The sequence below is a fragment of the Callorhinus ursinus genome, unplaced genomic scaffold (genome assembly GCF_003265705.2).
Source record: "Callorhinus ursinus isolate GAN/ISIS: 27379988/994484 unplaced genomic scaffold, GSC_fseal_2.0 scaffold6, whole genome shotgun sequence".
Taxonomy (NCBI): Eukaryota; Metazoa; Chordata; class Mammalia; order Carnivora; family Otariidae; genus Callorhinus; species Callorhinus ursinus.
Window position 1 is genome coordinate 68,788,187 of NW_027397068.1, and position 144,179 is coordinate 68,932,365.

The window sequence follows — 144,179 nt, forward strand, 5'->3', positions numbered from 1 at the left end:
ATATATGCCACTCCTTATATTTTTCTACTTGGGCACAGTTATTTTTAATGTGATGTCTTTCGAAATAGTATCTTTTCTTCTTAAACTTCATGTGGCTTGCAGGCTCTATAGAAATAGGCTGTGGGCTGGACTTGGCCTGGAGGCTGTACTCTGCCAACCTCTGATCTAGATATTTAAGTATGGCATTTCTACCCCCCCCAGTGATTCTATTTTATTTCCTTTTCCCATAAAGTTCTGCAACTTGCTTCAAGATGTCCTCAAATACAAAGTTACATCCCCTCCTGTGTGCCTACACCATATCCTTCCTATACAGAGTTTTTGTTTGGCAGCAAGAGGCTATCTGGTTCCTTACATGCTAATTATATCATAGTCCTCATTTGTTGCTAAGTACTCCCATCTGGCCATTTGGTCTGGTGAGTCCTTAATGTTTGAAGCAGTTTTGCGTACTGGATTGGCCTTTCTCCACGTCTCCCATTCATTAGTTCTTAGTTAGGGCATCCTTATTTTATTCTTTTTATTTTTTTCAGATATGTTCTTCACTTCCTCCCTGATTGCTTTACTTGAAGCTTGGATAACTCAGAAATTATGTCTTCATCCATTTTCCTCTCCATTTCTTAATTTTAAACTTTCTGAAACTTGAAAGACATCCTTAACTATTTTACCTCAGACATTTTTTCCTGGATAGACCCTACTTATCCAAAAGATATCGTGTTTCTTGGTGAACCTATACATCTTTTCCTCTACCATTATCTTGTCTATAGTTTCAGACTCTAGAAGTCTGCTTATCTTTAAATGTCTTCACAGAATTGACAATACTTTGGGAGCTTGAACTGAAGCTGCTTGCTTTATAACTTGAATTTAACCCAGACATGATTCAAATTCAGTCCCTATGATTGTTAACTATTTATCCACCCCCCCGTTTAGCAGCCTGTTTTATGAAGGGCACTAGAGGTCTTATGACAGGCAGCTCAGGACATGGATCATCGGCCAACACGATTTATTTATGAGCCAGTTATCAAATCCACTCATGAACCAACCTCTCTCTGTTCAACCATCCCTCATCTTGGAGCAGTTCTGTCAGGGCGAGATGACTCTGGAAGTCTCTTAAGGGTTGGATTCCAAATAGAGATCAATTTCTTTTCTCACTCTTACAATATTTTTATTTGGTGTGATGAAAATAGCATAGAAATAAGTTGAGGAGATTTGAATTTTGCTTCTAATTATACAAACCTTGATTAAGTGAGTCAAACCAGTCTGGACCTCAGTCTTCTCAATGGACAAACAAAGAATTTGATGTAGTTGGCCTCCAAGACTCTATCTTCAACATTCTGAGGCTCTGTAGTGGATTGCATGCTAGGAACAAAGATGTACCCCTGTGGTATGGTAACTGGCACATGGAGTCGTGATTTCCAGGACCATGACACTTTCATGTGAAACCTTAAGTTTTCATTGTTCAGCTCTTTAATGTAAGTTTTTTTTTTTCAGTGATGATGAAAATGACTATGTCAGGACCTCAAAGAACTTTGAAAAATACTGGCTTGACTATGTATACAAAGAATCTATGACACAGAAAGCAAGACTCTTCCCAAATGGGAAAAAAAGTGCCAGGTTCCAGAATTAAATACAGAGTTTTATATACAGTTGTTTTAGTTTGAGAAATACATTATTGTTCCTGAATATTATTTCTAATGATGGTTTCATGGTAGTCAATGGATGCTGTCCGGGTCCAAAGTTCAAACTAGTTTTGACTTCTTTTTGCCAAAGTCAGTTTTCAAAAGAGTAATGACTCTCCAAGGGGGCAAAAGATTTCTCTTTCCCTCTGGGTCCTCAGACCAAGGTTTTGTTGTTGTTGTTGTTATTGTTGTTTATTAAATAATAGAGTAAGGTGTTTATGTAAAAGAAAACATATAACACTTAAGCAAGACTCCATTCAGATTTTGGATTTGGTATCTCTGTAGGTAGAGATGAGATAATTGAGTTAGGAAATATGATTTAACAGTTTATTAATATTAAACAATAAAAATAGAGAATATGCAGTATTTTCCTAATGCGTCTCATACACTGGACACATGTTGCTGGTAGAGGTCAGCCGCTGCCCCATGTGGCAGGTTGCTGTACTCCAGTGATGTTGTTGAGAATGCACAGTGGAACTTGCTTTAGTTTTGACTCTGTGATGACATTTATCTTTTTTTGATGGCCTTGCCTCTTATTTTCCTGACAGCTGATTTTGGCTCTGGGTCTGGCTTTGGCCCCACTTTTTGACGTCTGCTGCCCTTGGCCCAGGCTGATACGACGTGTGGGAGACTCCCAGAGATTGGTACAGAGGGAACACTTTGCACCAGGCCAATTTGCTAGTGTTCTGACCTTATGAGTTGAACTTCGAACAAAGCCAAGAGGCTACGGCACAGAGGATTTATGTGCCTGGTGACTGCTAGATTCAAAAGTCAAGTGGAATGATGTAGTCTTCTGAATGTAAAATAGCCTGGCTTATGTGTTGGTGCGATTGCTTAGGTGGCTTATCAGGCAAATAGGCCCAGGGTAAGGCCCACAGTAAGTGACAGGCAGAGGAAATGAAAGAAGCCACTTAAAAATCATTGTCTTTAATCATAAAAAGACAAATACTGTGCTATTCCACTTATAGGAGGTACCTAGGATAAATCAAATTCATAAGGAGAGAATGTGGAGTGGTGGCTGCCAGGTGCTTGGGGTTAGGAGAAAGGGGGGGATGATTATTGTTTCATGGGTACTGAGTTTCAGTTTTGCAAGATGAAAGAGTTCCGGAGTTGGATGGTGGTGATGGTCGCAGGATAATGTCACTGTACTTAACGCCACTGAGCTGTGCCCTTAAAATTAGTTAAGATGGTAGATGTTGTTATGGCACATATTACAACAATTGAAAAATATTTAAAAATACTTGTTTTTATTTGGCTTATGTGCAGATGTTTTGTGCTCTCGTCAAAATCCACTGTTATCAGTTGCTGTGCCTCATGAATCCTCCTAGGAAATTTATCTCCTGATGGTTGAAGTTATTAGACGAAGAAGAGGTCAAGATGGTCACTGGGAGGGCTTCTGGTATGCCATCGACATTTCAGCTTCAAGATTGACTTTAGCATTTGCCTAAACCTTAAAAAAAAATTTAATTACTAAAGGACCTACTAATTCCACACTTGTAACATACGGAGTTTTGTTCTCTTTCTCTTTTTAGTTTGAAAAATTAGAGCAACTAGGAGAGAGGGTGGCAATTTCATATTTCACTTAGCTTCACTCAGAGCGTTTTCCCACTTGAAAATTTCTTAAATAGAAGACTCATATAAAACCTTTTGCCAAGTTAAGTTTGATATCTAGTAATATCTAGTCTATTGAGCTTATTTAAATGCATAGAATGGATATCCCAAAACAACTGTGTTGTCCTAAAATTCAGGCATTTCTGGGTATTTCTCTATGACTCCAGGGCAAGACATGGATCACGTTATGTGAAGAACCCAGGAAAGAACTCATCTCAATAGAGAAATTAGAAGGCCCCATGTGTAGTCCAGGATGTTGAGGTCCAAGGAGGCAGACACATAATATCCTCTTTCTTGTCCATCTAAGTTCAAAACCGAAGGAGATAATGGAATAAAGAGATGAAAAAAGGCCAGTTTTGATTATGGTCCTGGAGCACATGACTTTGACATATGGAAGGCATTCCAGATCACATGTCCTTTGCAGCAGGGGCTGAGCTGTCCATGCTCAGGTCTTACTCTCAAATTTGCCAATACGATAAAACACTCCTCCCTCAGAGAAGAGCGAGTGAGGAGTAGACCGTATCCAAGAATGTCCTCCCACTGTTGTCCCTTCGTGGGGAAGAGGAAGCCTGGGTTAGGAGCCTTCCCTCCTCCATCCCTCTCTGCCTACAGCACAGCTCCCTCATCAATACCTCCAGAGCTGCGTTTCTGAGTCAAGGATAATGCCTGCCGTGTGGGCTCTTCTCCAGTCTAGGTCCTGGGAAAGAGGTTGCGTTAAGAATGACCAAAAGCTTAAAAGAAACCAGTCTTGGTTATTGAGACCGTAGGCCCCAGCAACACTGGCTTTAGCAGCGTAGGCAGGGACTGGAGACAGCAATGCACATTGAACCAGTGCTCTGGCCTTTGGCGGGAAGCAGCCTTTGCGGTCATATTGGCAGGCAGTGGTAGCCCAGTGGTAGCCCAGAAGTAATAAAAACAATAATCATGATCAAAGCTAATCTTAATACGCATTTGCTGTGTGCCAGGAATTTTGTTAAACAATCGTTTAAAATTTTCTTATTATGAAAATGTACATACAGAAAAGCAGAGAGTGTGAATAAGAGCTACCCATAACCCCATCATCCACATTTAATAACTATTCATATTTTTCTGCATCTGTGTCTTTTTTGGGGGGATGTAAGTACTTAAACTAAGTCACAAATATCATGCTAATATACTCCTAAATATTTCAGTATGCACTTCCAAAAATCAGGACTTTTTTTTTTTTACATAACCATAACATCATCCTTGACAAAATTAACAGTAATTCCCCAATGTCATCCAATACTCAATCTATAGTCACATTTCCCCCAATTCTTCCCCATAAATGTCTTTTATTGCTCATTTATTTAAACCAGAATCAAATTATCACATTTATTATGTCTGTCAAATATCTTTTGATCTAAAAAAGTCCTCCCTTCCTTTTTTTTTTTACAGTTCAACATTGCCTTGTTTTTCGTTTTTTTTCTAAACCCTGACATTGGCTTGTTGAGAAGACCAGGATTGCTGTCCTTTATAACGTGCTTCTTCTGTATTTATCTAATTGTTTCCTTGTGGTGTCATTTAACCTATTCCTCTATTTCCAGTACTTAAAGTCCTGCTTAGATTGAGTTTAGACATTTGTCAAGAACACTTCATAGGCCTCGCTGTGCATTTTATCCTGCATTGTATTCGGGGCCACTAATTTCTGGTTGTCTCACTTAATGATACTAAAACTGATTACTGGTTAAGGGGGTGATAGCCTGATCTCCCCCTTGTTGCTTTATATCATCTAAGCCCCCTGACCGTGGTTATTTTGCACATTTTCACTGGCGTCTGGCTGCAACATCTGACCTCAGATTCTATGTGCTTGAGCATTCCCTCATCCTGCCTCCCGTTCGCCATATCTTTAACCCATGTCAGAGGTGGGGCTGACCTTTTATAAGTGATACATATTCCCACAGTGAGCTGGTGTGAGAAAAGCTGAAAATGACAGAGAACTATTCTGGGTTTCCCCAGTTCATCTCATAGAAATTAACAAGAGCAGAATCAGATTTTTTTTTTTTTTTTTTTTTTTTTGTAAACTGGTATCATCAATTTAAATTTTGTGCTTGTTTACATTCTAACTCTTAGGTTATTTGGGTATGGAAAACATGGTTAGACAAAGCCAAGTGTGTTGTTAATAGTGACCTCCCCTCCCCTTGGTGTTGTGGATGGGAAAGGGTGCAACAGGATGCTGGGGCTTGGTGTGTGGAGGAGGGCTCAGGAAAATTGTATGCACAAGCCCCGACTGTGCCCATTCTCTTTTCTCTTAATCATATCCTCCCTTGGGCGGTTTGTTTTTGTCTTTTGTATACAGAGTGTTCCTTCCCTATTTGATGGTAAGCCCTTTGAGGGCAGGTTTGGGCATTCTGCCTTTTAGAAACAATGTTTATGTGGAAAGAAGCTGGTCTTTGGAGTCAGACCTAGTTAGTCTTGACTACAGGTTACAGTATATTTGCTGATCATAAGTAGAAATGGTTCAATCTCTGAGTCTGAGCTTCCTCATTAGTAAGACAGGGTAATGCTACATTCATAAATTTGCTGGGGTCATTCATTCCTTTGTTCATTCAACAAATATTAACGGAGCATGTTCTATCTGCCAAGCTTAGCCCTAAGTAGGAGGAATACAACGTTGATTTTTAAGACAAGGTTCCTGCTCTTGTTGAACTTACACCAATTAGATAATTAGATGCATACCAAGTAAAACATTTTGTATCATTCAAGCACAGAATGGAGCTCCCAGCTTATCTTTAAAAAAATTTTTTTTTTTTAATTTCCTCTGCCCTGTACTAGGTGTCCAGCACCCTGTGGTGGGTAGTCAATTACAACTTGAGAGGGTGAAATGTCTAAAGGATCATCTACACTGCTGTGGGTGTCATATAAAGACAAGTATTTCAACTCTCTTTCAGATCTGTGGTCCACCTGAGGCTTTGCCACGCAGAAAGTCTTAGAAATAAGGAAACTGATGGGACGCCTGGGTGGCTCAGTTGGTTAAGCGTCCGACTCTCGGTTTTGGCACAGGTGGGGTAATCTCAGGGTCATGAGATGGAGCTCTGCGCTCAGCACGGAGTCGGCTTGTCCCTCTCCCTTTGCTCCTCCCCCTGCTCTCTCTCTCTCTCTCTCTCTAGAATAAATAAGTAAAATCTTTAGGGGCGCCTGGGTGGCTCAGGCAGTTAAGCGTCTGCCTTCAGCTCAGGTCATGATCCCAGAGTCCTGGGATTGAGTGCCGCATCGGGCTCCCTGCTCAGTGGAGAGCCTGCTTCTCCCTCTGCCTCTGCTGCTCCCCCTGCTTGTGCTCTCTTTCTCTGCCAAATAAATAAATAAAATCTTTAAAAAAAGAATAAATAAGATCTTAAAAAAAGAAATAAGAAAACTGAGTCTTCCTAATTGTGTTAAGAAAAAGTGTAAAAGCAGACATCATACGTGTAAATAAAAATGTATATATATATATAAATATAGGTATATAAACACACACACACATTATGCAGAGAGAGTGGCTAAATTACTAGGACATTTTCCTTTGAATTTGGATCATTTTAGCAACTCACTTGAAATCCCCCCACTTGCATTGCTAATGATCTCTTTGTGTGCATTGGTTTTGCCTGCCCACTTGGACTGGAAGCTCCTTGCAGACAGCACCACCGTCTGATGCAACATCTCTCCCAACCCCGTGGCTGTGGGCATAATCTGTGCTCAAGGAGTATTTAAGCCAGAATCACAATCCGGGCCCCTTGTGAACTCTTCTGAGGCTGCCAGGGTCTGCTCAGCATTTCGTTCTTTCAGATCGATAGATGACATCCACAGAAGCCTGCATAGTTCTTCGATAATCTGTATTTTGGCCACTGTTACTATTCCACACCTCCAAGCATTTTCTGCTAAAGGAGCTGACTGAGCAAACCCTTGAAGATATTTTTCATTTCCTTCGATGGAGCATAATGCTTTCGTATATAAACACAATAACACAGTCATCACATCCGCACTTACATTACAGGAACGGCTGTGTACTCAGCAGCACTCCCGGCCAGGCAAGGAGCCCACGAGTTCTATTTTTCCATTCCGATCTAAATTATGTTCATAATAAAAGAGTTTTCAATCAAGGCAAATACAATTTCATCCCAGTGTAACATCTACATTCCTGTTCTCTTTTCTCTTTTTTTTTTCCTTTGTTTCCTTTTATTCTAGGTCACTCACCCTGGCACATGCGAGATTTTTCTCTGGTGGGAATAACAGCCTTGCTCCTCAATGAACTGTAAAGCAGCTCTAAATGCATCTCCTGTAACATACCTCTGTGATTTGCAAAAGTGGGAATAAATCAAAACACAGAAGAGATGCACCTTAAGCCAGAAACTAAATGTTACATCATGTAGCGCCGGGCTAGGGAAGGAGAGAGCCTGCTTTTTCCTGGCTGCATGAGATCTTTGTGCCCGTTACCTCTGCCACAGCCACATTAAAACAATCATCCTGAAGCTGCGGGGAAATTGTCACCTCTTTCTTTCCTGCCATGGCAGCTGGTATTGGAGGCTGCAGACATTGCTCATTCCCTTCAAGGTTCTTAACACACACGCAAAAAAGAAAATGAAGCTTAATTTGTTAAAAAAGAAAAAAAAAAGTGTCAGCTTACCCTCAGGCTCAGCGCAGGCACCAGGGGAAAAAAGCAAAGATAAATGCTTCTAGGTGAACTGGCGCTGACTAATTCTCCACTCACTCTGCTGCTTCGTTCTATGTATCACATTAATCATGCCGGATGGGGAGACATTTCAAAACTTAAGCAATTTTCAAGCAAAGATGCACCATTTAAAAAAATACAATAACATAACTTTATTTTGTGATGCTTTCCTTGTGCCAGTGTGAATCTGAAAAATGTGCTGCAGATGTTAGTACAAATAATTAATTAATGCCTGGGTGGGGAAGGAGGGAGCGGCAGGAGGAAACAGACGAGCATAAGCCGAAGAGGAACATTCTTTCTCTTTCTGCGACCTTCCCCAGATCACAGGAGCTGGGCCAGTCTTCCCATTCACCACCAGGCTCAGCTCTGCCCCGGTTCCTGGACTTATTCAAACGACAGATGGGCAGTATTTAAACAGCTCCATCGCTTCAGCCCACGGAATTTAATACGCCAGCTTCTCAGACCCCAGAGCCCTGTGATGTCCCTGGGATCCTGTGTGCTCTGCTTCTTAGAACTGAGCCCGGTTTGTGTCTCGCTACCCTGCACACCTCGAGCAAGTCCACAGATGACTGCCTCTGACACCCAGCCACGTAACTAGTAACCTGATTCCTGGGTCTGAAGCTTCCTGACGATGTGACTTGCCATCCTCAATCCGATATGCTGCCCACCTGGGATTTCTGCTGGCCTGGTCTACTTTCCTTCACGGGGTGCGCCTGTCTCTTCTGGCGAATCTTAACGCTCACTGTTGCCTGACCCACAGCTCTTCTGCAGGCACCATGCTTCGTTGTGCCTGCCCAGTTGCTTTTGCTCCTGGGCTGGATCAGCCTCCCAGCACGCCCCGCCCCCCCCCCCGCCCCCACCTGCTGTAGTTTGGAATGTTTGTGCCAGATCCCTTCTCATATTTTCTTTCTATTCTGTGTTTATACCACAATCTGACCCTCACTCCAAAGTCTGAAGAAAATAAATGAACAGACATGGAGCAGAGTTTCCTAGAACTGCAGATAGTAGGGTTGTGGCCAAAGATACTGAGCACTAGAACAGGACATCTTTGTGGACTGGAGTATCTCGGCATAGTCCCTAAAACTCAGAATCCTGCAGTGATTGAGACAAGTGAATCTGTGTGTTGAGGGAGGGGATGGCAGCAGTGGAGATCCTGGGTCTTTTTTTTTTTTTTTTTTTTACCACAGATGTCATTGAAAGATAAGCCAGGTTTCATTGTCACCGATACAGTCATAAGCTGGACTAGCATTTGTCAGTTCCAGAAAACCGAGTGTCCCATAATCACACCTACAATTCATGAGATGTGTACAGAACCCTCGGCAAGGATGAACTTGGGACACTCCATCCAGCGAGGAAAATCCATTTGTGTGACAAGAACTGGAGGAATCATTCCTTGTATAGCAGGGTAAAACTCTACCAAGAATGTGTGACTACGATGAAATGTATCAGGCGCATGCAAAATTACACCTTAAGTAACACAAATTAAAAATCCAATTTAAGAAATAAATATTACGGAGATGATTAAAGCCCTGTGCCTGTTCCCATTCCCTCTTCTCATCAGAAATAGCCATTGTTCTGAATTTGGGGACTGTCATTTAATTTTGGTGCATTTGTGTTTACTTCACATTGTGATGATGTGTGTGTTTGTATGAATAGTATTATTTTGCATTTCTCAATCCTGAGCAGTTCTGCTCTATGTATATTCCTCTACGATTTTTTTCCCTCAATATGATTATGAGGCTTATTCATGCTGTTCTAATTCTGGGATCTGCAAACTATGGCCCATGGGCCATCCAGCTGGTGCTCTGTTTTTATATACTCCTTGAGCTAAGAATGGTTTTTGCATTGGTAAAGGATTGAATAATAAACAAAATCAAAGCAGCAGACATGACGAGGCCATCTGTGGCCAACAGATCCCACAGTATGCATTATCTGGCCCTTGACAGAGAAAGTTTGACGATTTTTGTTCTTTAGCCTTGTCTGAGTTATTCTTTCCCTATATTCTTCTAAAATACATTTTAAAAATTAGCCGGCCAAATTTCATGAACAACCTTTTCAGGATTCTGAATGAAATTACTTTGAATTTACAGATCGTTTTGAAGGGAACTGACGCATTAATGATATCGTTCCTGTCCATCCGTATTAGTTATCTGTTGCTGCTATACAAATTATCCCGAAGTCAGCAGCTTGAGACAACACACATTTATTATCTTATTATTTTTATTTTTTGGGTTGAACTCCAATATGCATGTCACCAGACTACCATTTGTCTCATGAGTGATTGCAGTTGCCGGTTGGGACATTTTTATGACAGCCGCTTTCAAATCCTTGTTAGATAATTCCAACATTCGTGTCATCTTGGTGTTGGCATCTGTTGATTTTCTTTTCTCATCTGAGTTGAGATTTTCCTAGTTCTTTGTATGACAAAATTTTTGGATTGTATCCTGTACATTTTAAGTATAATGTTATGACACTCTGGGTCTTATTTAGATCTTTAATTTTAGCTGGCAGTTAGCAGGTTTAGGTTTAGAACATACATCCTGGCCCACTTTCTGTGGTTTGTGGTTCCAATATCAATTTAGTTTTTCAAAGCCTCGTGTTGCTATTTGGGGATGCTACACTGGGGTGTAACCCAGAGGCCAATCCGCAACCTCGATAGCAGTTCTTACCAGAGTTCAGATCTCAAATCATTCGCTGTGTTGCTTCAGGTTGGTTTCACACATTGGCCTCTGGAGAATTTTCCCAGGACTTCATATTCAGATTTCTCTTCTTTCTGTAATGGCCACCCCCCCCTCATCCCCCAAACCTCTGCTAGAGGTTTGTTGAGTGCAGGGCAGGAATGTTTGGCAGGTCTTCACTGGACAGTCCCGGGGTGGGGTGGGGGGTGGGGGCGGTGAAGGAGTAACAACCAGTGTTCCTGTTAGCTCAGGGTAGATATGGTTGGTAGAGTTTTATAATGTTCTTTGTAAAGGTTTTATGTATCTTGTTAGAATTATTTATCAGCACCTTACATTGTTTGGTGCTCTTCTTCTACTTCCAAACATTTTTTAAAAAGTAAATTTGAATTTCGAGGTAAGTTGGCTGGAAGTTTGGAGGGTGTGGCACAAAAATTATCATATAAATAAGGTAATAGTGATGGGTCTTTCCTTAGGTCTTAATTTATTGATCTTAATTGGATCAATAAATTGAGGTTGGATCATTATTGAGCTGTTGTCTTTCAAGATCAATCAGAAATTTTTATAATAATTTGAAGGCATTTGGAATTGATAAAGAATTTTTAAAGCAGCTTTTCTTTTATTCAGCCTGAAGGAAAGAACTGGGAGAAAATAACTTTGGAGACTGCAGATATTCTTATGAAAATTAAAAGGGAGAACAATTTAAGAATTGAAGAAGAGAAAAAAAGAAAGAAGAGAACAAAGTCCATCATGGTAAGGCTGGTAGATGTCTAAGAAGATACTTTAGATTATTTGGTAACAAGGCAACCTATGTAGATAAAAACTAGGATGCCAGCCACCTCTTAGAGAAGGGAAGGACTAGTTAACTGGATAAGCAGGGCTTTCTTTGTGCTAGAAGCATGGACCAGCTTTGCCAATAAGTATGGACAGATTGCCTGTGTTGGAATGTACATAAGCAGTGCCATTAACTTGGAATTTCTACTGTATATATTGGAGGTCATAAAAGCACAACTTGTACTTTCTTGAAACATTAATAGGAAAAGGTGGAACCAGTAAGATGATGAAGTAGTGGTTTGGAATAGGTGTTGGAGGGTGTGCTGAAAGCAAGAGAGAAATTAAAGATGACTCAGAGGTATTTTGTGTTTTTAGCCTAAGTGTTTTGGTAGATGATGGTGCCATTAACTGAAACAAGAAAAAAATGGAGGAAGAACAGAATTATAAAGAGAAAAATTAAGTGTTTGGTTTTGGGTATGTAATATTTGAGATGCCTATTATACGTCCAATGGTGGGATATGTAGTTGGATATATCAGATTGGAATTTAGACAAGTCTGTGCTGGAGTTTTAACTTTGGGACTCATCAGCAAACAGATGGTGTTTGAAGCCATGAGAATGCGTGATATTACTCAAGGGAAGAAGGTAGATAGAAAAAGAAGGACTATGACCAAGTCCTAGGACACTTCAACATTTTAAAGCTGGACAGGAGAGGCTGGGAAGAAGACAGAGACTGTTATGTCACCCAGTCAAGAAAAGGGGAAGTGTTTCAATGGTCAACAGTTTCAGTTGCTGCTAAAAATAAAAAGGCGTTGGATTTCACATCTTGGCGGTTATGTTGGACCTTGAAGATAGTTATGGCTGTGGAGATAACATTCTTATTGGGTTGTATTAAAGAGAGAATGTTGTGGACATTCAACTGTGGAGAGTTGACTGATGTAACAAACACACACATTCATGAGTAGACCAGACAAAGGACAAACCTAACTTAGTAAGTTTTCAAAACTTGTCTGCACAAGAACAGGAATAGAGGATTCTGGAACAGAATGGAGACCAGCAGTATGACTTGGCTTCTATCTCATCCTACTAATCTGGAGTCCCATTCACGAGTCAAAAAATTCCTGAGACATTTCACTAAATACTCCCGGTTTTGGAAAGGAGTGAAGAGAAAGATCATTCACTTTTTTTTTTTTTTAATCTTCTGATGGGAAGTTGTGAATGAATAGGGAAAGAAATCAACAGAGCTGACATTCCTTGTTGGAAGAGAAGGATCCGAGTTCACACTTAACTGGGGGATGGAGTTCGAAGCCTGGGAGTGTCTCCGTATGGAAATGCATTATATCCTTTCTCCGTTGTCTCTGTGAGCTAGAATGAACCAAGATACAGGCCAGTCAACGACCTCAGAAGATAAAATGGAGCCCAGGAAATCTGACTTAGTCTGCACACGACCCGAGCTGAGCTTCCGTCCTCTCTTGCATACTGTGCCATGACAGCTGCTGTTTTCTCAGACCACAGAAAGTGGTTAAATATGAAATACCTAGGCTAACGCCAAGCTTTAGAAGAGAAAACATGACCCACGCAAACACTTGTACTTAAATGTTCATAGCAGCATTACTTATAATGGCCCCCCAAACTGGAAACAACCCAATGTTGTATACAATGGGATATGTTGGGCATAAATAGAACAAATGAAGTACTGATACATGCTACAATGTGGATGAACCTTGAAAACATTATGCTAAGTGAAAGAAGCTAGCCACGAAAGACCTCGTATTATATGGTCCCATTTATATGAAATGGAATCCATTTTTATGTTCAGAATACGCAAATTTATAGACACAGAAAGTACACTAATGGTTGCCTAGGGCTGGGAGCAGGTTGAAGGAAAATGGGGGAATGATTGTTGATTGGTATGGGGTCCCTGTTTGCAATGTAAAAATGCTCTAAAAGTGATTGTGGTAATATTGCACAAGCCTATACATATACAAAGAACTTTGAATAGTGCACTTTAAATGGTTATTTTTATGGTATGCAAATTATATCTCAATAAAGATTTTATATTTATTTATTTATTTATTTTTTAAAAGATTGCATTCATGGGGCACCTGGGTGGCTCAGTTGGTTAAGCGACTGCCTTCGGCTCAGGTCATGATCCTGGAGTCCTGGGATCGAGTCCCGCATCAGGCTCCCTGCTCAGTGGGGGGTCTGCTTCTCCCTCTGACCCTCTGACCCTCTTCCCTCTCGTGCTCTCTGTCTCTCATTCTCTCTCTCAAATAAATAAATAAAATCTTGAAAAAAAATAAAAGATTGTATTCATTTATTTGAGAGAGAGCATGCGAGAGAGACCATGAGCATGGGGAGGGGCAGAGGGAGAGGGAGAAGCAGACTCCCTGCTGAACAGGGAGCCCGATGTGGGGCTCGATCCCAGGACCCTGGGATCATGACCAGAGCCAAAGGCAGATGCTTAACTGACTGAGCCACCCAGGTACCCCTCAATAAAACTTTTATAATAAGAAAAGAGAGAAAGAGACAGAGAGAGTGAGAGAGAGAGAAAGAGGAAACATGGTCTTAGAGAAGGCACAGAGAAAAATCCTCCAAAATTATTCACAATATGGAAGAATCATTAAAATGTCTGGGCAGAGTTAGCTAATATGAGCAAGGTAGAAACAACACAAAACAATGTATATTTATATATGTGTGTATATATATATATATATATATATATATATATATACAAGAAGCATAGCAACTGTGCAAAAATACTACAGGAATAAAGGGAAAATAACCAATGTAGCATAAGGAAAAAAAACCCAATCCAGTAGAAATTATAACTCAGGTAATTCCTCAATATTGCTTCATATAATGTTGAACTGAATGAGAAGAGTAAGTTAATAAGACAGAAAAAAAGACAAAATTATGAAACAACAGAATGAGATCAAAAGGGATATCGCAGATCTAAGGTAACAAGTTGGGGCTACAAGCAACATCTTTATAAAACCAATTAAAAAATTGTAAACCTTAGTAAGGAATAAAATAGACATTACTGACATCTGAATGCCAAGTCCATAATCTCTCCCTAAGCTGAAATTCCAAAATCCAAAAACCTAAGAAAATTTAGAGGGTTTTTTTGGTAACAAACGTGGTAGCATAATCTGTCCTGAACAGATGTGAGGTTGTTTATAATCTTTGCTTATCCCACTTAATTTGAATATTCATATTTATACTTTTCATTGAAAAAAACTTAAAAAGGTGATTTATTTACAAAGGGGAAAGAACAAATTTGACCTCGTACATTACCACAGCAATGTCCAAAGACAGCAAACATTGGAGTCATTTCTACAAAGTTATGAGGGGAAGAGAATATGGTCCAAGAACACGACATACAGCCCACTATCAGGTGAGTGAAAAAGCAACAGACTGCATTCTCAAATATGAATTAAATCAGGGAATATAACACTCACGAGTCCTTCTTAAAACATACTGCTTGACAATCCAAAAAAATTAGTAGTTTAGGCTCAACAAAACTCAAGAATGGAGAAGTCAGGTTCAAAGGAATGGTGGTCAACAGGCAATCTGTTCTGTTATCCCTTTTAAGTTATTTATAAAACATTACAAAGGCTACATTTAATCAATATTTCTTTTATCTTCCTGAACATATATGGACGTTGGAATACCTTAATTCCAATGTCATGCTCCCAACTTCCATACCATTGTTGTCTAGTATTTCCATTTTACTTCTAAAAGCTTTCCTTCTGAAATAATCATTCATTCTCTTTTACAGTCAATGCTTAGAGATTTTGACAAAATGTCCTTCAATGTCTTTGCTCATCACTGCTTCTGTATCCCATTAATTGAATTTCCTCCTTTCTTAAATATATCTTTCTGTAGTTGTTTCAGTGAGGGAGATAAATTTTCGGTTTTCTTTTGTTTGAAAATATCTGTGTTTTGCCTTCACTTTTGGGTTATAATTTCACTGAGCACAAAATTCTCAACTGATTTTCATGTTCCTTTAGCACTTTGAAGGTATTATTTCATTATCATCTAGTCTCTATTGATGCTTTTGAGAAGGCAGCTGTTAGGTTTATTGTTCATTTGTAGGTAATTTGACGTTTTTCCCTCTGGTTACTTTAAAGTCTTCTCCTTCATGACCATGTCCCCGGATGTTGAATTTTCATTCCTTTCTTTCTTTCCTTCCTTCCTTTCCTTCTTTCCTTCCTTTATCTTTTTCACATGTTTTTTGCCTCTGCCTTTCTCATATATTCTTCCAGATGAAGTTTAGAATATCTAGCATTTCAAAAAATTGTAAAGAGAAATTAAATTTTGATTGGAATTTTGTGTAACCTGTTAATTAACTTGGAACCAATTAATATTTTGATATTGATATTCCCATTTAGACACATGCTGTTCGTTCCATTTGAAAAATTCTCTCTATAAACATTTGGTCATTTATCAAATCATCCTGCATAATTCGTGTTAGCTAAATTTATAAGCTTGCTATGTTTTTGTTTCTGTTTTGAATAGGTTATTTCTTTTTTAAACAAAATCCACATTTTTTGTTGGTTATTGCTGCACTAAAGAAATCTATCGATTTAAAAAATTTTTTTTCTATCAGGATGCGTCAGGTTCTACACAGTATCTAGAGAAGTAGCATAAAGGTCAAAACTAAAAAGGGGATACAAAGAGCAGAAATTAAAAAAAAAAACTACAGCAAGGGGCACCCGGGTGGCTCAGTCGGTTAAAGGTCTGCCTTCCCATCAGGTCATGGTCCTGAAGTCTTGGGACTGAGCCCCATGTAGGGCTTCCTTGCTCAGCAGGGAGTCTGCTTCTGCCTCTCCTCCCTGCTCATGCTCTCTCTCTCTCTCAAGTACATAGATAAAAAAAAATGCAGGAAAATCAATTTTTTTAAAAAGACTTTATTTTTTACTTTTTTTAAGTTTTATTTTTTTTTTAAAGATTTATTTATTTATTTGAGAGCGCGAGAATGAGAGTACATGAGAGGGGGGAGGGTTAGAGGGAGAAGCAGGCTCCTTGCTGAGCAGGGAGCCCGACGCGGGACTCGATCCCCGGGACTCCAGGATCATGACCTGAGTCGAAGGCAGTCACTTAACCAACTAAGCCACCCAGGCGCCCTAAAAGACTTTATTTTTTAAAGAACAGTTTTAGGTTTACACAAAATTGAGAGAAATGTAGAAAGATTGAAATCTGTTCTTTTTTTTTTTTTTAAAGAAATCTGTTCTTAAGAACAAATATCCTTTAATTTGTTAAACAAAAATCCAATGGCTAAAGAGTGCATTTTATTTTCAAATAGGGAAAGAAAACTAATAACTGAATACAACCAAGAAAAACCTTTTAATACATTTAATTTTCCGGCTAAAGATTAGATATATACATTGCAGAAAGTTCTTATAAAAGCTGAATCAAACGTAAGTGGGGAAATGAATAAACAGAAAGGCTGCATATATTAAAATTAGTAGAGTTTGAATGATATCTATCAAACGACATTTAAAGATACTAAGAAATTCCAATTCAGAGGAGTAGAAATAATTTTAGAGACATCAGGGAATATACCCACATTTTTTCCTAGAGTGTATTTTAAGATAGACCCTAGAAATCATAGAATCAAAGTCAATATCTGAGGATAAAGTAAAAGAACTGATCAATTTATAATTTAGAAATCTCTGAAAGAGCTTAAGTGGCTGCCTGACTTTGTAAAAACAAATCATGTCAGACCAATTTAATCCTCTTTTATGGCATAATAACGGTCTACAAAGATAAGAAGCATTTGTAAAACATAATCTATTTTAACTTCAAGAAATGATTTTGTTCTATTGCATATGTCATGTTAATTATAAGCTAAGAGAGTATGATGTGTATGATTCTCAATAGCTAGTTATCATTAACTTGTTCCTGACTGGGAACTCATATTAACAGGTAGTTGCAAGAATTCATGGTGCAGTTCTTTGGATTCAATAATCTGGTTGAAGATCTAAACAAAAGATTTGAGATATCACTAATTAAATCTATGGCTATTACGAAACTAAATACTAGTATTATTATCTGGGTCTGAACTTCAAAACAATCTTGAAATATTAGAAAGAACAATTTTAAAAGATTGATCAATACTATTAGAGAAAACTGTAAGATGTGAGGAATACCTTAGGAACTTTCTGGGGATCAAGTAGCTGATGGTAAAAAAAAAAAAAAAAAAAAGATGGGCTCAATGAGAGTATAAAATTAAACAGTCTCAGTCTATTTGTGGGGCAGAAATTGAGTTGGGGAATAAGTGTCAGGATGATCATAGATCAAAATGTGATAGTAGGGGCCCCTGGCCGGCTCAGTTGGTAGATCATGTGACTCTTGATTTTAAGGTTGTGAGTTCAAGGCTCACAATGGATGTAAAGCTTACTAAAAAAGAAGAAAAAGAAAAAGAAAAGAAAATGTGATAGTAATAAAAAGCATGCATTAAAAAAGAGTAAAAAGGGATGTGGAAAGAAGGAAAGAAAGAGAGGCAAATATAGAGGTTAGCTGTATTGAAAAACATGGCACACAATATCAAAAAAATCACTTTTCTCCCCAATACTAGTCATGCATCTATTAGAATGTTATGTCTCATTTTAGTCCACACATTTTAAAAAGATGTGAAGAAATGGAAATGGATTTGAAGAAGAGCAACAAGAATGATTGAAGGGCTAGAATATATATCCTAGGCTGAAAGGTTAAGAATCTAGTATTGTTTGGACTAGAAAAGAGAGAGGTAAGAGATGATTTTATCACTTTCAAGATATAAAGGATTTTTCTGAAAGATAACCCCCATTGGTGATTTCTCAGGTCTATAGAGGATGAAAAGATAGCACAAAGGAGCTTAAGTTTAAGCAGAAAAGATCAGGTTTGGATAGAAAGCAGATGTCTCTGCCATGAGGGTGATGAAATTTTGAAATGACTTCTAAAGGAGACTCTGAGCCAGGCAGCCGTATCAGTCTCCATGTTGGATGCTCACTGTTGAGCGTGAAAATAAGTTTGAGAAAAATGACATCTATGAGGCGTCAGCAAACCACCTCCTGCAGGCCAAATCTGGGCCACCATCTGATTTTTGGATAGCCCAGGAGCTAAGAATGACTTGTACATTTTTAAATCATTAGAAACAAAATCAAAAGAATGTTCCATGACAAAATTATATGAAATATGATTTCAACGTCCATAAATAAATTTTCATTGGCACACAGCCCTGCCCATACCTTGACATATTTATTGTTTGTGGCTACTTTGGTGCATTAAAACGGTAGAGTAGAGTAGTTGTGACTGAGATCATATGGTCCATAGAACCTAAAATAATTATTCTATGGCCCTTTATGGGAAACGTTTCCTGACTGCTGACCTACATGATTGTAGCCACTTACATAACACAAGGAATTTTTTCTCCAAGGTTTAGAAGCTTTCTTTGTTGTAGTAAAAATGGACCCCCCTGGGGTCGGCTGAGGAATATAAGCGGCACATCCTTTGAAGCGTCTTTGAGAGAGCTTTGGGTCCACAGAAGAACACACCAATGCTGCTGCTGCAGTAGGAAAAGACAAGGAAAGAATGTGTTATATGCAGGAGCAAGGCTAGCCAGAAACCAAGACAGAGTTATAAAATTAGTGAAGTGGTTGGGGTTGTGACTTAATTTATTTTTCTCCACTCACTTCCTTTTTCTTAGATTCTCTCTCCTACTCTCAGTGCCGTGCTCCCACACAGGTTCGCAGCGTCTTGTTAGACCCTGAAACACACAGGCAGGTGGAGCCCAGGAGATCGAGGGCATAGCAGGGCCATGATGACTGGGGAGGGAGTTTCAACGACAGAGGTGATAGCACTTGGATTTCTGGTCCAGTGACCCTGATTCATGTCCTCCTTGGATTGGTGACTAGAATGTGAGGTTCCTGTTCTGCTCTACTCATCACTATTCCAGAACCCAGAATAGTGCTTGGCCACAGTAAAAAATACACATTTGTTGAATAAATGAGTAAATGGTTTCATTGATTATGATCTGCAAGATTTTGGGCAAGATCTCAATCTCTGCATGCGCAAAAAGAGACTAATGACTAGTGTTTTCTTGAGAACAAAATGAGATAATGCCTTCAAAAAGGTTTAAAAAGTGTTAGTTATTATTAATATCTTGCTCAGCCCTGCCTTTTTATAGATAATAAAATTTATACTAAATTGATAGCAGCTAGTTTATTTCTCCTGTTGGAATGCCTTTGGTTTTCAAAGAAGGCCAAAAAGAATTGGAAAGGAAAAAGACATTACTGAAAGAGGAGTCACCTGAAAACTGTCCTCTCTAGTCAGGACATTTCAGAAAACTGTGTGGAAGAGGTATTGTAGCATATAGTGAGTGTCCGCAGGCTGCTCAGGTCCCTTGGGACCACAGCTGCCAGCTCTGCTTATATAAATAAATATAAATAACACACTGGTGCAAGGATTCAAGTTGTCTCCAGAAGTCAGGCGCAGCCAGTCTCTACAGGGACTTACGGACCATGCTTCCCTTGTCTTGTACTGTTCTATTCCTTAGAGCATTTTCCAATCTCTGGCACAAGTTGAATTAGTTAGTCTAGTCTAGAGCACAAGTTCTCCTACTTTGCTGCACATGAAATCACCTAGGCAGATTGTTAAAACGTAGATTCCCAGGCTTGAATCCCAGGAATGCATTTTTAGCAAGTCCCTCAGATGATATATATATATTTTTAAATATTTTATTTATTTATTTGAGAGAGAGAGAGCACGAGAGGGGGGAGGGTCAGAGGGAGAAGCAGACTCCCTGCTGAGCAGGGAGCCCGATGCAGGACTCGATCCTGGGACTCCAGGATCATGACCTGAGCTGAAGGCAGTCGCCTAACCAACTGAGCCACCCAGGCGCCCCACCTCAGATGATATTGAAGCACATGGTCCTGTGAGCCACACTTTGAGAAACATTGTCTTGGAGAAATTACTGGGACTCTAGGACCAGCCCACCCAGCATCTCTACTCCTTGATAGCTGGCTGTGGTTGAGAAGTTCCTCTAGAGCCTCGTTCTTCTTAGCTTATATGTTAACATGGTTCTCTGCCATGTAGTCAATCCACATTTTAATTATGTGTTCCAGGACCATAATAACCATGGTAGAAATTGATGGTTCAATTATATTTCAAACTCTAGCTTCAAAGGAATTTATCAAGTGGACTCATTTGTAAATGACAATATGCTTAAAACATATAAGGACTATTTTTGAAGCTATTATTCCCATGGCGAAATTCGAGAAAGTGAAGTATTTTCCACTGAAAAATACGAGTTTATGACTTAATGAAGCAATTTTAAGGTGTTTATGGAAATAGAAGGCACTGATTAAGAATGCTGTTGGTTCTTCTCCTCTGTTGCTGAGCAGCTTTGGGCATGTTTATTATCTCCTCAAAGCCCCCCTGCTTCCTTATCTATGAAATGGGGTGCATTACAGGACCTAGCTCCTAGGACCTCTGAGAGGATTAGACATGACATTGCAGGTATAGCCTTCTGTCCTGTGCTTGGCACATGGCCAGCTTCAGGAACAGCCTACACTCTGACCCACAAGATGTCTGTCTGCTCCACGGAGCTGAACAGATGTGACGTGGGCTGTTAACCCAATGATGATGACAGTCCTCCTGGATCAGCACTCCAGCACTGGGCTATTTGAATTCTGGAGTGAAACATTTTGAATGATAGATGGGTCAGGCAAAACCCTTCCCAGTAAAGAGTCACAGCTTGGCTTTGTGTCTGAGGCCCAGAGGTATCCCTGCATCCGCTTTCAAAGACGCCGATATGGGTGGTGATATTTTTCCATTCGCGTAGGTGTCACCAAAGAGATTGCCCACTGGCCCATTCCCAACAGGCTAGAGTTGCCCTTTCGTTTGCAGTCGTAGTGACTGTTTGCGGGTCCTGAGGATACCCTTTGATGCTCTGCCTTTAAGACTCCGTTTCAAAGGGTTCTGACTGCTAGCGGCCAGGTGAACCACTGGTGTCCCCAGCCGTTCACAGCAACCCTGCCTCTTTTGAAATTGTGACTATTACACTGCACAACGAAGTACACACTTTGCTGGATTCATGTAACTGTCATGATTATGCAGTCGCCAAAAAGTCTCACAAAGGCCATTCATTATCTGCCTTCACTAGCACTCTGTGCCTTCCTGTCCCCGCACAGGGCAGCCTCTCGCTTGCCTTGCTTACCCTCCTTGGCACTTGTGGTTTCAAGTGTGGAGATTTCTTGTCACGAATGCATACTGTGTGACTCACAGAGCCGAAAATCTGCACAAAGTGGGTAAGGCACAGATGCGGCAGCATTTTTTTTTTCTTTTATGAGGCAGCGGACAAGTGCAACAGAACCCTGATGGGGTTGGTAGAGAAAAAAAAAATTCTTCTATAAGGTTTAATTACCCACGATTGCTTAGAATTAAAAAAAGATTCCCTGTAAAAGAAGTATAAAAACACGAGGCATTATTCTTTAGAATACAGCCTGCAAGCTGCAGAGCTTGCACATGAATGAGGACTTGGATCCAGGACAACATTAGCGGCATCGATCAGTCTGGGCTGCTGACTTTGATGAGAAAAGGACAAATTTTACAGGAGCTGCAAAGATGGTTTTAACATTAGCAGGATTATTTTTAGCTATGATAAACAATAAAGAGAATCCTCCCGCTCCCCATCTTATTTGCTAAATAACTATTGTGCTCTTTTCTGTAGGGTTGATGCATTTTTCAAAACATTTCAGCAATGCCATGCATGAAAGGCATCCAAAATGTCACCCACCAGGAGATTTCCGCTCAGCAGAGATATGGGAGAGTGGGTGTGCCCAGGAGTAATCCCACCATCTTGCTGGATGCCCAGGTTCTGCTGCCTTGAGCACTTCTCTCTTTAAATTGTATGTTTGTTTTTATGTGTTGGCTTTCATGCTTGGTAAGTTATAACCCTGTAGGGGCAGACCCTAAACCCCATTTAAAAAAAATCAAATTACTTTATACCCTGAGTGCATTCTGCAAATAAAATCGATAAACAGAAGCTTCCCGTGGATTTATGGAGGCTTAGAAAGAAGACAAGGAGGGCTACAAACTTGGTATCAGAGAATGGACACAACTTCTGGTTAATCTTTCCTAATGAATGTTTTTCATTAGAAATTCCTCCAAATGATTCATCGTATAATTATATTTTGTACAACACCTTCTTTTCACAACCACAGATGATAATTGTGTTGGCCAGCTTTTTTTTTTTTTTTTTTTAAACCCATCTCCCGGTTGATTTGTAGCAGCCTGCTCTGTGACTTTTCTCTGCATCCTAATTACGCAGTGGTTCGTTAGGAGCTACAAAGCCCCTAACAGTGCTTGCTCACCACTGAGAATAACTTGCTATTCCCACCAACTCCATTTTATTTGGGAAGAATTAGGAATCTGGTCCCAGCTTCCACATCCTTCTCATGGTCCCTTCACTTGCTGATGTTGGCCACTGTGCTCAGCTCCGTGGGGGCAAAGAGAAAGTTGCTGTCTTTGAGGATGGTCATGGTTCAATAGAAAATGAAATAAGAGAGAAATAAAAGTAGGTGACTTGTAGCATTGGATGCCAGGGAATGGTAGGGCCATTTTTCTGCCCATCTTCTCTCCTCCCCTCTCTGATAAAACACAGAAATGTATACACCTTCATCCAGAAATATGCTAATATAGTTGCCATATCTAATGATTTTCTAGGTAAAACCATCAAAGATACTTAGCAGAATAATAACAAATCCACTTGTGCTCACCCAACCTCCCTAATCTTTGCTACCAAAAATAGAGTAAAGCCAGTAATTTTCACTGAATCTTCACCTGACTCTAACTGGAGACTGGAGGGAGAGCTGGATGTCCTCTGGTGGAAAGGTACTATTGAAACATGCTAACATTATCCCAGTCATAAGTTAATGGTGGCTTTATTTTTCTCATAAAGCTATAATTTACCATGTGTGGGATTTCCACTTAGGTCTATTTCTTCAGGTATTCTGAACACTTTAGTCACATAACGAATGTAAAGAATATCTTATTAGATAGAGGGCCCTGTATGCTATCATCAGAATGTGAATTTCTCAAAAATATAATTTAAAAACATTTTGCACATATGCATGTACAAATGAGAATTGGAGAGTGTGCACACAAGCAAATGTGGTTCCAGATGGACACATTTACTCGATTTAGTATAAAGGTATTTTTACATTTCTGAAAACAATGGGTGGTCTAAAATACATTCCTGCAATATGGATTAGAAGTTCCCAATCAAGTCGGCACCTTTCTCCCTTGTTGGGTTGGATTGAACAGTTCTAACAAATGGTAGTACTCTTCTGAAGTCTTTATTTGTTTCTTCGAGATAAGAGAAACACTTCTACTCAAGTTTTGAAGAAATGGCCGAATCTTCAAAATTTTTATGGTCATTAATTACATAAAGTTTTACATCTACATGGCACGGGGAAGTTATTAGCAGCTAAGTCAAAAGTGGCAAATGATAAATACTTGGTGAAATGTTAAGACCAAAGACCGAAGTCCTATGGAAAATCATTTTATTCAATTAATTAATAAACAACCAATCTGCAGATCCAGACGGTTGAGTATATGCACAATGTGTATGTATCCAAAAAGTAGCTGGATGTGACAAATATTCTGTGTACCTTCTTGGAAATGATTCCCTGATTTTCTGAATATTTTGTGAAAGCTTGGGAACAAATCGAGACCGTTTACAAAAAATGAAATAGAGCTTCCATTTTTGTGAAAGATACACATTTCTATAGATTAGGAAGACATGACTCTCAATGCCTGTATTTAATTAACCTCCCGTGTTTTAGTGGGGAGAATTGTTTTCATTGTTTTGTGTTTTGAACTACTTTTCTGGGCTTGTCCAACATGAGCAATGTACAGCGAATGTCACATGCCTGTGAGTTTGGGCCAATCAAAGGCTTACTTTCTATATATTCACTTACTAGTTGGTGATCTTCTTTCAAAACTATACTTGTGTTTTGTAATACAGCTGATAAAATTACAAAAAATAATTGCAAATAAAAACAATAGAGTACACTTTCCCATTTTTCTACTTTCAGTCTTTGATCACTTTTTAATTTTTTCCTCCCCTTTCCTTATTTGTATTCATTTTGATGCCCATCAATTTGTTTCTCTACTACTGTTATTTTTGCAATTTTCTGGTTCCTTTGGAGCTTGCACTATTCTCTTTGATCTGCTTCCCTTCGAGCTTTATTTTTGGTGCTGTTTTTCATGTTCTGTAAAAAAAATATTTTTGCCTCTCTTCCCTTTATTCTTTTGATTTAACTCCTTCTTCTTAGAACAAGAACAAACTCCAGCTTTGAGGGAACAGGTAAATGTTTTTAAAAGAGTAAGCCCTAAGAATCCTTGGCTTCGTGCTGATGAATAGAAATGGTTGAGAGCCTACTTCAAAGGCCCTCAAGAACAAAGAACCTTTTCTGAGGCCACTAACAAACCCACCAATTCTTTCTGACCCATCTTTGCCAAAAGATATGAGCTAATGACAGGAAAGACCTGTCTTGTAAGAGTAGCCAAGTAGGCTTGGGAACAAACATATCCTTGACATAATCAAGGAAAAACATACTGTTTATCTCTTTAATAACCGTCTTGAGGAAAATTAATGTTACTCTGTCCTTTGTGCGGAACAATAATTGGATTGTGTGTTTCATTTATATCTGGACAAAGGCCAGGATATTGAAATACTTCTCAAAATTAGATTTTCTTGTTTAAAAATTAGATTTTATTGGCATTCTCTTTCTGAGATTTCTTCATTAAAAGCTTCATTAAACATAAATCTTCTTTTACACAGCAGAAAACAAAATTATTTTAAGGAGGTCATTTTAAAAGTCTTTTGGAAGGGGGGTGCTAAGCTGTCTACTGGTGACTTGTCTTACCCAGGATCTGGCATTCCAAGGAAGAAATGATCATTGATCTTTGCCTACATGTGTCTTATATTAATTACATCGATAGTTGGACCTATATAACAAGTTGTGTTCCAGTGTCTAAGGCTATTACAAATAGGTTATTTTAAAAATTTGGGGACTAGGAAGTATGCTGTAGAGGCTTGATTTGGTGACAATCTTAGGGGGCCTCTTTTACTCAGGGGGAGATGAAGTCATCCATCAGCTAATGTGCTGAAAAGCTCAATTGGGTTTTAAGTACATTTACATACTAAACTTTGATTACAGCTTCTGAACAGGAATGAGCACACTCTTCACAAGGGCAACAAGAGAAGTGACAACTTTGTGGTTTTCCTGCCTTCAAACCGTTTCCTACTCCTCTTTCCCCGCATGCTTGGACAGACTCGCTTCCCAGCCACTACCCGACATAATTGCTTGGGCAGCGTTAGTGCAAACTCAGTTCTGCTCTCGGGTCTCCTGGTGCTGTTTCTGGCTCACCCCTTTCTGAGGGAAGGATGATAATTAAATGGTTTGGTTTGAAAGGCCTTCTTGCCCACTGGGCTGCAAGCTTCACGTGTAACAAATAAACAAATATAACGTGACTCGTCAATAAAGGGCAATCCTAATAAAGAGTGGTCCTATCTATAAGAACTCAGAGTAAAGATGTATGTGTCCCTGTCAAAAGCCTGCAAGTGGGAACATTCATCCTTTAATTGAAAACTAAGTGTAAAACATTTATCAGATGAGTAGATGTTTTTTTCCAAAAGGAGAACATACCAACAAAGAAAATCCTGGTCGTGGTTGTAACATATGAGCTTGTATCATTTTGTTAGTGTTCCACCCACCATCTTTTCAAGGAACTCACAGATAAAATAATCCAGTCTTTGCCCCTGGATAAGTACCCCATGGGTAGGAGATGAAGGGTGGTGACTTCAGGGCTCGGAGGAGGCTAGGGCTCTAGGAGTTGGGATGGGACGTTGAGTAGGTAGCACAAGGGAACCAGATTCTGAGGCTCTGGAAGCTGGGATGGGTTCTAAGCACCGTCTTTAGAGAGAAGATGGGACACTGGAACTGGATTTTAGGTCAAGTGTCAGCAAGAGTCAAGGCAAGAAACGAAGTGGAGCCAGCAGGTTTCAGAAGTGGTGCCTGGAGAGTCCCAAGGCCACTTGCCATGGGCTTATCCAGCTCTCCTAGGGCATCTGAGGCTGAGCCTGAGGACAAAACAACTGTGCAATTGCTCCACTCCTTCCCTCCCTTAGCCCTGAAGTTAAAGGTTAAGCTTTTCTTGGCCTCTCTTGTTGGAAATCCTTTACTCTCAGGACAATTCAAGGTCAGGAGAAGGTCCCCACTGCTTCCAATGGATTCATTCTTGAGCAGATGCAGGCATGGTGTGCTCAGGAATCCAGAGCCTCTGCAGTGAACGCTCTCGGTTTGGGTCTGGTGTTTCTCAGGCAGGCTGCCACAGCATAGGGTAGAGAGGGTTTGCTGGGGGTCTCACAGGGCTGGAATTGGACAGATTATGAACCTTGGACTTGGTCACCCCTTCCACACTCCCCGTCTCACTATACTTTCTTCAAACAGCTGGTCCAAGGAGGTCTCAAAAATTTAGTGACGATTAACAAAGAAGAAAATGGAAAAGTTCGAGCACAAAAAGAGTATTAGAAAAATGTAAAAAAGAGCAGCCAAACTGACCAAAAGTTAATTAATATTCACCAGAAGAGTATCCCATAGAGCAGAAAGCATGCAAGGGAATGACCCTGATGGGAGACCACAAAGCAACAGCACCAGAACTTCTGGGAGAGATGGAAACAGGGAATGAGTCAGAAAGACCCTAGTAGATTTTAATTTACTCTTAGTGGTTCAGTGCCAATAAAGTGGACAGAAGAAAGGTCAGGCTGTAGAAGATGTAAATGACATGATTAATGTGATAGCTACTAGTAATTTATATTAAACTCTGTGACCTGCAAATAGAGAATGTGTTGTCCTCTCCTCTGGATATGGTGGTCCTTTGAATTCCTGTCCATCTGAATTGGCTTCTTTGTCTATTTCATCCAGTTTCCTGGTTCTAGTACAGTTCACATCTAACATCTCCCACGTGTATATCTCCAGCCTGAACGCCTCTGACTCCTGACTCATATTCACCTGTCTGCTTGACATCTCCACTTGGATGTATAACAGGCATCTCAAACTAAACATGTCAAAAGACCGAACTCTTGATATCCTGTGCTGGCAAACCTGCTCTCCCAGTCAGCCCCAAATTAGTAAGCGTAAGTCCATTCTAGCTCGGGTCACGCCATTCTGCCATCTAATCCATCAATAAGCCATGTCAGCTCTACCTTCACAAAATACCAGCATCCAACTGCCTCTCAGTACCTGCACTGCTCCTAATTCAAACAACTACCACTGTTTACCTCCTCCTAGCCTCTCCACTTCTGCCCTAGGGCACTTATAATTTATTCCCTCACAACAGCCAGAGATGGTCTCATTAAACATAAGGCAGATCATGTCACTCTTCTGTTCAAACCTTTGAGTTTGAATGGCTTCCTCTCTCAGAATAAAATCCAAAGCCTTATAATGGTCTGTAATAGTCCCCCAGTTATCTCTCCTATATGCCTTCTGCCCCTCTTCCTCTTACCCACTCTGTTCCAACCTCACTGGCCTCCTGGATCATGCCAGGAACAGTGTCTGCTGCCCCAGGATCTTGGCACATGCTGTCCTTCTGCTCTTTCCCAGTTATCTATGTGGCCTACTTCCTCACTTCCGTGGCCTTTCCTCAAATATGGAAAATATTCTTTAAACACGGACAATATTAGGACATACTGACTTTCAAGAGCCATAGATGCTGAGATTCAAAACAGAGACTGTGTTAGGGGACATAGAATAACAATGATAAATATTTGCATTAGGGCTTTGCACTTACTTTATCAAGCTATGTATTTTTTGAATTATGAAAACAACACTGTGGCCGCATTGTATCATTCATGTTTCTACAATGGGGTCCAAAAGCTCAAAGAAGCTACCCTGTCTAAGGTCACATAGCCAGTAACTTCTAGAATTAGAAAGCACAGCCTTCTATTATTAAGTGCAGCTTATAGAGAAGGGGACTAAGTCAGTGGCAGGATACATAACCTGTCCAAAGTAAGCAGGTGGTTATGGTGGAGCTGGGATTTATATCTAAGTACTCAGGCTCCAGATCCTGGGTCTTTAGCCACCACATTAAATCTCTGCTTGGTCTTAGAACAATTTTTGTCTGCTTTGCTGAACATGCTAAATACAGTTTATAGTTGGACATAAAGTGAATTCTCCAGTTGGGTAAGTTAAGATCAACTGTGTTCACTGAACATTTCTTCAAGACCTGGGTAGTTTAAGAAATACCATCTTTAAACAAAAAATAGAAACACCATCTTATTGAATTTAAGTGTGAAACATTTCAGCACAACTGCTAATTGTCAGATGTTGAAAGCCAGTCAAGCAGAGGTCTGTGGTTTCTGGAAAACTCCATGACCACCCTTTCTAAGGTCGATGTTTTCTCCCTAAACAAGGTGCCCACTACTACACATTGAGCAGCTCGTGCCCTAGAGTTTTCCACCTCAGCAGCAGCCTCCAGGGAGGCTCCCACAGGCAGAGGAAAGAGAGCACCTTACCTGGGGTGAGCGTAGGCCATCTGCCGGAACTCATTGCTCCAGTTAGGTCTTCCATAGAACGTTTTCTGCTTTAACCCCGTGATCACGTCAGTACTTTCATCCCAATGTAAAGCAATGTGAACGGCCTAAAATAAAAATTGTGGCATCAGGTGACATTTAGGAAAAAAAACACACAACAGGAACCTGCTTCTAAATAAAAGATCAAGTAATTATGTTCATTTGTAGATTGAATACTCAAGAAAATTTCTTCATGCAGCTAGAGATGCTTATCATTAGTATCAGAAATCACTGATTTTGCATTTTGGGATAGACATCACATCTCATTTATCTTTGTATTCTACCTTGGGCTAGAAGCAAAGGGTTTCTACTGAAACAAAGGGTTTGATGTATGCCTGGGTGAGGTACAGTAACATGAACCTGGGAGGAAATTTCTTGACAAGGATGAGAGTAGTATGGTAAATATGGTTAAGGGACAGTAAGCATTAAGCTACTTCCTTTTTTCTACCAAACTGCTCAGAAATGAATCTCTGCCTCTGTTCCCACTCACTTAATATTAAACCTTAGGGATTTGAGAAGGGCACTGCCAGATTAAAATGATAGGAAACATTCAGGAAGTGTCTGGATCTTACAGTCAGATCTACCTAATGGGTTGAAATGGTTTGAAGTGGACTGTTCAAGGTTCCTAGTGCTGGGAGGAGGTGGAGCCTGGCAGACAGACCTGGTGGCCAAGCACAGAGAGGGGCAGGATTGGAGCTCCGTGCCCAATAATTTGCTTTCAAATTATATAAAAGCACCCAGGCACCAGGTAAGTAGTGATTGATAAATAAGAGCCTGGGGCATAGCACTGCCTACTGATGATGTTTTAAGTTGCCGAATCCTGGTAGCTACTTTCTTCTTACCTCCTGGGATTTGTGTCTTCTTTGCTCACCCCTCAGAGACCCACACAGCTCTTGAGTTCATGTGTTTCACACTCTTTGGTGCTCCATTTGCTCATGTCTTCTGACTCATCTTGCTCCTGACCAGTTTGGCTAACAGCCCTGCTGGGCCAAACCTTACCCCAAGTAAGGCCCCAACAGACCAGCTGGTGAGGGTGGACGGTGGTGGAATCACAGAAGCCCGGGCTGCAGGAAGTTGCCATCAGGCAGGCCTGACCCCAGGTGGCAGGGATCCTATCGGAATGGAGTTTGGGAACAGGGGACTCCAGGAGAGTCCAACAGTGAGAGTACGGCAGGATCCTCTTCTTGGGCAGGTTTATCAAGACCGAGAGGGAAGCATGAAGTTGGAGACAAGAGCTCAGGAACAGGAACTGAGGCAGTAGTTGTGGATTGAGCCTTGAAAAGTGGCAGAAGCCCTGTTATCAGAACTGGAAGTCAAGGTCACAGTTGTGTCAGCCTCCAGACTAGAGCAGCACTATTGCAGCCCCACAGCCCTCTTGCTTAACAGTAGGATTGACTGGTGCCATACAGTCAGCTGGTTTCAGCTGTGGGCAAAGAAGAAGGCAGAGGCAGCCAATTTACTTTTGACTAAGTGCCAAAGCTAATGACCAGCTCGGGCCTATTCTCCTTGGATTCTCCACCAACCACATGGCTGAACATTGTTTCTCCTTGATTTTATATGCATTATAAAATCCCATTTCTTCCACTTCTGTCTGACTCTTCTTTTCATTCAAGGACAAAATGTTAGATTTGTTTTCCTATGATCTTCTCCTGTCTCAAAATGCAGCTGCCTTCCCAGTCTCCAGTCCTTTTTGGACCACGACTCCCCAAAGAACTTTCATTTTCATGGTCCCAATGAGCATTGTCTACAAAGATGACTACTAACTTTCTCCCCCACACCCTCATCTTCCTGCTGGAGTAGAATCCTGGGTCTTGAACTCCCTAAGCATATATTTACGTAAATTTTTTTCTGTTCCTTCAAATTGATCATCATAGCTCAAAATGAATCTTAAAATAACGTGTGACTTCAACTTCTTTCCACATACAATTGTTGAGTGATTCCTATAAGCAGGCAGGGTACTATGAGTGAGCAGTACAAAAAGAAAGAGAGAAGGTCTTTGCTTTGTGAGGAATTGGTCATCCGAGGGAGGGGAAGCCCACGTGCACGACGTCAACAACATAAGTTAGACCAGGATCCTTCTTTACTGGAGATAGAAACAAAGTGCTCTGGAGAAGTAGACAAATTACACTGCTGAAGCCCCAAGTACTTTTGACTAAGGGAACTGGGGATGGCCAGGGCTTCAAAGAACCATCGCATGTCCTAGGCGGTGGGGAGGACAGAGGACATTAAGTGACTGTCAGGGAAATGGAACAGAGAGGGAAGATATGGAGGCATGCAAACACAAGGCATTGTCTGGTGGCTCCAGTACCAGAAGCATGATGGAATTGCAAGAGTTGGTTGCCGTCAGTCAGGAAGGGCCTTAAAGTCCTTGAGGAGAAGTTTGGGCATTATTTAATAGGAAAGAAAGGTTCCTTTCTACTTATGTTAGTGGTACTGTCGAGCTACCAATCAGTGATGTTCAAACATTTGGAATTATATTTGTTCCATATTTCTCAGCCCAGTGTTCAATTAATCTCCAAACCCTGTTGATTTGCCCTTCATAATACCTTTTCCATCTGTCCCTTCTGTTCTTGTCATTCTGCCACTTTGAGGTTGTTGAATTCAGTTTAACAATTGGCTATTTCCAAAAAAGGCTTTTGATTCCTCACTGACAGAATGCACCAATTATTTTCTTCCTGGAATTCAAGCATCTAAAGAGTTTCAACGTGTCACGACAAAAATTTAAGAACATGTCGATTTTAATTTACTTGTATTCAGTAAAAAAGTATATCTTAAAGCGTACTTTGAGAAGGGGCAGAGATAGGATGGGGCAGAGTTGTATTGTCACAAAATCAAACAGGGCCTCAGTCTCAAAACTCCCAAATGACTGGGAATTCTGAGATGGACACTTGAAATCAATTCACTTTAGAAGCTGAAAAGCAGGGACAGTACTCCAAAGGTTGTATCTGTACTCCATCAGACGGATCATTGGTCAAAAATCCCATTTGAATAAGGAAAATTTCTGTTTGGAAAACATAATTAACACTATTTAATTCATTATGGAATACTATGCAGCCATCAAAAAACCCAAAATCTTGCCATTTGCAACTATGTGGATGGAACTGGAGGGTATTATGCTGAGCGAAACAAGTCAATCAGAGAAAGACATGTATCATATGACCTCACTGATATGAGGAATTCTTAATCTCAGGAAACAAACTGAGGGTTGCTGGAGTAGTAGGGGGTGGGAAGGATGGGGCGGCTGGGTGATAGACATTGGGGAGGGTATGTGCTATGGTGAGTGCTGTGAATTGTGTAGGACTGTTGAATCACAGACCTGTATCTCTGAAACAAATAATACATTATATGTTAAAAAAAAAAAAAGAAGATAGTAGGAAGGGAAAAATGAAGGGGGGAAATCGGAGGGGGAGACGAACCATGAGAGACTATGGACTCTGAGAAACAAACTGAGGGTTCTAGAGGGGAGGGGGGTGGGGGATGGGTCAGCCTGGTGATGGGTATTAAAGAGGGCACGTTCTGCGTGGAGCACTGGGTGTTATACGCAAACAATGAATCATGGAACACTACATCAAAAATGAATGATGTAATGTATGATGATTAACATAACATAATAAAATAAAATTAAAGAAAAAAAGATGTTTTAAGGCTCGTTCCCAAGGAACCTGTACTTCAAATTACCCCAAAGGAATAAATATTTAAGGCCGACTGCAAATAAGACCCTAAAATTTCATTTAGCTACTGAATTTTAAGCTAAGTCCTACCCAAAGGTACAGAGTCAAATTTCAGCAATGTCCCATAGGGCCTCTGTGTGTGTGTGTGTGTGTGTGTGTGTGTGTGTGTGTGAGAGAGAGAGTGTGTGTTTATGAGAGGGAGGGAGAGAGCAGGGGTACACACTCACAGGAACACATTCATTTGTAAATTTAGTGATTAATGTAAATCTTGGCTCAAACATACTTTCCTTAAAGTAAATATCAACAGGAGCAGCATACATTTCATAAACCTAGTGATTACTTCATTGTTAGCTTCCATATTTGAGGAGTTAAAAAAGATTTAAAAGGTAGTAGTTATCATTCAATATTATCAACCCTGAAATTCTACCCTAGTGCAATATTTTGATATACATTATTTTTGGTAAATGCAACCTTACTATTTCATTGATACAATATACTGCAGAACACGTGCCACAACAAAAGACCCTCTTGATCTTAGGTGAATGAACATATGTGCACACAATTTCTAAGAATGTTTTAAGAAAAAGAAATCTCTAGATGAATCATGTATTCATAATGATTTTTTTCTGTAGATGTTCACATATGCCACAATACAAAATGTCGAATGTAAACACTTTGGTTTTTTTCTTGCCAACTCTGAATAGCTCAAATCATAGAATTAGAACCAATCAGGAGCTGAACAAGACAATACAGCTGATCGGTAAGAATCGCCTCATGTCACTAAAATGACAAATGCAACCTTTAGTGACATAATTCTTCTTGGATTTCCATGCTTGGGATTGTTTTATTGCTGTGATTTGAATACCTCTTTCTAACCTGGTTTATTTTATTTTTCCTTCCTTTTTAAGAACATACACATAATTCTTTCATGCCACCAGATAACTATAGAGCTCATTATTGACATCGTTCCTCTGTTCTTTATTATTAGATGACTTATGCAATACTGATTATTCTGAATCTTATCAATACCTGATTTTCATCCCAGCCAGTAAGAAATATGTGATAACTCAGAAAATGAGCTTTCCCTCGCTCACTCATAAGTGTTTCCAGCGAGAGTAAGAGATCAGCAAACCACTCAAAAGCCTTTGGATCCCGGCAAATCCAGTAGAAGTACACCTGTCAAGAGAGAAGACAAGAGAACGGATCTGTCCCTCTTTTCCATAATGTGCTGATAATCACAGACTACTTTATCTCCATTAAATTATCTGAGCTCAAATGGGCACTTCTGCAAAATGACATGCTTCTCTCTGCCAGGGAACAGTCACACTGTGATTTCTTTTGAAAAATTTCACATCGTGTTTGAAAAAGTCCAGAGTGAATTCAGAGTCAGGAGTCTGTGGGCTGTTGCCAGTTTCATTGGATGAGGATCAATTCACCACATTCCTGGCTGTGCTTCTTTTGAACGAGGTTCATAATCATAACTAGCTGTGCCTTTCACGGCTCCCAAAGGGGGATAAACCATTAGACCAACCCCCTTCATTTTTACTCATGACCTAAGCTTGGGATTTGAACTCCCTTCTCCAGAGGCCCCAATGGCTTGTGCAGTAATCCACTTCACCATCATGGCTTCCAACTTCTGGAGGGTGGAGATTATGGCAACTGCGGAGTTAAACCACACAGGCCAGAAGTTTCCCTCAGCCAGACATACCAGTGTCCAAGAAAGCTGGGGGGTGTTGGTTATGGTTGTGTATCAACTACTATAATGGAATTATGTCTAGGAACATTTTTTTTTAACTCTCTGTGTTTAGCAAATGGCATGTGACGAGAAGTAGTCTGGGTTTGCTGAAATAAAGGCTTAGTTTTTGCGCTTTGAGTTTTAGGTAATTGTATCTAGAAGAAACCACAGGAGAAAGATCTATTAATTCTCTTGATTTTTGTCACTCTCCTATTCCGTGCTGCTCACTACTGTTTCCTGCATCCCCTCCCCAAAGAGACTTCTCTATTGCTTAACAAGGTCTACCAGGAGGCTGGCCTTGACCTCCGCTGGGAAATATCTCCTCCAAGAGATGGTGTATACTCCTGCCTCCCCTCTCCACCAGCCAGCCTGCAAGCTCACGATCATGATGAAAGTTATACATGAGATTTAATTAACAGATCAAGTTCATGAGGAAAAAAAATTCACAGAATGTATTTCAAGGCTAAACATCTTGTCTCTTTTCTCCAGGTTTGTGCAGGAGCTTATAATATTAAGAGTCAGTAAGAGCAAAAGCTAGTGAGGATAAGACATAGAGGAAGGGAAAAAAAAAAGAGAGGGAGACAAACCATAAGAGACTCTTAACTATAGAGAACAAACTGAGGGTTGCTGGAGGGGCGGGGTGAGTGGGGGATGGGCTACATGGGTGATGAGGACTAAGAAGGGCACTTGTGTTGAGCACTGGGTGTCATATATAAGTGGTGAATCACTAAATTCTATTCCTGAAACCAATATTACACTATAAGTAAACTAACTAGAATTTAAATAAAAATTTGGATAAAAAAGAATTAAAGTCCAATTTGTTGGACAGCTACAGCTCAGAAGGCATTTTCAATACTACTCCCAGCTCAAATAATAATCTCTAAGTGTGTTAACCCCCCCAAAGGAGTGCTGTCTCTTTGCAGTTGTAAATCTGAGCCAATGGTTCCTTCTGTTGAACTCCACATGGCCCCCCACAAGTATAGTGATTGTGTTCATCCACTTGCTTGTTGACTCAACAAATACGTATTCTGTATTGTTCTCCTCTCTGGAACTATAAGAGCAAACAGAAGAGGCAAAAATTTGCCGTTCTCCTAGAGTTTGCGTGTGGAGGGAGAAGAAAGATGGTAATAAGTAAAACATAGAGTACATCAGAGAGTGATAAGCACTATGGAGAAACGCAAAGCAGGCTGGAAAGGGCTGCAATACTGAGTCAAATGATCAAGGGATAGGAACATTTGAGCAAAGACGAAAGGAGGCAGAGGAATCATGGTTGGGGCAAGAGCCCTACAGAAGGAGTGGGACCTCTGGGGAAGAGCCAAGGGGCCAGTGTAGCTGGAGCTGTGAAGGCAGGGAGGGCAGTAAGAGATGAGGTCTGACAGGAAGGCTGGGAGGTACAGATGTGGGGTTTGGGGCCATCTTGACTTCTACTCTGAGTGAGCTGGGAAAGCACTGCATGGCGTTGAGCAGGGGAGCGACAGGGTCTGAGGAAAGATCAGGAGGAAGGATCCCTGGGAGAATGGAGGCCAGGAGGCTGACTTTATATCCAGTGTTGGTGATGAGTACTGCAATGGTCTTGCTTTTCAAGTTGCATCGTGCCTAATCTAAATTATTCTTTGAAAACCCGAGCCCTCCTTTTGACTTGCTTTGCTCCCGGTGGAAACAGAAAATCTATTGACTGAATTTAATACCATTCTTCCTGATGCACCTCCCCTTCCTTCCTGCTCTCAGTAGGTTGTTTTACCTAGGAACACTGATGGTGGCATTTGGATGAGAACAAACATGACTGATTTATTTTCTTTTATTTCCACTCCTTAAGGGACGTGCTTCAGATACATTTATCTAGGAACAATATCCCCATTTACTTTTTAGAAAACTTGTCAATTTCAAATCCAGTTTCAATCATCCTTCCTTGAAAAATGCCCACATCTTAGCTTCCTGCTCACACTGACCCTTATCCTTTCAAATAGAAATCATGCCTGTCCTTGCCTTCTTGTGGCTTAGCAGTGTGTCAGCCTTCTTAGGGCTTGCCAAGCCTTTTATACTTTTTACTTCCTTGTAATGGCTTTGTGTGTTTTTCCCTCTGTAATTGACTTAGAGGTGACACTGGGCAGCTTTGGTGCAAGAGGCAATGAAGGAACACTGAATAGGCTCAGAAGTGCTTCAGGCAGAAAAAGAAGAAAAGAGACTTTGAACAGAGAAAGAGGCTATTGACTTTGACTCTCTTTCATCCTAACGGTGAGGGACACTCACTGTGAAGGGACAGGGCAGTTCCACTTCTGCATTTCGTCCAGTAGGAAGGACCTGGTCACTGGTAGAACAAATATCCCAAACAACAGGCTACACCTCTGTGATCTGCCCAACACTCACCCCTCCTCGGTGTCCACAAATAAAAAACCTGAAATCATTCACCTGTCTGAAGCCTGGCTTCCAGAATTCTGTAGCTGATATCATCAGAGGCCCCTAATACTTAAGGTTACTTTAAAAAGTTTTGTTAAACAGAAAGTCATCCTCCATCAAGAGATGAAAGTTCTGAACTTTCATAGGAACAAAGGTACCGGTTTTAGCAGGACTCATCCCACACATTTCTGTAGATCTAATGGGGTCCCAGATGTTTTAGGAGATGACTCCAAGAGTGGACAATGGCTTTAGGGAGCTCTGTGTGCATGTGGCCTGTCGCAGGCCTTCAGGTCACATCCTTCCTGGCATGGACCACCATCCCGAACTCAGCCACCTCCACCTCGGAGGGCCTGGGTGTGAGCAACATGCAGTGCTGTGTTCTCTGTGAGGACCACCTCTTCCCCCATGCTCCTGCAGCTCTAAGAATTCTGCAGACATGCACATGGACCAGGTCAAGGTGATCTGGGGCCAGAAGGAAATGGACCTGTGCTACTTTTTGAGAAACAATTTCAGAAAATGAAATAAGAAAAGCTACTCATCTATTTGACTAGCAGAGTCCATGCTCTGGTAGTCAAACAGATGCTCCCCCTGTCTCATGGCCTGGATAGGCATCCCCAAACACAGGCAGAGGACACAGCCACAAGTACAACCTGTGTTTCTTTAGGTCCCAAATCCATTTCCTGAGGATGGATTGGGGACAAAAATATTTATTTATATATCTATTTATTTATGGCCCAGAACCTCTCCAAAGAAGGAAATTGTACACGAGGACACAGTGTTAGGATGCAGAGTAATTAAACAGCGCGAGCCCTTGAGTCCTCTAAGCTGTTCTAGACTCCCAGCTTCACCATCTATAAGCTGGGTAACTGGGGGCAGGTTTTTTAACTTGAACCTAGATCACCACATATATAAACCAACAAAACCACCCTCTAGACCAACAACCTATGAGATTATTGTGAGGATGAAAGGTATGGTTCATGGGAGCATTTGGCATGATGTCTGACACAGGCAGTAAGTGCTCAGAGCTCTTAGTTGTGGTTGCTGCTCTCCTTGCTGTCGTTTGGAGGAGCTTACAGAATGAATACCGCATGTTTATAGTAGAATCAGCAAGGGGAATCATTTGCCTTACGTGAGGGTCTGTATTCCCACTGGGCACTTGTGAATTATAGAGATGGTGATCACTGAGAAGAGGTGAAGCCCAGCTTTATCTCCAGCACCAGTCTGGGAACCTCAGCATTGATCATAAGGGTGTGATCCTGACAGACGAACCCCTTCGCCAGCAAAGCGCACTCCACGCTCTGTGTGTGCTAGACCGCAGGAGGCATTTTACGGGTTGCCAAGGTTGACCTTGACCTTGGCCAATGCCTCCACCCAGGAGAAGGCCAGTGGAGTTGCACTGTGACCTTGCCTCCTGGACAGTGCCCTCTGTCCCCCACTGTTATTAACTGAATGTTTGTGTTGTCTCCAAATTTATATATTGAAAACCAATGTGATGGTATTGGGAGGTGGGCCTTTGAGAGGTGGTTGGATTTAGAAGAGGTCATGAGAATGGGGCCTCCAATGATGGGACTAGTGTCCTTCTGAGAAGAGAAAGAGACCAGAGCTCTCTCTATCTCTGTCACATGAGGACATAGTGAGAAGGTGGCCATCTGTAAGCCAGAAAGAGAGGCCTCATCGAAACCCAACCATGCTGGCTCCCTGATCTCGGACTTCCAGCCTCAAGAACTGTGAGAAATAAACGTCTGTTGTGTAAGCCACCCAGTCTATAGTACTTCTGTTATAGCAGCCTGAACTATATGCTGCGTGCGAAGATATCTATGCTGTACGAAATAGCACAGAACTGACAGAAACTCCAAACAAGTAGGCTGATGGGGACTTTCCCCTGAGGAAACTGTGACCATTTTCCAAAAAAAAGAATTTTTCCCTCTAAAAAGATAAAGACTGTGACTGATTAGAAAACAAAACTAAATGTTTATAATCCTCAATAAATGGCAGCTATTATTGTCCTGGTTTTTATTTTGTTGTTGTTGTGAAGGTCTTCCTGGATGATTATAATGGCAAACAAATTTTGAAGCAACTATTCCTTCTTATTGAGAAACTTCCTTCCATTTCCCGTTTTAAGGAAATATAATTATAAAACAATTTTTCTTTGTCCATTATTTTTAGTCTCTGAGACTTTTTCTTTAAAAGATCTTTAAAGTTAATTATTTCATGGCTGTACTACTGCTTTGCCTGATGAGGGAGGACTGACCTTGCTGATGCCTCAGTTTGTTCTAAGTACAGTTAATAAGACTTCTTGGGCAACCAAAATATTCATTAATAATAAAATCATTACATCAAGTGGGGGATATCCATACTTCGGAATACTCTGAAGACACTAAATAAAATGAAGTGAATCAGTAGGTATTGACACAGAAGATGTGCTAAGCCACATTATAAAAGGCAACGAAACAAGACAAAGTGCATCTCTCTCTCTCTCTCTCTCCCCCTCCCCACATCTCTATTTAGGTATAAATAAAATAGCACTCTGTATATGCGTATGGGTGCAAATCGTGGAGAAGGAATGGAATGATCCACGCTCCACTGTTTAATGGTGAACCCCTCGAGAGCAAAGTGATGACGGTGGTTAGTTTGGGGAGGAAGGCTGATGAAGGGAGACCTTTTGACTGAGTATTTTATTTGAATCTTTTTACAGGGACATTATAGTCTTGTATGGCTTGTGTGGTTAATAAACCAAAATATTAAAACTATTAATACTGGTCACCTCCCCACAGGGCAATGGTGAGGCCTGCTGGGGGACTGAAGTCTTTTGAGGCTGTCCAGTGAAGGATGGGGGGGACGCCGCTGTCTTCTGGAGGGCACGTGTGGCCTTGTGTGCCCCAGTTCAATTTATTACAACACTGTCAGTGTTTAGCAGAGATGATCAATTCCAGGAGTAGCCAGAGCTCCAGTGTGAGGGAAAGGGAAAGCAAATAATTTCTCAAACTAAACAGATTAAATTAAGTGCATTTTTCATTCATTAGAAAAGAGAGCAGGCCCTCCTTTGTTTTATTAATATGTTTAAGTAGAGTATGGATTTTTGCCTTTCTTGGCCTCTTTGCCTTGTTCTCACTGGCCCGAGCTGTCTTTTTATTTGAATTATCTGTTTATTATATTAGGTTAAGGACCCACGGCCATCTTGCGTGGGACACACTATAAATACCCATTATCATGGTTATGTATTATTGGGGTGATGAAGGAAGACAATTTATGAAGAAATGAGATTAGTTATTTTTTTCTATAATCTATCTTATTACAGTCTGCAGATTACATATGCAGTTCGGAAAAGGAACCAAATCTTCCAGTTGGCCATTCTCTCTGCCCTGTCTACATGGCTGGGACATTAGGGGAACGACAAGGTATAAGCCAATACATGTATGCCTGCCATACCCCCTTCCCCATTTGCACACACCTATTTCCTTCATCATTTTGACAGTTTGCTTGTGCAAAATTTTTTTCAAGAGCTCTTTTCACAAATTGAGTGTGATGTGGAATTAATCATCCCGTTAGGCAGGCGTTGGAGGACGTTCATTGCGATGGGGCATTTGTACCCCCAGTGCTCAGGTCTTTTGAATTGCATCACAGACACTCCTCAACCACTCACACCCCCTTCCCTCGTCCTGAAGGAGCGGTGTGTGCTCATCTGCCTCCAACTAAGTGAAGTTTGGCTCTTACTCTTGTGTTGAAAATACCCCTTTCACATCTTACAGCTTTCTCCTCCACCCGCCCCCACTCCCAAGCCATCATTCCACTTATTTTTACTTTGCCTTCTTGGGAAATTTCCTCCTAACCACTTCTCCCCCTCCTCCCTACCATCTTTAAAAATAAAAGATCGTTAGAAAGAAATTTTAAAACACCAGCTTCAAATAGAAAGTGCTACACATGATCCCAGACAAGCAGCAGGCATCCTATTGGCCATTCTCCTGCATTTTACTTAGAAGTGTTCTAGAATAATGTGGCAGAGGAGAAGGGTAAAGAGATATAGTTTGCAAGGGTAGCAACCAAGAAAACTTTGCAGTTTTTTTTTTTTTATTGTAGACTTGCAACATCAGGCTTGTATGTAAAAACGTATGCCTTTATGCCGACTGGTCTTGTATACAGAGAGAAAATCCCACCTAATTGCAGTTAACCCTTCAGATTTAAGTTTTCAGCTCTGAACCCCTATGCTGCATTTTCCCCTTTGCTTGTTACAGAAGAGAACAATCTGAAAAGTATAGCCCAGGTCTATAATTGTTAAGATGTTGTTGGATAAATATGTACTGCTGTGCTCTCCTGCGCCTTAAAAATTATGTAGATGCCGACAGTTTCGTGGAAAGAGTGTTTATATCTCAAATACATGTAGACGGCCCTGACAAATATTAGTGACATAAGCCTAATGATAGCTGTAGTCAAAACACACACAAAGTGGCTTTAAAACAGAAAACTTCTTAAACTTTTTCTCCCGCATGCACACTCTAACCAGGTGGGTCTTGAGTGGAATTTTCAGCATAAACTTTCAATGGCATGAAATCTCACTTTTTGCATAAAAGAGTCTTGAAGGCAGAGATTAGAAATGCCCGCTCCCATCCCGACTCAGTAGCTAACCAACTAGATGACTTTGGACAAATAACTTCCCAGTCTGAGTACAGATGCTGACTTTCATGGTCATATGCAAAGCTGGGAGGTTAAGACCTCTCAAATTATTTTGTGATTCTATGCTTTTAGCTTTTTTTCCTCCCATATGCCATTATTCCGACCTTTATTTTCAGTGGAATATCGCCCCAATATTGCCATCAGTTTCTGTAAGGTATGAAAACATTTTTTTAAAATTTCTAATTCTTTGGTTTCTTTTTTGGGGGGATAGAGATCGATGTCCCTGTTTAATAGTTTTGTGGTAACTGCTTAACCCTCCCACTGAAACAGCCTTGAGAAACCCCATAAACAGAGCCCAGAAATAACAATGAAATTGTGAGGGAGGAGGTGGTATGAGGATTTTGCAGATTCCTGTATGGACTTTTAAGATTTTGTGGGTTCTTACAAGAATTTTTCCTATTTGTAGTAAAATAATTGGAATATATTCTTTGAGTTATACAATTACTGAACAAATAGTCTTCTTGGTTAAATAAAAATGAATTAATCTTAGTAATCTAAAATTTTATAAAAAATTACACAGAAGTCATTTGTTCATTCATTTTGGCACACTCATTGATTTATTAAAAAATTGTAGTGTGTATGTGCGTGTGTGCGTGTGTGCGTGTGTGCGTGTGTGTGTGTGTGTGTGTATCTTACAAAGATACCCAAAGAAGCCTCATGCAAGGAGCTCAGACTCTATTAGGGGAAATGAGATCCTTTGTGAACATGACATGAAAGCACATGGATAACAGATTATTGAAAGAAGGGTGAGGTGTTATAAGTCTGGTGGGAGGAGAGTGAGAGGTTTGTCATGTCAGTGTCAAAGGGCCTGGCACATAGTAGGTTCTCAATAGATATTCATGGAGTGAATAAGTGAATGAAAGAGAGACACACAATCCATCATGTGTGAAATATAATGTGACCTTTAGTGTTGTGAAAACCATGAAGCAAGAAGCTGCCTCTGTGGATGGGTTTTACGTGGTAGATAGTGAGAGGAAAGAAAAAGCTTAGGGGGATTGAGAAATCATCATAAATCATAACAAAGCATTGATGGGTTGGCGGGGTCTGAATAAATAAAAGAGTAGCTGTGTTGCTTGTTTTGTACCATAGACTGAATGTCTGTGTCCCCCAAAATTCATATTTTGAAACCTAATTGCTGATGTGACAATATTCAGAAATGGGGTATTTGGGAGGTGATTTGTTCATACAGGAGGAACCCTCATGAATGGGATTAGTGCCCTTATAAAAAAAGACTCCAGACTTCTAGACTTCTGTATCTACTTTTTCCTCATTGAGTTGCAAACTGCGTCAACAAATTTGACCCTTTCTGACCAAAACAAACAAACAAACAAACAAACAAACAAAAACTCAAAACACTACCAAGAGCTACCTTACCACCCTGCTATGGGAAGTTAGAGCTAGAAGATGGTCGCTTATCAACCAGGAAGCAGGCTCTCATCAGATACCAAGTCAGCGAGTCTGTTGATCTTGGACTTCCCAGCATTGGAACTGTGAGAAATCTGTTTTTGCTGTTAACAAGTGACCCAGGTCTATGATATTGTGGGATAGCAGCCCAAACGGACTAAGACACTTCGTTGAACTTATTGTGGTATAGAGGAAAGATGAGTCTGCATTCAAAAAGTCTAATTTTGAACTCTCGTTCTACTATTTATTAGCTCTCTGTGCTTTGGGTTCCTCAGTAGTAACCTGAGGATGTTACTTATCCGAAAGAACAATTATGATAATTTGATAATATGACGCTATCATTCCTCTGAGCTTTGTGATCAGCTTCAGTCTTCTCATCTGTACATGGGAATAAAAACGGTGAGTTCCTTAAAAAGATAATGTGAGACTGTATGTATAAAATGCCTAACTTACTGCCTCCTAGGTAGTCAAGGCTTGATGAATCTAAGCCATTAGTAACAGTAGTACTAGTAATCTATCTACATCTTTGGCAGCTATAATGAAATTTATATCATTTTATACAAATTTACATTACATTATTTACACATCACATTACTGATTTGTCCTATTTGGTATTAAAACTCCCTGTAGGATATGGACTCTTATTTCTCCATTGTGCAGATCAGGATACCCAACTCAGAGAGTTGACCTGAGTCACTCAAGACGATGCTTCTAGTGAGGGTGGAATCAGGCTGAGGCAGATTCTCTGGCCCGGGATCCCTCAGTCTGCCTATAATACAATGGTAGCAGTCATGTCTACCATATGTTGGTTATGTCACGGAAAGAGCCAGATGGATCTAAGTTTGAATCCTCATTCTGCCTTTTATTACCCATGTATTTTTAGGGCAGTCACTTTGGTTTCTCTAAGCTTCAGGGTTTTTTTTTTTTTTTTTTTAATGTGAAAAACAGGCTTGCTATTATCTACTGTATAAGGTTGTTGGGAATTAGAACAACCAAATGAGAAAATGTATGTCAAGCACCCACCACTTGGAAACTCATGAAATGATAGCTGATTTTTCTCTTATTTCTTAGTTGGAAAAGCCCCAATTTTAGAGATCTTCTGGTATTGCCCCCAGGGCTTCAAAGAATGTTATTCTTTAATAAATGTTAGGTGGAGAAAGTTTCCATGGCTAATCAAGCTTGGGAAGGATAGGTGAAACAAAACTGAAAGAGGTTCTTTTCTACAGAACTTATTTAATAGGCTAATAGATGATGTGAATCTTCTAGATTGGGATTTGTAGTAGCTTAAGTTCTTTTGACCACTGAATTCTCTTTAGTGGACCATAGCACATGACTAATGTTCATATCTAACTCATGTTAGATAGACATGCTAATCTAATCAAGCAAATTCCTTTGCTAGAGGAGGAAACTGGAGCCAAAGTGTGAACCAGAGAAGTGGCAGAATCAGGCCCAGAACCAGGCTTGCCTGACATCCTGAGTCCTCCTGAACAGACACCACTCGGCGTTAACATGGCTCCCTTTCTCCTGCAGCTCCTCAGAGGGTTAAAGTATGGACCGTCTTTGGGTAGGACAAAGGAAGGAAGGCAACTATGGAGGTGTCTTGTCAGAGAACATTCAAGAAATGACCAAAGAGATTCGGAGCTGGGCAACACCAAGCAAGCGGGCCAATGAATCCCAACTGTGGCATTTTTGCTTCTCATTAAGACCCTGAGTCCACGAGAGGAAGATGCTGAATTGCACACTTGCAGCCATAGTATCAGGCTAAAGAGACTAAGGAAAAGGCTGCCTGTTAATATCACTAACAGTAGCCCAGTCACAAAGCCATTTGCAGCCTGTCCGTATTTTACTGACATGAGCAATTACATGTCCTGTAATGGCAATGAAGCAATAAAATTTATGTCTTGTCATCTTTAACAAGATTAGACATAACCCTTCTCATAAATGTAATACCGAATGGAGATTTTTAAGAACGTAAGTATAGTTAAGGATCCTTGAGTTTATCCCTCATAGTTAATTAAAATCCTCCCCAAGAATTGGCAGATGATAGATAGAAGGATGTTGAACCTTTTTAATCCATGGGAGTGTGAACTAATGATTTTTTCCATACCTTGCTCAGCTTCAGCTGGATTTGTGACTCACATTTGTACCATATAGATTTCAGAAGAGAGGCGAAGGGAGTGACCCCTATTCCCGCAGCGATGCACACGCTCACTGGATACTGAAATACGTCCGTCAGTGCAGTTCCGAACGGCCCGTCCACCGCCAGCCTGCAATCACAAAGTGCAGCCCTGTGACATTCAGAACGCTCTGCTCTGGAAAACAAAGCCAGCCTCAAAGAACGCTCTGCTCTGGAAAACAAAGCCAGCCTCAACCGATGCTTTTCATAGGATGTGTTCACAACTGTGCACAGGAGGTTGGCTCTGTGCTTGAGGATGCCATGTTAGGAGAGCCTGGACTTAGCAGGAGGAAATGGGGGCCTGTCTCCTAGGGATGGGGGATGACCAGACAGGCCAGTCCAGGTGCCATTCACGGGAGGACAAAGCCTGGCTTCTCTGGCTCGAGCTCCCACCTCTTCCACATGGCAAGCTCTTACAATTCTTAGATGCTTGTTTTGGCTCCAGGCATCATGAAGCCTGGTAGAGGAGGCTTTTTCTTTTTCTTTTTTTCTTTCCTTTTCCCTTTCCCGTTCCCTTCCTCTTCATTTCCTTTCCTTTCCTTCCCTCCCCTCCCCTTCCCTTCCCTTCTCTTTTTTCTTTTCTGCAGCTGCCAGCAGAAGAATAAAGCAGAGGCAGAAGGTGGTTTAGAAGTCTTATCTCTTAACTCTTGCTAACGCGCTTCTCCTGTTTTTACTTATTCAGGCCCACATCTTAGTATATTCATATCATTTTAGTCTAGAAGTCATTCATTTGGAATAAATATGATTCTGAGATAATTTGTCAGTTATGTGGAATTTCTAAAGCTTGTTATTTCAGATGATGTGAACTCAAAATCTGGGTTTTTGTCGGAAATGGCACTGATGTCTTTGCTTAGCAAGTCTTTCTTTGTAAGGATGAAGCATATTTATTGAATGAATACAATTGTCTTTAACATGGTCCGGAAGAGACCAGCCCCTGGATTCTACTCCCTTTCTCAACAACAGTTCTCCACACTGGCTTTTCTTTCATTTCCTAAAATACATAGTACCCCCACCCCTCTTTTGCCCCGGGACCTCTGCATGTGAAAATCCAAGTAACCAGAAATACTCTGTCCCAGGTCCTCCCCACTCTCCCGACTTGGTTATTAGCTATCCTTTCATTAGGTCTTATCTGAATCATCATTTCCCTGGGGAAGCTTCACGGACCCCCTTAGACTAGGCTAAATCCCCTTTATATAATTTATAGCCCCATGTACCCGTCCTCTGGAGTCCTCATCACATTTGTAATTTTACAGTTTTCTGGGTGTGTGTGCATGATTTGATTTGCATCTATCTTGATCACTGGACCACGAGTTCTTTGGAGGGAGGAGACAGGGCTGTCTTTGCTCCCCTCAGCATCCCAGGGCCGTGCATGCTCTCTGGCATGGAGCTGTTCTATAACAATTCATTGAATAAATTGTAAAGGGAATATTTAAAATATTTTAGTCAGCAGAATGTATTAAATAACCTCAACTCTTCCAAAAGCACACATTTACATATGAACAAAGATATGCTAATTAAAAGGCTTCTAAGTTATTCATAACCATTCCCTAAAGGGTGTCTGTTGAAGGCACCCGAGGTTGGCCCATTTGGGCTTACTATGTGTTGATGAAAGTTCAATTGGGTTTTATTTTTAAATATTCCATATGCCAGACCTCCTAATAATTCAAATTAACTCTCCTCGAGTTAATCTTAATTAATAAGGCTTTATTACATATTGATATATGGAAATGGAAGAATAAAAATAAAAGGTCATTAACCAGAAAGGGTTAGTATCTCAGCCCACTGTAGATTAGTTTATAAATAATTAGATAAGGGGAATCGAGAGAGAAAAAATGAAACTGTCCAAGGATTAAAATGTCTTATTGTTAATTGTTTTTATAATTAGTTGTATTTGGGATTTATTTGACACTGATTTGAAAAGATAACAATGAAACCCAAAGAAGAATTGTGTCGTATAATCCACAGAAACCCATAATAAACACATTTCCACATAATTAAAATTGAGAATCTAAGTTGGAAAAGGCAGGAGAGAATATTTAGTCCAACTTCCCTGCTAATATAGTAATCCTTCCTTCCACAACCCCGAGAGCTGATCCCGTTCTGATGTTAAATTGCAGGGCACCTTGTTCCGTGTAGGGGCAGTTCAAAGCAGGTGATAGTTTTTCTCATGTCTCACTGAAATCTGTCTTCTGACAACTCACGCCACTAGCCTTCCTGAGAAACACATACCAGGTCTCTTCCCTTTCTTGTCTCAGCCCTTTAAGTGGTTGATCATGGCTATCATGACACCCTGATTGTTCTTTTTTTTGGACAAAAATGTCTCCATTTCTCAAGACCTCACAATCATGAATTGGCTTCCTTTGCACAAATTCTTGTTTATCTAGTTCACTCAGCTACTTCCTCTTTTATTCAGACACAGAGTTCAATGATGCAGCTTTTCCAGCATCTACACCGAGTGGTTCCTTGTTGCTTTCAGTCGGGAGCACACCCACCCACCTCATTGACCTCCAACCTCAACTGTTTGAGCCCACTGCCTGTGCTTCATCTACATGTTCTTCCTGTCTATCATCACTTTCACGGACATCTCTGCAGTACTTGACCTTTCTTAGTTTGCTCATAATAATAACTAACCTTTTCTTACTATGCAATATGTGAAGGGCTTTATAAGGACATTTATTCTTAAACAAAGTCCTAGATACTATTATCATCTTTATTTTACAGATAAGGAAACCAAGGCACACAGTTACATACATTCTCTAAGATCACACCCAAAACTGGGCTTTGAACCCAGGCTGTTGGATGTGGGTGTCCTTGGCTCTGGGCAGTAGGTTAAATCACTGAAAACTCTAGGATCAACTCTGAGAAATTCCTCCATTTTATCTCAGAAGGCAAAATCTTTTATTTTTTTATTTAAAAAAATTTTTAGATTTATTTATTTATTTGAGGCACGGGCAGAGGCAGAGGGAAAGGGAGGGAGAGAATCCTCAAGCAGACATTCCACGGAGTATGGAGCCCCACACAGGGCTTGATCCCACGAACCTGAGATTATGACCTGAGCTGAAATCAAGAGTCAGATGCTTCACTGACTGAGCCACCCAGATGCTCCTTTTTCCTGGGGCTGGTTTAAATCCTTTCTGGGTTCAAAACAGTGAAAAATTATAGTGCTCTCTCCCATGTGTTTAATTCAATTCAAAAGCGAAACAACTCTAAGAGATAAAAATCATCCAAGGAAGTCCAATAAAATTCTTGTTCTTAATATATTGAAGAGTTGAAGAAATTGTAGGGTTTTTTTGGTTCTACTGTTAATACATATGCCTACACAGATATAGAAGCAGAGGTCAAATGAACTTAACAAGTGAAGGGAAACTGCTCTGTTTCCAACAACTCATTTTTATTCATTTGATAAATATTTATTGAGTACCAACTAAGAGTTAGGGCCTATTCTAGGCACCAATAACAAAGTGAACCACATGGATAATGTCCCTTTTCTTATGGAACTTCCATTCTAGTGTGGGAAGATATAAGGGTAAACAGATAAACGCACAGAGATTTAATATGTCAGGTGGGGATAAGTACTATGCAGAATAAAGTAGGGCTCTGGACAAAGCGATTACTGAGAGTCAGTTGGGGGAGGTGAAGGAGCAGCCTAGCAGAAATCTGGGGAAGAATGTTCCAGATGGAGGAATAGCAGTGGTAAAGGTGCTCGGTGTGGGAGAAAGCCAAGAAGGCTGGAAGAATGGCTGAGTTCAAGGAGGGAGCAGGAGGTGGGGCAGTGGAGCCCAGGGAGGCCTGGGGGTCGGGGAGTGGGCATATGCTGTCAGGCCGTGAGCTGACAAGGCACCCCACAGATAGAAGGCATACTGACTCCTGAGAAACATGTTCCAAGTTCTCACTGGGCCATTGGCTGAAATGCTAGCTGGTTTGTGAAAGGCAAGTTTGGTTGATAGACTGGAGAACTGTATGCACTAAGAGTAGAGACCAGGCTAATAATAGGTTGGAAGTACTGATCTTGGCAATGCCAAAAGGAGGGCAGGGACGTGTGTGTGTATGTGTGTGTGTGTGTATGTCTAATTTTATTTCTAATTTTAAGCATTTGCACTGCATTCTGAATCTTAGAATTCTATTACATTACTTCCTTTCCCATGATTAAACAGAGAAGTTCTCAAATGCAGGAGGAATCAGGTGTTGTCAACTGACTAGGGGCTGTGGTCTGACAGGATGATGCTTGCACTTGGTTTGTTATCATTATCCCTCTTTAGTTCCAATGTTTGAAATGAAGGCGTGTGACTCTTTGTAGCCACTGAACACAAGCAAGCCCAGAACCGTACAGTCACAGTTCAGTGTCCTATGGGAGGGAGGAAAGAGGGACACTAAGCTGATTAGATTCTGTGCCTTACATTTATTCTAGTGCCTAGTTTGCCACCTGTATATATTTGTTAAAGTAAATGAGCTAAAGCATCCATACTGGGTCTGGTATTTATTAATTTCTCCACTAAATATTTACTCTGTATGCAATACATGTCCGACACTGCTCCAGGCACCAGACATAGACGGGAAGATAGGGAATGCCCCGCCCCCAGGAGGTTCCATCCCAAGCATATCCTGATAGTGTTCACTCCCTAATTTCTTCTGTCAGTGGCCACTGCTTGCTATTTCCCGACACCCTCCAAGGACGGCAGGAGAAGGAATCTCTTGATGCTTCTTTTGAAAGGTCAAATTCTTTCAAAATGTTTTTCTCAACCCTTTTTGTGTGTGTCCGTTTTCCTGGGGCCTTAAACATGGGTTTGGCCTGCCTCTTGGGTCATCCTGCTGGAAGAGTGGGGATCAACTTTAAGCCGTTTGTTTGCCAAAAGGAGCTAAGGAGTGCTCATTTACAGTGGGACCCGGGCTTGTCTGAATAGGATGTTGTCTTTGAATTGTGTCTCCCAGATTTCTAGGTTGAAGTCCTAAGCCCGGTACCCTAGAATGTGACCTTCTTTGGAAATAGGGTTGTTGCAGGTGTAATTAATCAAGTTAAGATGCAGTCCTACTGGAAGTGGGCAGGCCCTGAATCCAACATGACTTGGATTTATAAGAAGAGGCCACAGAGACATAGACACGAGGGGGGAGAACATCATGGGATGAAAGACAGAGAGTGCACTGCTGCAGATGCAAGCCAAGGAATGCTGGCAAACCCCCCAGAGCAGAGGGGGAGGCAGGGTAAGAGTCTCCCCGAAAGTTTTCAGATGGACCTCGGCCCTGCTGTCCTTTAAATTCAGCCCCTGAGTCTCCAGAACTGGGAGAGAATACATTTCTGTTGTTGCCGGCCACCCAGTTTGTGTTCCTTTGTTACCAAAACCCTAAGCAATGCATATGGATGTCATTTGTGCTTTTCCACCCTTCCCAGACTGACCCTCCGCACATCGACCTTGCAGCAAAATTAAGTTGTCTGCGTGCAGGTTGATGCTGATTGCATTCGGCCTCTCGAAGTTCTAGAGAGAAGAGGCAGTGTTTGGCCATCTCTCTATTTCTGGCACCTAGAGGAGGTTACGAGTACTTGTTGCATGCACACAAGCAGCACCCACAATGGCACAACTTTCTGGACCATTCGATCACTTTGTCACTCTATGAGTTTCAATCTGCAATTGTTTAGCTCTTTCTCCAGGGGATGGGGCCTGCCAGCCTCACTCTGACTGTAAAGCATCCTCCTTAGGAAGACCAAGCTAACAAATATAAAGACTTCAGACTGCAACAGCAAAACGCTCACAGGGCTGTCTTACTCATCGCGGGCTGTGTATAATTAGTCAAGTGTTGTTTTGGAGCTGAGAAAGCACAGTGCTCCTTCTTCCTGGATCACTGCCTGCCTTTGTTGAACGTTTGTTTTTTTTTTTTTTTTAAAGAAATGTACTTGCTTCTACTGGAAATCCACTAAATTAGACTCTATATAAGTCCTCAAATTTAAAGAATGGATTAAAACTTGCCATCTAGAATAAAGATATTGCTGGATTTGGGAAGCCTGTTGATGCACGAGATGACTTATTTGTTACACTCTTCTAAGTTATATGTAAAAACGAAATGGGCTCCAACCTTGGCAGGCTCCAGGGCTCCTGCGGGGCTGGTCCCTCTGCCCCGAAGGCCTTACATAAAGCTTCTGTCCAGTCTCCCGAGGCCCGGATGTGGACACTGAAGAAGTTCTCCTGAGGAGCGGAGGTGAGGGTGAAGGGGTGCCACTCCAGCCAGGATACGGAGGGGCACTGGATCAGGATGTACTGCCCCGGGTCCATTTTAAAGTTCCGCTTTTTCATGTGAAGTTCTAGAACTCCAGACGGGTGGCTCACCACCTAAATCAGAGCAAGAGAGTCGTTTGCCTTTTCTCCTCAGGTGAAGGGAGAAGACAATGGCTTTTGTCCACCAGAGGGTTTTACATTCTAGAACCAGCGTTTTTGAGGTGTCCTTTCAATCTGCCATTTGCTGTTACCTTCCAAGGATCTTTGCTGTCCCTTTTATATCTGGCTTGGCAACTCCAGCAAGCATGAAGCTTACCTCCTTCAGAGTGCCATCTGAAATTTGGGTAGCTGCACCATGTGGTGTCGGACACGTGATTTTATGTCCCCGACGGCCAAGGTCTCGCTAGTGCAGTTAACCAGGATCAAGATTAGAAGCCAGCGCATCAGACACTGCACTTAACGATGGTTAGGTTTATTAAAATACCCACCGAACCAGCTCCATGGTTTTAAAATGTAAGTCCTGTCTGTTACCGTTTCCAACGACCTGTATCTTTTCTCAATCCCTGGTGGATTGGGCCCTGTTATCTTTTCATTCTAAGTGGAAGACAATCCTCAAATTCACTGTGAAATGTTTCGCTTTGTTGTGTTTTTAGTCAGGTCTCATCCATGGTCCTGCTCAGGCTCTGAGTTTGAGGTGTACGGAAGGAGCCGGCAAAGACCCTCCTCGCTTTTTTAAGAGCCTTATGCTCAAGTGCTGCTTATTGGAAGGAAAGACCTGATTTCCCTTCTTCGATTTCCATCTTGTTTCCTGAAAAAAAAAAAAAAAATCTCTCTAGGCTCCCGTGTCTTCTTTTGTGGCAGGAGGTGAAAAGGAGCGAAAGTAAATGTCTAGATCCTGTGGCAGTATTTTTCCATTTGGAAGAGGATCTCAGCTCATTTTAATCATTAGTTCTGTTTCCCATCTCCCTACTGATATTTGTTCTGATTCTGCTGTTAAACTGTCTCCCTAGTAACGGCTCTAGTGGATTTCCAGAAGTTTTACTGTCTGGCTTTTGACATAGCCTGATATCCTTTGGTGCTTAACTTAAAAGCAGCAACATGGAAACAGCTTAAAACAGAAATATGAAGCAATTTCTATGCATCTGCTTTCATGAAGACAGTTAAGGAGAAAGGGGATTCTGTTAAAATTGTATTAGCAATATAGGTTTGGATAACAGAGCATTTCTTCTTGGACCTTTAAAACACCGGGGGCCAGGTCTTTGGTACTTTTCAGTCTCCTAGACATGTTTTCCATCTTCCTCCAGCATTTGGTAAATTGGAGAGCTGTGGGGAGGAGTGCAAGGTTGGAAAACACTCACTGGGGCCCTCACTCACTAGGTGGGGCTCCGTGTGGTCCCTCCCCTCTCACTCTGAACCTGAGGGTGACTATTCCCTATCCTCTGCTCAGTAGCTCTGAGTGGGAGTGTGTGTCCTTGAAAATGTCTATTATTTGTGTGTTTGCAAAATCGCCACTTTTATGTATTGAAGGAAGTGATTATATTAGAAGTTACCATAAGTAACGTAAACCAACCAAAGCTGACTCAGTCCCCCTGCCCATCTTCCCCAGCCCCCCAGTGAGAAACTGAAATAAAGAGCAAAACGGATGGTTCCTGGGCGGCACCATAACCTTTATCAAAATTCTGTGTACTGGTCTGGAGCCCTGATCCCCATCTTCAGTAAAATTAGTCACACTAAAAGATGTGCGGGATACAAGCAATTATTAGAACAGAAGATGGGCCTCTAAATTACAGACAGTTCTGCAATAAAAATGGCAAATTAAAAACTTGGGCTAATAAAAAATTTTCATCTACACTCAGGCTTTTATTCACACGTAAAGCTACACGCATACCTTGGTAATGACAACATCCTGTTGAAACCGCCAGAACCTAATTATTCTTTCAAACGCATATAAGACCACAGGGCCTAAAACCCATTTCCAAGCCTGTAGAGAGCAGCAGAGAGAGAGAGAGAGAGAGAGAGAGAGAGGAAAAGGAAATGAAAATAGAATCCAAATATTTTCAATTTGAACCAAATCAATATATAACATGATGGGATTCAGACATTTTCCTTTAACTTTGGGTCAGTTATCGACAATAAAGATATCTCCTTGTATTAAATACTATAACATTCAATTATTCCTTGAGGTCTACAAGCTTCTTTCAGAGATTAAACTCTTCTGTATTGGTTTTTATGCTTACTTGATCAATGATGTCTTTATGTAATTAGAAATAATTGAATTTGTAAAGAAATAGGAAAGCAGATTGATGTTTACGTTACATAAGATAGGGTCATAAATGCTCCCAACTCAGCCAAAGTCAAGGGCTTATACAGCTACATTCCTGAGCCAAAATAAGACATGGAGAATGAAATAAAAACATTGTGAACAGTAATTTTTTTGGGCCACCAATGCATCACAACTTGGGGGTCTGCCTGAAGAAGCACCCACCCATACACCCACACCCCCCCCACACACATTCACACACACAGCCATATCCAATGTTATCAGGAATAAGACATAAAGGTAGTGTCTCAGAACTTTAAGCGTGGGTTTACAGAATCAGAACAAAATCCTCCACAGTCTTCTGGACAATTGTGACAGCGAATATTTCGATTCTTAATAAATCCTTTCCTATGTTAACCTTTTATGAGAATAATCAGTATTACTGATGATCAGTTTGCCAGCAGGCTAGTCTTGTAACAATTACAAACATACACTTAAATGTGTGTGCAAACATACACTTAAAATGTTTGAAGACTTATACTAGGTCTGATACCAAACAACCCCACAAGGCATATGGTATTCTCTTTGTTTTACAGAAGAAGAAACTGAGGCTCAGCAAGATCAAACAGATTGTCCGGGTCACAAAGGTAATGAGGTGCACCAGAAAAACATGACCCCAGGGTCCGACCGCCTGGCCCGTGCACTTAACCACCAAATCGCGCTTCTTTCTGTCCTGTGCTGACATTGCTACTGAGCCCTGTTTTACAAAACATTAGAGACTCAGTCATTCATTGAATTTTGGGATGTTAAGGATTCTCTGAAATCTCATCTAATTCTTCATTTAAAGAAGAAAAAATCCCTGACTTTGTGGGAATTGGTAGAGTGGTGTAGGGAGACAGAACTCGATCCTGGGGGAGCTCAGACTGGAACTCAAGCCTTTCATAATTTCTCTAAATCCTCTGCTTGGGATTCTAAATGCACCTTGACCTTCCTGCTAGCACACTATCTTAGGAGCAGGAAGGATATCTCACCCTTTTGAACTCATGTTCACTAAAACCTTTCTGGCTGACTCACCGTCTTTATTGCTCCTTACTCTTGCCCATTATCCTGTTTTTTCTGTTCTGTTGATGGGTCACAAGCCCTTTAGTGTTATTTTTGCTTCTGTTTTCTTTCTTGTGTATTTCTCTGTTTACTGCTGGGTCTGTTTGCATGGCACCTCTGCTTACCTACATCAACACTCTTTGCTTTTTCCCTGGGAGCCTCTAGTTCGCCTGATAAAAGCTGGATTTATGCAGGCAACACAAAGCAATTTGACCCACTTATTCTTTTCTGCCTCAGTGGGGTTCAGCAACGTGTTCAGCATCGCAGAGAGAACAAAGCCTTTTGTCCACCTGTGCTGTGGGTGAGGCGGTATGATGAGCAGAGTAAGGGAGAAGATAGGAAGGGGTAGACATGAAGGATGGGGTTGGACCAAGGGAACGAATCCTTTGGTCTCCTGAGCTTGAATGAACCACAGAGTGTTTTGAGAATTGGTTTGGATATTTACAGAAAGGATAGCAAGAATGCAATTCTTTCTATGTGAGCTTCAAGAGATATTTGCAAAAATACTCACGTAGTCTCTATGTACTTTTACAAATAATCTTCCACGCCCATTTTAGAAAGTTTTAGACATCGCACACTTCAAGTCAGTCATGGTCTCCGATTCTTCCATATTGATAAAAATGGAATGGATTATTTTCCCTTGTACAGTTAGTCAGGAAGGAGAATGTAAGCTATGAATCCTTGGCTCTATCTCTACTCTAGTATATAAATTGATCCAGGAGGAGAAAGCCCAGTTTGGGTATACCGTGATACTCCTGGAGCCCCTGGAGGCTAGGGAATGAGGGACAGGAGTGGCCAGAGGTGACTATTGGGTTATCCTGCAGCAACGACTGGGACAGACAAGTGTGAGTAAAGACAGAAGGAGGCCAGGCCCCAGGGCAGGAGGGGCGCCTGAACTGAGTCTCGAAAACCTGGCCTCTGATCTTGGGGTTACCATCCCTCCACCTAGGCCTTGTGGCAAATCTTGGGCCTTTTATGTTCAAGTTTTCTGTTTTGTAAAATAAGAGTGTTGGAGAAAATGATTGGTTGGCTTTTCTCCAGGCTCTTAAATGTTTTAGCTTTATTCACAGAGATAAATACAGTGTCAGGGGTATGTTCTCAAGGAAAGCAGTAGAGAGTGGACAAAGTGAGGGGTGGGAGAAGGCTGGAGCTTCAGAATGAATGTTGAAGAGAAGAGAGATGAAAGTTCATGGCCACAAGAACTCTGGTTTCTTGGTGTGGCTTTCCCTGGAATGCCTTTTGTGACCACAGGGAAGAAACCAAAACTTGGGCTACAAGTTCTCCGTCTGTTACATAAAGGGGCAGGGCTATTTAATATCCAAGTTTCTTTAATGCTAAAATACGCTATGGCTTCTTTGCTTTATTTTTTCTTCTCAAAAAATACTCAAAAAGTCATGGTACAGTGAATATTTTATGATGGAAATAAAGCTACATTGATTTAAAGCTGCAATAATGAAACTTGTTTCTTACACTTTCACTCCAGGTTTTTCATTCCTACCAGAAAATAAGAACACGCTGGCTCTGATTTTATTTTATGTGTGTGTTTATAAACGGCCTCTTTTTCTAGACAATAAGATTTCCAGGGGAAGGAACCATGTCTCTGCATCCTGAGTCTAGTGCAACTCCAGGCACATAAAAAAGAAAAAGTTTGCTGTAATAACTCTACCTCAGTTAAAGCTTCCTCCTCTACTGTTGATATCATGCCCTAATAATTTAAAAAACATTAGCCTTATTATTATTATTATTATTATTGTCACTTGTTGATGCTGTAGTCAAATAAAATAAGGTGCTTCTTTGGCTAAGGAAAACCAGGCTTCTTTTGAGACCAAGTTCCTTGCGCAACTCTAGACTCTGGAGCCTCGTATGTGTCCGTGAGTTGGAGACAGAAGGGGGCTGAGGGTATAATTGGTTCCTTTGATCAGTTCAGTGTCTCCGTGGTGATGTACAAAAAGCATTCTCCCTCCTAACATGGGCAGTAGTGCACCACTGAAGGTGAATTGATAAATGTTCTATCGATGAAAGAACTGTGAAAAGACAGTTAGGAGAGGCAAAGAGGAAGAGACGGGTAGATGTAGTGCAGTGAAGTGCAAGAGCCCTTCTTTGTCCTTGGGATGCCTTCTAGATTCAGTGTCTATAAGACATCAGAGAGAATATTGTACATTCAGCCAAGCAGTAATTGTACGACTCACATAGGCTTTGAATCAGGATCCATTAAAAATAATGAGAAAGAGTGACAACATGAGTTTGGGTGTGCAGGGAGGTGTAGCAGGGGAGAGTTAACAGAGAGATGGGTAAGTTCTCCCCTTTTAATAGTAATTAATGTCAGCATCTGCTGCTGAGCCAGCTATGGTCTGTATTCATGAGGTGTGGGAGAATATTGATTTTTTTATTTTTTATGGAGATGCTGTAGCTGAAGATTTTTGGGAGGCATTTGTGTTCCTCATTAATATGCAGGCTGGGTCGTGGCTACCAATAGTTGAGTTTAAGACAGAGACAATCTATACTGACCATTAAAAGAACCATAGTCTAATGGGCACATCTATTCCGGTTCGGTTTTACACATTCCCCCTAGCAGTTTTCACTTTTAAAATCCAGTGTTTAATTTAATATATTCGAGGATTTTAGAAAAAATCCATCCTTAGAGTCTTCATAAGTTCATGACTTCATTTCCTGAATCCCCCACCATTTATATACTATTATCTCATTTTTAATGACACATATTTTGGGGGCACTGTTTCCTTCTAGTTTTAATCTGCTGGCTTCATTGATTTGCTTTTATGCATCACCCAGCTGCCCGATGGTTTGCATTGTATGAGGATTCCTGAGGTGACCAAATAGGGTCATTATTTCTATTTACCTATGCCACAAACTGTAATGATGACAGCAAGCCCAGGAAATCTTACTTTTGAGATCTTGTGGACATTATCGTCTACTCTAATGAATTTGGTCTCCTTTTGTCTACCATCATTATTTCAGTCATGGGAGCTTAATTAGAACAGGAAGTAAATGCACCTAATACCCCAATTTTTTGATTCCCAAAGTTGCAGAAAGCAAGAAGGCAAGCTTAATAAAGAGGGCATGCTTCTCATTTGGTTGTTGCTTAACGTTCGTTGGAGAAGTGGTGCTATTAATTCCCAGAATGGCGAGGGCAGTTCTGCAGGGGGACGGGGAGTTGAACTTGCTGAGCTGAGGGTGGCAAGCCAGAGCGAGATGTTGTACAATCCGCCATAACAGACATCCACATTTAAATGTGAGTGCAGGAGCACATTTCAAAACGGACAGAATAATTTTGGCAGTAAACCTCTTTTAAAATGATCCATAACTAGATTTCTCCATTAGCACACTTAATAAAGAGTTGGCTTTGTCTAGTGGTGACATGGGCTGTTCTTTTTCTCCAGCATATAAAGCTCTATCTAGTTCTTTTAACTATGGAGACAGCTATTTTTTTAAAAGCTCTTGGGTTCACTCTTACCGAAGGCTCCTTGCCAGAAAATTGAGGCATGGGGCATGGGGCTGCCTTCTGCCATTGAGCGTAGTGGTCTCTACAGAAGGTGACGTTGTGCTGCAGTTGACTCTCGGGAGTTTGGCCTCGAACAATCCGACTTGCCGTTAAAACAAAACAAAACAAAACAAAACAAAAAACAAAACAAAACCTAAACATTTAAAATTGATTTTGTGCAGTCTGGTGATACCACAGATATATATTCTACAGTGGGCTCTGGAATAACACTTCAACTGTCTTGAAACTCAGGCTGTCACTCATTTCTCTCAGCGTCTTTAAAAATAGGAATTTAAGAAGCTTCAAGTAACTTTGAAGATCCCAGAAAAGAAGTGCCCCTCTGCGGTATCCTGTGTTAAATTGAAAGTGTCTATATTAGAGAATTCATAATGAAGGGAAATTGTTTGAACACATCCTTTTGTAGACTGTTGAATTTAATTAGGTTACATCTCGTCCTGATTGCTGATTCGGGCTAATTGGCTAACTTTGTACTATTTGGGTCTTTTGCAGATTTATTTAACTTCTACCCTTTTTGGTTTGTTTCTGAGCACCTAGAAGTTTTCAAGTGAAGGAGTCAGAAGAAGTGCCCTGAATAATGATATTTTTTTTTCCCCCAGTGACCACTAGCAGGAGTAGTGTTTGATAGGGTCAAAATAGGTCAGTGGGAAGTATGTCTTCAGGACTACATGATGAATTTGAGGGCAAAAAGGAAGACTGCCTTCGTGAATGGAGCACTGGATCAAGAGTCCTGTAATTCTGCTATATTATATTTGCCACAAATGCAGCGCTGACTGACTTTTGACAAGTTGTTCCTCGATTTCCCCATTGGTGCACCGGGCTGCAAAACCTAAGAATTGAGGTCATGTAACCTGGGAGTTACTCAATTCCTAGGTGTTTATGAATAAAAACCATTGACTTATTTTTGAGGAACATGGTACTCACAGACTGAGAAACTTTAGCATCACAAAGGCTCGTGTTCTAGGTAGTCTGTGGAGTAACATGTCCCCTTTTGCATCGTCCGGCATTAGAGGAGGGAGGGGCAATGACCCTGGGGACCTCAGACCTCAGCCTGGAGAACTGACATTTTGGCTTTTGTCCCAGTCTGTGTTGTGGAAGGCATCCAAAGCATCCCTTTGAGTTAGATGAGCATAACTATCTGTGACTCTCCCATGAAATGTTGATGCCCAGACATGGGAAGGGTGAATAATAAATAGGAACTAGAGGAAAAGATTCTGTAAATTTTAACACCATCATTCTTAAGCTTTAGGTAACAGTCTCTATATTATCTAAACTTCAGAACATTTCACAAATGCAGTATCTTTTTAAAAATTAAAAAAATGTTATGTCTTCATCTACGCTATCCCATAATAGAAAGATTAGTGGGCTTTAACACATTCCAATAATCCTCCTTTACTTGGCATTTTGTATAGAATTTGCAAATTACTTTTTGCTGTAAACAGTAGCTGTAGAATACTTCAAGCTGAGAGGATTAAATGAAGCCCTTATCCCAAAATAAGCCTTTCAACTAAGTTAAAATGACTAAAATATTTCATCTTATGAAATGTTATTCGGATATTAAAAAAAAATCTCCAATGCAACACTGGCCCATTGAAATCCTCTTGTGTGAATGCAGGGAGGTAGGATCCGGGGACGTGTGCATGATTTTTGAGACGAGGAGCTCTAGACCCATGTGGATTATGAAGAGTCTCTCAAATGTGCTACAGGGATTAATGCCCCAGCATCAGAAGAATCCACAGAGAAAGGGAGGACTGGGAGTCTTTGGGGTGGAGTACTTTGGGACCATCCATCCTGCTCCCCGAAATATAGAGAGTCAGGATGGGGGATCAAGCATCAGAAAAGCCAACTGCTGATCTTTTAAAGACTAGAAAGCCATTAGCCAGGCAGCAGCATAAATAGGAACATTGACTGACTAGGATTCTAAGGATGAACAGAGGAATTGGCAGTAAAAATGCCCCGGGGGAGCAATGCTTCCTTCTACAATGTCTGCGCATCTGATGAGCTGGTGGATGGTGGGGAGCCGTGGCAGCAGCAGAAATGACCTCCTTCAGGAAGTAGAGGGCTGAGCTGGAGGGAGGCCGTTATTCTGGGGAGGAGGAACGGAAGTGGCTTATCACGCAGAGCTGCCCTAGGGCCCTGCGTGAGCCCCTCTGTCACCCTGTTCTCTGTGCCTGGCCATGCCCCGCAGTCTCTGTGGCCGAGCTCTTCCAAGTCAGGGCAGAAGCAGAGCCCCCTCCAGGCTCAGCAGCTGCAATGGAGGGAGAAAAAAGTGCAAGAGAGGGGATGTGCTGGTACACATTCCTACAGGTGTGGAGGAATGTTTCCCGGGAGCCAGTGAAGAGCTGTTCTGCAGGGCTTGTTATCAGAAAAGGCTGGGTTGTCTGAAGACGGGCGCCCTATGTCCGACTCTGGCATTTATTTGTCCTGGGACCTGGAGTGAATCACTTAACCCCCTAGACCTGTTTCCTCCTTATGAAATAGGAATAATATCACCCTCTTTATTGGACAGGACTGTTGTTGGGATCAGATGGATCATGCACACGGATGTGCTCTGAACATTGTGATATGGAAAAAAAAGGCATCGTTTTATGAAATAATTAATGGGGGACAAACTAGTGAATAGACATCAATGGGTTAGTTGGTCCAGAGTCATTTCGAGACTATTTAAAGAACTGAAAACATTGTATTTGAGCAGCGCTACTCTAGTTTCCTGATGCAGAAATCAATAGTGTCAGGCATGTGTTGAATACCAGAACGGCGTTGTATGAGATGTTCGGGCAAGAAGGAATCCTAGAAGTCAGATGGGGAAACTGAGGTCCATAGAATTTGAAGGACTTGCACATGGCCAAGTGACTAGTGGCAGAGCCTAGCTCTGACTGCCGTTGGGCACACCGTTCCCTCCCCCACACCAGGTTTCCCAGTGGGTGGTTCTGGTTAAGCAGAAATGACATCTGGGTGTCGGAAATATATACCCTGACTAATCCCATGTAATTTGGATTGTGAAAATATGTTCTGAATGAAACACAGATCTATTGTTTTCCAGCACTCATTAAAATTTCTGCATCTTATAAACATGTCAAGACTCCCCAAGAGAGTTAGCAAGAAAAATAAAGATATTACTTCACCATCTATGTTGCTTATTTTCAGTTACTAAAAAAAAGGTGTTTGCCCCAGTGAATGTTCTTTTCCGTACCTTCTACGTGTCCTTTAGTCCCTGCCAGTGGTGTTCCTCCATCCGAAAGGCTTTTTAAGATGATTTTGAGGATCACAGACATAAAATCTTACACTTTGAGCACACTATGGACTTACCCAGCCCCATGGATAGCCAGACTGATAAAGAAGATGATGAACACATGGTGGGTGTACCAGAACAACTCATAGGAGACCTGTCTGATGAACTCGGTGGAAGAGGTCATGATCAAGATTAAAGCCAGAGAGATGATCAGGCCAGTAACACCCGCGATTGTCGTTAGCAATTCAGTGATGGTGTTCTAAAAGAAACAAGCACCATGACATTGATATCTTAGTTCTACTTTTCCATTTTAGGGTCAATATTTGAGAGTTCAAGCAGGGGGTAATTTAGAGTGTTCTCATCAGGAGCATATTAGCCTCAAAAAAGGGGTCCCCATATGACTCAAGATGGAAGCTTCCTTGTCCTTTCCTTTGCCCCGTTTGATGGCAGACATTTGCTTTGCTCCAATGGAATTGGAATGCCACTGATCATATACATGTTTTCCATCAGTATAAATCAATGTTCCTGTCAAAGTTATTATGCTGAATTGAAATGAAGACAATATATGAAAATGCCTTTTAAGATAAAATCCTGCAAAATAAATCCAAGTTTCAAGTTTTGAATCTTTAAAATAAAAATGTGGATTGCCATGCCTAATTGCATTTTAACATTAATAAACACTTTTTTGGAGAGATCCCTCAGGGGCATTCCTAATAAAGCAGCTGCATATTCTGTCCCCCTGGTAGTTTTTCCTTGCTCTTGCTTTTTAATTGGAAGGACCATGACTTGCATTTCTTTCATGCCACCTTGGGAGGCTTGGAATAAGGCTTTGTAAATCCTAGGTGATCAATAAAGATACAGCTATTCTTATCTGGCAGACACTGCCAAAAGACCAGCATTCTGACCTATGAGTGTAAGGGATGGTTAAAGAGCCTTTTAGAATATGAATCACAAAGCACTTTGTATTTACTGTGAGTTTTCCATACTCTTGCCAAGTCATTAGTATTCATACGTTGTGTTACTATCGTTGAGACGACTGTGAGCTCAATAAACTCACACTGTATCTTTTGTCACTAAAATCTCATTAATTTGGGCTGCTTTGAGATCTCAAGGTAATTTGGACAGGGACTTCTCCTTGTTTATTTTTTTTTCTTCAAAGAGCAAATAGTTGAAATAAAACTGAAAGGGCTATCTCTAAAACATTTAAAAGATTTTTTTTTGCAAGTGTACTCAGGCATTTTAGAAATCCATTTATATCATAGGATGTGCTAATTTCAAATCATCCTTCTTTGCTTATTAAAGCAAGTCCCCACTTCCCTTTTCTTGCAACATTTTTTTATAGACTGGTTTGAGTAGCCATGTATCTTCTAAAATAATCCCACTGCATCTCTTTAAAAATACTCTGTAATGTACACTTTGTGTTACGGATACTTTCTCCAAATGTACCAATTTGTATTATTGATCTTTCTCCAAATACCCTAAAGTAGAGGGTTTCTTGAACTTAATTAGCACTTACATAGTAGATTGCTTCTAAAATTTTGAGAAAACTATATTGGGAGTAACTTAATTATCTTGTTAAATTGCTTTCAAAGTACTTATAATAAATACTATTCATTGTATGGTCTTTTCAAAATATTGAGGGTTATTCTTGGTTGTCTGTAACAATGAGCTCTCCAGAGCCTTAGTGGGGAAAAGTGTTAACCCCAGTAGGTGCCAAGGTAAATACTGTGGCTCAAACGAGGGATCCCCAAAGGCCTTCCCACAGGCTTATGGCATCTGTGTTTTTGACTTATAATGTTGAAACTTGTGCTTCTGATTGTTGTCTGCTAAGAAAATGTAGCTCTACTTGATTAATGGCCTGATACTGGAAATGATCTTAGGATAATTAGGGACATGCCATAGAAGAATTTCCCCAAAAAGAGACTCTGAATTTTGCTTCTTCAAATAAGGCCGCATGGGCAAAAGGGTCATGAAAGAGATATTTCCATGGCTGGAGTGCATCGTCTTCGGGTTTTTCTTGAGCAATACCAATTTTTTAGCCTGGTCAACATGGTGGATGCCTATTTCAACAGGGTAGTACATGATCTAATATTTTGATCAACCAGAACAAAAGGGGTAGGAGGTGGATGATGGGAGAGGAATATCTTAATCTCTGCAGGTGGATTTCTGGAGCTACATTTTTGGTTTTCTTTTTGTTTCCCACATGTGCTGCCATTCTGTGCACACAGATAATTAGCATTAATGATGTCACTAGCCATGCAGGTCTGATTATGAAATTAGCTACTCTGCCCAGTATCTGATTTGGCAAATCAGCCAGGCACATTGTGTGCCAAAATACGACACGGGAGAAGAGATCCAAAAACAATTTGCAAGTTGAAGATGAAGACATCCAATTTATAATCCCTCGATTTAGATGGCACTTCACATTCTTTATGATTCCAACACCAACAAAAAAATATCTAATCATGAGTTGCTTTAAAATTTAAAGTATCAGGGTTTTAACAGGTTACTGCATTTCCTGTTTAGGTGTATTTGTTATGTTTTGCTATAAACTAATTAAGTGACATCAGTTTTTCCACTTGCTCATAAACTCTTAGCAACATTTATGAAAAAATAGCTTTTTAAAAAAAATAGTGAAACTGATGTTAACATTTGGCAGAAACTTCTCTCCAGCTCTTTTATTAATAGCTTTTGAAACAGAGTGTTCCTGATAAAGTGATCGGAAAAGGAAGGACTTTTCAGATGAGAAACTAGGTAGCATGCAAGGACTCACTGTGTGGAAGGTTCGGATGGGGTTGAGGTAGCTCTCATTGGGGGCGTTGCCAAGTTTGGAAAGCACAGCGAGAAGTCCCTCTGCATGGGCTGACTGGCTCCAGTGGTAGCGCTGTAGGTTGCACAAATGGGCGACGATGTGGATGGCTACGGTTGAGGAGCTGACATCAGACATGCGCCATATGGATTTCTTCCTTTATGGCTACTCAGAAACACAATGCCTCTATGGTCAAGTTTCTCTGTTCTGGTTTTTGTAATCTCCAAAGAGTGATTTATTTGTGCATCTTTCACACTGTCTTGAATGGAGTGGATTGACTAGTTCTAAAGGTAAGGTGGGATTAGCCACATCTATTTTAATTATTTGAAGAAATAAAGTAAATCTCAATTCCCCTTAATTTAATTATAAACACATGCTCCCTCTGCAAGTGGAATAGGTATCAGGACGTTACAACATAATTATATACATGTTCCATTATATATATATATATATATATATATATATATAACTCCATATTTTATATAGAACACATTCTGTTTTATATATACGTATATAGATTCCATATTTTATATCTTATGTAATATGTTTTCCAAGCAATCACAGAGCATTATTCTAGAGTACTGTATTTCATACATATGGACATCTGTGCATATGACACATACGATAGATACCAGGGAAGAGTTTTTGTTCTCTTTCAGACATTGTACTTTCTATTCTTCCTTTATATATTTCACTGTATATGTATATTCGCTCCTACACATATACACAATATCTTTACATGTGTTATTCCTAGAGGATAGAAATAAGTTAGTTTTTATAGAACTAATCCTCTCCGTATATTCTGAAGAAGAAAACTCAGCTTTCTAATTCTGAGAATTGGTGATGTCTAAACTCTAAATGAAGAGAATAAACTCAGGAATACAGCATAACTTAGCCTGAGGAGCCTGTGCCCAATGCCACGCTTTTCTGTCTTGTAAAATCTGTGGGGAGGCTAGCAGTCACAACATCCAGACAAGGACCTCCTCCTGATGCTTTTCCTGCAAATGAAAGCCCTATTGGGTGACCCATTGATACCAGCCATTGGGACCAGATTCAAGTGTGAAATGAGAATTCATTACCCAGCATGTAGATAACTTCCCATTTGATACCTTTTTTTCCCCCTCCACCATGAAAAGCAGAAGTGACTACTACTATTATACGGTCTCTACACATTGTAGGCAAGTTCTGGAATCCTCCATGGCTGTCCATTGTGGGTTGAGGTGCTGGGAGTTGAAAGAAAAAGGGGCAGCGAAACTTCTGAGAATATTGGTGGTATTTTGGTCCCTGTGGTCCTAATAGCAGACTTATTTAGAAATACCATCTGCTATTTAGCTTTACTCTCTGTCCCCTGAGTTTCTTTGATCAGAGCCATTCCCTTTTCTGCTCTGCAAAGTTGTTTTCATGCTTTAAGACCCAACTCAAAAGTTGTTTTCTATCAAAGTTGTTTTCAATTCCACAGGCACCAATGATACCAATGATACAGCAATGATTTAATTATAACATTTCCCAGACATTATTGTTATGAGTATTTATTTACACCTATGTTGCCCAATGGACTCTCATGCCTCAAGATTTATTCATCTTGTAACCTCAACACTTGGCACATTGCTTACTACCAGTATATACTTAATAAGAATTTGCTGAGAGACAATGAGCATACAGAAAGAGAAAGGGTCAGGAGGTTGTCTGCAGACGCAACATTGTTGGAGTGGTGTTTTCCCTGTTAATACTTTTTTTTTTTTGCACATTTTCTTGCACCCTTTAAGTTAGAAATCAATTTGAATATGCTTTTGGTTGAAGCTCACCTAAAAAGGCAAAGCACGATGATATTTCTGGGTCCATGATGTTGACTGTCTCCTTATAGGTATGGAGCGAGTAATACCAAAAAGGCATTGTATTTCTTCCTTATTTTCCATTTGTCAATAAATGTGGCCATGTCTATGAAGGGGCTGCCTTGTTTACTCTCAGCATCCATAAAGCTAGAAAAATTTGTCTAATAGCCATCTCTCCCAATATGCAATATATAAAATGGAAACTATTTGCTAAATTGAACACAAACATGTTCAGCAGTATTCTTAATTGCTGTTTTCTGATAATTATTTTAAAGTTTTTTTTTAAGAGGTCGTATTTCTCATAGCTAACAGATATTGAATACTTACTATACTCCAAACAGTGTTATAAATGCTTTGGGCATATTATCTCACTTAATCCTCAGCTATTAGTCTTACTGCCATTTGACAGACCAGTATTCAAAAAGTTATGGTGCCTGTAGTCCATTAATGGCAAGAGTGGGATAAACCCTGTTCACCTGAGTCCAGAGCCCCATTTTTGACCTTTAAGTTATATTGCTTCTTTTCAGTGATTAATAATTGTTACACTTTACTGAAAACCAATTTCTCCTGTGGGCTTAGCTAAAACTCTTGAATGGTTCACTTGAGTCTTTAGAGTCAACGAGCTCCTAAGACCAATTCCACTCACCTCGTTGCAGGTGGGTGGAAACTCTCCCTTTACTCTTTGCCCCTTTACCCTTACCCCTCTGCCTCTGGCTGTCCCCAGTTCTCCTCCGTGGACTAAGGCTCATCAGACAGAGCGGAGCCGTTCCCATTTTACAGACGTAGATACTGAGCTTCAAGCCAAATTAAGTGACATCATTTCCAATCCCATAATCCACTGGTGTCTGCCAGAAAGGAAGTACAGGATAGGTTCCGTGTCTTCTGCATCTCATAGCATTCTCCTCCTGTGTAAGGAGTTGTTGATCACAATCTATTTTCTATTAGATTGATTTCCACATGAGAATTTGACGCTGTTAAACTAGATTTAAGTACATTTATTGAATGAGCAAGGATATTGAACTATTTATTTATTCTTATTGCCCGGTCTCCCATAACAGAGCTGAAGAAACTAATGAAGTAGTATAAGAAAAACCAAGATGCTTTTTAAGAGGTAGCTCCTGAGGGAATATGTTGAAAACTACTCTTTCCAGCTTTTCCCCTTTTCAGGTACTTTAAAATTCATGACTGAAACGCTCCTTTGCTCCAAAGGCCTCCATTTTGTTTTCTTTTTTATAGGTAATAAGATAACAAGTAGGCTACCTAATTTTATTTACCTCAGGAATTCTCAGAAGGAAAACTACTTGTGCCCATTTGGTTTGTCTAAACGTTTTATGTCCTCTGAGGGCTGACCCTCATTTTATTGTGATCTTGGCTTCGAACTAAAGGGATCCCACCCACCAACGCCATGGCGGCTGGGACTTGGTAGAGTCCCAGGGAGATACAGATTTTCTGTTTTTCAGACATTATATGTTCTATTCTTCCCTTTACAGACTTCAGTTATTTTATTTTATTATTTTTAAAGATTATTTATTTGAAAGATTGGGAGAGAGAGAGAGAGGCAAACAGAGAGAGAATTTCAAGCTGACTCCACCCAAACGCCAGGCTAAAAGTTGCTATAACTGGGTCTTTCCACAATCCTATTTTCTCACCAAAGTACTTCTACAGTTAAAAGAGAGCAGCAGTCTTGGACAAACCACAAATGCACATTTAATTGGTATGTGAACTTTGGAGTTCAAATAAGGAGCTTTTATTGAAGAGTGAACCAAAAAATCATAAAGTCTACAATTAGAGCCAGTTGCCCTGAGAAAGTTTCTTTTCCTTCTTTCTTTCCTTCTTTTTATTTTTCAGGAGATCAAAGAAAGCATAAATGAGGGAGAATCTTGGAAGGGCGGTCAGTTCTTGCTATCTTTCTGCCTGCCTGTCAGTGATAACAGTCATTTTGGAGTTAGTCACCTCCTAATTAAGCAGCCTTCAGAAATAAGGACCGAGGGACAAATCCTGGCATCTACAGCCAGAGCCTGGCCCTCAAACTTTTAAGTTGGCGGTCTGATTTTCGCAGGAAGGCACGGTGACTATGGTGCCCTGTGCATGCCACTCATTTGTAAATCACATTCAATTATCCTAGACAGGATGGGGCAGACAGCCTCCCTGGAGGTCCCAATGCCTTTGGCAGCACTGGATTAGTAGCAATCCTTTAGGGACCTGGTCGTGAAGAATTTGGGCCTCTGGGGCAGCTCTTTATCGGGGGTCTCCAGGTCTTTCTATTGAGTACCCGCCTGGTCTCCAGGTCTTTCTATTGAGTACCCGCCTTCCGAGCTCGCTCCTCTCAACCTGTCTCTTATGCTTATTGAGCTTTGTAAGCTAATTTTAGCAACTCATCAGTAGCTGGGAGTGGGTAATTGTTACCCCCCTGGAGCCAAGCAGATGTAAGCCGCCTGGGTCACCTCCCCCTTTGAAGGAAGCTTCGGCTCACGGTACTACTATTCAGTTGGAGGGTCTTTTAAGGTCCACTGTGGACCACAGAGTCCAAAAAGATCCACATGCATAAGAATGGAGGGGCTGTGAAACTGGGATTTTTATACCACTGGGGTTATAGGTCCCTGAAAATGATTTATTAGTGGTTGAAGAATGCTTCAGCAGCTCTTATCAGAGGCAGGCAAGCGGGAAGGCAGGAAGCCAGAAGGAGAGTTTCTGTCACTGCATTTTCGGTGATGCCCTTGATTATAGATACCATTGTTTGTCTCGCCCCTCCTCCCCAGCCTACTTCCACCAGGCTCTAATTACATCCTTTAATGATTTGACCAATTAAAGCCTGCAGTTCAACTTAGAGAGGAACCGATGAGAAATTAGGGGCTGGCACGCAAACTTCGATGTGGATGCACTTCTTCCAAGGTTACACACCTCTATTAAGCCAGTCGGCTATTTGAAAAGCAGCATAATGGGCGATGCTAATAAAATAAGCACGGGGACATTTTCAGCGGCTCCCAAGTGAATATACCAGAAGGACAAAATGTGAAAAGCAAAGGGATATCTATGAAACCAGGGCTTAGCATTTTTTTTTCTTCTAAAAGCGCAGTTGCCAGCCGCATTTCTTAGTTAGTGTGAAATGTAATAATTGCTATGTCAGGGTTTGGGAGAAGCAGAGAGCTCTCTCCCCCACCCTCCTGCCTCTGCCGGGAATGGAAACAGCCCCGCGCTGCCGGTTGCCATGGTGGTGGGGGATGAGTGCTTTGCTCTCAGAAGCAGTCTGACCCCACAAGGGGGAGCCCGGGGATGTTTGGGAGCCCCGCAAAGCAGTGGGGGTTCAAGCAGAAGAGGCCCCCGAGGGGATATTTGATTCTCTCCAGTGGGGGAAGGAGGGAGGGAAGGAGGGAAAAAGAGCATCCTGCTTCCTCCTGTTGCAGCAGAATGTGAATTTATCTTGGACGACTGGCATCATTTTGAAACTCTTCCCTGCCCACACCCTATGTTTCCTCCCCCCACCCCCCCCCCCCCCCGACCCAGCTGCTGCTGGGTCCCTGAACAACTCTGCGCTGTCTTGTACCTTTCCCACAAATTCCCCCAATCCCTTTTGCTGGCTGGCTGACTCCTGCTCATCCTCAGGTTTGACTAAATTTGTTGAGGACCTATTATATGCCAGGGACTGGGAAAGCCAAGCCAGATAAGGCACAGCTCAGCCCCTGAGGCGATTGGAGTCCGGAGAAATTTTACTCTGTAGTAGGAGGTGTGACTGAGGCTGAGGCCAGCCGGAGAGGTGGGCTGACAGCTTAGACCCAGAGGATCAGGGGGAGCAGGCCAGGCAAGGAGCTCTGGATATGGCAACTTCTTATCCACTGAGGAAGGAGAGGAAGAGCATGTAACACAAAGGGGCTAACAGGAGCAAAAATACAGACTACTCAGGGACCCCATGGCTGGGCATTGCCAGGGGGTAAGAAGCAAGGGGGTATGGAGAGAAATGAGAGTGGAGGAGGGGGCAGGGCTCACTGAATGGAGCCCACCGGCCATGTGAAACTTGGAGGTGATTCTCTTTGCAATAGTGGCAAGTGGATGACCCCGTAGTCTGTGGTTTCCAAGAGACATCCTGACAACTAGTCTGCACATCTAGAGATGAATGGGTTGTATTCTTGTTCTTTTAATTTCATAGAAGAAAAGGCATAAAAAAACTTATCTGAGATCGCAGGACCAATCAGTAGCAGGGGAATAAAATAATTTGGTTGCCTGGTTCTAGTCAATTGCTGTCCCTGCTAAATTATTGCTGCCTATACTACTTTCAGGTTATAGCTTCTCTTAGGGTATCTCGCACATGCGGGACATTCAATATACGTCACTGATGCATTTATCCTATTGATCCAGGATTACACAGAAAGAAATATACATACGCAAAGTTTAAGGGCGAAGTAATTGCAAAACATATTTTCCTTTATTTTTTTGCTTCCTTTTCTGATGTGTTTTGATGCTGTGGGTTTTTTTGGTTCCTTCTCTCTTTCTCTTAGAGTTTAGTTCTGTCTTAAACCTATTGCATAGTGATAATATCTTTCCTGCCATTTTACTATATTTTATCTCCTCTTTTAATGCAGGAATAAAGATTCTTAGGATTTTAAAGGAAAGCTAGAGAATCCTTGAATTCCTTCTCTGAAGAGCCTTCCAAGGAGCAGTCTGAACTCCACTCTGACACTACCCACGACAGGGTACTCCGTATTCTCAGGGATCCTCATTCCAGTTTTAGGTAATTTTGAGGGTCTGGAAGACTTCCATATCTGAGCTGAAATCTGCTTCCCAGAGTCTTCATTCCTTCATGCATTCAACACATACCTCAAAGGTTTTTGGCCCCTCTGTGGACGACAGCCCTAAGTAGGCCTTGGACATAAAGATGCATTAGCTTGTTCTTTGCCCTCCATACCTTGGCTGGTTTTCTCTAGGACATGATGCCTTTTTACCCTTATTTCTTAACAAACTACAAAGACCTTTTGCAAACATTTCCTGGGTTGGCTTAACCTGGCAATGAGGACAATCAACGGGGAAATCTCCCCACATGTCTCACTGCACACCCGAAGTTGTGTTAATTGGCACTCGGGCACTGTCTATCATGTCTTGTTGCTTAATTAAATCCACATTTGTTTTGAGTGTTCTTTTTACTCTGCTATTTTTTATGCATGAGAGGATAAAAACAAATGAGGAAAACATTTTATAGTTAAATTACTTTGAGGGAAACAGTCCTGAACCATAACTCTTTATTGTGCAGATAGCCTTTCATTTCAATGTATTTGTTGTCCAACAAAACCACAAACAAGTTGGTTATTTCTCAGCTTCTTTTCTTCCTCATCAGAGTTTAGCCTTGGCCCTGGATGCTACTTTTTATTGTGTTTCTCTTGAATTCTCTTGTCTTCTTATTCAAAAAATAACAATAACACTTTGTACGCTCTAAAGCTTCCTATCTTTTCAAGGTCCTTTTATATCCACTAGCTCAGTACTATTCGGAACCCTGTTCACCTGATCTTCCTTTTCTTTTTTCTTTTACTGCCTATGATACAATTTTCCCAAGACTGTGAATGAGATTTTGAGTATAGGTGAGTTTTATTTCCAATGTGAATCATATCGAATAGCACGGTATTCACTGTGCAAGTAGGTATTTATTGTTGTCTTCTCAACAAGCTTAATTATTCACAAATGACAATGGAGTTTCATAAACTTTTCCCAGACAAATTGAAAGCTTTGTAGGGAAGACTGCATGAGTCTGTGTTAGAAATTTAAAAATCCATTTATAGAAGGTTTCTGTGGTCTAATGGAAGGCAAAGATCTATTTCAGGTGAGCCCTTGGTGGAGGGGGGAACTAAAACAAAATTATCAAGTTAAACATTAGGTTTTGTAAAATGCAATGATGAATAAGAAGCACTTACTTGCATTAACGGCTATCCCATAGGCGACCAGTTTGTGGAATTTGAGATTTTTGTCTAATTGCCTCCTCCATGGTCCTCTGCAGCACTGGAGTAACAGAAAATAAAAGTCTTGTTTGAGGAAAAATCGTAGCAATGACAGCATCCTCAGAGCTGAGAGAAGGACTCAGGTTCTGCCTCTATCTATACTACTAAAGATGGGATGATGGGGCACAGAAGTTAGTGGTCATTAATTAGTCCAAGCAGGCAAAATCAAATGGTTATTACTGGCTTTGCTGACATTTCAGCTCAATAAAAGTGAATGAGGTAGTATAGTTCCCTGACTATTAAGTCCAAATTCTAGAATAAACTTGCTAATCTCCATGCCTCAACTAGTTTAGGAAATGAAGATGGAAACCGTCATCCTCACGGATGTGGTTTAAGTAGTTCTTTAAGTTCTTTAAGTAGTTCTAAGAAAGGCACTATATTCATCTACCTCTAAATATTCATAAAATTATGACAATGATTATATAATAAATTATTTCATCTAGCTAGAGTTATTGACATTCTCATTTTTCTGTATGGCGCATTACTCTATTCAACTCTATTCAACAGGAAACACAGTACCCAACACAGTGAAGTCAATATAATTAGGAAATGTCCCATTATATCTGGTAGGGGTTAAAGGATGAAATCTGTGCACTATGGTTGTGCATTCCTGGGCTGAGAGCTCAGAAAGATGTGTCCTTAGTGGCATTTGGCTCAACTGCTTACTTGTCTCCTTTCAATTAGAAGTGGTAACAGTTCAAACTGCTATAATACTTCCATCTTTGCGAGTCAGGTCAATTCTATTAGCCATCTTTATCCAGCGGAGCAAACATATCAGAGAAAGGCTGAGCAATGGCTCCAATGTCATGCAGGGAGTGAACGGCAAGAACAAAAGTCACACCGGATGTACTGATTTCTGATTTTTAGTTTTAGCCACTGTGTTCTCTCTTACAAAGAAACAAACTTCAATTCAAACAGGATTATTAGGAATTTCACAGTAAAGTACATCTTTGTCTTCCATGGCACTTATATTAGGACATTATAACAATGGAAATTATTTCAAATATTTTAGTACTTACGGTACTTGTCCCTCTCATGAATGAAATAAGGTTTCGACTGATTGGTAATAGAATTAGCATGCAGTTAAAATTCAGGCAGACTGCAGACGCTCTCGCCCAAGCCAGCGTTGACTGTCCATATATAAAGACATAGGAGAAAGATGCAGGGAGAGTAAGGAAGCTGGGGAAAATAGAATGTTTTCCAAATGATAATATGTAGTCACCAACTCTACTTACACCCAGAATAACTCGCGTGTAAAGGAAAGACTCTTCCTCTTCATACCAACAGAATGTGTCAATAAACAGATATAAATTCACTCCCAGCCATGAGAGCTAGTGTTGAATGAAAAGAGACCAATCAATACTATCTTCAATCTTTTCTTCTGTTCAAAATCACTTGGGGTTCTTCTTTTAAAGTGAAATGAAGAGCTTCTCAATATTAATCAGACTTACTCTATACTTATTTCTCATAGATTAGTTTTTAACAGTGATTACAATGTTAATAAATTGTTAACTTTATAAAAAAGATTTTAAACACATACGGGTATACTTTAAGGAATTTAATGAAAAGTATAAAACCTTCCTAATCAACATTGCTCTAGTGTTTTAAATCAATGATGGCAAAAGGAGAAATCTTTAAAAACAACTCAGAAAGTACTCTAGAAAATTTCCAATTTCATAGTCTAATTCAAAGACTTCATTTGATTTAGAGAAACATTCATACATTATGCAAAAACAAACTACTTGACTTTAAAAATAATTAAAAATGAACTCAATCGAAAAACAACTTTACATGATTCTGTAAGGATAAATTAAATGTATCTACTGAATGTTTTCTAACAAGTTTTAGTCTTTTACCAAAGTAATACTTCAAGCTTTTTAGCGTTCCTATACAAATTATCTTAAAAATTAAAGACTTTTTAATATATATATTTAAACTTGAATAACAAAAATGATACTTACTACTAATATGATGGAGAGACTCTCATTCAAAATCCAGCACCCCATTGTGACAGATTTGCTCTTTTGCTGTCAGCAAATTATTTCCTTCATTCACCTGAACCTGGATGCTGTATCCTTAGTAAGGGCTTCCCTGCTAAATTATTCTGTCTTTTTGTCTTAGGAAGCACCTACTGGGAGCAGCTCTCAAGGAATTTCTAATTAAGGACTTCTTGCCAAAGGCGTATCACTGGGCTGACATGCCTCATGACCTGGGTGAATACAAGGCAAGTCTCTGTCTAATGATTCTCTTCTTCAAAGATCTCTTAAGAAAAGAAAGCTCGTTTTATTAAATTATCCTCATGTACTTTATACCCCATTCATTTTCTACATGATTGCAGTCAAGATGATAATAAGTCTTTATGTAAATTTGAGAAATAACCTCATTGCCGAAGGTTGGGTATAGCAAAACACTTCACTTGAAATTTTCCTACTTTATTTTCTCTACATCTTTACTCCCCCCTCCCTTTTAATAAAAAAATGCCTTTATGGAAGAAATAGAAGGTTGGTAAATAAACATGAATTAAGCAGTTTTTCAGAAGATGGAAGAAAAATGAAAAAGATCTTTGAGTATGACTTTAAAGAATAAAGTAGATGATATTTGTGGGATTGATGGAATAAATGCTATTGCCCCCCCCGCCCCAATCCCACTTGGTGCATCCATGAGGTAGACGAGAATATTCTTTTATACTTAGTGATTCCAGGAGGGGCTGTGCATGAACCTGGCCATTCTATGGTTTTGTGTTCCATACAAGAACTATGACTTCTTTGGTAGACAAAGTTGTTCCAACGGAAGCAATTTACTGGTTAGTCCTGGCCCAAGTATTTCATTTAACAATTTCAGATAATTAAGATGAAAATAGGAGGAGATTTGAATCATTTAAACAATTGCCCAAGCTTCTGTTTCTTTATGTGGTGAATCTATTTAGTTGTCCTACAAGAATTACAAAAAATTTAAACCTGGTAGGAACATTAATTTGATATTCATTGACCTAAATAATAATAATAATAATAGTAATAATAATCCTAGATTTTAAATAAATAATCCAGGCACTAGGTTAAGAAATTTTTGAGTATTGTCCAATTAAATCATACATTAACTCTATGAGGTAAGTATTAAAAGCTCCGTTACACACATGTAGAAAGAGGCCCAGTGAAATAATTTACAGTAGAAGCAGTTGGGACTTGAATTTGGTTCTCTCTGAATTGAGCATCTTTATGGTTAACCACTACCTTTCACTGTGTTTTTTTTTAATTAAATACTAATATATGGATGTGTACATCAAACATACTAAAGTACAGATATTAATCTCATTCCTATAAATTGGACATATTTAAGCGACAGGAATTCCTTTAATTTAATTTATTAATTAGAAATAAATAAGTTATTATATGTGGTTAAGCATGATGTCTATTTTAACATAATGATAATGAATTATAGAAAAATGAAAATGACCCATATGATCCAGTAATTCTACTGCTGCATATTTACCCAAAGAAAATAAGAACACTAATTTGAAAGGATAGATGTACCCCTATATTTACTGCAACACTATTTACAATAGGCAAGATAGAGAAGCAATGTAAGTGTCCATCTATGAAGAATGGATAAAGAAGATGTGGTACACACCCCCCAACACACATACTCACACACAATGGAATATTAGTCAGTCATAAAAAAGAATGAGATCTTGCTTGTGTGAGAAATGGATGGAGTATTATGCTAAGTGAAATAAGCCAGACAAAGAAAGACAAATACCATATAATTTCATGTATATGTGGAATCTAAAAAACAAAGCAAACAAACAGAAATAGATTCATAAATACACAGAACAAACAGGTGGTTGCGGGTTGGGGGCCTGGATAGGGGATGGATGAAATAGATAAAGGAGATTAAGAGATACAAACTTCCAGTTATAGAATAAAGAAATCATGGGGGTGAAAAGTAAGGCATAGGGAATATAGTCAATAATACTGTAGTAACTTTATATGGTGACAGATGGTAACTACACTTACCATGGTGAGCTTTGGATAATGTATGTGATTGTCAAATCACAAAGTTGTGCTCCTGAAACAAAGGTAACATTTTCTACCAACTGTCCTTCAATAATAAAGATTTAAAAAATTAATATATAGGTTATCTTATTGTATGAACCATGTTTTTTATCTTCTCTGTAAAAAGACGTCTTTGGAATCTTGGGTTCTTCAGACACAGGAGAGGAATTGCCCTTCTGGGGTTGGCTAATTCCTAGTGAGAGCAAACAACTTAAACAGGGACACATCTTTGATATGCAAACAAACCATCTAGAACCCATGCCCCCCTAGCTACCTCCTTTATCAAACTCTCTCTCACACACCAACCCGATATTGTCTCTGCCCTAAGTCACCCCAGGACCAGGGACTGGACAACTAAGGACCAACCCTTCAGTCTGAAGTCTATTGAAATTCTTCAAACTATCCAATCCCACGCTTGTTCAGCTTGTTCACCCTGCATTGCCCATGTCTTCCCCAAAAAACAGCACAATAGAAACTCTGGCCCATGCTCTCCCTCTTGCTCCTTCTCCTTCTCACTGATCCTACTGCTTGCCCTGGTGGCCCTGTGGGGTGTGACGCACCCCCTTGTCTTGGGAACTAGAAGTGATAAACTCCTCTTTTCAGGCAGATGTCTGTATGTCTGCCAGCTTACCATACTCGACTGAAACAAACCCCAGGTACATTTTAAAACACCTGTATTTCTAAGCATCTTGAACTTCGGAGTCACAGATTAAGCGTTTTGATGAATGGATGAGTTTTCTACATGTCATCCGGCTCTGATGTTGTTACCTCTTTTGAGTCTGTTTCTCCATTTGCCTGCTGGGGCTAATTATAATATCTACCTCATAGAGCCTATCTCATTGCTTTTTCACCTCCAGGTCCCCTAACAGACACTTAGACACCCACATTCATAAGCACATTCACACACACTCACACTTACAGAAGATGATGCCTGTCTGGGATAAGTCGTAGATTTACCTGTAAAAATCCAGCAAATTTGCTTCTCTTTAGAAAAAGACATCATTCTTGAAGAATTTTCCCCCCCTAGAAATATATAAAAGTACAGGTATTTTGGCAGCATTAACCTGAGGTTCGAATGCACTTAGTGAAATATTTTCAGTAGCCTGTTTAATAGTGAACAATATAAAGATGTAAAGTCTTCATGTTCATTTCTTGAAGCCAATAATCTTCCATGATGAAATGATTTGTTATTTCTGAAGTGTTTAGGATTTACATATCTTAGAGGCCTTATTCAGTTGGGTTATAAAAATTAATTCAGAGAGAATACATCTAGAATTTTATACTATCTTGTCTATTTTAGATTCAATAAGTGTGAGGAAGCCTGGAACTTTGCAGCCTTCTGTACTCTTCATACAGTGTTACAAATGAGACGCGTATATTGCGGAATAATAATCGCTTAGAATGTTGCTAATGCTACTGTAAAAATAAAATGTAAAGGTTTAGTTTTAAAAACACATCTTTCCATGCTCCATTCTTATTTGTAAAATGCCATGTGTTTTATTCCTCATTTGAATATGTAAAGACACGTTGTGTTAAAGTGTAGCTATTATTCATTTATAGCACACAAAAATGGCTCACGGTTGTATTATAAGAGTATAACTCATGACTTTACTTCAGCATTTTTCTTCAGACATTTTATTTTTGTAGAACTTGCAATGATAGTTAGTTTACTCATATAAAAAATATGTGAACTTCAAATTATATTCAAATGCATTCAGAGCTCAACACTTTTGTGCAACATATCTTTTCATCTCAACTTTTCTATTTTCACATTTAAGAATAATCTCATGATACCACCGGTTGGTTTACAATATTGGAATCAGATTTCATGAGACTCAAGATATCTTATACCACACACCTAAGTCCAATTCCATTCAGCCTCTGGGTTCCTTCCCGGAAGCTCTCATTTTGGACAAATAAGACATTGTGGTTGCTCTCATTATTTTTAATTTACCTGGGGAAAGTTTGGGGATGCCGATCATGCCCCAAAGGCCTGCCTCAGTTTTTACTTCAGTGAAGGAATCCATGCAAATTACAATTTAAGTCAAGACTATCTGAATCACTTCCCCAGAATCAGGGCCAAGTTAATAAGGTTGCATATAAAGAGAGTGGAAATTACACAAAATCTACTAAAATGATATAAATGCTCAGAATTAGTTTCACCTATTTGTTTTCATTACTAATAAGTAGTGCCCATTTCATTTCTCAGAATTTTCTCAGAACAAACAAAGTTTGCATTGTTCATTTCCAAGGCAGATACAGTCTTTCTAATTAAATGAGTACACTCATTGGTTCTTCCAGTTCACCACAAAAGATGATGTGGTTTTTTTCCCTTGTAAAGACCACCAATAACGAACTATTTTTTTTTAATTTTATTTATTTATGCGACAGAGAGAGAGAGACAGCGAGAGAGGGAACACAAGCAGGGGGAGCGGGAGAGGGAGAAGCAGGCCTCCCGCCTAGCAGGGAGCCCGATGCGGGGCTTGATCTCAGGACCCTGAGATCATGACCTGAGCTGAAGGCAGACGCTTAACCGACTGAGTCACCCAGATGCCCCAATAACAAACTATTTTAATGGAAAAAGTAGGAGGGGAACAGAACAAATATGTTTACAAAGGCAGGGTAATTGCTTGTATGTATGAACACAAATTCTACACTGCCCCCACACTACGTTCCAAGACTGGATTTGCTCTATTATATTTGTAGTCCTTTTTAGTTTCTTAGTTAAACAGTTGACCCAACAAAAAACCACTTTGATCCTCCAGGGCAAGACTGATCATCTAGTGACTTTTGCTGCTGCATCCCTATAGATCTAAGCCCCCTGTAGATATAGCAGAGCACTTACAGTATAAAAATAGCATTGCCAAATTTTCCTCTTCTAAGTGCTCAACATGTTTTTTGCATTTTCCTTCAAGCAAAGTAAACATGTAAGTATTAAAGTGAAAAAGATGAACAAAATAAAGAATAAAATACAAACACCTATCATCTCAAATCCTTACATGGTTGTTTTGAGGACCAGTTGTTGTGATAACTATGTAATTATATGAGACAAATTCCGTGTGAGATAAATTCCATTTTTTAAAGGAAAAGCAGAATCAAAGAAAAACAAAGTTAATACATTAAAATAGATCCAATTTTAAAATAAATTTTGATTAAGAGTATCAACAATACCCTTACCTTTTACTGTGGTACGTATATCATATTTTTATCTCAGGAAACACCAGTGCTCCCTTACCATCATTTTAAAATGCTTGTATCACAAATTTAGTTAACCTTATCCAGTTCAGGCTTTTTTTCCCTACCGATGGCGTAGTTCTTTTCATTTATGCAACTTTCATAATTTCAAATGAATAGTTACTGAGACCACCGCACATATCACATGATGCTGGACACAGTGGGCAGAAGAGGTCTGGATTCCATTATTCAGCAACTTCCACTGTAGTGGGGAGGCAGCAGGTGCACGTGCAACATCTGGAGAACGATTGAAGGTGAGTGCATCCGGGAGTGGGAGAGACTGCACACCTGGGGACCACCGAAGCACAAAGAGATCTAGGTGAGGATTTATCCTAGAGACAATGCTCTCTAGAGGTGGATCAAGGTCAAAAGTATATGGTGTGAAGAAGAGAAGAAAGAAAATCAGTTTAAGTTTCTGTGTCTCCCAAAAGGTCAGTTTAATAAGCTCCCCAAACCTCAAACAGCAAACAAAAAATACTCCTGCCCCCAATCCTATTCCCATGGTCACTTCTGGTCTGGTCTGCTAAGCCCAAAGGGCTTCCATGCTTTGTTTGGTTCCCATTCTCCTGCCTTCGTCTTCCTCACCGCTCACATACATTTGCAACACATTTCTCCTTTATATTTATCAAGTCGCCTGAAACCCCTCGCAAAGCATTTTGGAGAGCTCCTCCTCACAGGGCACGGATGCTGTATCACCTTTGGATCATGGTTCAAAAGAGAGCAGAGGGAATGACTCATGTCTTACCCCAAACTAAGTGGCACAGTTCAAAGTCTCCTGTTTGGCGAGTTTAAACATTTTATTTTAGGAATCTCATGAAAGCCAGAATTCTCATGCTTTTTACACATTTTACATTGTGTCCAGCATACACTGGAACTTAGCAGATGTTAAATAAACACAGAATCACATTCACTTCTCTATTTCTTAACACAGAAGAGACTTCTGTACAAATCCCTCTACAGTTACAGTCACAGGATTTTCAAGCAGTCAGGGTTTTTCCTTAGAGTTGAAAAGCAAGAAAGAGGTTTTCCGGTCTCAACAGTGAATCATTTAACTTCGGAGTTCACAAAAATTTAAAGTTTAAGAAGGCTAGTCTAGAAATCCGTTCTTTGCATATTCAAGCTGTTCATCTCTCAAAAGTCAAAGTGGATGCCAGGATTCCATAGATTTCATTTTTCAAGATGAACATTCATATTTGAACATATTTCAAGGCAGATGGTTTACAGTTCATGTATTTGTTGCCGTTTTTCTGCCACAACAACTAAATATTGAAGCCACGTATTTGTGATGAGGAGAGCACTTCCAATCCATCTCCCTGCGGCTCTCCCGCACCACATGCTTGCTGATCCCGCGTGTGGAGCAGGGCAGGCTCCAAGGAGTCACACAGTGAATTACATCCATTTGATTTAATAGACGGGGGGGGGGGGGGGAGAGTCACATAAAACAAGCTTCCTATAAATAAATATTTCTTGTAACAGCTATGAATTTCCTGGTAGCAAATAAGAAAGCAAATGAACATCTATTGAAATATTCTGTTTCCATGATCCATTTAGACAAGCTGGAAAGTTTACTTTTAAGCCTTCTAGTCCCTGAGAAGGTACTTGGCCCAACTGTGGGAACGTTGGATCCGAGTTCAGAAAAGAATGGGAAGATCAAATAAAGGTTTGGCATCTTCAAAAAATAAAAGCAGCAGATGTGAAAATGAAGCTGGAGAAAGCTTGCACATTTGCACTGAAGGATGCCAACAGCATGCAAAATGTTCAGTGGTATCTCTGCGCTGGGATGAAATGGTTTGCTCTTCATTTGTCATCTCATGCACCATTTGTTACATTCTGCTCGACTGTCAATTGTTGCATTATTACAACTTCGAAGACTCATTTTGTTAATAAAAGACCATTAGGAAGCTAAGCTAGAAACTGAATTAAAAAAAAAAAAGGAAAATAAAAGGAAGGAGGTATGTTTGGCGTGCCTGGGTGGCTCAGTCGTTAAGCGTCTGCCTTCGGCTCAGGTCATGATCCCAGGATCCTGGGATCGAGTCCCACGTCAGGCTCCCTGCTCAGCGGACAGTCGGCTTCTCCCTCTCCCACTCCCCCTGCTTGTGTTCCCTCTCTTGCTGTCTCTCTCTCTGTCAAATAAATAAATAAATAAAATCTTTAAAAAAGAAAAAAGAAGAAAGGAGGTATGTTTGCTTGGTACCATGACAAGATTTCTCTGAGTATTCAGTAAGCACAAAACAAGAAACTGACAAAATGGGACAAACCTGCCCACCATCCTTATTGTCACCATCATCCAACATACTGGACATGCACACACAAAAAGACTGAGTGATGTATTTTTTTAAGATTTATTTATTTATGAGAGAAAAAGAGAGCACGAGTGAGTGGTGGGGGGCAGAGGGAGAGAATCTTCAAGCAGACTCCTTGCTAAGTGTGGAGCCTAAGGGGAGGCTCGATCTCATGACCCATGAGATCACAACCTGAGCTGAAACCAAGGGTAGGACACTCAATGGACAGAGCCACCCAGGTGCCCCTACTGAGTGATATTTTTTAGAGGTGGTTTGCAGAGCCTCATATTTTGAATCAAAATTGCCTAAAATCATAATACTTAATCTTAGGGATAATTTAGAGCAATATTCTTATTTTACAAAGGAGAAAACAGAGATGGGGAGGTTAGGGACTCATCTAAATGCATATTGCTGATTAATGGAGAAATAGGTCTAGAGCCCAGGATGTTCCAGACCACTGGCTATTTTGTTATGTCTCTTCAACATCTCGTTTTCATATCTTTATATCTATATAGTCATCTCTGTTTTCATATCTTTATAGTCTCTCCCATATATATCTATATATGGGAGAGAGAGAGAAGAATTAGCAAAAAGCATCTCCTAAAAGCTCACTTCAGGAGGCTCGATCCTAGAGGATGGAGCTTGGAAGTGCTAACAAGGGGGGTTTAATCACTCTCCAGAAGCCTAGGGAATGGATATTTCCGAAGGGCCTCCCAGGTGCCAGGCATTTCATACATTGTGATACATAATCCCTACAGACCTCTGAGGAAGGTATGATAAGATGTTTTTATAGATGAGGAGGATGTGGAGAGGCGGAGACTCAGCAACTATCCTAAGATCTAGTTAGCACATACCACGGCTGAGCTGCAAGTCCATTGTATCTGCCCCTCAGTCCCATGGTCTGTCTGACCACGTTCCTTTTAAGACAGATGCACAGAGGCATTTCCCAAACCAGCGATGACAACTTCTCCTACGAGCATGAATGCTTCTGCTTTGATTGGCATCCAGAGCTAGAAGGTATTTTATGATGGCCTGGCTGATTAACTTGAACCAATACAGAAAAAAATGTTATTCAGGACGACTGGAGCCATTAAGCTCTTTCTGCCACAGGTAGGAGAGGATCAGTCCTGTAGTGCTTACTCTACCCTAGATTTTATGTCAAATTTTAAAAGTTTATACTTAAAATATAGATTTTCCCAATGGGAGAATACAATTTAATAAGATAATTGTCCTGAATAAATGCCTTGTAGGTAATTTAAAAACAAAAATGCATTTTTTCTAATGGCAGTATTTTACCTTTTTTTTTTTCCCCATGAAGAGAAAATAAAATGATTGCATAGAATCCACCTTAGAGTGCTTTATGGGAGATGGCTCTTCAAGAACAGTGACCTCCTATAAGTAAGTTGAAAATCAGTATGTTTGTCTCTTGTTGCTTTTGATGCTGGTTCGACTCCTGCATCCCTCTCCATCCACCCTCCCAGCCAATGAAGGTGTAGTTGAAGGTGCGGATGCTAGCTTTAACAGCTACAGCCTCCAACTGCAACTTGTCTGTTTTTCAGTTCAAAGTCCCTTCCAGAAGGTGAGGCCAATGGATCCCAAATCATGGCTGCACCTTATTTGACTGACTGATACTGGTCGTGAATAACCCCATCTGTCCTTCGCGTTTTATCCCTTTTTCACATAACTTCAATTTTCCCTCCTTATCTCATTCTGTGTTTAGTGGTACAAACACCTTGCAAATACCTCACCACATATTTCCCTAGACAGAGCTAGCTTAGCTATATCCTATTCCACTTATAATTGATATTTCCCTCATTTGCAAAGGCTTTTCTTGGTATGATATTATTATCATAAGAAAGAGGATGTGTTGTCAAGGTGATGAAGGTGGTACAATGTGCAATTTGGCTTTTCTCAAAACCGCTTGGTCAAACTCCCAATTTTGTTCAGATGATTGCAAAATACCCACCAGTATTCTTGACACCTTCTCAATTTTCTGCCTCTCCTCATTGTGTCGGTAGGTCTTGCCTACCTATACATTTCCCCCCTAAGTTGGGTAACTTAATAATTTTTCGAACCAACCTTGATTTTACTTCCACCGGGCCGGATCTCCTCACTGATTGCCAAGCCCTGATGCTGATCCATCACATCTCATGCGTTCATGGCTCAACATGACACAAAGGAAAACTGGAGGATGGAAAAGGGAAGAGATTGGATGCACCATGAAATTGGAGGAAAAGCTCGAGGGAGAATAAGTTTTGTGGGAAGCTAAATCCACACTGTTCCTGATTATTTTTAGACCCCGCAGGTTTTGAAGATGGGCAACAAGAAGTAGAGCTTTAGAAGGCTGCAGAAAGGAAAAACACGGCCATTCGGAGAGCAGCATTAGGACTGTCTTTCATCCTTTGTCAGCTGTCCTCCAGCATACAGCTGCATTTGTTCCCCACTTGACAAACGTTACTGAGTGCTGTGTCTCGGGTGTGCTGGGCCCTGGGGTGCCCCGATGAATAGACATAGGCTGATTTCCAGACACCACCATGCAGCAAGCCAGCCATCAGTTGGTGTCACTTGGCTCTGCCCCTGTATCTCAACCTGTCCCTTCCCATGTATTCCCAGTGCCTCTTTATATGCTTTTTTACATTTCACTTGGATTTTTGCAGCAGTTCACTAACTGAAATGTCTGTCTAGACTTATTTTGCTTTCATCCCATCTCTGCCACCGTACTGGTTACCTTTCTAAAGCCCAGAATGAATCCTGTTCTCACTCTGTGTCTATGTCTGCAATGACCCCAGTAAAAGCCCGGGCCCAAGCCCCCACTCCAGCTTTGTCTCTTTCCATTATTCAGCACACCCCATGAGCCGGCCACATGTGAACTCATGAGTACGCCTGTATTTTGCTCCTGCTTTCTGAAACATTCTTCCTTCTCTTTTCTGCCTGGAATGAGTCAGGGTTCTCCAGAGAGACAGAACAAGTGGGACACACATGGTTATTTATTTTAAGGAACTGTCTCACATGATCATGACCATGTGGGCTAGCAAGTTTGAAATTTGTTGAGTAAACTGGCAAATCAGGCAAGAGTTGATGTCAAGTCTTGAGTCCAAATTACAGAAGGCAGCAGCCTGGAAACTCTAGTAGGCTTTCTTTCTTTCTCTTTTTCTTTCTCTTTCTTTCTTTCTTTCTTTCTTTCTTTCTTTCTTTCTTTCTTTCTTTCTTTCTTTCTTTCTTCTTTCTTTCTCTTTCTTTTTTTTTAAGATTTTATTTATTTACTTGAAAGAGAGAGAGTGAGTGAGCATGAGCCTGGGGGGAGGGGCAGAGGGAGAGGGAGATGCAGACTCCCCGCTGAGCAGGGAGCCTGATATGGGGCTTCATTCCAGGACCCTGGGATGATGACCTGAGCTGAAGGCAGCTGCTTAACCAACTGAGCCATCCAGGTGCCCCTGTAGTAGGGTTTCTACTCCTAGAAACATGGCAGTTTTGAGAAGAATTCCTTCTACTGTAAGGATCCTCAGTATTTGCTCTTAATTTCTTCAACTGATTGAATGAGGCCTGACCACATGATGGAGAGTTGCCTACTTTACTCCAGGTTTACTGGTATAAATATTAAATACATTTAAAAAATACCTTCACAGCAACATCGAGACTGGTGTTTGATCAAACAGCTGGGCGCCATAGCTCAGTCAAGTTGGCACATGAGATCAATCGTCACATGCCTCATAATCTTAACTCCCCCCAGTGATTAGTTCCTTTGGCAGGTTTCTTCTCTTGGAATGATTTTTCAGCCAACTGTGGTGAGTACTGAAAGGAGGAGCTGTAGTTCAAGGTACAGTGTTGCCAGTCGGCGGCAGCAATCTCCTCGGTCTGGGGGATGAGGAGGAGGAGTTCCTTCAGGAGTTTGTCCTGTGTTACGAGCCTTGAACAACAAACTGGAATTCAACCAGGCAGAAAGAGAGGCAAGAGTTTTCCAAGGGGGGGCAGGTAGGGCAGCAGGTGTAAAGCAGAGTCACAAAACCACATGGATGCGAGGGAACTGCATGTATACAGAGGTAAAGGTGAGGACAGCCACGGGCCAGAGCAGACACGGGGGATGTAGGCCAGGGCCAGATCACTGAGGGCCCTTATTAGTTTCCTAGGGTTGGTTCCTTCGGGAAGTTCTGAGTCTCCCTTCTCTGCCTCTCTCATGGCTTCTGGTGGTTATGGGCACCCTTGGCGTTTCTCGTATTGGGGAATGCATGATCCCAACCTCTGTCTCTGTCTTCATGGGGCCGTCTTTTCCTTGTGTGTCTCTGTGTCTTCTCCTTTTCTGTCTCTTATAAGAACACTGGTCATCATTTTTAAGGCCTGTCCTAATCCAGAATGATCTCACCCTAAGATCATTTACCTTTATTATATTACTTACCGTACTATACCTGCAGAGACATTTATTCCAAATAAAGTCTCTTTCTGACATGCCGGGTGGACAACATCTTTGGGGGGGTCACAATTCAACCCACTACAGCCTTGTCGGAAAAATGATAGACTTGGATCTGAATCTCCATTCAGGGATCACAGACTTGGATTCCTGGTAGCTAATGTCAGTGAGTCCGGGGCCCAAGGTGCCTGCTGCAACCCACCTCATCTGAAAGGGGAAGCTCTGCTTAGCTCCAGAAACAACATATCGTATCTTTTTAGCTTTTAGAGAAAAGTGAGATTTCTAGAATTTTATATGAAATCTCCTTACTCTCAAATTTGGAAATAAGTTTAAATTAAAGCAAAAAACAGGACTTACATCACAGTATGAGTGCCAGAAACACATTCATTGGCTGGAAGTGACTCATAGACTGTTAGTCTAGAACTGCCACTGTAGGGGATGATGAGCTGAAACGCAGGGGGACAGGCCCCAGATCACTGTATCTGAAGATGACCCAGACGTCTGGGTGGAGGCTGGACTAGCACAGGTGAGCCCAGAAACCAGAAGGCAAAGTAGGAGGCCATAGCAATAGCCCAGGAGAATGTGCTTGAAAGTTAAACCAAAGAGGGAAGCCCTTCACACATTGCCAAGCCCTATATGAACACTCACTGAAGGAATACAGGAATTAATGGCCATTTACAAATTCTAGGACATATGAAATAATAAAATCAAAGGAGGCAGAAATGTTCTCCTGTGGACTTAAAATATCAAAGAATTCTTTTCTGTCTCTTTTAGAAACTAGATCTATCAACTAACATTCTGCTTTCATTTTCAAGTGAGAAATATAACTGTATACACAACTAATTAAATTAATATAGCTTATTATGACAAAAATAATTTCTTTTAACTTGGTGGACAGCACCACATTTTATATTAAGCTGCTAATACTCATAACCATATGATTTCAAAATCAGCCAAGCTTGAAAAATTATTGTCTCCAACATTCCCCATGATCAAAGCAACCCCACTTATAATATTATATTAACCAAGCTAAAAAAATAGTATTACAATTTCTAACCTTTCTGAACTGTAATTAGCCATCTAACTATGTATCCAAATTTATTTGATATATTTGCATAGTTAATTAATTATGATTTATTTAAAAGTATTCCATTTGTATAACTTAGCTCTCCTTAGCCCACAAATCAAATTGTCCAGGGATACATTTAATTTTTAAATATCTTTTTTAAAATCGTGTTAAGATATGTTAAGACACAGCAGAAGAAAGTGCTGGAATACATGACTCTTTCTCCCTTAAAAAATAAAAGCTTTAAGAAGAGATGGGGGCTAAGTTTGAGGAACCCAATAATGAAAATGGAAAAGATGCATTTGAGGAGCTGGGAAGTCTCCCTCAGAACAACAATGGACTAAATAATGAACTGGACAAGATAGTGCCCCTACCCATCACGTAATGCACACCCAGGGAAAAAGCTTTCAAACTTGCAGGATCTATTAGACTTTCCTCAGTGCATTCAAAACTCTGTTCAAGTCTCATGATCTAAAATGCAGCGGAGCATCCCATTGAGCACCTGAGTGCTTCTGTATCATGCTCAAGGTCAAAATATTACAGGATATAGATTAAGGTTTGAAAACCTTTTGAAATACATACAAAGAAATTAAACTAGATGCACATCTACATGAACTCAAGTGTCTAGATAAAAAATTCAGTCAATTATTCAGATGCTTACAAATATCAAAATGTCTGGATGAAGAAAGCTTCCAAATTTCACCTGGATTTTATAGACCATGTGAACCTATCTGTACAAGTTTAACATCTGAGACTTCTGGTCAAGGCTGTGACCTTAACAGATGCAGGGGATTCCGTCATTTCCTAAAATGCATAGACATGTTGGCTCAACTATTTTTATTCTATGTGCTGCTGTAGTGAGCACTAGGCTAAACTATTTAAATACTAAGGAATAGACAGCTACGTTTGCGACAAAAACAGAAAACTCCAGGTAACCGAATAAAGAGGGTGTGAAAAGCGGTAGTGGTGAGCGGGGGTTTCTAGGATGAAACTCACCTTCAGACCTATGGGTTAAAGAAGATGCCCCAGGCCTATCTGAGAGATGATAGCAGCATTCCTGTTCATTGGAAGTAGCGAATCACTCCCTAATCCATCAGTAGGTATTGAAAAATCTTTGCTTGTAAGCCAGAAAGACAAGCATTCATACTCTACTGTGGAAGGAAACAGAATCACCTTGAGCGTAGGAACCTTAAATTTCTCCTGAAAGATGTTGAAACTTGGAGCCACAAATCAATGTAAAAATAGTTCATAGCCAGTGAAACTTTTAGGGTCTTAGCAGAGGCACTGGTAAATGTCCCACGGAAGGTTGAACTCAACTACTGGGTTTCTCTTAAGACCTATAGAAACTTTAATATGTACAAGGTTAGGTTCAATGCAAGACAGTCCAGAGACAATAAATTGAATAATTACCATCTAAAGTATTAGGGATGAAAGAACAATAGCTACACAAAGAGGAATTATTCCAAGTTATTTTTGAAAAGGTAATTGGACTACATTTTGAGGTGTATACCATAAGGACAAAAAGAACTAAAATGTACACTTAACTAATATTATTCTGAGACTGTTGTGTGTATTGAAGGGTAAAGAAAATGCATGTTCGTATTGACACTATTGAAAACCAAGGCTTTCCATGTTAGGGAAAGAATGACACAGATGTGAGACCAATGAGGCTAAAAAGAAACTCTGTAATTATAGATTTGAACCAGAGTTATTAGTATAAAGTCATGATATATATTTATCTAAAAGATTATCTTCTCCTTTGTTAATTAAAAAGGCTAGCGGGGAGAAAAAACAAACAACGAAATGGCAAGGGACAATTAAGTATCTCTTGGCTCAGGGTGTGGTTTCCAGATACCATTTACCAACAAGAGAAACCATAAATCCACGGAGATGCTAGGTGTTGAACAGGAAATTTATGAGAGCCTGGAATATCTTGTCATACCAGAAAGCAAGAGCTATCTATCAGATTCCCAGTAACATGTTGGGAAGACCTAAGACGCAAATTTAAAAAGTTCCCACTGGCCAGAGATGAGACAATTTCAGGACCAATAAAAATAAGAACATATCAAATAGCAAATATGCATGACTTCATAAGGATACTAGAAAAAGAAGCACCTTTTTGTCACTTTTGGGAGCTACTGGAACACCAGTTCATTTATTAGAAAACTGATAAATAGAGGGAAAAATTCAAAGACACTTACATTTTAATCCTATATTTCTGTTTGAACTGTGCCTAGGGTAACCAAACAATTGAAGAAAAATTTCTCTTTTTCAGAATACTGAAAGGGTATGATTCCAATGGGAATAATACAATTTTAAAATTATCATTTTGCACCCTGCCCCTAACTCTAATACTAATTCCAGCTGGAGTGGATTTAGGCAATTTTTACCACTAAGCTGGTAACATAAAAAAAAAAAAAAAAAAAAAAGAGAAAAGAAATTCAACCAGACATTATGAATCTCTTTATGGTACATAACATTATGAAGTATTTACCAAATAAAATATTAAAGTTGTATTTGATCAGGTTTCTGTATATAACCACCAATTTTCAAGAATTACGGGGTATAAAGGGAGGACTATTTAAAATAATACCTGGATGTATTTAGCAAATTCCAGATTGAGAGATGCTCTATAGGACGACCTACTTGGTTTCTTCAAACAACAGTGCAAAAGTTGGAAGAAATCTGTACATCAAAAGAGACTTAAGACCCATTAAGCAGTTGCAGTGTATGGACCTTAATAAATATCTGACTGGAAAACAAGATTATAAAAAATTATGAGACAGTAAGGAAAATTGAACACTGAGTGGATCTGGTGATAGTAAATATATTTTAATCTTTAGGTATGGCAGTGCTACTATGTTTATATTTTTTAAAAGAGTCCTTATTGTTAGAGATATATACTGAAATATGTATGGATGCAGTGATGTAATATCTGAGATTTGTTACAAAATAATTGAGGGGTTGGGGTAACAAATGAATAAAGATTGGCCAAGGAATTATTACGGTTATTTTTAAAGATTTTATTTATTTATTCTGAGCAGGAAGCCTGACACAGAGGTTCGATCCCAGGACCTGGGGTTATGACCTGAGCTGAAGGCAGATCCTTAATCGATTGAGCCACCCAGGTGCCCCAGATTTATTTTTGAGTCTGGGACAGGGACATGGGGGGTTCATAATATTATCCTTTCTGACATGTAACACAACAAAGAGTTTAAGAAAAGAAATAATAAAGGGATGATGATCATTAATAGATGAAATGATAAAAAGGCAAGAGCAAATAACAAAGATAAAACCGAAACAACTAACCCAACAAAATAGAGAAATTTTTTTAAACATCAGAGTTACTATGGACAACTGTAAAATTTTGAAAAAAGTAGATAAAATATTTGATTTTCAAGAAAACATAAATGAATGTAATGTACTCAAGGAAAAACAAAAGACCTGAGTAGAACAGTAATGATTAAAGAAATAATAGTTAAAATCCTACCCTGTCCATTCTCAAAGCAATGATAAGACAATAGGCCCAAGAAGTTTTAGAAAAAAGTTTTATGGAATTTTTTACAAGAGATCTCTGTCTTATAAAAACAGTTCTATGCTAGTATAATCTTGGTAATCAAACTAGAAAAGTATAAGAAAATTATAGACAAGTTTTGTTTTGAAACATGATACAAGATTGTAAGTAAAATATTAGCAAATTAAATATAAGAGTATACAAAAAATGTTGTTAGGACCAACTAGTGTTTTATTTGAGAAATGCAAGTATTTTTTTTAAAGATTAGGAAATCTCTAAATACTATTCATTATATTAACAAATTCAGATCAAAATCCATATAATCATCTCAATGGTTGGAGAAAAACCATTCTATGAAAGTCAATATTCATTTATGATAAAAACTCTTATTAAGCTAAGAATGGAAGGAGTTTTTAAGCTAAAGAAGGGCATCTAACCAAAAGTTACATAAACCTCATAAAATTTAAAAGCATTTCCACTAACACACTTTATAAGGCAAAGATGTTATAATCATGCAATCTTGTTCTCATGAACCTAACTAACAAGGTAAGACAAGAAATAGAACTACAATTTATAGAACTATAAAGAAAAAAGCAGACGGGGGTGCCTGGGTGGCTCAGTCATTAAGCGTCTGCCTTCGGCTCAGGTCATGATCCCAGGCTTCTGGGATCGAGCCCCACATCGGTCTCCCTGCTCGGCGGGAAGCCTGCTTCTCCCTCTCCCTCTGCTGCTCCCCCTGCTTGTGTTCCCTCTCTCGTTTCTCTCGCTATCAAATAAATAAATAAAATAAAATAAAATCTTAAAAAGAAAAAGCAGATGGCAAATGATCATCTACAGACATAATCTGAGAGAATCAACCGGCAAAATATTATAGCTACCAAAAGATTATAGGAAAATTAATATATACAAGATTAACAAACACAAATTAATCAATCTCCAATTTCTAAAATATAATCAATTAGAAAATCCCATTCATATTGGCAATACCATTTCTAAGGTTGCCAGGAGCAAATTTAACAGAAGATATGTTAGATTCTCATGGGGAAAATTACAAAACTTTGTTGAAGAACACTGAAGGAGTCTTGAAATAATAAAAAAATATACCATTTTCATGAATGTGAATGGGGAGACTCACAATAATGAAGATGCCATTTTCCTTCCAAGTCAGTTTTTAAGTTCAATGCAATTGCAATTAAAATCCCATCACTAAGCTTTTGGGATTTAAGAGATGGATTCAAAAATTAAAATGGAAAATAGGTCCCCCAAATATCTAAGACAATTGTAAAAACAAAACAAACAGAAGAAATAGGCAAAAACAGAGGTAAGGCAACTATTGTATCAAATAACAATAAAGCTTAATTTAAAACATATGATAGAATATAGAGGAATGTAAAATGATGAGGTTCTGGAATAAGAACAAATTGCTGAGTGGTACAGAATATAATATCTAGAAGCAGATTCGTCTTATGTGAGAACTTATATGAGGGGTGCCTTCTGCAAGTGGGCAGGAGATGGACTATTTAACACATGATAAGATGATAAAATGACTTACAATGCAGGAAAAATATAATCCAGTCCCTTATCTCACATCATACACAAATCACTTCTGTGTGGATTAAATGCCGAAAGGTGAAAAACAAAATTTTGAAACTATTAGAAAAAAAAAATACAGGAGATAAACTGACCATCCGGAAACAGAAAAGGACATCTTAATCAAGATACAAAGACCACAACTCTAAGATTTATAAATTTGACTACATCAAAATTAAAGTCTAATTGATATAATAATGTATGAAATATATACTTAAAGCAATGTAAAAACTAAGAAAAAATTTTGACATATATGACTTATATAGAATTAGTATCTTTAATATAAGGAAGATGTAAGAAAATTCTAGAAACCTGTAAAAAGAACTCACCAGAAAACTAGGCAAATGAAACTGGACAATGAGTTTCAGTGAGAAGGAGAAGAGGAAATCAAATTGGCCAGAATACATGTAAAGGGAAATGTAACTTTATTAATAATCAGAGACATACAAACTGAAGAAATAAAGTATTCTTTTTAACTTACTTGATTGGCAAAAATTAAAATGTCAGACTCTATTGAGTTGGCGAGGATAAGGGAAAAGGAACCCTTCCAGACTGTGGATGGGTGTGTTAATTGTTACAACCACTTTGGAAAGCCATTTTGTAGTAGGTAGATGTCTTGAATATTTGTACTCCTTGTCACCTAGCAACTCTTCTAGGTACCTGACTTAAAGAAACTTTCACACATGTATCCAAGGACATATATACAAAAAGTTTGTTGCAGCTTTCCAAAAAAAGTAACAAATTTTAAACCACCTAAGTGTCCACGAATAGGGGAATGTATAAAAGGCACTTGATTTTGGACTATGTCTGCTGTTATAATTGTATTACCTTTCTAATTCTTAATCAAACTCATCTCTTGACCTGCATTTTTGCCATTGATTTGGTGTACAAAATTATGTAGCCTCCCCCGTCCTCAGTGATTTTCTATGATTGCATTTCTTTATGTTCCTATGGATCCCGAAATAGGAAAAAAAATTGACCAGAAATTAAAAATAACAAAGAAAGCCTTGGTTTTGGAGGATAGTCCTAAATAGTAACCCAAGACTCAAGGGAAAGAAGAAATTTATGGGGTGGATGGAGGAGAATGGGACCAGAGGAGCATTTGCAGTGGAGAGTGATCAGGAGCTCTGTGGCCGCTGGGGACTATGAAAGGGTGTGTGAACTGATTGGAGAACCAGAGGCAGTATCCTTTCAGTACTGTCCTTGGTCAAGTGCTTTATTTTCTGCTTAAAATAAAAGAATTATTGAGCAAATATTTTATTAAAAAACCATGTTATCGCCATTAAAATATTTTTAAAAACATACATAGCCTTTTAAATACAGTCCTGTTGTTGACTTTGGGGCACAAATGCTATGAGACTATTTTCTTCCTTTATGATTACATGTTAATTAAATATTCTGATTACATTACATAGTGATTACACATTCCCTTGCTTCAGTCTTTCCAAAGGCAGGCATTTTAGACAATCTTGAAGTAGTCTTTCATAAATTATCACTTAATAAAAGAAAAGAAGCGTAGCCAATTATAATTAAGTGTTCAAGAGCTAACAGGTTTTTTTTTTTTTTTCTTTTCAAAAATAAGTTCTGGGAAATTTGTGCAGCCTTGTATTTTGAGAGGCTAAAAAGCCCTATAGCAACTGAAAAACGACATTGTTAAATAAATGAGGTGCAAAATTTGATGTACCTTAATATTGTTACAGTCTGGTGGGGAAACGCCACAATATTCTTCATTCTGTCACTTACAAATTAAAAAAGTATCCATTGTTTATTTAGATCCTGTAATGCTGTTGCTGTCAGGGCAACTGCAGATGCTGTGATTGATCTAAGTTCTTCCATGTTAAGGAACATGTGAATATTGCCCTCATGCACACACGAGAACATATTTATGTCTACTCCTTGAGGACAGGCATGATTTATTTGTGTGTGCACTGAAATGAATTTTAGTTACAATGAGTTACAATTTAGGGCAGCTGGTGATACTCTTCTGCTCACCTGTCTTGAGTAATTTACAAACTTTCACTTATGTGCAAATTTAGTACTCTTTATCATGCAGATAATTTAGGAAAAAATTTTTAAACATTTGGTAATTGCTCTACTAAATCATTATTTAGGTTTATGTCATTGTATCCATTCAATTTTGGGTCACTTAGGAAGGTAGAATAGAAATGCCATTCAGGTTCAGTGTTAGGTTTAAGCAAAATTAATTATCTGTCTAGTGGTTTATCTAGATTGTGCTGGATCTGGTAATTGAATTTGTGCAGTATATAGTTAGCCAAGTAAATGATGCAAGGATAACTTTGGAAATTGACATGATGTTCCTGAATATTCCCGTAGAACCTATAATATAGTTCATTTGTGTTAGTCTTAAATTTTCATTTCTGCCTTTTTGCTTTGGTCTGTGTACCTGTGGGAACTGATATTTGGTTATTCTGTATTGCCAGCCACGGCACTTTGTGGTGGGACTGGTGATTTAAACATGACAGGCAGCAGATTAAGGCACACATCTCAGGTTCCTGTGACTCCTACCTCTGCTCTACCTGCTAGCTGACTTTTGCTGAAGTACTAACCTCCCTGACCCTCAGGTTCCACAGCTATACAAGGGAGATGATTATAATACTTACTTATCGGGTGATTGTAAAGATACATTGGGATGATATACATCAATTTCTGGGCACAGTGCAGCATAAATGCGTAAAACATGTTGATTATTATTATAGGTAGTCCCTCTCATTCAACAGGAATCTACAAGTTTCTTCTGTGAGATAGGAGGCTTGTGCTTGGTTTCTTCCCTATGTCACCTGTGATAATGCTCCTCTAACCTGGTTGCAAATTCAAATGACTTTTGAAACTTTAAAAAAATATAGATATCAGATCTATTTCAAAATCAGTTGGATAAGAAGGTTTGCATTTGGTTTGGGCATCATTACTTCTTAAAGTTTCTTGAAGTGATTCTAATAAGCAGCCAGGGTTGAAAATTACTGGCCGCTGAAATCTTCCCTTTAAAGAAAATTCAGCCCTTGGCTGTGTGGGGATGCAGGGGTGGGAGTGGAGTGATCTATCTCGTTCATTCACCAAAAGGCACCTAAAAATATAGCCTATAATCCTGCTTTCCTTGTTTTACCTGCCATTCTCTTTTCAAGCTATTGTGGTTAGGTTTCCACCCTTGTCATGGTACATACACATTATGGATGGCTTTCTAAGTGCAGGATCTATTTACCTCTGTGGTTGACCACTCCCTCCTTCGCTTCCTCCTCCCTTGACTTTAATGACAGGCTCATCTGGTTCCCATTCCATTTCTCCCAATTGCTCCTTCTCAGTCTTCTTCATAGACTCTTCTTCCTTTGTCCCTTAACTATTGGTGGTTTCAGAGGTTTTATTCTTGACCCTTTTTCTTCTTCTCACACTTCATATTCTCCACCAGCCACCTCAGCCATACGCACTGTTTCACTGTAATGATGATGAGCCCAAATCCCCATTTCTAGACCAGAACATCATCCTCTTGAATTCTAGACTTTGAATTACCAAACGTGTTTTTGTTGTTCTTGTTGTTGTTGAGTGTCTAGAATAGTTCCTGGCACATAGAAGGGGTTTCCTTACTTTTTAAAATTAAATTAATCTTCCAGTGAATGAATGGCTTATAAGGTCAATACCAGAGTAAGCAGTTTGGATTTCATCCTTGATACAATAAGAAATCACTGGAAAATTTTAAGGCAGGAGACTGAAATGATCAGATGTCCATTTTTGGAAAGATTAATTCTAGCCATAGTTTAGAAGCTAGAAAATAGGGGAGACAACATAACAAGATGAAATAAGAATATGGCAAAGCTAATATTTATTGAGTTCATAATATTTGCCAGGCAAATAGGACAGAGCTATGCACTTTTCATGTAGTATCTTATTTAAAGTGTACACTAGCCTGAGAGACAAGTTTTATCATCTTGTCCGCTTCTCTGGTAGGAAAACTGAGGATCTGAGAGGAATTTAGTAACTTTCATGGGGATGCAAAGCAAGTTAGGTTTGGAGCACTAATCCCAGGAAGGAAATGTGAGGCCCTGAACTAAGATTTTGGTGGTAGAGAGGGAAAGGAGAAAACTGATTCAAAAGGGAAGCGAAGGGAACAGAATTTGGTATCAATAAGTAAGTAGTGATGGGGCAGTGGAGGGTGGTGGTTCATGGGCTCTAGGTTACCATCCTGGTCATATCTGTTGGTAGAATTATGGGCCAAAACTTCCACCCCATTAAATTATCTGCTCCTTGACAGATCTCATCATTTTGCATAAATTTGCATTCACATGTTTGAACTTACTATCCTCTGCTTCACCCTGATATTATCAATTTTTCTTTTATTTATTCAAATAATATAAATCATGCCAACACTTCAAGACTTGTATCTCAAGTTTTCTCTCTTCCATGAAACTTTTTTTTTTTTTTTTGAGACAGAGAGAGAGAGAGAGAGAAAGGGAGCACACAAACTGGGGAGAGGGACAGAGGGAGAGAAGAAAGAGAGACTCTCAAGCAGGCTCCATGCTCAGCGCAGAGCCCCATGCGGGTCTAGATCTCAAGGCACTGAGATCATGATCTGAGCTGAAATTGAGTCCACCACTTAACTGACTGAGCCTCCCATGCACCCCCATGAAACTTTTAAGAAAAATAATTTTAGGGACACCTGGGTGGCTCAGTCAGTGAAGCGTCTGCCTTCAGCTCTGGTCATGATCTTGGGGTCCTGGGATCGAGCCCTGAGTCGGGCTCTCTGCTCAACGGGGAGCCTGCTCTTCCCTCTCCTCCCTGCTCGTGCTCTCTGTCACTATCCCTGTCTCTCTCTCTCAAATAAATAAATAAAATCTTAAAAAAATAATTTTAGCCAAAACAGAATTTCTATTCCTTAGAATATATTACCTACATCCCAAAATTTAGGCAGGTGATCAGTGGTTGTAGAGTATGATGTTTAAGTATGTGAACTTTGGAGCCAGAAAGACAATTGAGTAGCAGATGACTTTGGCAAATTATTTAACTGCTTTGAGCTGAGATTTCTCAGCTGCAAACTGTGGATTTCAATGACAACGAGTATATAGTACAGTGAGCAATAAATAAAATAATGCATGTGCAATGTTTAGCACCTTGACTGACATATAGCAAGTACTTACTAAATGTTGGCTAAAACTACCTTTATTACTAAATGCTGACGTCTATCTCCACATTCTCATAGTGCCCTATTTTACACTTGCTTGTTTTGGCTTCCCAGGAACGATGTAATTATCTCAAGAGCAGAGAAACTGTTCAGCACATCTGGCAAATTACTAAACCCTCAATAAATGCTGAATGAATGGATGATTGCACAACTTCTTTTGCTTTTCTTTCAGTGGCTAACATAATATCGTACCCTTACCGGACACTTAATAAACACTACTTGAGTGTTTTTAAATTATTATTAAAAAACAATGATCAGTATGATCTCATGCTTGATTAACCTAATTGAATGGAACTCCAAGTACATTGTAACCAGAGGAATTTTCTCTAAATTACAAGCAGCAGAACATGGTGCTGATGCTTTTTCTTGGTATCATTAGTATCTGCGTGAATATCTTCATCTGGAAATTCTTACTTCCTTCACATATATGCCATTGCTGGACTACAAGGGTGGAGTCTCTTAGCTTATGAAGAGGATGGAGCAGAATTTCTTCCTCTCTCTTCCCTTCCTTCCTCCTTTCTTTCTTTTCTTTGCCCTTCCCATTCCTTTCCATCCTCCCTCCCCTCCCGTTCCCTTCCCTTCCCTTCCTTCCCTTTTTTCCCTCCTCTCCTTTCCCTCCTTTCTCAATTAAACAACTGGATATCACATGCCTATTGTGCCAGCATTGAGGATCCAAAGAGCACCATGAAGATTCAGTGAGGAAGAAGTCACAATCATCCATCTCAAGGAGCTTTTTATAGTTTAGGGTAGGGGATAGACCAGTAAACAGACAATTACAGAGCAGGAAAACAAAACAAAACAAAACACATGGTGTTATGGGGAAAACATGAGGATCACTAACTTAAGATCTACTACAACATTTTCTGTTGTCCTGGAGTTACCCAAGATGTACTTCTTTAAGCAGACTAAGTTAATGTGAAAATGCATCATTGTGACCTTCAATCTAGAAAATGTGGGGTAAAATTAGGCTGGAGCATCTTTTTCTTTTCTGACATTACACATCTGATTTCACTGATATATGGTACACAATTACTTGAAACAAGTGCCTATAAAAGTCCATAAAACCAAGTGACCTTTCAAGAGATAACAAAGGTAAAATGTTACTGTCATCACTCTCTATGAATCATCTCATTATCAATATTTTAGACTTTGAAGTAAAATAACGGAAAGTTTCCTCAAAGCAGTGACATCAGATAATTAAGTCATTCTATGGTATTTAATAGCAGTATTTCAGAAATAGGACTCCAAAGTGTTTCTACATGCGCTTATGTATGCCGACTGATTTTAGGTTCATCATTTTGTAACTTCTTTGATACAATTGCTTCTCTTCACATGGGATGCAATTGCAGTGACATCTGTCACTCTGAGATTAACTAAAAGCATGGCACAAATGGATAAATATAGAGGTAACAAGGCAAATATTATAAAATACACAGAACATTTTGTTTATTTGTATGCTGCAGTTCATTGTCTATCATATTTTCTTCTTATTTAACATTTTAATTTGTTCCATTAAGTAAATGTTCCTGCACATTCATAAATTTTTTTCATAATGTTATTGCTAGAGAATACCCATCAATGTATCTGACTTATTAAAACAAACAGCTCTATATGTACTTGTGCTATCACCCATGTGACAAGTTACAAACTTGGTATCACTACAGTAGCTATTTACAGGAAATAGAATAATTATGCCGTTGCTGTAAATTACAAGATTTCTCATTGGAACCATAGACTGTTAATAAGGGTTGCATTCATTACAGATTTATCAGGTTTGTGTTTCTGTTGTGAGTTGGCATTTACATATCTGTAAATTAATTTGCATAAGGAATTGAAAGCAGTTGATTGAGGCTATGGGAAAAAGAGCTTTCAAATCTTGTGACGTTATCTGCATAGTTAAAGAATGGAAAGGTCCTAAATCTGCTCCAAGTGAAGCTCTTAATGAGTTGCTTTTGGACCCCGTCAGTGAAACCATGTTGTTGTTTTCTGATTATGCTGTTTCTGGAGTCAGATTTACCAAGGCCACTATTTCGATCAAGTTTGGGTTGCCAATTAAGTATCAGAATCTAAGACAGGAAGTATGCCATCGCTGTTAGATCACAGTGGTCACTCAGCAGTGGCTCTGGAATCAGACTGCAAAGATCAGAATCTCATTCTCTCTTCGGCCAGCAATGTGATCTTCACCAAGTTCTCTGAACTTCTCTTTCTTCAACTGAACACAGGAATATTAACATTATTCACCTTATAATTTTATTCTAAAAATCAAATGGAAACAAATATATGCCCACTTGGCAAGGACTGGCACAGCAAAAGTGCTCAATACATTTTAGCTATTTCAATACAAGTACATTTCAACGTTTAAAACTTGAGATAATCGACATTTAACATTGTATTAGCTTTACACAACCTAATGATTTGCTATATGTACATATTGTGAAATGATCACTGCAGGAAGTCTAAAAGCCATGATGTCACAGTTACAAATTTTTTTCTTTGTTAAGAACTTTTACTACTTTTAATCTACTCTCTTAGCAACTTTCAAATATACAAGACAATATTTTTAACTATAGTAGTCATGCTGTACATTACATCCCCAGGATGTATTTATCTTACAACTGTACCTTTGTACAGTTTGTACAAAGGTACCTTTGTACCTTTAACCAGCTTCACTCATTCTGCCCACCCCCCCAACCCCTGCCTCCGGCAACTACCAATCTGTTTCCTGTATCCACGAATTCAGGTTTTTGAAGATTTCATGTATAAGCGAGATCATACAGTGATCTATCTTTCTCTGTCTGACTTATTTCCCTTAGCATAATGCCCTCAAAGGCCATCCATGTTGCCACAAATGGCAGGATTTTCTTTTTCTTATAGTTGAATATTTCATTTATTTATTTATATATATTTCTTTATATATTCTATATATAATATATAATTACATACATAATATATATCTCATTTATATATCATGTGTAATATAAAATATATATTTATATATATATAAAAAACATATTTTCTTTATTCATTTATCCATTGGTGAACCCTTAGGTTGTTTCCGTGTCTTGGCTACTGTTAGCGATGCTACAGTGAGCATAGAAGTGCAGATATCTATTTGAGATAGTGATTTTGTTTCCTCTAGATAAATACCCAGAGGTAGAAGTGCTGGATCATATGGTAGCTCTATTTTTAATTTTTGAGCAGCTGCTATACCCTTTTGCCATAGTGGGGCTGCACCAGTTCACATTCCCACCAACAGTGCAACATTTCAATTTTAATATTGATATAAGCATGTCAACTTATAAACATCAGATTTGTCCTCTCAGATCCTTATTCTGATGATCTTAATTACATTCTTAGGCTTAGCATGAAAATGTGTCCTTGCAATAGAATAATTGATGTTAGAGATGTAATAGCTCTTCATAACCTCATCACAATGACAAAGATAGTTCTTTTCAAATTTTAACATAGTAGTCACAATTACTACACCCCAGGTGAAAGCAACAAAGATCAGTAAAGAACTTAAGTTGGTTTAAAGAAAGACAAGTACCATACGGTTTCACTCATATGTAGCATTTAAGAAACAAAACAAATGAGCAAAGGGAAAAAAAGAGGGAGAGGAAGAGATAGAGAGAGAGAGGCAAACCAAGAAACAGACTCTTAATTATGGAGAACAAACAGATGGTTACCAGAGGGGAGGAGGGTGGGGGATGGGGGAAGTAGGGAATGAGCACCTGGTGATGTATGGAAGTTATGAATCACTATATTCTACCCCTGAAACTAATATAACACTAACTGGAATGAAAATAAAAACTTAAAAAAAAAAGGATGGTTTCCTGGTTAAGAGAAACAGTAAAAGTAAGTTCCATGAACCATCAATAAAAATGAAAGACCAAAAATAGAAAAAAAATGGTTAATATTGTATGTGACAGACAAAAACAATCTGTTTATCACCTAGTTTCATTTTTACAAAATATTAAAGCCAGACTCCCCCATAGTGATCATGGGGTCCTTCAAATTGTCATTGAAGGTTGGCAAATAATTTCATGCACACACTCTTGCTTTGGTTTTCTAAGGTCATATAGACTTGGTATGGTGTGGGGGAAAGAATATTGTAGAAGACTGAGCCCTACATTCTTACCTAATCTTTTCCTCTAAACAGCTGTGTGATAATCCAGTTACCCACGCACATTTGTCCACTAAAAAATAAAGCTGCTAGTCTAGATCATTTTTAAGGGTCCCTTCTACCACTGATGTTCTGTAAGCTGGGAAATTTGTTAGTATGTCTGTGTAGATTTACAGTTGCAAAAATCCTCGTATCTGCTTAAGCTTTCTTGTCTACGGTGTAATGGCGTGTTTACACTGACTGGTGCTTGTTCTCACATTTGCAGCATTGCTTATTTTAGAGGGGTTGGGGAAATCTGTCATACTAGAAATATTCCAAATTACAATCTATTTAAAACAATTAAATAATAGTTCCATGTTTTGCCATTGTGTTTGCATTTAGAATAAAATAGCTATTTAATCTGTATAACAATTTGAAACTAATGATGGTTAAATCACCTAATACTCCTTGATATCAATGCAAATTAATCTGAAATTTAACTCCATTTGTTGGAACCTTGCAATCTCCAGGCACTTGCATTAGATCTCCTCTAGGAAATGATTTAAAAACATTCTGACATCAAATCCTTCTTGACTTTGGGGACTGCATTTCAAAGTACAAGAGTTTTTCATATTGGATCATAAATCTGCTCCACAGGAATTCGGTCTCCTTAGATTCCAGCTTTTGGTTTATGCTTCCAAAAACAATTATACTAATAAAAATGTCTAAGCAGGGGATAAACAGAAGTAGAGAGTACTTTGGAAACCAAAACAGGATTTTTTTTTTTAACAGAGAGGGAGAGAACCTCTTTGGCATTCACCATTGTAAAACACAAGATTAATGCAGTTCTCAATAAGAAGGCTAAGTGCATAAAAGAGCACAACCATTATCCATCTCAATGGATATGCCTCCAACTCACCAATCCCAACAATACATAAAAAATACACGATGTTGTTAGGTGGTGGAAGCTGGCAATATATTGTCCATAACTTATTTATATAAGGCTGCCCTGAGAAGCAGTGTTTAACTCTGCTGGCTAGGCAGATAGGAGTTAGGACCCGAGTCTTTGTTTACTGAGAGTCAGATGGTAACTGCCAAACACTTCTTTTTTTTTTTTTTTTTTTTTTTTTAAAGATTTTTATTTATTTATTTGAGAGAGAATGAGAGAGAGAGAGAGCATGAGGGGAGGGAGGGTCAGAGGGGAAAGCAGACTCCCCGCTGAGCAGGGAGCCCGATGTGGGACTCGATCCCGGGACTCCAGGATCATGACCCGAGCCGAAGGCAGTCGCTTAACCAACTGAGCCACCCAGGCGCCCCACTGCCAAACACTTCTTGAAAACAGAGGAAACGTGGGACATCTTAATACCTCTGTCATTATCTTCTGGACAGGTTCGGAGTTTGCCTCCAAGATTCTGCTGATTTCCCAGAGCAAGAGTCATCTCACTGTTCTGTCTATACTTTGTACTCACTTGTTTACATTATTGGTAAATATATTAAACTAATAAATGTCATGAAAATTAGAAACTGGTGGTTGCAGTCAGTCGCAGGGATATCTGAAAGGACTGCTGCTGTCTCTAGCTAAAACACCGGAGCCTGGTTTGGGCTTCCATGGGTCTAGGGCTGCTTGGGATGTGTCTCTAGAGATGGGGGTTCTCAGCAATAGGTTGTATATCATGTAGGGAGGTCCCTTGGTATCCATGAGAAATATAATGGAAATAAGGTTCAGCCACATGAAAGCAACTCTTGAATCTAGATTTTCTTTCTTTCTTTCTTTCTTTTTTTTTTTTTTAAAGATTTCTTTGTTTATTTTAGAGAGAGAGAGAGAGAGAGGAAGCAGGGGTAGGGGCAGAGGGAGAGAGAGAATCCGGAAGCAGACTCCCTGCTGAGTGCAGAGCCCAAGATGCGGCTCCACCAGGGCTGGATCACAGGACCCTAAGATCACAACGGGATCCTAAACCAAGTCAGCCACTTGACCAATTGAGCCACCCAGGTGCCCCTGAATCTAGATTTTCAGGGATCCTGGGCCCCTGAAAGAGAGAGCACAGGGTCAGACTAGGGCCACTCATGGGAGGTGTACTCATTGGATACTTATGACAATTCACGGTGAGAGCTACTATTTTTTTATATCTATATTCTGAACATTTCATTTCCATGACTACCTCTAAAAGTTAGTCTATATACAAACTCATCTTTTTTAGAAAAGAGAAGTATTGCTTTTAAAATAAATATTTTAATTAAAAAAAAGGTGACTTTATAAGGAACGAACTGATAGTTACCAGAGGGGAGGTGGTTGGGGAGAAGGGTGAAATAGGTGATGAGGGTTAGGGAGGGCTCTTGTGGTGAGCACCGGGTGATGTACGGAAGTGCCGAATCACTATATTGTACACCTGAAACTAATATGACTGGGTATTTACCCCAAAGACACAGATGTAGTGAAAAGAAGGGCCACATGCACCCCAATGTTCATAGCAGCAATGTCCACAATAGCCAAACTGTGGAAACAGTCGAGATGCCCTTCAACAGATGAATGGATAAGGAAGATGTGGTCCATATATACAATGGAATGTTACTCCGCCATCAGAAAGGATGAATACCCAACTTTTGCATCGACATGGATGGGACTGGAGGAGATGATGCTAAGTGAACTAAGTCAAGCAGAGAAAGTCAATTATCATATGGATTCACTTATTTGTGGAACATCAGGAACAGCATGGGGGACATTAGGAGAAGGAAGGGAAAAATGAAGGGGGGGAAATTGGAGGGTGAGACGAACCGTGAAAGACTGTGGACTCTGAGAAACAAACTGAGGGTTCTGGGAAGGGGGGGATGGATTAACCTGGTGATGGGTATTAAAGAGGACACATACTGAATGGAACACTGGGTGTTATACGCAAACAATGAATCATGGAACATTACATCAAAAACTAATGAAGTACTGTATGGTGACTAACATAATAAAATAAAGAAAAAAAATTACACTGTATGATAACTAACTGGAATTAAAATAAAAACATAAAAAAGTGACTTTAATTTCTATTCAGGTAGTCAAAACAATGAACGGGTAAGTCCAAAATAAATGCTTATAAAATTGCTAAATATTTATCCAATGACCAAATTCAGAAGTGTCCATCCCTTCACTCTCTCTCTCTCTTTTTTTTTTTTTTTTTGGAGACTGAAAGTTTCCCATTGGGACAACACAGGCTGCATCAAACCTGAACTATGAAAAGTATGCTCTCCCGTATTTGGTAGGGATAGCACATGTCTTTTAAGGTCATCAATTTATAGGGAAGTTAAATCATCTATTTTCCTGGGATACTATCCAATTGATTTCTCAAAGGTCACCAATGAACTCCTTCAAGTGAATTCAATTTAAAATTTGGTTTAGCCTTAAAGGGCATTGCCGTTCAATGGTCTAAATCAGGGATTAACAATTAAAATTCTGAACACTGTTTCTCTGGCATATTGGTGACGGGAGAGATTTCATGGACGCTTAATAACGCTGCAGATTCTCGCTCCTCTCATGTGTATTTTAGTAGCATATTTGTTCCTTTATAAAAATATAAATATCCTGAGAATGTAAGGTTTTTGGATTTCACAACTTCATATAACTTATTCTAATCAGTTAATTAGAACTCTGCCTCCCTGCTGAGTTCAGTTGCAGTAGGCAGTCATTTTTTTTTTTTAAAGATTTTATTTATTTATTTGACACACAGAGAGAGATAGCGAGAGAGAGAGAGAGAGAGAGAGAGAGAGAGAGAGAGAGAGAGAGCCCAAGCAGGGGGAGCGGCAGGCAGAGGGAGAAGCAGGCCTCCTGCATGAGCAGGGAGCCCCATGTGGGGCTCGATCCCAGGACCCTGGGATCATGACCTGAGCTAAAGGCAGCAGTTTAACCAACTGAGCCACCCAGGCACCCCAGCAGTCAGTCTTTAGCAAGAGTGCTCGTATAAATCATCTATTTGTAATCCATGGTGTAGACCCTATCTAGAGATATTCTGATTGGTAGTTTAAGGTTAGGACCATGGAAAGTATATTTTGACAAAGTTCTCTGGTGATTAAAACAAAGCAAACAATTGCAATACACATATATATATGTACACAGGTATATATGTATGTATGTATGTATATATTATTTATATATATGATATATTTATACTCATATATAAATGAATATTTTTCACTTCACAGTATATGTATTCTCTGGAAACTTTATAGCATCAATACACATGAGAAGCTCATTCTTTTTAATGGCTGCAATGACTCATTAACTTGACGGACATTTTATTTACGAGCAAGTTTCTTTGCTTCTCTGTGCCTCCATTTTTTTCATTTGTAAAGTGGAGATGATAATAGTACCTGCCTAATCATGTTGTCTTGAGGATTAAAGGTGTTAATATACATAAAGTGTTCAAAAATATGTCTGGAAGCTAGTAGGCATTATAAAAAAGTTTGATATTATTATTGTCATCATCATTATTTTTAACCATAGTCTGACAATAGTCCTAAGAGATATTGTACACAGAGTTTTTTTGTGTTTTCATGTAATGGCAATTCCATGAGAATCAGATGATTTTTTTCAAACTTTGGTATGAGATGACATTGGTAATTTGATTTTAAAAGAACTGGAGAATGAATTAGGTGGAGCTAAGGGAGGATCACAAGCCCCCTAGGAGGCAGAACTCAGATCTTATTTCACTCTGCTGCTGAAGAGTACAGCTTCGGACAAGTCACAGAGAAATCTTAGGACTCTAGTTCTCTATGCATAGAATGAGGGTGTTGGAAGGAATGGTCTCTAAGTTTCCAGTAGCTTTGACTGTGACTTGGTATTGTGGAAAAAAAGAGAAGGTGTATATAATATAAAGTTTCCCCAGCATATAGGCTTTATGAGGAAAGGCATCTCAATGCCTTATTCAGAGCTAAAGCCACAATGTCTAGGGTGTGCCTTTTTGCTCAGAGTAGGCACTAAATAAAACTGTTAAAAAATGTTTAATGAGGGGCGCCTGGGTGGCTCAGTCAGTTAAGTGGCTGCCTTCGGCTCAGGTCACGATCTCAGGGTCCTGGGATCAAGCCCCGCGTAGGGCTATCTGTTCAGTCAGCAGCGAGTCTACTTCTCTCTCCCTCTGTGATCTCTCTCGCTTTCTCTCTCTCAAATAAATAAATAAAATCTTAAAAAAATGTTTAATGAGAATGTTCAAAATGCAATGTGAAAATCAGGCACACAGTGGGTCTTCACACCTATTTTTTTTTTTTACTGATCAGCTGAGTTCTTCTGTAGGAACCTCTCTAGAAATCTGGCCCAAATGCTCATCTAATCTTTCAACATCAGAAAAAATGTAAATAGATTTAACTTTATTCTTAGCACATCAATGTATATCTATTTCTATTGTCATGTTAAGATACTTTAATGGAACCACTTCAACAGTTGCAAAATACTCTGTCTAGAGTACTTTGTGAAAGTAAAGGAATGGAATGAGAAACTTTCATCTGCATTTGGTATGTGCCTAGTAAACATAATTGGAAATGTCTAGCTCCTCTTGGGGAAACGATTTAAATGCAGTAGTGCAATTGGAAGGCCCTTTTGGACAATTACTTAGAGTGATCCTTTTTTTTTTTTTTAAGATTTATGTATTTGAGAGAGCGAGAGCGTGAGCAGGGGTGGGGCAGAAGGAGAGGGCAGAAAGTCTTAAGCAGAAACCCTGCTCAGCGTGGAGCCGACATGGGGCTCGATCTCATCACCCTGCGATCACGACCTGCGCTGAAACCAAGAGTCGAAGGCTCAACCTTCTGCACCACCCAGGCGCCTCTAGAGTGATCCTTTCCACATTGATGAATGAGGATTAATTTTTATAGAATGGCATGATTAGATACAGTTACATTACTGTTTGAGAACATGAACATTTACTGGGTGATTGGAGAAGAGCCCAGAGGTATTGGGAGTTCATGAAAGGATGGGCCCCTTGAATTCTTCAGTCTCACTTTCTACTGGATGATTTGAAGTCACTATTTTCAGAGATTCTGAGGCATAAATGTATCTTTGTGCCTAGAGGCCTCTGAATAGAATTAATTTTTTCATGCCGGAGTATGGATTTTTAAAATGCCAACTTTCACTTAATTAAACAATGAAACCAAACCACACTTCTTCTTAATCAGAAATATTGTGGGGAGAAAGTTTGGAAAGCCAATGAATAATAATAAAAAATAGTGAGTTTTAATATAAAACTCACTGAAAGATGCAACAGGTCAGCCAATCTATGAACCTCTGGAGGGTAACAAGACAGTAAACTTGACATTGCACAGTATTTGACATACTGTGGTATTTGACATACAGTGAATCATTATTTACATTTTATCCAAAAACATTTACCTGAGAAAAGGTCATGACGTTAAATTTGGAGACATTTACAGCAATTGCCAAATGTTTACTATCTACATGAATGTCATGCTTCTCAGTCAAAAGCAGGTTGATGTGCTAAATGTCAATTATTTCAACTTGTTTGATGGTAGCACAGATTGCCAAGCAACATAAAAAGAGGTTTGATAAATATTATATACACTGCTAACCATTAATCTTGCCTAGCGGAGGCTTGAGTTTTACATATAGAGGATTTATGACAAGCAACAGCTCAGGACATTAAAACTCAATTATTGCAGTCCTGGATGGCGGCACTATCATTAACTTCTGGAAGCTGCACCTTGTTTCTTCTGCTTCTGCTGTCACTTTTGAGAAGGCATAGGGGAGAAGAAAATTATTTCAGGAAATCACACTTTGATGTTTTCTTTGTGTTTTCCGGTCCTTTTCAGAATTAGCAGCAAAGGAGGATTACCCAGTTATGGAGGTAGGAAATTGAATTGTTCCATTTTTCTCAGTGATTACAAGACATAACGATATTCTGCAACAACTCCAAAGACTTTACGGTAACAACACAGAAATGTTAAGAGGAATGCAAGAGCACCAAGTGGAATAAAACCCGCGAGGTTGCCAACAGTGAGCGAAATGCAAAATAGCCTCCAGGATGGTTCATCGGCACCAAAATTCGATGAGAGCAAGTTATGAGCTTTTTTTTCATTTTTTCCTAACAGTAAAAGATGTATATCACAAAAGCCTCAGTGATAGAACCACAGATGTGCCTTGGATCAAGTACCCAAGGTCAGTGTTCTAAAAAGTTGCCCTTGGGCCTGAAACGAACATGTAAATATGCCATTTATATATATTTTCTTTCTTGATTTCCTTTTTGGTGGAATTTGAGTTGATGTATAAACTCAAGTGGTTGGCCTCAGTTTGATGCCATCTGATAAGCACCTGTTGAGAGATACTAGAGTCAAACACAGTAGGAGGCTCTGGTATAGGCGATTATCAGAGTCAGGAAGGAAGATGATAACACAGTGCATGTTAGACTATGTAAATCCCACAAGAAAGAGATCAAACCAATTCCCAGAGAGTTCAGAAGGAGGCATTCTGAGCAGTTTCAAAGAGCTCTTTATGAAAGCATCAATGTTAGACTCTGAAGGAAGGTAGAACATATTCGTTTGGAAACAAGTAGCAAAGGGCATGCCAGGCTGAAAGGACACCAAGAACTGGTGTGAAAATGTTTGTGTATGTTTGTGGAGATGAGTATAATGGTTAGCTTTGCCTAACTCAGACGGTTTATGAAGGGAATGTGGGAGGTCAGCCCAGAAAGCTAGGTGGGAGTCAGATGACACATGAAGAGTCTGGATTTCTGGTTTTGATTTTGGCTTTCATTCTGGAAGCAAATGTGACCACTGGAGTTCTTTAAGCAGGTCAGGGCTGGCTTGGCAGGTCCAGGAGAGTGAAAACACCATTACTGGAAGAACAAAAGAAGGCGGGGAGTCTCAGAGGATTTGGAATCAGGGTGAGAAGGGCAGGGGAACAGACAGTCTTATTTAAAGGCCACACTGGCAAAAGTAACCACAGGATGCAGTGACATTTCCTTCCTGGGAGACCTTTAGCTTCTCATCAGTCAGGAAAGGTTTAGGAGTTCTGCCTTGATAGACAGCTGAGCTAATGGGCTCTCCATCCATAGAATGAAGGGATTTCTAGAAATGAGGGTAAAGAATTTTCTTCCCTTGAATATATGAGTAATCATGGGAGAACGCTTATGGTAAGCTTCTTACTTCCCAGATGCAAATGCAGTTCAGCTGAGCTGATTTGCAGTTTATGCCAGAAGTGTTCAGTCATCTCTCAAAACAAATTACATAAACAATTCTTTCAACACTGAAATGTAGGTTTATTCTAGAATCCTAGACATATTACTCTTATTCTTCAGGACTGGGCCCTAGGCTAGACAAAGAAAGTTGACTTTTAAAAGGGTCAAAAGCACTTTCCAGATCTCAAGGTCTTACTCCTTTTAAACTGTTAGGTCATCTGATGTTTGCAATATCATGTACTTATTCATGTTAAATGCTATGGCCTCCGGAAAATATAATGATGTTACAAGACAAGGCCAAGTTTTCCGTTAGATCACTCTGAGTCTAAATTCACATGTTAGATTTCTTACCAGTCACCTAGTAGGGACTTACAGGCTATCATAATAAATGGGAGAAATATGTAAAGACTCTTCTGGAGAGACAAGCAGGGCAGCTACTGAAAGAAGACATGGGAAGAATGGAAATTTGGGAAATAGCACTCTGGTGCTTTCTTTGTATTTTCCGGTCAAGCTGAGGAGTAGGTAGGTAGACAACTTGCTTCATTCATAGTTAAACCTAATGTATACCCTTACTACCTGACTGTAGCTGGAGTCTTGGGGATTTCAATGGGCTTGAAAGTTATTTTCAGTATTTGATTGGCTTCATGTGTGAAAAGTAGATTTCTGTTTTGCTCTGAGAGCACAAAATAATGGTTGGAAGCTACAGAATTTTTGCCACTAGAACAAAAGTAACAACAACGAAAAAAAAAACAAACCCCAAGAAAATAGATTTCTACTGTCCAAATAGAGAAAGGGTTAGCTCACAAGATTTCGAGTTACCTGCAGGCTGAATAGCCATTTGGGGTTCTTTTTATTGGTCAGCTGGAATGGGATTTGGATATTAATTGTGTGGCTCGACTAAGGTGATCTTTAAAATTCCTCCCAGTTTTTGAGATCCTTTGCCGGAAGGGTGCTGGGGACGAGAAGAGATCATATTAAGGACTTAAGCCTGAAGAAGGTGGCTAAAATAACTCAATATGCTTTATATGTCTTAGCTAAGTGATGAATTGGAGAGATGCAATAACTCTTGACTGCCATCTGAAGGGTAAAAAGAAGGGTAGGATTATATATAGTGCCAAGAGGAAGTATAATGAGAAATAATACCGCGAAATTTACTAAAGGAAACTGTAGGATCTGAATTAGAAACATTTTTTCAAATTAGAGCTTCACAATCTAATGTGTTTTGTCACTATCTCCCAAGGGCAGCCAGAAAAGCCCCTTTGAACAGCTCCGCACAGTCTTGGTTGGAACGATTTAAGCATCATGGCCTTTAGAAAATAAAAAACCTTTTCCGGAAGACAGGGAGGGAAGGATTGCACAATTTATTTTCAACATAACTTATTCGGATGTGAGGATTTCTCCTCAGGTTTTGTCTCCGACAGACCATGTCTTCTGTAAACAGGCTGCGGGCAGACCCAGGCTTACTTGTGCCTATGAAGGCTGCGTATTAAGAAGCATCAGCTGGGAATATCTGAAATGGCTCTCCAAGCCACCTCTTGGGATCGTCTTCTGCCATCTTTCCTCTCGGGGAATGGTTTTGGAGAAGCTCAAGCAGCTCTGCAAATTTGCTCCCCCACCTTTTCCTCTAAGCTGGGACTTCAGACTTTTGTCTGGTGACCACCAGCCTAGCAGATGTGGAGGGAGGGGAAGCACACTTTTCCCTCTCATGGTTGGGGTTTGGTGCTTTCTGAACATGGCAGCCTGCTTACCTTACCTGGTCCCCCTTCACTGAATCAGTCCCCCTAGGAATGAATCTGCTCCTCCCTCCTCAGGCAAGTCCACCCTCCATCCTCGCTTCCTTTACTGCAATCAGAAATGCCACCCCTTCACTTTCATTTAAAATAAAGAGGTGGCAGCTTACAATATAAAGTAACAGCAGGAGCCAATAACCACAAATCTGAGTCAGAGCCCTCGATCTTTCTGGTTGTCTAACCTAGTTGTATATCCTCAGGCAAATCACTGAAATTCTCTAAAGCTCATATTTTTCATTTGTAAATTGAGGAGGTCCTACTTTCCTCACAGCTGCCATGGGAACTGAGAAAAACTGACACGCAGAGACACTTTACAGTAGAGTCCGAGAGGCCCGGCAGAAAACCTGCCAGGGGCTTTGTTTGAACTGGGCCAAAATCTCTGGAGTGGGCCAAGGGACAATTGTTTTAAGCAATTGCTTGAGTAGTCAGCCGGAGAATGGACATTCTAATCATAGGACTGATAGTTGGGGACTTTCTGAAGATAAAATCAATCAATGTATAACTGAGTAGCTTAACTTGTTAACACCCTTAGAGAACTTTCTTCCTTTCCTTTCTTCAACTCATGTGATTGCCTCCTCCCTTTCGTCATAAAACTCCCTGCTTTCATCTATGAGTGAGACACCTATTTGGGTTTTGACCTGAATCTGTATTCTCTGAATTGCAATTCTTTAATCCCAAATAAATGCTTGTTTGTCTCTCACTGTGGCTTTTAATTTTCAGGTTGACAGGATCAAAAGCGATGACACACACACACACACACACACACACACACACACTTCAGTGGTAAAGTTCTATGTTAATGTGAATTAATGTTATCAACAGTAAAATAGGCAAATCTTCCTTTGGTCTATTGTATATCAATGACCTCTCTGGTATAACTATGTCTCTCCTAACAAGATTTAAGTTCTGAAAGAGGGAAAGGATGTTTATTACCTGCTACTCTTAACCTATATACATCTTTAGATGGCTTCAAGCATGCTTTATAGGCTAGAGAAATCAGGGAGAAGCTGGAGGGTTCTTTGGTAGAGCAGAGCAGGAAGAAATCTAGATCTTACACAGCTGGTGGTGGTCATGGAAAGGGAAGGGGGCAGTACAGGTCCAGGGACAGGTGACACAAAAGGAAAAGGGGAACTTAGGGCTAGCTTCAGACTTAAGCATTTCTGGGTTCCCTCTAAAAGAAGGTTGTTATAGGCTGAACCGTGTCTGCTTCAAAACTCATGTATTGAAGTCCTAACCTCTAGTACCTCTGAATGTGACTGTATTTTGAGACAGGGTCTTTAAAAAGGTGATTAAGTAAAAAATGAAGTCATTAACATCGGCCCTAACCTATTATGACTAGTGTTCTTATAAGAAGAGAAAATTTGGATACAGACATGCACAGAGGGAAAACCATGTGAATTCCCAGGGAGAAGACAGTCATCTACAAGCCAAGGAAAGAGGCCTCAGAAGAAACCAACACTGCCAACACTTTGATCTCGAACTTCCAAAATTGTGAGAAAACAAATCTTTGTTGTTTAAGCCTTCTAGTCTATAGCACTTTGTTATGACAGCCCTAGCCAACTAATCCAGAAGGCTTGGGCAGTTGTAGCTCCTCATTCTCTGGTTGCACAAGCCCTGTTCCCCCCTTAGGAGTTGGTCATCACCAAAGGTATAGAGTTGGCAGAGTCTGTCTTCCTCTGGATCACCTGAATGCCTGGTAGACATGTGCTTCTAATACTCTACTTTGTAAGAATGAAACTTTTTTTTTTTTTTTTTGAAACACCACCCTCTGCACATGGCATTTAGTTCTATAGGTTTGTAAGGACAGTATTGTGTTATAGGTACATCGTGAGAGACCAGGGGTTGACTAATTACAGTTTGCTGCCCAAATCTGCTCTGTTGCCTGTTTTTATAAACAAAGTTTTATTAGAACACAGCCAAACTCATTTGCTTATCTATTGTCTATGGCTGCTTTTATGCTACAATGGCCTGAGTATTTGTCACAGAGAACAGATAGCCACAGTGTCTAAAATATTTGCTATCTAATCCTTTACAGAAAAAAAATGTGACCACCGTTGTTGACTGAAGGGCCTTCCTTGTGCCTAAGCCCCTGACTATCATGGATGTGCATATTTCTGGAGGAGAAAAAGAGATTTATAAACTAAAGAATTTGCTATACAGCCAAAGGTCATTTGTAAGTCAGGGACTGCATATTTTAAATCTTCAGCAACCACTTGTGGGGTGACTTTCCCCGATATCTCTTGGCATATTATCTGAATTTCCATGTTCATAGTCATTCAGTTCCCACAATTTATAATAAATTAACTTTCAGTAAAAATTATTCCTTCAGCACTGAGAAATTAGCTTCCTGTAGAGTACCTTTTACTTTGGGTACTGTGGGAGAGAGATTCAAAGTCAACAGAAAAGAGAATTCATGTCTTTAAAGAGTTTTTATATATAACAATTCAAATTGCCTGGTTAGTCAGCATAGTGGGAATTAACTCATGGGGCTGATCATTTAAAAGGTTATTACATGAAATAATAAATAACTTTAAAATGATTAGGGAAATTAAAGTAAAACCAATTAACAGTAGAAGTGCAAAAGTTGTGTATTGAAGGCCACAAAACATTGTTGAAAGAAATGAAAAAAGATCTAAATGAATGAAAAAAGATATCCCATATTCATGGATCAGAAGACTTAATATTAAAATGGTGATACTCTCCAAATTGATCTACTGATTCAACATAATCTCTATCAAAATCCTAGCTGCCTTTTTATATTCTAGAAGTTGACAATGTGATCCTAAAACCCATATGGAATCTCAAGAGACTCAGAATAGCAGAAACTAAAAAATGAAAGGATTCACACTTCCTAATTTTGAAACTTACTACAAAGGTACAATGATCAAGACAGGGTGGTTCTGGCAAAAAGATAAACATAGATCAATGGAATAGAATTAAGACTCCAGACATAAACCCATTTTTTTGTAGTGAATTGATTTTTGGCAAGGATGTCAAGACAACTTAACAGAGAAATAATAGTGTTTTTGATAAACAATACCATCAAGAAAGTGAAAAGACAACTCACAGAATGGGAGAAAATACTTGGTAAATCATGTATCTGATAAGACTTGTATCCAGAATATACAAAGAACTGTTACAACTCAATAATGGAAAAGACAAATAAGCCAATTAATAAACGGGCAAAGTATTTGAATAGACAGTTCTCCAAAGAAGATACATGAAGGGCTAATTAGCACATGAAGAGATGATCAACATAATTATTAACTGCAAAAATGTAAATTCAAACCATGATGAGATATCATTTCATATTGACTAGCATGGTTATAATAAAAAAGATAATAGGTGTGATGAAGATGCGTAGGACGTTGCTGGTGGGAATGTTACATCATAAAGCCCCTTTAGAAAACGGGGTGATGGTCCTCAACATGGTAACCATACCATATGATCTATTATTCCACTCCTAGTATATACCTAAGAGAAATGAAAACATATATCTACACAAAAACTTGTATGTGAATAATTACAGCTGCATTATTCATAATGACCTAGAGAGGAAATTAACCCAAATGTCCATCAATTGATAAATGGGTAAATAAAATGTAGTATATTCATACAATAGAATGTTATTCAGATATAAAAATGAATGTGGTACTGATACATACCACAACACAGATGAACCTTGAAACATCAGGCTAAGTGAAAAAGAACAGTTTTAAGAGGCCACATCTTGTGTGCTTTCATATGTCTATTAAATATCCAAATTAAGCAAATCTGTAGATACAGAAAGCAAATTGATTGTTGCCAGGGGCTGGAGGGAGGGAAGGATGGTGGAGTGACTGTTAACGTGTTTCTTTTTGGAGTGATGGAGTGTTCTAAACAGACTGTGGGTGATGGTTGTACAACTCTGAATATACTGAAACCACTCAAAAACACCTCAAATGGGTGAACTTTTGGTGTATGAATTATAGTTCAATAAAGTTATTAAAATAAAAGGAAGAAAGAATGAGACCATGGTGGGTACTTAATAAATATTTATTTCGTGACTTTTCAAAAAGAAGCAATCTTCAACAGATGAGTTATAGAGGAAAATAAATATTCTGAAAATGCTATATTGGTATGAGTTGTCATAGGACACTCTGAAATGCCTCTTTCTGGAGGACTTTTCCAAATAGCAACAGTTTTTATCTGCCTGAGTTGGTTTTGGTGTTATCTTCCTGAGAAGAGGAAGAAGGAATATAAGCTCCACTTTGAGTTTGCCCTTTACCAATGTCCACATGCAATTTTATAAATAAACGTTGATTCAATAAGAAAATTTCCCCTTAAATTTCTCTGAGATTCCTTTACTGGATTTCCTTGCAGGGGTGCAATGCTCTCTAGTGAGTTCTGCGATGCCAGGATGCTCTCTAGGGAAGTACCAGCACTTTCTCTATTCTGGTTTGGTATGTTGGTATCAGAAGACTGAAAATGGGCTGAATCTCTCCCACTTCTGAAGCATTTATACGTGGAAGGAAGGAATTGGTAATTTGTATTTTGAGCCACTCTACCTTAATATTAAATCAAAGTCTGGGGAGAAGCCATGTGGAGAGTTAAGACCTTGTTAATGATCCTGCAATGCATTCGTTCCTCTGGAGTGTTGACTCAGTTACCAAATAAATAAATGTGATCTTTCCAAATCACTCACTGCACCCCAGAGACACCCCTCTTCTCTTTGCAGATCTTTAGTACTATTCTTGGAGTTTGTTAATAAAGATAATCTTGCTGTGAGTCAACTAATGATCAGTTATATTATCATCTCCCCATAGCGCAGATTGCAACACTCTCATCCTGCTGCTATTTAGGATGTCAAAGAATTTTACTCTCAAAGAAAAGTTAACTTCCTTAGCTCAAAGTAACAAGATCATTTTAGAAGGATGAGGTCATTTGCTGGGCAAGATGCAAATACTAACCTATGTGCTTCACTAACCTGCAATGACCTCATGTTCAATGCCTAAAAGAGTAATTCAAAGAAAGTCTCCCATCTTCACTACCAGTGTAGTAGCCTTGACATTGTGGTCACAGTGTAAAAGCTAAATAAATTCAGGAGAGAAATATTTATTTAAACTCTCTGGCAGTGATACTCTTATTCTCTTTTGTTATTGAATAATTGAAAAGGTATCAAATAGCAAAGTTTCAATTATTCATCAAGTTATTTCATTTACTATACAAATGTCTGTAGGCAAATAAATGACACTGGAATTAAAAACTGGCAACATCTCCATGGGTTTGCTTATCAGGTCATCACAGCTTGAATCCTCAAATATGAAAACTTTGTGCAAATTGTCCATCAGCATTTGTAGAGGGAGTTTGGTAGTTGTATTAGTTTCTACTTCTACCATGACAAATTACCACAGATTTAGCCTTTAAAACAACACCCATTTATTATCTCACAGTTTTGTAGGTCAGAAGTCCCAGTACAGTTTAGTTTAGCTGGGTCCTCTGCTTAGAATATTGTAAAGCAGAAATCAACATGAAGGCAGGGTTGTACTCTTTTCCGGAGGCTCTGTAGTGAATCCACGTCTGAGTTAATTTCACTAATGGCTGAGTTCAGTTCCATGTGCTGTGGGACTGAGGTCTCTATTTTCTTGCTGACTGTCAGCAAGGCCTTTGCTCCTAGCCAGTCTTTGGTCCTAGAGGCTGCCCACATTGCTTCTCGTGCATTCCATGTGGTACCCTTCCAGCAACAATGGAGGAGTCCCTTTCATGCTTCAGATCTCCTTGACTTCCCCTCTGCTGCATCTTTCCTGCCTCCAACTAAAAAAGTTCTCTGATTTTAGGGCCTGTGCAATGAGATAGGCCCACCCAAATAATCCTCCCCATTTAAAAGTTTGAAACCTTGATTATATCTTCAAGGTCTCTTTTGCCATGAATTAAAGCTTATTTACAGGTTCTGGGGATTAAGGCATTGACAGTTTATGGGGGCTATTATCCTGTCTATCATAGCCCTGAATACAAGACAGAGACTGTCATAATCCAAAACCTTGGTATCTTTTTTTTTTTTTTTTGTCCTGAAAGAATGAAATGAACAAAATGATACAAGAATACCCTGTTAGGTGCTAATCATGAGTGTAGACAGTGCAACTTATCTTTCTAATTCCAGAGCATTTATTTTTCTGGAATACTGTGCTTTGCAGTTTGTCCTTGCAGTTTGTACCTTTCTAATCCTTTCTTCCATTCTAGAATTGCAAGCATGCAGTATATATTCTGATCATGCCAGGACAGCCAAAATAAAGATGCACTAGAGTTTACATATAGAACTCTTTTATATATATAAAAGCGTTTTCTTTTTTTTGCAGATCTCTAAAATATACTTGTCTGGACTCTCGCAGATTCTGGCTCCCTGCCAACCCTTTCTGTTTGTAACACCCATAAACTATGTAGAGTGTGCAGCTGGACTATAAAAACAAAACTTCTATATTCTGAAATTCTGTCTCTATCATATTCTTTCTGACTTTGTCATTGTGTCTTACATCGACAGTCCCTGGAAACCAATGCTATGAATTTGGTCCCTTCAAAAAGATTAAGCCTCCATATTCCTTCTCCATTTGTGTCATTCAGTCCTCCACTGACATCTTCAAACCATTTCTGCTATTACATGGGAAGATATTTATCTGAAGATGTCACCTCAATGTAAATGTTACAGCTGCCAAGAACTATGAAAAGTCTGAGATCTTATCCTATTTGCAAGCTAATACGTCAGCCTGTTACGGTTTTATGGATGCTTGCAGAAGATATGAGACTCCTGGGTCAGAGACAAAGGATGTTATTACTCATGGCACAGCAGGAAGCATGAACTTCATGTTTATAATATTTCCTTTGCACCCTGAGACCCATGGGTGTGATGTGGAGGAGTGGCTTTGTCTCATGGCTGAGCAGCCCTGAACTTCTAAAGGTAGATCAGGAACTCATCTTTTAAGGAGGCTTTAAGGGGACTTCTAGCAAACCTGCCCAGCCTTTGTCTGGAGCTCTGTGCTCCAGAGGGACACTATGTCTTCCAAGGCTGTTTACAAGTGTCATTCAAAAGACAGTGCTGGAAAAAAAGCTGCCAGTGCATCTGGTCATAAGGCATGCAAAAATGTAAGAGACCCTTGGAGAACTGTTTTCTAACAACCGCTTCTTGTTTAAAAGGGGTCCCTTTGCAGATAAGTGTTCCTATCTGATATAAACTAGACTAGCTTTGCCTAAGTTTAGAAAATAAATTAGAGCCATTTATAATGATCTAAATTATATACATCCACTTTATAATTATTACTTATTGAAAATAAATTGTAGAAATATACACATCTATACAAATAAACACTTTCCAAGAGATTACTTAAAAACAAGCAACAAACTATTTCTGACATTTATTAAACAGAACAAATGAAACAACATACCTATTAAAAGATTAAGTGAGATGTGGGTTAGAGAACTGTGCTCACATATTTAAGAAAAGATTTCTCTGGGAAAAATAAATACCACTTTAAGACAGTTTTCCCAAAGTTTATTTTTCAAACACAGATTCCAGTAGCTCTTCCTTAGTAAGAATAACTCATTGCCAAATAATTTGGGGGCACGTACCTTTCTCCAATGAAAAGCCCAGTGCAGGTTAGCATATTAAATGTCCTGAGGAGGACATTTAATTAAATGTCCTGAGAAAGGCACGTGGCTGTCTCAGTTGTTAAGTGTCTGCCTTCAGCTCAGGTCGTGATCCCAGGATCCTGGGATCGAGCCCCACATCGGGCTCCTTGCTCCATGGGAAGCCTGCTTCTTCCTCTCCCACTCCTCTTGCTTGTGTTCCCTCTCTGGCTGTGTCTCTCTCTGTCAACTAAACAAATAAAATCTTTAAAAAAACAAAAACAAAAACAAATAAATGTCCTGAGAAGTCCTGATATGAGGAAACTGGTTTTATTTTGTTTAATTTGGTATTATTCTAATTGATTTGATAATGAACTCATGGTGTGTATGAGTGCATGTGTGTTCAAACTTATACCTTCAGCAGAACACACTCAAGATGTTATCAATTTAAGGTGATGAAGATTTACCAGGTTGCTCTTTTCTCATTCACAGAGGCTATTTAAAGTCTTAGAATGTACCTTTGAATTTGATTTATTCTGCACATTGCACATTTAAACACAACATTTTTATTGGGCTTGATTACCTGGAAATGCCGTTGGCTTATTCTCAATGTCCTTCTGCTTTCTCTGATCTATTTATAAGGTCAGTCCCTGAAGTTTAATTTTCATATTGATGAGGAAACGTGCTTAATGTTACAGGATTGATTACAATGAATTTGAAAGCCAAGTAGGGAAAATCTATTCCCATCAAGGAATTGGTTTTTCAAATTTTGACAAAATAGTCTAGAAGTGAAACTGCAAAAGGGTAAACATGATATTATCCCAATGCTCTTTTATTATAATTGTATGTAAGAAGCAAAGACTTAATGTAAAAATTAGAATGCTGTAAATGGAACTATCATTCAAATGAAGTACTGAAAGTAGTGAATATTGACTTTGTGTAGATACATCAAACTACTTAATAGACCACAGTGAAGGTAAGGATCCATGTGTACCCTTTTGCTTTCTAAAATGTATCTTAAAAACCTACCAGTTATTATAAATTCCTCCAATTTTAGTATAAATTTATTTATATCATTTGACGATCTTTCCACATAGTTTACTTCAGTTTTAAATAGCTTGATTTTTCCCTGCTTAGTAGAAGATGAAACAAACATCAGGATACTGAATGATAGGAAGCAAGAGCAATTTCTTTTAATACAGAATTTCTAGTACATGATGATGGTTTCTTTTTATATATTTACGTCTCATCTTTTTGAAAGATAATCTTTATTGATGTGTAATTTTACATTAAAATTCGTCCATTTTAATGCATAATTTTGACAGATGTCTACAGCTAAGTGTCACCACAAGCAAAATATGAAATATTTTTTCAGGCCTAAAAACTCCACTGTGACCCTTTGCATCTAGTTTTTCTGTTCCTTTGCCTGGCCTCTGGCAACTACTGATCTTTCAATTACTGTAGCTGTATCCTCGTCATATAGTATGTAGTTCTCCATGTCTGGCTTCTTTCACTTATAAAATTCATTTGAGAATCACCTATACTTTGAGTATATGTAGTGCCTTTCCTTTCATGACTGAGTAGTATTCCTTTATACGGCTCTGCCATTTGTGTGTTCATTCACCACTTGAAGCACCTTGGATTTGTTTTCAGTTTGGGGCTATTATGAATAAAAATGCTATGAACCTTCAGATTTAAGTCTTTTCATACATGTATTTTCATTTCTCTTAAGTAAATATGTAGGCGTGGGATTTCTGGGTAGTATAGTAAATGCACTATTAGCATTATAGAAAGTGGCCCAACTTTTTTGTAAAGTGGCTATAGCAATTTTTATTTTATTTATACATAGGAGCAATGTATGAAAGGTCAGATAATCCATATCTTCTCCAACACTTGGTAGAGTTCCTCTTTTTAATTCTAGCCAGTTTAGTGGATCTATTGTAGTATTTGTGTTTCCTGAATGACTAATGATATTGAGTACTTATTTATGTGCTTATGTGCCATTTGTATATCATTTTTGAAAATTTTTACTTTTTTATTGTTATGTTAATCACCATACATTACATCATTAGTTTTTGATGTAGTGTTCCATGATTCATTGTTTGCGTATAATACCCAGTGCTCCATGCAGAACGTGCCCTCTTTAATACCCATCTCCAGGCTAACCCATCCCCCAACCCTCCTCCTCTCCAGAACCTTCTGTTTGTTTCTCAGAGTCCATAGTCTCTCATGGTTCGTCTTGCCCTCCAATCTCCCCCCCTTCATTCTTCCCTTCCTACTATCATCTTTTTTTAACATATAATGTATTATTTGTTTCAGAGGTACAGGTCTGTGATTCAACAGTCCTACACAATTTACAGTGCTCACCATAGCACATACCCTCCGCAATGTCTATCACCCAGCCACCCCATCCCTCCCACACCCACCACTCCAGCAACCCTCAGTTTGTTTTCTGAGATTAAGAATTCCTCATTTCAGTGAGGTCATATGATACATGTCTTTCTCTGACTTATTTCGCTCAGCATCATACCCTTCAGTTCCATCCACATCATTGCAAGTGGCAAGATTTCATTCCTTTTGATGGTTGCATAATATTACATTGTGTGTATATATATATATATATATATATATATATATATATACACACACACATTGTGTGTATATGGTTGCATAATATTACATTGTGTGTATATATATATACATATATATAAAGAATATGTGGTATATATACCACATAATCTTTATCCATTCATCTGTCGTTGGACATCTTGGCTCTTTCCATAGTTTGGCTATTGTGGACATTGCTGCTATAAACATCGGGGTGCACGTACCCCTTTGGATCACTACATTTGTATTTGGAGTAAATATCCAGTAGTGCAATTGTTGGGTCGTATATTCAACGCTCTATTTTCAACTTTTTGAGGAACGTCCATACTGTGTTCCAGAGTGGCTGCACCAGCTTGCATTCTCACCAACAGTGTAGGAGGGTTCCCCTTTCTCAGCATCCCTGAAAACATCTGTCGTTTCCTGACTTGTTAATTTTAGCCATTCTGACTGGTGTGAGGTGGTATCTCATTGAAGTTTTGATTTGGATTTCCCTGATGCTGAGCGATGTTGAGCACTTTTTCATGTGTCTGTTGGCCATTTGGATGTCTTCTTTGGAAAAATGTCTGTTCATGTCTTTTGTCCATTTCTTGATTGGATTATTTGTTCTTTGGGTGTTGAGTTTGATAAGTTCTTTATACATTTTGGATACTAGCCCTTTATCTGATATGTCATTTGCAAATATCTCCTCCCATTCTGTCAGTTGTCTTTTGGTTTTGTTGACTGTTTCCTTTGCTGTGCAAAAGCTTTTTATCTTGATGAAGTCCCAATAGTTCATTTTTGCCCTTGCTTCCCTGGCCTTTGGCGATGTTTCTAGGAAGAAGTTGTTGTGGCTGAGGTCGAAGAGGTTGCTGCCTGTGTTCTCCTTTAGGATTTTGATGGATTCCTGTCTCACATTTAGGTCTTCCAACCATTTTGAATCTATTTTTGTGTGTGGTGTAAGGAAATGGTCCAGTTTCATTCTTCTGCGTGTGGCTGTCCAATTTTCCCAACACCATTTGATGAAGAGACTGTCTTTTTTCCATTGGACATTCTTTCCTGCTTTGTCGAACATTAGTTGACCATAGAGTTGAGCGTCCATTTCTGGGCTCTGTATTCTGTTCCATTGATCTATGTGTCTGTTTTTGTGCCAGTACCATACTGTCTTGATGATTACAACTTTGTAATAGAGCTTGAAGTCCGGAATTGTGATGCTACCAGCTTTGCTTTTCTTTTTCAACATTCTTCTGGCTATTCGCAGTCTTTTCTGGTTCCATACAAATTTTAGGATTATTTGTTCCATTTCTTTGAAAAAAGTGGATGCTATTTTGATAGGGATTGCCTTAAATGTGTAGATTGCTCTAGGTAGCATTGGCATCTTCACAGTATTTGTTCTTCCAATCCATGAGCATGGAACGTTTTTCCATTTCTTTGTGTCTTCCTCAATTTCTTTCATGAGTATTTTATAGTTTTCTGAGTACAGATTCTTTGCCTCTTTGGTTAGATTTATTCCTAGGTATCTCATGGTTTTGGGTGTAATTGTAAATGGGATTGACTCCTTAATTTCTCTGTCTTCTGTCTTGTTGTTGGTGTATAGGAATGCCACTGATTTCTGTGCACTGATTTTATATCCTGCCACTTTACTGAATTCCTGTATGAGTTCTGCAGTTTTGGGGTGGAGTCTTTGGGTTTTCCACATAAAGTAGCATATCATCTGCAAAGAGTGAGAGTTTGACTTCTTCTTTGCTGATTTGGATGCCTTTTATTTCTTCTTGTTGTCTGATTGCTGTGGCTAGGACTTCTAGTACTATGTTGAATAGCAGTGGTGATAGTGGACATCCCTGCCATGTTCCTGACCTTAGGGGAAAAGCTCTCAGTTTTTTCCCATTGAGAATGATATTCGCTGTGGGTTTTTCATAGATGACTTTTATGACATTGAGGTATGTACCCTCTATCCCTATACTCTGAAGAGTTTTGATCAAGAAAGGATGCTGTACTTTGTCAAATGCTTTTCTGCCTCTATTGAGAGGATCATATGGTTCTTGTTCTTTCTTTTATTAATGTATTGTATCACATTGATTTGTGGATGTTGAACCAAACTTGCAGGCCAGGGATAAATCCCACTTGGTCGTGGTGAATAATCCTTTTAATGTACTGTTGGATCCTATTGGTTAGTATTTTGGTGAGAATTTTTGCATCCATGTTCATCAAGGATATTGGTCTGTAATTCTCCTTTTTGATGGGGTCTTTGTCTGGTTTTGGGATCAAGGTAATGGTGGCCTCATAAAACGAATTTGGAAGTTTTCCTTCCATTTCTATATTTTTAGAAGAGTTTCAGAAGAATAGGTATTAATTCTACTTTAAATGTTTGGTAGAATTCCCCTGGGAAGCCATCTGGCCCTGGACTTTTGTTTATTGGGAGGTGTTTGATTACTGCTTCAATTTCCTTAGTGGTTCTGGGTCTGTTCAGGTTTTCTATTTCTTTCTGGTTCAGTTTTGGTAGTTTGTACATCTCTAGGAATGCATCCATTTCTTCCAGATTATCTAATTTGCTGGCATATAGTTGCTCATAATATGTTCTTATAATTGTTTGTATTTCTTTGGTGTTGGTTGTGAGCTCTCCTCTTTCATTCATGATTTTATTTAATGGGTCATTTCTCTTTTCTTTTTGATAAGTCTGGACAGGGGTTTATCAATTTTACTAATTCTTTCAAAGAACAAGCTCCTAGTTTCGTTGATCTTTTCTACTGTTCTTTTGGTTTCTATTTCATTGATTTCTGCTCTGATCTTTATTATTTTCTCTTCTCCTGCTGGGTTTAGGCTTTATTTGCTGTTTTTTCTCCAGCTCCTTTAGGTGTAGGGTTAGGTTGTGTATCTGAGACCTTTCTTGTTTCTTGAGAAAGGCTTGTATTGCTATATACTTTCCTCTTAGGACTGCCTTTGCTTCATCCCAAAGATTTTAAACAGTTGAGTTTTCATTTTCATTTGTTTCCATGAATTTTTTAAATTCTTCTCTAATTTTCCGGCTGACCCATTCATTCTTTAGTAGGATACTCTTTAGCCTCCATGTATTCGAGTTCTTTCCAACTTTCCTCTTGTGATGGAGTTCTAGTTTCAAAGGACTGTGGTCTGGAAATATGCAGGGAATGATCTCAATCTTTTGGTACTGGTTGAGATCTGATTTGTGACCTAGGATGTGATCTATTCTGGAGAATGTTCCATGGGCACTAGAGAAGAATGTGTATTCTGTTGCTTTGGGATGGAATGTTCTGAATATATCTGTGAAGTCCATTTGGTCCAGTGTTCATTTAAAGTGTTTATTTCCCTGTTGATCTTTTGCTTAGATGATCTGTGCATTTCAGTGAGGGGGGGTGTTAAAGTTCCCTACTATTATTGTATTATTGTCAATGTGTTTCTTTGTTTTTGTTATTAATTGGCTTATATATTTGGCTGCTCCCATGTTAGGGGCATAGATATTTACAATTGTTATATCTTCTTATTGGATCGACCTTTTAAGTAGGATATAGTGTCCTTCCTCATCTCTTATTACAGTCTTTAGTTTAAAATCTAATTTGTCTGATATAAGGATTGCCACCCCAGCTTCCTTTTGGTGTCCATTAGCATGGTACATTGTTTTACACCCCCTCACTTTCAATCTGGAGGTATCTTTGGGTCTAAAATGAGTCTCTTGCAGACAGCTTATCAATGGGTCTTGTTTTTTTATCCAATCTGATACCCTGTGTCTTTTGATTGGGGTATTTAGCCCATTTACATTCAGGGTAACTACTGAAAGATATGAATTTAGTGCCATTGTATTGCCTGTAAGGTGACTGTTACTGTATATTGTCTGTGTTCCCTTCTGGTCTATGCTGCTTTTAGGCTCTCTCTTTGCTTAGAGGACCCCTCTCAATATTTCTTGGAGGGCTGGTTTCGTGTTTGCAAATTCCTTTAGTTTTTGTTTGTCCTGGAAGCTTTTTATCTCTCCTTCTATTTTCAATGACAGCCTAGCTGGATATAGTATTCTTGGCTGCATATTTTTCTCGTTTAGTGCTCTGAAGATATCATGCCAGTCCTTTCTGGCCTGCCAGGTCTCTGTGGATAGGTCTGTTGCCAACCTAGTGTTTCTACCATTGTAGGTTACAGATTTCTTGTCCTGAGCTGCTTTCAGGATTTTCTCTTTGTCTCTGAGATTTGTAAGTTTGACTATTAGATGTCGGGGTGTTGACCTATTTTTATTGATTTTGAGGGGGGTTCTCTGTGCCTCCTGGATTTTGATGCCTGTTTCCTTCCCCAAATTAGGGAAGTTCTCTGCTATAATTTGCTCCAATATACCTTCTGCCCCTCTCTCTCTTTCTTCTTCTTCTGGGATCCCAATTATTCTGATATTGTTTTGTCTTACGGTATCACTTATCTCTCGAATTCTGCCCTCATGATCCAGTAGTTGTTTATCTCTCTTTTCCTCAGCTTCTTTATTTTCCATCATTTCGTCTTCTGTATCACTAATTCTCCCTCTGCTCATTTATCCTAGCAGTTAGAGCCTCCATTTTTTATTGCACCTCATTAATAGCCTTTTTGATTTCAACTTGGTTAGATTTTAGTTCTTTTATTTCTCCAGAAAGGGTTTCTCTAATCTCTTCCATGCTTTTTTCAAACCCAGCTAGTATCTTTATAATTGTCATTCTGAACTCTAGTTCTGACATCTTACTAATGTCCATATTGATTAGGTCCCTGGAAGTCGGTACTACCTCTTGTTCTTTTTTTTTGAGCTGATTTTTTCCATCTTGCCATTTTGTCCAGAGGAGAAGAGATGAATGAGAGAACCAAATGCTAACAGGGTAACAATGACCCAGAAAAATATACACTAAACAAATCAGAAGAGACCTGAAACCAGGGAAAAGAAAAGGAAAGAAAGGAAAAAAAAAAAAAGAAAGAAAAGAAAAAGATAAAAAAAAAGAAGAATATGATCAGATATGATCAGGCTGGTGAATCGATCAGTGCCACACACTAGATTTTGGGAGTATTTTGGCCTGTTAGTAGAAACTGCCTCCCAAAATTTTAAAGAAAGAAAAACTTATATATGTTCAAAAATAAGGGTATATATGATGAAGGGAGGAAATATGACTGTAAAGATGAAAATTATAAAAGATTTTATAAAAGGAATTGATAAGATAAGAAGTTGGTTGGAAAAAGGAAGAAGAGAAATTAAAAAAAACAAGGGAGAGAATGTGATCAGGCAGGAGACTAGAACATAAGCCATACACTAGAGATTTAGGGTATATTTTGGTCTGTTAGAAGAAACTGTATCCCAAAATTTTAAAGAGAGAACAACTTATATATATACCAAAACTAAGGTTAACTACTATGAAGGGACAGAATATGACTCTAAAAATGAAAAATGAAAAAGATTTTTTAAAAAAGGGATTGATAAGATGTTGGTTGAAAAAGGGAAAAAGAAGAATTCAAAAAAAAAGAAAACTCAAAAAATTAACTTTGAAAAACTAAAGAATCAGGGGGAAAAAAGCCATGAATTCTATGTGCAGTATTCCCCTAGTGCTGGAGTTCTCCCATTCTCCTTGATCGGTAAACTTGGTCTTGGCTTGCTGGCTGTTCATGCTGATCTTCTGGGGGAGGGGCCTGTTGCCGTGGTTCCCAAATGTCTTTGCCGGAGGCGGAATTGCCCCGCCCTTGTCGTCCGAGCTAAGTAAGCTGCTCGGGTTTGCTCTCAGGAGCTTTTGTTCCCTGCAAGCTCTGGTACAGCTTTGGAGGACCAGGGTGAAAATGGCGGCCTCCCAATCTCCGCCCCAGAGGAGCCGAGAACTCGGGGCCCCGCTCCTCAGTGCGCCCCCAGAGAAAAGCAGTCCCTCCCATGTCCCCGGTCTCCGGCCGCACTCCGTGCTCACCCGGCCTGTGACCGAGCGTTCCTATCTCTGGCTCCCGACCCCGTGTGGAGTCTCCAAACCCAGCAGATCCCTGCGGTGCGTTCCCGCGCCGCTCCTCCCAGGGGAGGAAGGGGAGTCTTCCCGGATCTGCCGCTTGTTGGGTCCCTGCTGGAGGAGCAGTGGCCCGACTGGGCCGCGGATCACAGTTTATGGCAACCCCGAGCTGAGAGCCCGCGCCTCGGCTCCGTCTCTGCAGCCGGCTTCCCCGCTCCGATACCTGGGAGCTCTGCCGCACTCAGGCTCCCCCGGTTTTTCTGTGACCCCGAGGGTCCTGAGACCCCACTGTCCCGTGAGGGTTCCACCCCCCGCTTAGCCACTGGAGCGACGTCCCTCCGTGGAGCCGACTCTAAAATTTCCAATTTTGTGCTCCGCGGCTCTAGCACTTGCCAGAAGCGGCCGGCGGAGGCCCCCTCCCCCGCCGTCTATCCTCCCGAATACCGCCTCGGATTCACTTCTCCGCACGTCCTACCTTCCAGTAAGTGGTCGCTTTCCTGTTGAGAGTTGCTGCTATTCTTTTCTTCGATCTCCTGTTGAGTTCGTAGGTGTTCAGAATGGTTTGATCCCTATCCAGCTGAATTCCTGAGACCAGACGAAATCCAGGTCTCCTACTCCTCCGCCATCTTGCTCCTCTCCCCTGTATATCTTTTTAAAAATTTATTTGACAGAGAGAGAGAGAGAGAGAGGGCGTGCACAATCAGGGGAAGAAGCAGGCAGAGGGAGAGGGAGATGCAGGCTCCCCGCTGAGCAGGGAGCCTAGTATGGGGCTCGATACCAGAACTCTGGGATCAGGACCTGAGCCAAAGGCAGACGCTTAACCAATTGAGCCACCCATGCGGCCCATTTGTATATCTTTTTTTAACAATGTTTTGCCCAGATTGTTTGAATTATTTGGCTTAGTATTAAATTATGAATTCTTTGGATGTTTTGGGTAGAAGTCCTCTATCAGATACAGGCTTTGAAAATATTTCCTCCAAGTCTGTGTCTTATCTCTTTATTTTCTTAACAGTATCTTTTGAAGAGCAATTTTTTTTTTAAATATCATGAAGTCCAATTTTCATATTTTTTCTTATGGTTTGTGTTTTTTGTGTCCTGAGAAATCTTTGCTTAGCTCAGGATCACAAAGATTTCCTTGTGCTTTATTGCAGTTCATATAGACATATGATTCACTTTGAGTTAATTTTTGTATATGGTGTAAAGTAAAAGATCTTTTGGCATATGGATATCCAAATGCAGCACTATTTGTTGAAAAGTATGTCATTTCCTTATTGAATCACCTTGGCATTTATGTTGAAAAGCAATTGACTGTGTATATGGTCTATTTCTGGACTCTCTATTCAGTTCAACATTTCTATCTGTCTATTCTTACACCCACACCACACTGTCTTGATTACTGTACATTTATATCACCTTTTGGAATCAGTAAGTTTTCTGTTTGTTATTCTTTTTCAAAATTGGCTTGACTATTCTAAACATTTTGCAATTCTACCTACATTTCAGAATCAGCTTGTCAATTTCCACCTAAAAGCTTTCTGGGATCTCGATTTTTATTGTTTGGAATCCATGGATCTACCTCAATAATATTAAGTCTTTCAATCCGCTAACTTGAGGTACCTCTTTCTTAATATAAGTTTTCTTTAATTTCTCTCAGCACTGTTTTATAGTTTTCAGTGTATAGGTCTTACATAAATTATGTTAAATTTATCCTCAAATGTTTTAGTTTTAATGGTAGTATAGTGGTGTTATTTTTTTTCTTTTGAAAAATCAATTTCCAATTGTCTGTTGTTCATACACAGACATACAATTGATGTTTTCATCCTAACCTTTTCTCTAATAACCTTGCTAAAACCATTTCTTAGCTTTCTTAGATTCCTTAAAATTTTCTACATTGATGATCATGTCAGAAAATAAAAACAATTTTATTTTTTCCTTTCCTATCTGTATGTATTTTATTTTCTTTTTCTTGCCTTATTGCACAAACTAGGAATCCAGTACAATGTTGAGTAGGAGTGGTAAGGGAAGATATTTTTGTTTTATTCTCAATCTTAGGAGGAAATCATTCCATTTTTCACCATTAATTATGATACTAGTTGTAGATTTGTGTGTGTGTGTATATGTCCTTTATCAAGTTGAGGAAGTTTATTTCTTTTGGTGGATCACTGAGAGTTTTTTTTACGAGCAGTTGTTGAAATTTTTCAAATACCTTTTCTACATCTATTGCAACAATCATGCAGTTTTTCTTTTTTCTTTTTGCCTCATAATATAGTGAATTACACTGATTTTTGAATGTTGCATCCCTGAGAAAAATCCCACTTGGTCATGATGGCCTTTTAATATGGATGGATTAGATTTGCTAGTATTTTGTTAAGACTTTGTGCCTTTATGTTTATAAAAGACCTTCAGCTGTAGTTTTCTTATAATATTTTTTGAGTTGGGATCAGAACAATTCTGGTTTTTCTCTTCTATTTTCTGGATGTATTGGTGTTATCTTTTCCTTACATGTTTGGTTGAGTCTACCAATAAGACCACTGAAGACTGAGATTTTCTTTGTAGGATGGTTTTTAAGGCAAGAAGTAAGTTTCTTCAATAGATATAGGTCTGTAAGGTAATTTTTCTTGAGTGAGCTTTTTGTTTTGTTTGTTTTTTGTTTTTGTCTTTTGTGGAATTTTTCCATTTTTATCTAAACTGTCAAATTAAATGGTATAAATATATTTATAATATTTTCTTACTATTCTTTTAAAGTGTATTGAATTAGTAGTGATGTTACTTCTTTTATTCCTGATACTGGTAATTTATATCCTCTTTTTTTTTTCTTCAGATAATCAGTTTTTGTTATACTGGTTTTTCTCTATTGTTTATCCAATTTCTATTTTGTAGTCCCCTTTGTTGTTATTTCCTTCCTTCTGCTAACTTTGGGTTTAATTTCTTAGATAACTATTTTCAGACTGTTTTTCTTTCTTAATGTAAGTGTTTAAAGCTACAAATTTCCCTCTAAGCACTATTTTTGCTCCATCCCAGAAATATTGATATGTTATATTTGCATTATCATTTAGTTTAAAATATTTTCCCATTTCCTTTGTAATTTTTTTTGACCTATGGCTTATTTAGAAGTATGTTATTACATTTTCAAAAAGTTAGGGATTTTCTGGATATATATGTGTGTATATATTTATATATATATTTATGTAAATATAAATATATATATAGTTAAGATTTTTAGTTGAATGCTGCCATGGTCAAAGAACATACTTTGTATGATTTCAGTCTATTAAATTTATTGAGACATGATATATGGTCTGTTTTGGTGAATGTTCCATATAGAGTTGAAAAGAATATGTATTCTTCTGTTTTGGGGTGGAGTGCTCTATAAATGTCAGTTTGGTCAAGTTGACTGATAGTGTTGTTCTTCAGGTCTTCAATATTTTAATGATTTTTCTCTCTATTTATTTTTTCAATTACGGAAAAAATATTATTGACATATCTAACAATAATTTTGGGTTTGTCTGTATCTCCCTTAAGTTCCACCAATATTTGCTTCATATATTTTGAAAGTCTGTTATCAAGTACATATACCTTTAGGATTGTGATTGATTGAGTTCTTTATCATGATGAAATGCCCCTCTTAATCCCTGGTAATATTCCTTGTTCTGACATATAGTCTTTCTGGTGTTAATATAGCCACTCCAGCTTTCTTCTGATTATTTTTCATGATAAATCTTTCCTCATTCTTTTACCTTTAATTTATCTGAGACTTTATATTTAAAATTGCTTTTCTGGAGACAACATATGGCTGGGTTTTACATTTTTATTAAATCTGACAATTTATTTCTTAGTCTTTAGACCACTTACATTAAATGTAATTATTGATATGTTGAGTGTTAAATCTACCATCTTGTTAATTGTTATCTATTTGTCTCATATATTTTTTTTTTTTCTTCTCCTGCCTTCTCTTAGACTAAGTTTTCATCCTACTGCTTTCTGGTTTTTCACAGGCATTCTGGAGTTTAACCTTATGCACGTACACATCAGTATTCAGGAAACAATTTAAGTAGATACATCTGCAGATCTCTGGAGCTGATTCTGTGTAGCTCCCTCTTGTCTACTATCCAGTCCTGTAAATTTTAGACACTTTGGTTTCTCCCAACTACAACCCCTATTTTTCAACTCAGGGAGGTCTTCTACCTCTTTTTGTTTTCTGCCTCACTGCTTTTGGCCCCAGAAACTCCCCCCAGGTGTTAAACTAGGGTAATTGTAGGATTTACCTCAATTTCCCCCTTCTCTCAAGAACCCCTAACATTCCATCTCCTGTTTTTCACTGTCTGGGAACATTTGTTTTCTCTATTTTCTCTGGTTTTCCAGTTGTGTAGAGCGAGTGGCAATTCCCACAGCAGTTAACCCTTCATGAATGGAAGATTTACTGGTGCTTTCTTTATTCTGTATCTTTAGAAGTTGTCCATATAAATTTTTAGTACTGTTTTGTATATAAGTGAATGATATCTGCCTTGGAAATTAGTCTCCACAGTGGAAGAATGTCTCTGTCTTCCCTGTCCAAACTTCACTCTCCAAACCTTAATTATTTCTCATGAAAGAATTTTCAGACTATACAGTTGACTCTATATTTTTCTTCACTGGAGCTGTTTAAGGAACTAGAAAAAAGTTTTCTGAAATCTCATTAATTTATTTTTCATTTTAGTATCTTAAAGGGATTTTAATTCCATGTTCCTGCCAACTTTAGAGAAGACTTTAAAACCATTTTCCCCCCATCTACACAATGTAGTTAAAAAAACCAAAAGTGCTCATTTGTTCCTTTATTGCTATTGGAAAATTTATAAAATAGAGTGGGGGTATAAAATGGGGAAAATTATTGAATCATCAGTCATTATTTGATATAAACAGCTTACTCTTTTCCTTGGCCTTGAAAATGTTGAACCTGTGACATGTTTTGTGAAGAAAGAGAAGGGGCACTACAAATAGGAGAGGGACAGGAAAATCACTGCTAGAGAAATCTAGAACAGACAAGAGGGTTTGCTCTTATCTGCAGTACAGGACAGAAACCATGGATGAAACAGCAGACCATGGGACACCTTATGCCTCTGGAGTCAATCACCAACACCACCAAGACCACAGGGAGGAGTGGAGAGGTTGCCAGTCTTCTCACATTGTTGCAACTCAACTCTCACAGACCAGCTTTGTGCAGCCTTCTAGGTATCTCTTCTCTGAGGTCAGAAGAAAAAAGGTGCAAGAGAATTGAATTCTTTTTACTTCTCACTTAGTTTATTTCACTCGGTGGGGAGATTCTAACTGATGGGGAAGAAAAAAGTAGTTTCCAAAAGGGCAGTGCAAGCTCAACAGGTTGGAGATAGCATTTTCTCTGGAAAAATAACCACCTGGTATAATCAAATTCCTTCCTTGAAGAGTACAAGTAGCTTTTGCAAAGTTGCTTTCACAATGACTTGCACTTTATAAATCAAAATTTGTAGTTTTGCTTGAGGAAATAAGCTGCTTAAGCAGGCCCATTGTAGAAAGCCTTTTCTGAGACTCTCTCCTTTCACTCAATCATTTCAAGTATGAAACCTAGTGATTTGGGCATCAAGGGTATTTATTCAATTTCTTTTCATATTTTGCTGTAAGAAATGAGAGTAATTGTGTTCATTTTTCTGTTTATACGAGGTGATAAACTATTCTCATTTCAACATCTCACAGCGAGGCACTTAGATTGCCCTTAGGCATTGTGGTGGAGAGGTATACTAGCTTCCCTGCTAAAACCTTCCATTTAGGCTTTCTCTTCTGTCTCCAGAGAACCAAAGAGTCTTCTGAGCTGCTGCCAAGGAGTTAGTTACTTCTAACCAAATGGGAAAAAAATATGGGGACTATCATTGGAAATAGAAAGTGAACATAGTCAAATGCCTGGTCACTCTTCAGTTTAACTAGTTAAACACATCTTGTATGAACTTCTATGTGACATGCACTATTGCTTGAAGTCAGGGACACAAAGATGAATAACAGAAAATGCCTACTCTTGTGGAGCTCGTTCTCCATTCACGTGGTAGTCAGATAATATCAGTACAGTGGGTTATGTGCCAGGATAGAGGTCGAGGGAACTGCAAGAGAATGGAGAGGCATCCTCTCACAGAGCAAGGGGATGCCCCGGACAGCAGCACAATATCCATAAAAAGAATTCTCATATCCTTTGATATCAGTGCAACCAGGTGAAAGCTGTAAAATGCAGAAGTAGAATGTATCACTTATTTCTGCAAGCCTCCAGTGTAAGAATTCTGTTGTTTAAAGAAGGCAGGCAGTGATGGATTGGCTGCAGCACTTACTGCAGAGGAAAAGGTAGACAAATACCAGTTTCAAGGGAGAGTCTCTGAAGGATATTGGACCAGGTATTTATAAACCAAGACTATATTTTTGTTTCTGTTTTAATAAATTTACACTCCCTTTACCTATATCTCCTTCCCACCTGCTACCTCTGGCAACCACCAGTCTGTTCTCTGTATCTATGAGCTTGGTTTTTTTTTTGATTCCACAGATAAGAGAGATCATATGGTATTTGTATTTCTCTGTCTGACTTATTTCACTTCACATCATACTCTTGAGGTCTATCACTATTGTGACAAATGGCAAAATTTCATTCTTTTTATTGCTGAATAATATTCCTTGTGTGTGTGAATATATATATATATATATATATATATATATATATATATATACAACTTCTTTATCCATTCATTCATCAATGGGCACTTAGGTTGTTTGCATTTTTTGGCTCTTGTAAATAATGCTGCAATAAACATGGAGGTGAATTTATCTTTTCAAGTTAGTATTTTTGTTTTTTCCAGATAAATGCTCAAAAGTGGGGTTGCTGGATCATATCATAGTTGTATTTTTAATTTTTTGAGAAACCTCCATAGTGTCTGCACCAATTAACATTCCCACCAACAGTGTACAAGGGTTCCCATTTGTCCACATCCTTACCAACACTTGTTATTTCTTATCTTTTCTTTAATCATAGCCATTCTAACAGGCATGAGGTGATATCCCATTGTGGTTTTGATTTGCATTTCTCTGATGATTAATGATGAGCATCTATTCATGTACCTGCTGGCCAACTGAATGTCTTCTTTGGAAAAATGTTTATTCAGATCTTCTGTCCTTTTTAAAAATTGGATTGTTTGGGGGATTTTCTGCTATTGGTTTTATGAGTTCTTTATATATTTTGGACATTTGCCCCTTATCAGATATATGACTTGCAAATATTTTCTTCCATTCGGTAGGTTACTTTTTCATTTTGTTGATGGTTTCCTTTGCTGTGCAGAAGCTTTTTAGTTTGATGTGGTCCCATTTATTGATTTTTGCTTTTGTTGTTTTGCTTTTGGTGTCAGATTTAAAAACACTGTTGTGAAGACTGATATCAAGGAGCTTACTGCCTGTTCTTTCTTCTCGTTTTATGGCCTCAGGTACATTTAAGTCTTTAATACATTTGGGTTAATTTTTGTGTGTGGTGTAAGATCGTGGTACCTCCAGATTTATTCCTCTTAAGATTGCTTTGGCTATTCAAGGCTCTTTTTGTGGTTCCATACAAGTTTTAGAATTATTTTTTCTTTGAAAAATGTTTTTGGAATTTTGATAGGGATTGCATTGAATCTGCAGATTGCTTTGGGTAATATGAACATTTTAACAACATTGATTCTTCCAACCCATGAGCCCTTAAAAAGAATTATAATCATATTCTTCTTTTAAAGTTATAAAACTACTACTACTTATTTGATTGTAATACAAACACACTTGAACACATTCCCTTGATTTTTATATCAAATGTAATGAATGGTTCTACTTCTGAATCATGTTACAACTGATTTTATCAAGTTATTTGTGACAATAGAGAACTTTCTTCTGATAAAAACACTCAAGGGATTTTACACTGTAGTGAAATAAGTTTGAGCAGTCACATTTACAAGTGACTCTCCTCAAGGCCTGGAATCCATAGCAATTTTTGTCATTTTTCTTAAAAAAAGCAGCTGAATCCCATGTATTCTTACCTCTGCACAGCAGGTGGGCTAGCGAGGAGGTGGTCTAGCTGACCACTCTGAATCCCAATACAGTTTTGCTCTTCTCTACTGGTTTTCATATTCAAATTAACTCTCTTTGGAGGGATCGAGGACGTCATTTGAGTTAATTTTTTTCAGGTATGGCATGCTTCATTACGTAGAATTTATAAGCTATAGTGCTGTATATTAATTTGTAGATACACAAATCTTGGGATTTGGCTCTCCCTGATTGTCAAGAGTTACTCTATTACTTAGGACAATTTGGTTTTTCAGCATCAAGTCACCAGTTATTTGAATTTTGGATGGTCTCCTCTTCGAGTTTTTTTCTTCACATTTGAGGTTCCCTGAAAAGTGAGTGTCCGCATCAACTCTGCGCATGTGGGAAATAGTGCTTGGAGCATGAGGGATACACTGAAATCACAAGCATGGGCAGCATTTCAAATGTCCATGAGTGGAGCAATGGCTGGAAGTTGGTCAAGCAAAGCTTCAAAATGTCTATCAGTAAATCCCAGAGAAATGTCAAGTGGAAAATATGGGTGATCTGGATAATCTTGCAGATTAGTCTAGAAATTCATGTGGTTGGTAAATATTTTCCCCAGAGTTTTCAGGCCTGTGTTGTTATTGAAATGCTGCTGATCATGCACCAAACACGTACACACAGTTTTCTACCAGGGCAGGTGTATCGCTGATGCAAGGATTTACTATTCTTTTAATTCTTTTGTGTTCTTTCAGTCTCAGTAGGACATCTGTTAGGTCTCAGACTGTGGGCCAGGGCTTATCTGTATTATTCCTATTTGGGAAATAATAATTACAAAAACAATAACAGTTGCTGGTAGGGAAAGAGAGGTTTATCCAGAAGGTGTTCTGTGATGTGTACATAACAATGTCCAAACCTCCAAAATGGAGCATAAATTTGGAATTTAGTTCCTTGATGTAGGGTGTTCTTCCTCTTTAAACCACCTACAAGGTCAACTGGAAACAACTCACTCTGACACGTGAATTTTGACATTCCTGCAGATGCTCAGGTACCCTATAGTGTGACATTATGGAAATCTAATGTGCCAGCCAGCAGTCACTTGCATCTTCCAAAAGTTAACGCCTTTAGTAGGAGCTGATTTGCTATTAGAGGTGGCTTTAAGTTATGGGACCAGACTCCACACACCAGTGTCTGATCTATCTTGCAGTTAGGTTTATAGCAACAAGATGGTACTGCCTAGCTATATATGCTAAATTCCTTGCATAGGTGGTGTTACAGTTCTACTCTAAATAAAGCAATCAATCAATATTTCTTCTCTGCTTACACTCCAATCTTCAGAACTGCTTGTTACGCTAGCTAGATGGATTTACTTAGAGCAGTGAAAGACATTCAGCAAGTCCATCCAATTTCTTGATTTATTTGCTATTGATGCATAAAATAAGCTTGTCTGTGAAATAGCCAGGTTGAAATTGCTGTTCTCATGCATTTTCATTGTTATTATTTGGCTAGATTGACTCTTGAGGGTCAAATTAAAACTCATTCATCCAGAGCTACATGAGTGACAATAGATAGTTTCTTCAGTTAAAATCAGTACTAGTCCTGTATTTGAATAAAACTGTTGGAGAATCATAAATAGGATCTGGGTTTACCAAATATTCTAAAAGCCAGGGAGAAAGAACATTCACATGAATTGTTCGTCTTAGAAACTTGCTTACAATTTAACATCTCGATTTTATTATCACTAAAAATGAAAAGGAATAAGCCACAAACCTAAGAACTCCATGATAGCATGTGTAGAATTCTCTAGCACTAACAATAATAACAATAGTGAGATTTATATTCTGTATTGCCTTACAGTTGAAGAAAGATCTTCACGGGTATTATTTCTTTTAAAATAAACTACTATCCGCATGTTTGAAGCCTGGATAATTAAAAAAAATCCTCAGAGATAGTCGTTATGTAAAAAGTCCTGCCTGCCTTTCCAACTCTAATAATGCAAAACATCTTTTCAAAAGAGAAATCATAGATGTCTTATTTTTTATAAAGATTATTTTTGCAAAATATCAGAGTAAAAACATTTTCAAAGAAAACAATATTTAGTCAATGTGTTACTTCTTCCAGAATGTATACTTAAAATCTTTTGACTTTTAATGCTTAATAGACATATTTTTTATTGTGTATAACTTAGAAATAATTCCAGTCCAAGGCCTTCATTGTGGATAGGAGGAAATTAAAACATCCGAAATCAAGTGACTTTCCCAAGGTCACACATTCGGTGTCAGCTGACATTAGAAACTTTGTCTTATTACTCCTACTCCACTATTTGTTTTCATAAGACTGAATCTCCATAATATAGGTCCTAGTTTCTAAAAGGATTTTCTAGTGCATGGCCAGTCTTATAAGGTAAAACATTCCCATGCCACAGATTCCTTGGAAATCATTGTCATCTTTCTCCAATGGTAATTCTTGTTCCTCACTCTTCTTTTACTCTTTTCTTCTCTTTGTAATCTTTTGCATCACTGAACAATTTGTTATGCTGGTTACACTATTCAGTTACCAATTTTTTGAAGACAGGGAAAATATTTTGGGGAATTGGCTGAATTAGGTTTCGGATGTATAAAAATTTCTGGAACAGATCTTTAGACTTTCCTAATAACTGTTGAATTAAAGTTGATCTTATTATGTGCTGCTCTTCTGAAATCTTTTAGACTGGGGTTCCCCAGATTTCCCTAGTACTACAATAGAAGCAAAAAAAAGGAAGTAATACACTGACTTAAAAAAAGAAATTTGCATCTTCAAATACTTATGTATATTTTGCATGTATTAGTTTAAGGCGTTTTGTTTTTTAGGTTTAAATAATATGACCCACAAGAGTAGAAATATTCCCAACTGCCTCCTGTATCTACTTTGGTACAGGAATTTAAAGATGGGATAAGAAGAGACCTGTCACTTAAAATAAATTTTAATATTAGGCAATGAACTTGGGCTTTTCTGGTTGGAAGCCAAGTAGAAGATGGTATTCTTGGCTTCAAGAAAACTGAGTAAATCCTAAGAAGCTTAAGACTTCTGGTGAATGACAGTACAAAGTCTGGTCTGCTTTTTCTTTTTAGACATGTATAGGCTATAAGTCCTTTGTCTAGGGTAGAATAATGATTTGGTAATTAATAGGTCATTTGATTGTGTAGAAAACCCCTCTCCATCTCCATGTGCTGACCATTGCACCTCACTTATCTATAGGAAGCAAATGAACTTCACTTAATAGTGATAAAGATAGAATTCTAATATGGCAGCCATTACAGTATTTCTTCAATATTGTGCCACTTCTAATGCCACTAGACAGAAAGAGACCAGGTGAAAAGATAGCCAACAGGGTCCATAAGACTTTTCTTTTGTAGTTTTTCTTGTCATTACTTCTATTTAATATAAATATTCTTCCTCTATCTCCAAACACCACTCTTTTGCAAGGTCTGAATCAGCCTTATACATGTATTTTCTTGTACTGTTTTACTATTTCCCAGGGAAAAGAAAATTCTTGTCTTTTTATTTAAGGATTTTGGACACTATTATATTTTATCTAGAAAATTTTTTATTTTATTTTAGAGTTTTGATCAGGAACTTGAAACATTCTACATTTTCTGTTTCTTTTGGCAATAAAATTAAGTCTGGAGTGGAAGGACTGAGTAACTGACAGCATATCCATTTGTCAGTGTAACGCCCTGAGTAGTACACTTTAAACTTTTAAGCATATACATTTTTAAAATATTTCCCTATAAATAGCTAATGGGGAAAATCTTAATGTATGAAAGCTCTGAGTCATCTGTCTTACCCACTGCTACTGTCATGAGAAAAGGAACAGAATTTGTCATCAGGGTTTCATTTCATGGGGCATTCCCTTTCTGAATTTGAAAATGTCTGTAGATGTGTTTTAAACACGTATACTTTAAGCGATTTGTATCGGAGAAACATGCTTTTTTTATTATAATTTAGAAATAATACTTAAATAATTAGAATAATAACTTGTCAATAGGCATTATCATTAAAAATTTTGAGAACTGTAGGTATGTAATTTTTGATCAAACCATTTAACCTTGCCACACAAGTAGCATAGGCCAGGATTATAGGTTATGCTGCTGTCATCCAGTGGGAAGTTAAGGAACTCTCTTTTTTTGAGAGTTTCTTTGTTTCTCTCAAGCCCATCAATTGGCTCAGTTGAACAAAGGAAGCTTCTGTTCTCTTGGGCAGCTCAAAAGATAGGCAGAGACCCAGGGCAAGGGCTCTTCCCTTTCACAGTAGCCTTTGTCCCTTGAAGACATGCACTGTTTTAAATAGCTTCTTCTATCACCCCTCTGTGTTAACACTTATGTAGATGGAGCATTTTTGCTCCACCTTTTGGCCAAAGACAGTGATCTCCTTAAAGGTTGGAATTACATCCCTGGCACCAAGCAGAGTGCCAAGCACAGAGAGGGTCTGTAATAAATGTGTGTTAAATGGAGGAATAAAAGGCAGGCTGTTACTATTTCTTCCACTGTGTGAATGGGTTCAGCATGACAATAATAGGTCTGGAGGGACTCTAAAAGGTCAATTAGTTCATTTTTCTGCTTCTGTTCAAGAACACATACCAGATAACTAGGTAGCTAGTCTGATTTTAGTATATAAAAGGAAAGAAAATTACAGTTTCCTTTGGTAATCCATTCCAGTGTTTAACAACTCTCCTTGTCAGCAAGATTTCCTTTATATCTAGACTAAAGCTCCCACATTGCATTCTTAAACCTTAGCAGGTAGAAACGTGCAGCCAGGATTTAAATGGTTTTTATTTCTTTAATTACTTTTGAACAAGTATATGGGCCAAATGTTTCCTTTCAATGTTTCAGTTCATAGGCTTTTTTTTTTTTATCAGATGGTATACGCACTTACCTGTCCTTGTCACTTAGTTCCAAACTGCCAATGCACTGATATTGGCTCTTTACTGTGGTATATTGATTGTATTAATGGTTTCAATTTGCACCATCTTTTTTGGTTGAGCTCTCTCACATTGGCTCTGGGCTTAACCATGTGATGGGCTTTGGCCGTTGGGACAACAGTCAGCGGAACTTGAGCAAAGACTTGAAAAATTGCTTACATGTCCTCTTTTCTGGTATCTCACCATGAGAACATGCCCAGCTTAACCTGCTGAAGAGATAATACTACCTGTATCAATAAAATAACCTATCTGGAGAAGAGCTGAGTCTTCAGAGGTGAGGCTATCCAAGGAACAGCCACACCCCAGACAACACACAAGCTGACCACAGATGCATGAGGGAGCTTAGCCATGATCAACTGAGCCTGATCAGATCATCAGAAATAACTGCCCAATGAACCCATATACTCATGATACATAAATGGATATTGCTTTAAACCATTAGTTTCTAAGGTGGTTTGTTTGCAGCAAAAATTGACACTCTCCCTAGGAGTAACTTCCCAGCTCTGGTGGAACTCAATCTCAGCAACAGGTTCCCCTTGCTGCTTATGAAGTAGGTAAGCTTCTCTAACTCTTATTGTTTTAATTTTTGCCTGTGCATTTTCCTCATTGCTTTGCCTTGAGAGATCAACCAGCACAAGCAACCTTGGCCTACTCACTTGGATTCTGACCCTCAGCTCTTTGCTGACTGCTGTTAGGGAGGAAAAAATTTACTCTACCCTTTAAGTTCTAGCTGGTTTAAGAACGAAATTGACAAAGACAGATTAACAGGAGAAAATCATACAAGTTTAATAGCATGTATACTTCTTGTATCCATGGAAGACACCCAGTAAAACTGGGTACCTCCTCAAAATAGCTGAAGCCATCACCTTAAATACCATCTCCAGCTAAAGACAAAATAAGATGTTGGGGGTATGGAGTAAGTTAATGGAGGTTGCCAGGAGAAGTACGGTAAACAAAGGTAATGCAGATTTAAGTTTAGGTCCTCTCCACTGGGAACAGTTTCTAGAGATTTAGAGTCATCCCTCTTTTCCTGGTATTGGGGGACACAACCTTACAAAACCCTTATACATGCAAATATCTTTTACAAAAGGGTAACTTCTACTCATTTTTCAGAGCTTTTCCTGTTCTGCAGTTTCTTAAAAATAACCAGTTTAGAATAATCAATATGCCAAAGAGGCATATCTTGGAGTGGCAAAATTTCCTTCCCTATGGATTCCAAGGACTGAAATGAGGAACTTAAAGTAATCAAAGAAATGGACAGTGTTTTTTAAAAAATGAGTTATGAGATCATTGCAGTACTAAATTATACCGACTTTAAATGTGCTTATGTTTTTCACGGCAGTATTTATATTCTGCTCATGTTAATTCTCCAATTGTTTCAGAATGACTGTACTATTCTAGAGCTTCAGTCCCACTTACCCTTCTCAGAAATGACACTGCCATCACCTACTATGAATAGGAGACTGAAGCCCAGACATGGATCCCCCATGTTGTATAGACATAAATGTATTCTCGCCATCCTGCTCTTAAAACTCTTAATTTTTTTATTCCTTCTTAATCTTCTTTCATACAAGGTTAAACTTTTCCATTTCCCTACCAACACTTTACCCTTTCAATTTAACACTTTCTAATTTCATTTTCATTGACTCTATGCTATACTCAAGATAAAATAATGATCAGTTACTTGTGAAATCCAGTTGACTTTTTGTCAGTGCTCATACTTCTTGAACTTTATTGTATATTTAATGTCGTTGGATACCTCTATCTCTTTCCTGAGCCATCCTCTTGTCTTTGGCTTCTGTGCCAATACATTCGGCTATGACTCCTTTAATAGATCTTTTGTGGCTCTTCTCTCTCCACCTGTTTCTAAGTGTAAAACTTCCCTAAGGTTAACTCATTGGCTCTCTGTCTTCCTTTCTTTATACTTTCTTCCATAATGGTATACCTTAGGCTCTCAATCTCACACCAATTTCACTCCAATACTGATAGGGCTCAACCTATCACAGTGTGCCCACCCTGCTTACTAAACATGTGCTCCAATATTCAGGTGAGTCATACTGACCTTGACAACTGTAGAATAAGGAATAAGTCATTTTTTCTCCTTAGTATTCAATTTGATGTGTCATAGCCAAAATCATTTTGTCTAGAACTATGACATTATAACGTACATAAGATATGTTTTGTTATTTAAACAAGTAAGTCAAACCATGAAACTGCCAAATTCAAAGGCCTATGAGTCTTCTCTTTACTGTAGGTGGATGAATCTGCTGTTTCTGAATATACTCAAATCTACTCCACTTATATTTCGGTTCAGTCAGCTAGGAAAACAACTCTCTGACTTTGCTTTGTTTCTTGAGGCAGCACAACAGAGCATGCCAGAGAACTCTGTAGGGAAGGCTCAAAAGTAAATGAATTTTATTCACATACTGAATGGTTTTATTTGGTATTTCCACTCTGGTTCTTTCATGTAATGTCTCCTTTCTTTTGTTCTGTGCTGTTAATGTATAGCCTCTGATGCTGAATGTGCCCTGGAGAAAGATGTGGATGCTCACAATGACTCAGCATGGTTCTTGGCACTGGGGCTTGGAGGAGGCAGGGGGACTACAGAGCCTGAGGAGACAAGTAAGCAGCAAACTGCTGGCCTCCAAGTGGTACAGAGCATCTCCAGGTCTTGCTATGTGCCTCATCAGTCTCGAGTGCTTTTCCTAAAGTTCAAGTCTAAGTATACAAATCTTGTCCACAGACGAACTTCTAACAGAGCTTTTATTCTTCTACTGGATCTCAGCTTCTCCCAATTTATGTCAATCATTCTGATCACTGAGTTTTATACAGTGTTGCTGCATATGATTTCATTTCATTTTCCTGTAAGTGTGGAAAGTGGCTAAGACGAGACTCATCCTGTAGCTTTTGAATTGAAGCAATAAAGACTCATGGCAACAACTGCAGAGTAAGCATCAATGATTCACACTGTGAGATGAAGGGAGCTTGAATTATAGCACACTAATAAAATAATGATTCCTTCCCATAATGTGATCATGATCCCATCAATGAACTAACAATGATTCAAGGGCCTTCCAAAATCACTTTTGGCATTTACTTACATTGTGTAGATGGCTTCTTTATCAATCTGAAGAACTAAGCTTTTTTTTTTTTTAGCATGTTTGAAAATGCTGTTACTCAGTGTGAACTGTGGACCAGCAGCTTCAGCATCACCTTGGACTTGTTAGAAATGCAGAGTCTCAATCCCAGTCCAGGACTAATGAACAAAAACTTGCATTTTTAACAGGGTTCTCAGGTGATATGTATGCACTTTTAATTTTGAAAACAATATTTTAAGGCATTAAGTCTATTATTCTAAATTTCACTCGTTGGTACTTTAATCTAGTAACCTTTCTTCTCTCCTTATATTTTTTTTTGTCTTTCTGAGTCTTTGAGAGACTATCACCTAACCAGAAACATTTAGTTGAGTTCAGAACTTCTTGGTCACACTGATTAGAATGAGTATCAGTCAGATCATGTTGAAAATATCTGAATGCAAACCAATGAGAATCTATTTCTAAATCCTTAGTTGACTATTTGGTAAATAAGTTCTGAGCACTCTGTCTCTCTCCCTCTTTGTCTCTGTCTCTCTATCACACACACACACACACACACACACACACACACACACACGCAG

The 144,179-nt window shown here is 39.2% G+C and overlaps 1 protein-coding gene across 1 annotated transcript; it reads right to left on the minus strand.

Moving 5' to 3' along the window:
• Positions 1–18,822: 18,822 nt before the first annotated feature.
• On the minus strand, positions 18,823–74,021 carry NOX3 (NADPH oxidase 3). Its single transcript, XM_025861524.1, has 13 exons — positions 73,977–74,021; positions 73,251–73,346; positions 73,035–73,145; positions 71,932–72,016; positions 64,167–64,312; positions 61,471–61,652; positions 58,117–58,246; positions 53,172–53,264; positions 51,144–51,397; positions 45,009–45,168; positions 33,724–33,870; positions 28,967–29,091; positions 18,823–18,949 (listed from the first exon to the last, which is right to left on the minus strand). Exons 1-13 carry the CDS (start codon positions 74,019–74,021, stop codon positions 18,823–18,825), a joined length of 1,701 nt encoding a protein of 566 aa, XP_025717309.1.
• Positions 74,022–144,179: the final 70,158 nt, after the last annotated feature.

Excerpts from the sequence above, each read along its gene's own strand:
- NOX3 (XM_025861524.1), bottom strand. The coding sequence starts at position 74,021 with ATGGGGTGCTGGATTTTGAATGAGAGTCTCTCCATCATATTAGTA. Across the intron at positions 51,398-53,171 it reads AGGATGTTGTCATTACCAAG|GTGGTGAGCCACCCGTCTGG; the intron begins GTATGCGTGTAG and ends GCTCTGATTTAG. Across the intron at positions 33,871-45,008 it reads TCCAGCTGAAGCTGAGCAAG|GTGTACTTCTACTGGATTTG; the intron begins GTATGGAAAAAA and ends CTCTCTTGACAG.